General features: G+C 42.6%; 1 protein-coding gene and 1 pseudogene across 1 annotated transcript; both read right to left on the bottom strand.

Moving 5' to 3' along the window:
• Positions 1–18,768: 18,768 nt before the first annotated feature.
• LOC133075830 (beta-adrenergic receptor kinase 2-like) lies at positions 18,769–69,195 on the bottom strand. Its single transcript, XM_061170226.1, has 18 exons — positions 69,169–69,195; positions 67,414–67,488; positions 62,098–62,159; positions 57,237–57,288; positions 55,310–55,401; positions 53,067–53,166; positions 46,268–46,346; positions 44,425–44,555; positions 42,147–42,241; positions 37,594–37,701; positions 30,249–30,315; positions 29,711–29,811; positions 28,956–29,022; positions 28,105–28,200; positions 24,974–25,136; positions 21,346–21,482; positions 20,210–20,323; positions 18,769–19,191 (listed from the first exon to the last, which is right to left on the bottom strand). The coding sequence occupies exons 1-18, from the start codon at positions 69,193–69,195 to the stop codon at positions 19,030–19,032; spliced, it is 1,728 nt and encodes a 575-aa protein (XP_061026209.1). The 3' UTR covers positions 18,769–19,029.
• LOC133075698 (phosphatidylinositol N-acetylglucosaminyltransferase subunit P-like) lies at positions 23,817–24,231 on the bottom strand (annotated as a pseudogene).
• Positions 69,196–121,896: the final 52,701 nt, after the last annotated feature.

Here is a 121,896-nt window from a genome sequence, read left to right as displayed (position 1 = left end):
ATTGTTCAGAACACGGGCCACTGTCCCCTGGGAGTGTCCTCCTAGACTGCTCTCTGCAGCACAAGGGGACACTTCCCTCCACAAGAGGCTGACCACGGTGAGCGCAGCAGGCTTATGCCCTTCAGGGGGCAGACGTCAGTCCTGGAGCCCTCACATCTGAGCTTGGGCCCCATGCTACCTGTTGCCAAACCTCTCTGGGCCTCAACTCTCCCGTCTGTCAAATGGGAGCTCCAGTCTTTCTTGTCCACTTCCGGGGGGGTGGGGATGGGGGTGACACTAGCCCTCTGTACATCTGTGAGCCGTTACTGACTTTATTATGATGGCCTTTTGCAGCAGCCCTGTCGCCTATTGATTGAGGTTGAGTCCCAGTCTTTTAAGTTCCTGGACCCAATTCCAACATGTGTGCGCCAGGGTGTACGTGGGGCAGGTCAACTCAGTCTGACACTATCTCCCCAGACATAAGATTATATTCCATGAGTAAAGGGCTCAGTCCAACGAGACCGCCCTCCCCCCGCCCCCACTTCAGCCACCAATCCCAAGCTCCGATTGTTACCTGTGCTTCTGACCAACTGGCTATAAATCAGAGGTTCCCACGAGCCCCTCCTTGGGTTAGATCTGTTTGCAGAGTGGCTCACAGAACTCAAAGAAACATTTTACTTACTAGATCACTGGTTTATTATAAAAGGCTATAACTCAGGAACAGGCAGATGGAAGGGATGCACAGGGCGAGGTATGGGGGAAGGGGCTCGAAGCTTCAACGTTCTCTACTCGCACCTCTCACCCCGAATCCACGTGTTCACCAACCCAGAAGCACTCCAAACCCCATCTATATATTTGGGACTCATGGCTTTCAAAACCCTTGGAATTTCCTAAGTGTTGAGAGTGATAAAGTTGTCATATATACTCTACCGTGTATAAAATAGATAACTAATGAGAACCTACTATATAGCACAGAGAACTCTACTCAATGCTCTGTGGTGACCTAAATGGGAAGGAAATCCAAAAAAGAGGGGATATATGTATATGTATAGCTGATTCACTTTGCTGTACAGCAGAACTATGCTCGAATAAAAATTAATTTTTTTAAAAAGGTGCCTTTTGTTATGTTAATGAGGTGACTTTTGGAAAGCCAAATATATATGAGATGACCAAATATATACATATATATATTTTTTTTTTTTTTTCCTTTCTAGATTACCAGTTTATTATAAAAGGATCTAACTCAGGAACAGCCATATGGAAGAGATGCACAGGGCAAAGTATGGGGAAAGGGGTGCAAAGCTTCCATGCTGTCCCACCCAGCACCTCCCTGTGTACACCAATCCAGAAGCTCTCCAAACCCCATTCTTTTAATTTCACTGAAGCTTCGTTATGTAGACAGGATTAACTGATTCAACCTCAAGGCCCTCTGCCCTTCAAGGCGGTGGGGGGAGGGTGGAAGAGACTGAAAGTTCCAATCCTCTAATTCTGGTTGGTTCCCCTGGCAACCAGCCCCTTCCTTAGGGGCTTTCCAAAAGTCACCTCATTAACACAAACTCAGGTGTGGTTGAAAGGGTTTTGTTATGAATATCAAAAGACACTCCTATCTGGAAATTCCACGGGTTTTAGAAGTTTTGTGCCAGGAATGAGGGACAAAGACCAAATATATATTTTATTATACCTACTCCCTAATACTAAATCTTACTGCTAATAAGGTAAGTACAATTAAAACTATAGTGAAATACCATTTTCACCTATCAAATTGGCCACATGGAAAAGTTTGATATTACTCTGTGTTGGTGAGGATACTGGGGAACAGGCAATCTCATACACTGCTAGTGCAAGTATGAAGGGCAGCATCTACTGAAATTTTCAATGTATATTTCCTTTAATCCAGCAAGTCCACTTTTGTGGGCAATTCAGAACCCTCTCTAGAATAAGGGTCAGCAAATTTTTTTTTTTTTTTTTCTTCCCAAAAAGGGCGAAAATGTAAATATTTTAAGCTTTGGGCCATGTGGGAGATGACCAAATATATATTTTTGGTCTGAATGACCAAATATGTATTTTTCTTCATAAATCACAATACTGCACCCAGCTCAATAAAAATCTCCAAATGCTTTGCACATCAGCTGGCTTTGACAAGTCTTCACCTCTCCCCCCACCCCCTTCCTCTCTCCCTAAATCATGCTCTGAGTGTTTCTTGAAGAAATAGAAAAATCTTGGCTCCTCCAGCACATCGCCTCTCCACTCTCCATATCTGTGGTTGCCTCACTGACCCAGGTTGGCCACACGTCCCTTGCCAGCCACCTTACAGCCTGGTGAGATCCTGGACCTCCCAGATGGGCCTCCTGGCCTAGGGATGAGCAATAATATTTCTCTCAAATGCTAGCATCTACTGATGTGTAGTTGGGGACTGCCTGGAGTGTTGTACTGAGAAGGATCCTGAGCTATGGCTGAACTAGCAAGAAAGTGTGTGGTGATCGACTAGCAATGTCTGCCATGGGCGCAGGAATGGCTAGGAGTGGTGCCTGTGCCAAGTATTTGCCATTTCCAGCCTGGTGCTTCCCCTGCCACAGTGAGGCAAGAGGCTGGTCAGTCTTTTGCTGGGAGGCTCCCCTGATTGCTCCATCACAGGGCTGTCTTTCTACCCCTGCTCCCTTGCTACCTGGAGTTTTGCTGTCTAATACAGCAGCCACTAGCCACATGGGGCTATTTAAATTTAAATTAATTAAAATTAAATTAAAACTTCAGGGGCTTCCCTGGTGGCACAGTGGTTAAGAATCCGCTTGCCAATGCAGGGGACACGAGTTTAAGCCCTGGTCCGGGAAGATCCCACGTGCCTCGGAGCAACTAAGCCCGTGCACTACAACTACTGAGCCTGCGCTCTAGAGCCCGCGAGCCACAACTACTGAAGCCCGCACACCTAGAGCCGGTGCTCCCAACAAGAGAAGCCACCACAATAAGAAGCCCGCGCACCACAATGAAGAGTAGCCCCCGCTCGCCGCAACTAGAGAAAGCCCACGTGCAGCAACAAAGACCCAATGTGGCCAAATATTAAAAAATAAATAAATTTATTAAAAACCAAACCAAACAAAAAAACCTTCAGCTTTTCATTTGCACCAGGCACTTTCCAATGTTCCACACGTGGCTAGTGGCTACCATATTGGACAGCAGAGATACAGAATATTTCTATTATCGAAGAAAGTTCTGTTGGACATAACTAGGCTAGATCATGGTTTTCAATAGGTGGTGACTGTGCTCACCCATGGACATTGGGCAATGCCTGAAGGCATTTTTGGTTGTCACAGCTGGAGACGGGGTGCTACTGGTATCTGCAGGTAGAGGCCAGGGATGCTGCTAAACATCCTACAATGCTCAGGACAGTCCTCCCACCACAAAGAATTATTCAATCCCAAATGTCAATAGTGCTGAGGTCAAGAAACCCTGGTCTAGAAGAATCATGTCAAGTGGAGAGAAGCGTTAAGGGGAAAAAAGGGCAAAATAATCTTGCTTCAAACAATAAATAGATGTGATATAGAAAGAATTGAGAAAATGAGTCAACCCACTGTTGACAGAAGAATAAGAGGAGAAGTCATTCCTGGACCCATCGCCACTTAGTGGCTCTGTGACCCCAGGCAAGTCACTAACCCTCTCTGATTCTCAGTTTTCTCCTCGATAAAACTGGAACAGTATGATGCCCCCTCCTGGATTGTCAATGGATTAAATGAGATAATGAGTTTGAATAGGCTTTGTTATCTGTCCCTGTGGAACAGTGTTGCATAATTGGTTATTTTAGCTCACGTTGTTTATTAGACTAGACTAAATAAACAAGTCTCTGGCAGCAAGGCACCAAGTCCCACTTTCATTTCACTCTGCATGACCTTGGGTCACTTAAGCCTCTAAATCTCACTTCCTGATCTGTAAAATGGGGCTAATCACTCATGCCCAAGCTCACAGCAATATCCAGTGTGAAGGAGACATTTAATCCCAGTAAGCAACCATCTCTCTCTCTCAACTCGACAGCTAATCTGGTTCCCCTCCATGAAACTGAAACTCAAACCCCAGCTGGTACCCAAGAAACAGCTGAAAATGCACGCATGCAATCTTTTATGGGCGGAGATGAATTCCCTTGGGACCCCGGACCTTGAAATCCCTGACTCCCTGAGCGTGAGTACTGGCTGAGTATTTGGCAAATCCACCTCACCGATTCTCGAAGATCTTTCCTTTACTGCCAGAAACTGTACTTCTTCAAAGTAATTAAGTAGCAAGGAGAAGCACAGTGTAGAGCAGGAAAGGAAAATTACGGAGCTGGGTGAGTCATGCCGGGGCCGGGGGAGGTGATTCAGGTGAAGCTGATGTTGGCTCTGGGTCTTTCAGAATGAATGGTGTACACGTGTGTGTGTGTGTGTGAGTGTGAGAGAGGAGAGAAGAGAAGAGAGACTGACTTCTGCCTTGATGGTTATGAGATATCCCAGCAGCTCTCATCCCAGTGAGCTTGTTTGTGTAATAAAGTTCATTTTTGTTGAAACTAGAGCTGAGATTTAATCCTTTCGTTTGAGGCTTGGAGGATGATGGTGCAGAAGGTTTTGGGGGTGGGGTAATAGGAAAAATTGGGTTATTATTCCTAAAATGGGGAGCCCCAGGCTGTTCCCTGAATGCCAAACTTGAAGGCAGGGGCTGTTCTAAGCCCAATGCCATCACTGCAAAGCTGTGTGTCCTTGGGCAAGTCGCTAACCCTCTCTGTGCCTCGGCTGCCCGATCTGTGAACAGGCGAGGCTGGATTTGACAACACCCGGGGGGCCCTCCACTTGCCGACTTTCTCCATCTTTCAAATAATTCAATTTCACATAGCTTAAATATTAAGGATACCGTGAAAAGACATGGAGGAAACTTAAATGCATGTTACTAAATGAAAGGACCCATCTGTAAAGAGTATGTACTGTAGACTCCAACCATATAGCGTTCTGGAAAAGGCAATACTGTGGAGACAGTAAAACGATCAGTGATTGCCGGGGGTTGGGGGGAGAGGGGGATGAACAGGCAGAGCACAGAGGATTTTTAGAGCAGTGAAACTACTCTATAGGATACCATAATGATGGATACATATCATTATGCATTTTCCAAATCCATAGAATATACACCACCAAGAGTGAACCATCACAGACACTATGGATTTGGTGATAATTACGTGTCAGTAAAGGTTCATCAGTTGTAATAAACATCCCACGCTGGTGGGGAATGTTACCACGGGGGAGGCTGTGAACGTGGGGACGGGGGTGTATGGGAATCTCTGTACCTTCCGCTCAATTTTGCTGTGAATCTAAAACTGCTCTAAAAAATAAAAGTTATTAGTTAAAAACATTCAAGGATATGCCATATACCACAGTCGCCATACAGCGACTAACCACCTGCTTAAACCAGCCCATTCAGACAGTCGTTTGTATCTCCTAGGTAAACCAGGAGCCGCTGAAGGGCTGTGTCATCAAGGCCTAGAAGGAACCTAGCCAGAGTTCCCATTCTTTTGGCCGTGCCGGGAGGTTCTCTCCGGCGTTGGGGCCTTTTCATCTCATCTCACAAAGCCCCCAGAAGCGCTTGGTCTTGCCCCTGGCTGAACACGGGCCTTATGAAATTTTGCAATAATCAGACCCTAACAGAGGACAGTGCATGTTTTCCATGTCTGTGATAGCATGAGTTTTGACAAGGTGGGTGCTAAGCAGCAGCCCCCTGGGGTTTTGTCGGCTCCCACAGAGGAAAGGCGTTTCTCCAGCTTTGGTGGGCACCAGACGCGCCCATCAGGTTTGAAACCTGTGAATTTCCGGGCCCCTTCCCGCCAGGACCGCTCAGTAGTTCTGAGATGGTCCCGGGAATCTGCATGTTTAACACCCCCCCACCCCCACCCCCGCCCCGTGAGGCCGGTGGAGATAATCAACGACCCATCCTTGGAGAAACACTGCCCTGGATGTTGAATCCTGGTTGCCATCTCCAGGATGGTCTTGCCAAGGCCCTCAGGGTTTAGAAGGCGAAACTAAAGCTCAGATCCCGGAAGGGACTGCTCCGAGGTCGCAGAGTCAGCAGAGCCCAAACTTGGCTATTCAAGGTCACCGGGCCTACGTGCAGGTGCCACCAGACATCTGCACTGGTGACATGCAGCCCCTCCAAAGTCAGGAGACCCTCCTTCTCCTCCTCCTCCGTCTCTCTCTGTCATTATTTTCTAGAACTCATCCACAGCCTAAACTACACAGCCCCCCCTGGACGTATCACCCAGATACAGGAGAGCCTGAGTCAGTAGCAAAGACAACCCTGAGGGAACCATGGTCCTGTCAGACACAGGAAGCCCCAGTGGGCCCCTCGGCCCCCCTGAGCTGGTGCACTGAGCGGGCCAGGCATCTGCTCGGCCGGCCGCAGAGTGAAAGCGGCAGCCCAGTTCTCCTGGCCCGGCGGGTCGAGGCCAGACTGGAACCGACTGGACTTTCCCTTCCCGGCCACCTCTACGGAAAAGCCTCCCCAAGGCCATGGCCCTGAGGTCTAACTCCAGGGAGGGAGCTCCATGTGAAGACACAGCCCCTCCCCACTGTGCCCACTGCCCACACCACCCACCGAGGCCTGTGCCACTTCTCCATTCAAAGAAATGCCCACAACGGGCGAGCCAGAGAAAACCCCTCCTCTCGGACAGAGGATCAAGTCAGGGCCACGTGAAACTCAAACCTCCGTCCACCATCCCCCTTCCCGCCCCATGCTTATTTGGAAGAAATGGAATAAAAAACCATTACAATCAAGGCTCAGACTCAACAGTGTTGGAAACGTGAAAGGGGAAGCGTTTGGCTTCCTGACCATCAACTGACACCCAGTTAAGCAGAAACCACTGGTAGCTGAGGGAAAATACGAACCCCTGCCGTCTGGCGGCTGAGATTCCAAAGTGAAGGTTATCTCATGACTCTAAATATATTTAATAATTAGCAAACAGCTGGGGTCTGACCAGGGTGATCTTTAAAAGTATCCCCTCACCCCAGCGTTTGGTCATAAAATCCTTCCATGAAACACTCTTGTTTTCTAAGCAGGCAACCAGCCAAAGGGAAGAGGGCTCAGAGGCCGAAAGGCCTGAAATAGATGGCAAGACCAGAGGCCACCGCAGCCCCCAAAGCACATTCTGGAAAATTAGGCCTATCCGCTCACAAGGCGCGCACCGTCAAACCCAGCCCGACGGTACCTTCTCCAGCCGGTGCTGAGGTCACAGGATCCACTCCGGTCCGAGAGGTCTCCCCAAGTCCCAGCGCAGAGACCCACCAGGCCAGGAGAGCAGGGACAGAGAAGAAATGGCAGCAGCTCCCCGCCCGGCGCCGGCACTCATATCCCCTTCCCTGACTGCTCCTCCCCGTCCTCCCCCACGCCAATGTGATAGCAGCAGCTGAGTGGACAAGTCATTTCTAAAATTAGCCGCTGAGCTCCAGGTCTGGACAGGAGGCAGCAGCCCGGGGTGGCCGCTGACCAGGCAGTCGGAGCGCATGGACGTATTTGGTGGTGCGGAACAGGGGCGGGGACAACTCCCGACGCCAGCGCCTTCGCCCCCGCCCCCCACCCCCCACCCCCCACCCCCACCCCAACGCCCCACGCCCCCCGCTCCCCACCCCACCCCACCCCCACGCCCCGGCCCCGGCCAGCGGCACAGCCATACTCCCGCCCCTGCTCCACGCAGATAACCGGAGGCCACAGCAGCTGGGTGAGGAGGAGCGCCCGGCTCCATGTCCCGGCTGGTCCTGGGAAGGAAATAGCTCGACCGAATGCCGGTGTCTCTCGGTGTAAGGAAGATGCAGCCGCTCTCGCTCACCCGGACACCAGCCTGAGGTCTTTAATGAACTCACGTCCTATTCTCGACAACCCTAGGAGATAGGGTTTTCCCCATTCCCATGTCGCAGATGGGGAAACGGAGGCACAGAAAATGAACCGACTTACCCAAAGCAGTGGAGAGCCAGGAATTGAACCCACGTAGTTCTGACCCCAGAGGGCACAGTCTTAAACAGCAAACAGGATGCTCTAAAAGGGTGCTCTGTCCACTGCCTGCGTGACCGACTCGGCTCCTTGGGCTCTTTAATCAATAGGAACTGGTAAGAGGCCAGATGAGAGATTCAGGCGAGGCTTTATTGGGGCTCATGCTGCAGCACGAGGGAGCACGAACAAGGAACAGGTGCCCTTGCTCGCTCCCCAAGGAGGGCGGGCTGATTCCTTAAATGAGGTGAGGGTAGGGGCAGATCAGTGGGTCGGGCAGGAGACGTAGCCTAGGTGGTCTGCCCACCCGCTCGTGGTGCCGAGCCGTGTGCAGGGATCATGCGCAGTGCCGGCTTTTGCTCCCGGCACCTTAGAAATGGCAGTTGGTTTGCCGCCTTTCTGTATCTAATTGTTCCTAATTACCCCAGCTGCGCATGCTTGCAGTTAATGTTAGTCCCTTATAGTTCCTCTGTATTCTGTTGCTCCAGAAGACGTTTGTCCAGGTGCAAACACTCTGGTAAAGGGCCCCAGGTCTCGGCCTATCTCACCTGGAAGGAGAGAAGTAGGGGCTTCCATAGATTAAGTATATCGTGCAGGTCCACACAGCTAGCAAGGGGTAGAGTCAGGACTCAAATCCAGGTCCTCCTGACTCTGAAGCCCACGGTCATTGGAACATGACATGCTGCTTCTCTGAAGAATCATTTCAACCATCAGTACATGTTGTAACTCTGCTGTCCCCATGGCTGATTGAGCAATAGTTTTCCAAAGGAAACTATTATTTTCTTCTGCTGTTGACAATTAGCATTTGACAGAAGTTCATAGAAACACAAAGTAAAGCCAGCTTTGGAAATGGCTATCTATACAATCAACATGAGATTGAGGAGGGTCCCCAGGGGTCCCACGGAGGGTGGTGTGGGACATCTTAGGCTGCTCCACACGAAGAGGTTGAAGATGACAAGTCCCCTCGACCTATTTTCTCCATGTCGTGCTGGATTATCTAACATTGAAACATGAACCCACCTCGTGCCACATCCTGAAACTCATTTCATGGTGTGTTTCTGCCTCTTGTATCTTTTCATGGCTGTTGGTCTTAAATGGTGGGGTGGATCTCTGGGCCAGGGGCTGGGGGTCTTCATAAGCTGAGACCTATAGGGATGGTTAAGTTAACTTGGCTCTGTCTGCCCTGAGGGCCCCTGGCAAGTCTGCTTTATTCCCCTGGTACCCGTGGTGGTAGATTTTCACCACCCAGGACAGTCAAGTGTTGCTCTGACTGTGCTATGATTTAGGGAAGCCTCGTAAGCAACATTTTGTCACCTGGTTGAGCATTTATCTTTCTGTCTTGAGGCTCTGTTCCCTAGGTGCGGGAGGAAAGGACTAGAAAATGAACTGGCCCTTCTGGTGCTTCCGGTGCAATTAGCGTGGCATCACTGGTGCTATTCTTCAGGGTGTCCAGGTGGTCTAAGTGGCTGTAGGTCATCTTGGGCAAAGACTCAGGGAATCGTTACTGATCACACCTGCCCTGGGGTTGCTGGTCCTTCGTCCTGGACACCTGACCTCTTCTTCCTCAGGTAGTGAGCTCTGGGTCCACAAAATGGCCAAGGGATTGTGACGATTTATTGGGACAATTGACTTCAGTCGCTTGATTATCCTTAATTTTCTTTTCTGAGTGGGACCCTTGTTGGCAGCTCAATGTCTTTTGCCCCTTGGGGTGCTATTCATCATCTCCATCCGTCCTTTGAGCTAGGAGCCCCCCGCTGCTCCCCGGACCTCACCACACACTAGGATGATTGCTTCCACCCAGCGTCTGATGGTTAAGTGCTGTCATCGGCCTCTTTCATTTTGAGGCTCCTACCATCCTCACTGCCATCAGAGAGCTGTGTGCGTGTGTATGCGTGTGTGTGTGATGATAAACTGGAGAACAGTCTCGTGTGTGTCTGTCCGTTTGACAATCATGAGAATCCTCTCACATGACCACTGCGGGGCCCGGTGTTGTACGTCATGATCCCCTTAAGGATAAAGGGGAACTGTCTGTGTCTCTTTAAGTGTCTGGTACACAGTAAGTGCTCAAAAAATACATACAAAATGAATAATCAAATATATGGAAACTGAGCTGGAGCAGGTGTCCAAGGGTCTGGTCCCACATCATGCTTTCTCTAGATGTCTGTCCATCTCCCACCAGTCTGTGGTCTCCCATTCACCCAGCACAGGGCCAGGCACTGAGTAGGTACTCATGGGATCTCTGGAGAACAAAGTAACCGATGAATAAAAGACTAGCCTGGGGTGCAGAAGTGGGAGAGACTCCTGTAGAGGAAACCCCCCGACACCTGCCCTCTGACTGAGGTACAGAGATGACATGTCTGCACAGAGCCTGGCTCAATCCTGACCCCGGGAAGGTGGCCTCACCTCATTGGGCCTCCAGACTCCCCTCTGTAAAATGGGGATCCTGATCCCACTGACAATTCCAGAGTGTGTGGCCCATGCTAGATACTCAGTGGATGTTTGTTGAGTGACTAAATGAGATCTGTAAAAGTTTTTCATACCATCGGAGCTGCCAGCAGAGGAGAGCTGCCACTGAGCTTCTCAGTGGGCCTGATACGGGAGGAAAGGGATTATACCCGGTAGGTATCCAGAGTTTAGTGAACAGATGTTTTAAATTAAGGAGTGCCCTTGGCATCAACACCTATGGAAGGATAGAGCACTCTTCTTTCACTCAGTGTTACCTTTTGACATTGGTGCATGTAACTGTGGTTTATTTGGGTTTTTTATTTTGTTTTATTTTTTGTGTTTTTTTGTTTTTGTTTTTAATGTGACTGTATCAAATATATATTACATGTAACCCATACATATAATCACTGAGCCTAACTAAAGTGGCACTTGTTTTTTATTGAAGTATTGTTGATTTACAATAGTATCTTAGTTTCAAGTGTACAACATAGTAATTCCAAATTTTTATAGATTATACTCCATTTAAAGTTATATTGCAAAAGGTAAGCTTTTTCGATGGCAACTACAAAGGGCAAATGTATTTGTTAAGCTTATGTAGCTAAGCCTCCGACCGTATGGCCTTATTTTACATTGAGGGACCAAAATTTACACAAACAAATAGAATGTTCATAATTCTGTTCCTTTCTTTTTCCATTCCTCCTTGGTCATTTCAAGACAGAGAAGTGAAACCATCAAATCTGTCACACAGAAACAATGAGGCCAGAAGTTAGGTTTAAAACAGGATCAAGCTAGTAGCCCCTGATGCATCTTCTTCCATCTTTCACTAATATACACATAAAAGGCAGAAAATTTGGAAAATTCCAATGCAGAAAACTATGACTGACAGTCAGGTAGAGACATATTTTACTGGCTATCAAATCAGCACTGTTTCTACACCTGAAGACCTGGGCATTTTACCCACATACCAAAGTTAAAGAATAAGAATAAAAATGTAAAAAACATTCATTTGGGATATCCATAAGTTAGGCAAAATGTCTCCTTGCCATGATTATCTGCTCTGTCTCCCATTTTGCCTGTTAGGGATCCATTAATATGAGCCACTAAGTAAATTTCCCCTCATGGGCTTTTTTGATTACGTGTATGTCCACAGCTGCGTACGTGAGCACAGAGTGAAGCTTCAGTGTTTTATCTGGTTAATCCGATCCCGGGAGATAACCAGCCTGAACAATTTGGACTGAAAACCTTTTTTCAATCTCCAGTACCCAACATGGTTAGAAAGTGGCCAGGAAAAGAAAGCCTCCCCTTCAGTTCAACACCTGGTTTCCGCCCAGGTAAACCAGCAGGGGCTCCAGGGTTCAGCAAGGCACGGTTTAAGGGGGAGAGTGACACAGCAGTGATCCTTAAGGCAACGTGGGAGGAGCCCTGGGATGTGCGGGAGAGCATTTCCTTTTCGCTCTACAAGTACAGCCAAAGTCCCTCACATTTACCCTTCGTCGGAAACTTGGGTGTTTTTGGCTAGAATGGTCCTTCAAGATCATCTAATTCAACTCTCTTAATTTAGGGATGAGAAAACAGAAGACCAAAGAGGTTGCCCAGTGACCTTGCTCAGAGCAGGGTCCCCAGGCTGCTCTCTCTCCTCCTGGGCGCCAAGGGGTGACTGGATTTCTGCAGCTCTCAGGAGCGATCCTTGGTTACGTATGGCATCAGACCAAGGGCCCTATCACGCGGCTGACCTCTGCCTACGATGCTGACTACGTGCTCCATAGCTGGGGCTCCTGTCAACTATTTTGTTAAGAGGTTTTCAAGTCAGCAAACACAAATACATTCCAGGGAAACTGGATGGCTCCATGGACCAATCGTGATGTCCTTCTTTCTTGAACCAGCAAGGGAGAGGAGGTGTTTCCACCTCAAGGACAGAGGTACCTACCCTACCCTCGACCTGTGGACCTACAAGCAGACAGTTCTGCCCAGGCAGCTGTGGCTCTGGGGCCACCACTTCCTTGGATTTCTGTTTTAAAGTGACATGTACCACGGGGTCTCTCCTGAAGTCTTCATGAGAGTAGGGATGGAAAATGAGAGGCCTTAACTTCTGGGAGGGATGCCAAGGTCACCCCGGGAGTACATGGGGGAGCCTGGCATAGGTCCTAGAAAAACTGGAGACGAGATGGACCTTCTGGCTTTCCCAGACACTTTTCTGGCACCATGTCTTCCACAAGCAGGTAGTCTCCCAAACCCTGATGCTGAAGTTGGCTGTGCTCCAAGAATCCATAAAATCAGCAGAAATGCTTGTTGGCAGTTCCCTTCCCTTTTTTTTTTTTTTAAATAAAATCAGCCTCTGCATGAATTTCCTCCGAAGTTAGGATTCTTACAAATGAGTCACCTCCTGATGACCTAACAGCTTGATAAAGAAATGTAGTTTTTAGTTGGGGGGGGGGGATAGCACACTGAAGTAAGTCTCTTTGTACAGATCCTTTTTATTGAGGTTTACATAAGCAATTTATCAACACAGAAAACCAGCCCGACTGCCCCCAAATAACCGTGAAAGATGGTGAAACTAACCGACGGTGACACACCACACACAGGGCAGGTGACCGCGGACTTGAACCAGCATCTTACGTGGGATACGATTTCAAACGTGCACTAGTAAACGCATACTAAGAGGCGACCGTAAACCTCCACTGGCACAAGCGATGGGAAAAGAGATAAAAACAGATGGTAATTTAATAGGTACAATATCTAGACTTACAATATCAAATTCACTGGCTTCACTTGGTATAGCAATGCACGAGAGAAAACAGATTTATTTCTTCAAGGGCATTACACTTGGCCATGAACAGAGCAAATATGTGACCACGTGGATGGCTGTGCAGCTAGGGCAACAGGGAGAGAAAAACATCAGCATGTGAGGAGGGACCCCGTCTCACAGGGACCGATCTTCACTCTATTTCACGTGGACCCTTTTAACCATAGACGAGCCCATTTCCCAAACCATTTTGAGATGGCAAGGGGGGAAGAGTCACATTCGAATGTGCTGCTCCCAGAAGTGCTGTTTTAAAACCCAGCAGGGCCGTTTCTAAAGAATGTGGAAGAAGCAGCTTCCATTTAGTAGTTGATGAATCAGGTGCAACAGTCAAATCTAGAGGCAATGGTGAGACCGACTGGGGGGACTTGGCACAAGAAGAATCAGAAATGATGCTCTGCAGGTGAACTGCAGCTCCTGAAGGCTGACCATACAGAAGGGATGGTATCGACCTGCCCCGCTCGCTGGGGCCCCTACACGACATGGTGAAATCTACATCTCGAGGGAAGGACAGCTATACACTTTCCTGAAATTCTTTTACGATGGAGCCAGTGTAGAATCAAGCATTCGAGGAACCTGTCAACAAGCAGGGGGCCTTCGGAAGAGGTAGATGAAAGCAGTTATTTCACCACAAGTTCACTGTCAGATGTTACCCCAAGAAGTGCGCTTGCCTCTCAGCACAGATCAGAGGGTTAAGCTACTGTTGAAAACAGTCCATGGCCGTGAGAAGGGATGTCCACCCCACATTGCTATACGCTTTGCTTCAATTTTATTTTGTGGAAAAAAAAAAAACAGAAACAGAAAGCACTGCATTTCCTTAAATAACAAACTATACAAATAAAAAGGGGCAGAAGCGGTAAGCAATGTTTTTGATGAGAACTGAAGGATTCAATAAATAATATAAAATGCTTTTGTGCTAAAATAGAACTTGTTTTTATATATATATATATATATATATATGTAGTTTGGTAATCTTCATGCTACCCAGAAAAACGCCAAATCTATTATAATTTGTTAAAACATAGAAAAATACAATTTAACAATAGAACTAAAAAAAAAAAAAGGCCAGTGCTTAGCTTATAAACCACATAAATATGTACATCATGGAATATAATCAACTAAGAAACAAGAAGTTGAATTTCAAGTCCTTTGGAATATGAATACACGATTAGAAATATTTCTCCATTCCCTACCCCTTACATGAGAGACATCTTATATTAGGACAAAATTAAAATTGGAAGCATAGTTACCAGTTTTTCAGAGATGATTTTGAGATTTGTTAGATATGAGAGTTTACTATAAGAACCTGAGTCATTTAACTCTAAAATGCAGGTTTTTCCTATATGGTTTTGATGGAATGATACACGTTAATCCATTTTCTGTAGTGTGTGCGTGTTTTTTTAAATAAAGGCAATTTAAAATTTGGGGTGCTACATTTATAAGTGCTAACCCGGCCAGGCCAGTGAAGTGGCCGGTCACTCATGCCCCCAGGCCTTTGGACGCTGCCAGAGTTGGGCATCCCTGTTACTCGGCTGTCAAAGAACAGCTCTCTTAGTCTTTGAGGATGAAGGAAATCTAAAGGCCATTATGACTCGAGGAAGCCAAGAAGTATCATTTTAGACTTCAACTTTCATTCTTTCTACAGTAAATTTTTAAAAATGTGGCCTGGATACAAAAAATTCATATTAACATGAATTTAAGTGATTAATTAATTAAAGCTTCTCAAGTTAACCTGATGCGGGAGGGAAATCATGTTAGAGCTTTAGGAAGAAAAAATGGTTTGAAAAGTAAAGCTCACTCTGCTTGGCTCAAGCAGCAAGCCCAGTCTTGTCACTGTAGGGGAATTACGGTACCTTCAGTGGGTGTGCAGCAATGTCCCCACCTGACTGACAGGGTGACAGCAGCCCACACCCCACCTCTGGCCTTCTCCCCCTCCCCTGATTGGCTGCAAGGCGCACACACCAAGATGGGGCATCAGCTCTGGGTCCCGTGTGCCTTCCCCAAGGGTGCTGGATGACAAGCAGGGGCAACCGGCAACCTCAGTTCTACAGAAAGTCCTGGTGGAAAGCAAACAGCCTCTTATAAGTCCAGCAGCTCCATATTCAAAACTAAAGCGACCGAGCCTTAAAATAGTTACTATTCAACTCTTCTTGTTATAAGGGGAAAACCACCCCAAAGCACCAAGTTCAACTGTAATTTCCCTGGTGCTTTATGGTGTAAGGAGATTGGCTTTTCCCAGCAAATTAACTCTTTTTTTCCTTTGCCCCATCTCTACCAGGATCCTGCCTTCTGTGACCCCCACTCCATCCACGTCCCAGCGTGTGTCACAGATCCCAATGAAGCCCAACTCCTCTCTGGGTACAAAGAACACATCCATCCCCTGGGAGGGGAGGAGTTCCTTCCCCAAGCATCTCTGAATGACACAGATATGAGTCCCTGAATGAAACTGAGAAAAATTACATATAAATTAAATCATACAAGATAAGCCTTATCTTACACCAGCACATTGCAAATTTTTTAACATATTTACGTCAAGCAAAAAAAGTCCAACTTTGAGAATTTTCTTTTCTTCTTGATAGGTTAAAATTTTGAATCGTCAGAAAAATCAATTCCGCTGAAAAGTCAAACGTTGTATTCGACTGGCCCAACTATAAATTCTGAATGAAATAAAAAATCATCAGAAAAAAACACACTTTGATCTTCTTGAGAGTTAAACCACATTGTCAATTGGTCAATGATATTTTTTAATGGCCAGTGTGAGCCTTCAAACAATTGTTTTTAGTATCTGTACAGCATATTTCAAAGCGCAAATCAAAGCTAACTCTTGCTTTGAACAGATGGTTGTTTGTGGTCGTTGCTCTATTTGCTTTTCCAGCTTTGTTGCTGTCTTTCTTGAGCAGAACGCTTCCTTTCTTCAGCGAGCCTGGACATTTGCCCCTTCTCTTTACATATAGAATTTGAAATTGTCATGTCCGTGAATTGACCAGTCGGAGGCACAGGAAGTGAAACATTCACATTAGCAAGTGAAACAACAGCTGATTTCTAGCAGTTTTGCTGAAAAATTGTACTTAAACATGATAGAGAAGGAAAAACCATGAGCCCCAATGACATAAGGGAATAAACGCACCAAAGAGAATGTTTTAGGTTAAAAAAAAATAACCTTGGATTCCCAAAAGTTTTTAATTCATTCCATATATGGTGTAGAGTAGAGCAGCTTAATTTGTTATTTTTAGGCTTTGCTTTAATGATTCCTTTGAATTATGAAATCAAGACATACTAACATAATTTTACAAAAATATCAACTTCAATGATTTTTTCTGACAATGTGAAAATATCCCAACCAAATAAATCTAAAATAATGATAACACGTGTGCTCAATTTTGCCCTTTTTAACACTCCAAACGTAGGTAGGGTCAAACATTAAGACCTAAAACAGCCACGTATACCAAGACTCCTAAACCGACCGACTTCTTTGGCCACGGGGGCACCAGGTGCTGGCACAGAAGGGTCCTGGAAGCGCCTTCCATCTGGCAGCAGAAACACTTACCCCCTCAGAAGGGCTGCAGGCACGAGTTCAGGAGGAAGACTGGCCTCTCCAGGCTGCCAAACCCCAAACACAAACATGGACCTCCCCCTAAAAAGCCATTCAACCTAACCTCACAGAGCACTTTTAATAAATCACATCCACGTAATGCACTTCTCAGCCCTGTTGTTACCCATCAAACTTGAGGGAGTGTAAAAGTTCACTTGGAATAAATTTGAGGCGAGGCGAAAGGGCTCTCGGAATATTTCCAATTCATTTTTCTTTTGCAAAGGAAAGACAACCTTATGTTCTACTCCAGAGCTTAAATGATATTTTTCAGAGATGCGAATCGGCGTAGCTGGTGCCCTGGGTATGGAACGTGAGACACTAAGCCCAGACCCTCAAGGAGTTCATGCACCTTCTCCACGTGAGGCTACATCTCTACTCTGTCCAGCAGAGGCAGGAGGCTCAGCGATTTCTAAACTGTAATTACCCATCTCTGAACCATAGGTGCTGAGCACATGTGACCTTGTGATGGAGCCAGTAACTAACTACAGCGGTGACAGTGACAATCAACCATGCCTGGGGAGATGCTCACTTGTCATGAACAGCTTTTCTATCTCTGGTGGGTTTTTTTTTTTTTTTTACTTTTTTTTTTTTTTTTTACAAACACAATTTGAATACTATTCTTCCCTTTTAAATCAGGGGAATCCATGTAAATAGTAGCCCCCAACTTCTATACTGGAAACAGCAGATAGTAGAACATGTATGCTAAATTCCAACTAGTAGTTGAGATAAATAGTGAACCTCAAAGTTTCTTTTCCAAGGTAACTCCTCCTATGAAATAAAAGGCTCTTTCGATAATTATCTTCCAAACTCTCAAGATATCGTTTCATTAAAAAGGACTTACTTTCCCAGTGAGTGCGGCACACAAAGATTTGGAACCACTAAAAATATCGAGGACAGGATGCAGATAATTACGATGTCAAGTTATTTATATTGTTAGCAGTCGACTCAGAAACAGACAATAAAACTGCACTAAGAAAGGACAAATATGTGGACTCTGAAAATTATTGTTATTATTTTTAGTCTGATGACATGGAGGACCTGGCTGGGAAACACACTGGTTCTTATAAACCAGCACTTATTTGGGACATGAAACGAACCACGGGGAGAGGAGGCCACTGGGATCAGGCCGTTGCTGTCACAGAACAACCCACCAGGGCAGAGAATTATTCGCTAATGACAGTTGAACGACAATACAAGTCAATATACACAGTTAACCCATTTTGACACATTCGTCTTCAGCATTCTTTTTTCAATGAAATTCATTTATAAATTATACTAAAAGGTAAAACAGAGTTTCCTTCCTTGACACATCCGTTACCCAGATACTTCCTGAGGTCAGCCAGAGGGAACCAGAGTTGCTGTGTCTCACGACGGCTTCCATCCAAGCCCAAGACGGGCGCCTGCAGGCGGTCCTGTGTACCCAGGAGAAGTGCACCGACTTCATGGTTTGAAAGTGGCTGTCACCGTGAGATGCAAATGCCACTGCCTCTCCTGCAGAGCCACCGTGAGCCTCCAACCATCTACCATCTGACGCCTTCGATGTTGAGTGGCTCCCACGCCCTTGGTCCCAGCTCCCTAAGCTCCGGGTCAGAGGCAGGCTGGTACCCGTGGGTGCGGCACCCGCGGGGTGGGCCCAGGTGCAGCCCTTTCAGAAAACCTCTGCAGCTTTCAAGCCCCGAGACAACGAGAGGCTGGTTCTCAAGGGCACAGAGGACACCCAGCTGGTCTGCCATCCTGCCAGGACTATGGAGCAAAGACATCTAAACCCAGCCGGGGCTGATTATGGACAGAGCGTGGCAACGCTGGGGCAACCTGAACGGCAGACTGTTTGATCCCATCTTGGCAAGCCTGAGATACATTTGATATCGGATGCAAAAAGTGACACAATCAGTAGGAATCATTTCAAGTTCTAGGTTCATCTATAACCAAAAGAAGTGTGTGGCAAAGAAAGAGAACTTCGTTTCTTCAGTGGTTTCGAGGGCGGATGGACGCGATCGTGGCGGGAGGCCCTCAGAAGGGGAGGAGGCGCCCCCAAGCCTGAGGGTGGTCGCCACTCCTAGTAGGAGCATCTCAGAGTCCTGGGTCCCCCCAGCCACGGAGCACCCCGGAGGTGAGCAACTCCATCTCTCATCCTCACACTTCTCCCAAAGGCTCCACTTCGCGGGTCGAGCAGCCCATGCGGACTTCCCGGAGGAGGTGCCGTCTCGTGGGACCCTCCCCGTGCCAGGGGTCAGAGGCCATTGCTGTTCCTGTGGCAGAGGGGCGGCTTCGAGAGCTCCACGATGGCCGAGCGGGATTTTTTGAGGAACTTGGGGGCTCGACGTAACAGCCGCTGGGCCTCGGTGAACGTCTCCGTCAGCTCTTTCTTCCACTGCAGAAACTCCGGGTCACTCTGAAGGCAAACACAAGAGGCGGAGGAGTTGGGACAGTGTCACTGGCTTCGCCGACACACATGGATGCCTCTGGCCAGTCCTTGGAACCCCCTTTCCCCCAGGGAAAGCACACCCCATGTCCCAGCCTGCGGCCGGTGAGTAATGGGGGGGTCACGCAGGAACTTCCTCCAGGGGCCCCTTGCCCAGAAGAGGGACCAAGCCCTTCAGAAGAGCCTCCTACAACCCCACAGGAGAATTGCTGCCTTGACTTTGTTGAAAGATCACCTTTGATCTCTGATGTCTAAAATAACTCGACTCTAGAAAATAACGCATGAGGAGTTTTGACAAATTTCAGAAGCACCTTCACATGTGCAATGACGTCATGAAGTCATTAATCATACGTTTTTCCATCAACTACTAGTTTATCTCTCTAAATATGCTCTTTACAAGCACGTATACACATACACACACACACACCACCCCCCCAGTAGAAAAGTGTTGAAGTCGTGAAGCAAACACGTCTTTGTCTCTACTACTGCTTTATCTCTCTAAATACGCTCTTCTCTCACCGCCCCCCAAACATCCCCCCACACCCCAAGAGAAGTGTTCAGGAATTAAGTTTGGGCTACAACAGAACTTTGGGGAGAGAAAGATGGCATTTCCCCTGTTAAGAGTTACTTGGGGATCTTATGTTTATTTCAACACACAAACCTCAACTTCAAACATGCTGAAAGATCAGATCAGATCTGGAAAACTGTGAACAAATAAAATTCAAGGCTCCTATTAAATACTGGATGGTTTCCAGATAGGGTAATCACTTTATTTCCTGTCCTTCCTCCTGCCATTTTCTAAGAAACACTTCTTTTAGAATAACTGTTAATTTGCTGAGATCCTTGTATCTTCCAAGTTTCTTGCTAAGTTCGTGAGTGATAAAGCATGGAGTAAGAAAATGTTTGATAACCAGGCAGGCACCTTTATTGAATGTTTATATAATTGTTCTAACTTTCACCTCTGGAAAAAATACAAATAAACACTCACCTCACACTGCAAGACAAATTGCTTCCCTCCTTTTATCCTCAACAAAATGCACTTTTTGTCTTTAATCTGAGTTTCTTCCACAGACACAATCTGTTCCATTGTCAGTAAATTTTGCTGACCGTAAAAATAAAAGATGATAAGTTACTTCACATTATTGCATGACTTTTAAAATTAAGTTAATAAATAATACTGAAAACTACCAGCTTAGAAAAAGTAAAGAAAAAAAATCAGCATCTTTCTTTCTTTGATGATATTCTAGAAGTGGGGGGAAATGACTACAGAAGAAATGTACGAAAATTCAAAATATAACATCTCAAAGAAAGCTGCAAAGAAAGGAACGTCTCTATAAGGCAGAAAGCAAAGCTGTTCCCTCAGCACAGTACTGATGTGGGGATGAGTGTGAATCACTCTCCTGCATCACACACGAGACAGGTCAGGTGCCCTGGTCTCGGTGCCAAGCTTCTCGGCCTGCACTGCAGACCTCGTCTTACTCAACCCCTACTCAGGGAGGCCTCGTAACGGAGACACGGGGCACAGGCAGACCCTGGTCGGAATCACTCCTCATCCACACCTGTCACTGGTGCCAGACCTTCCCTCTCTGAGCCCTGGTTCTCTCTTTATAATATAAGGGCTGGACCTCAAAGGTTGCTAAACCAATTAAAAGTGTGTGTGTGCGTGTCTGTGTGTGTGTTTGTGTCTGTATGTCTACAGCACCAGGCCCAAGATAAATCTGCAACAATTGTAGTAGTCGTTACCATTTCTACTTCTCCCATTTTACAGATGAGGAAACTGAGGCTCAGTCGACATAATGTGCTCCAAGTCCCAGAGACACGGAGCAGTGGATTTAAACACCCCTGACTCCAAAGTCCCAGTTTTTTCCCCTTTTTTGATCCACCTAACCGCTCTCCAGCCCTCCTCAAACCTGTCTGCTTTGACCTCCCTGGAAGGCACCTTCTATTTTCAGGTAGCACCAAATCCTTCCTTGACTCAGAAGTTTAAAAGTTAATGTCTGAACATGAAAATCTCATGTATACATGTTAAAAGAGATATGGGAGCTAGAGGGAGATCTGAGAAAACATGCCGGCGATGTGAAATCACCACGGAAACGAGTGCTCGGGAAGATGCTACAGACTTACTCGTGACTCGCCCTCTCCTCTCCATTCAAGTCTGTTTGGAAAGAGGTAAAAATATCGACGCTGCCACTGAGTCAGGAATGGGTTTCCCAGCTTCAGCATGTACCCATGCATGATGCAGTCTCTTCCCAGAGCGTAATCTGAGGCACGGAACACAACGATGAAATTTAGCAGGGTCTGAAACAGAATGTCTATATGCTTCTCAGAAAAAAAGAATGACACACTTTTAAGAAAAAAGAGCAAGTTTCTATAAAGAGAACACATTATAGAAATCATTATTTTAGTTTTAAACACATTAAAGAACAGGTCTCTTCAGCTTACTAACATATTAAATGGCTGTTTCTCAATATTCTGATAAATTCATGATGTTCCTCTATTGCTCTGAGAGGGTCAGAGTTTGTTTGATAAATATTTTTTCATTATGTAGGGTGATAATTGGGGAATAGAGAGTGATTAAACTCAAGCTATGCCCAAAGTACCTTTGCCTTTATATGGAATTGGGCTTCTCCCTTTAATGTTATTTAAAAAAATAACAGAGAGGGGATTTTCTTGTCCAAAGAAGCCAAAGTAACACAAGGGTCAAAAACTGGTCTTTCCTCCACTTAAGGTTATAATTATCCTTCATATATATGGTTATGTAGGGAGGCCAAGCTAATTCACATGCATGTTGAGTTCTGATTACATTTTTACAGCAAAGTATTGTCTCAAAAAAAAAAAAAGGTCAATTTTAAGTGGCTTACTTTGCCTTCCTTAGAGGCTTTGGTGATTGTGCTAAAATCATTCATTCACTCACTCACTCATTCGTTCAACTATGAAGGGAAGGTGCTGGGCATGTGCTAGGCATTCTGGACACAGCAGTGGATAAAAGAGACAAAAGTCCTCGCCTTCAGGGAGCTTACATTCTAGTGGGAGATTCAGGTAATAAACAAATAAGCAAAACTCATGTTGCGTCACTTGGACACAAGCAGGAAGGAAAAGAATGAAGGAGGGAGGGGCCTCGGGAGGGTCCGTGGTGATGGGGTGTGTTTCACGGAGTTGCCATTTTAATGGAAAAGGTGTCTGCATTTGTCAAGTACATTTAAAGTATACGTCTTATATTTTTACTTCAGATATCTAATCCTAGACTATATTTTACTTTAAGGGTGACTTCTGAGATCTTCAGCCAAGATCTAGTTATTCCTAAATTACTTAATTACATGTGAGAATAATTCATTAATTTGTTAGACGTTCTAATTACAGCTCTAATTAAAAGGCTACATTTCAACAAGGTCATTAACATACATATTTTTTTCTGGGTCCAATTTGTCAAGATTCTAGTGACATCATGGCTCTCCCTTGAGCAAACTACTGAGGCTATAATTTCCTGTGTAAAATCCGTAACAGCAAACGTGGTCCAGAGTGATCTCAGTGGACCCGTTCTCTCAAGAATGGCTTAGAAATAAAGCCCCTTTCCCTGCAGAATGGAGGTGAACACAGTTAAAGGGCTGTCACGTTCCCTTGGTGCACTCAGGCGACTTTCAGGTAAGGAGTCATTCATCCAGGATGGTGGACACTTTTCTAAACAGATGATAAATGCTACTGGGGAATGGTCGACAAGACCCAGGAATCCTGCACCAAGATACCCCCACCAAAGCAAATTGTTCACAGACTGAAATTGTTTCCGGTCATTCTTATTATACGTTAACCTCAGAAAGGTGTTTGCTTAGAAGTAAAACAAAAAGCTATCTTCATCACTAACCATAATAAGTTTAAATATCCAAAATCCATAAAGTCTTAGAAAAATCAAGAGTGGCAATATTTGGTGAATCAAAGATGACTGATTTATTTAATACTGAATGTTATGTATTCTCCTTTGGAAATCCTAATAGGGCACTCAAATATGGTAAATAAAAATACGGCTTCGGGCTTCCCTGGTGGCGCAGTGGTTGAGAATCTGCCTGCCAATGCAGGGGACACGGGTTCGAGCCCTGGTCTGGGAAGATCCCACATGCCGCGGAGCAACTAGGCCCGTGAGCCACAACTACTGAGCCTGCGCGTCTGGAGCCTGTGCTCCGCAACAAGAGAGGCCGCGACAATGCAAGGCCCGCGCACCGCGATGAAGAGTGGCCCCCGCTTGCCGCAACTAGAGAAAGCCCTCGCACAGAAACGAAGACCCAACACAGCCAAAAATAAATTAATTAATTTTTTGAAAAATATATGGCTTGGTGACTCTTTTTTCTTTTTCTTTTTTTTGGGGGAGGGATACTTGCTATATGGTAATGCAGGATTTTACTTATTCTGTCCATTAGTAACTACTATTTGATAACATTTATAATATTAATGAACTTAATCTAAGAGAAGTTCAACTTACTTCTTTTTTTTTTTTTTTACATTTCAATACTGGATATTAATCAGAAAGATAGTGAAAATTACTATGGTCAAAATTTTTACATCAAAAATTTGTAATAAGTGTTTGGTATTAGTCTACATACAATTCAGTTTTTGGTGTAAAGTTCTCTGGCTGCAAGAAAGAACATTTGGTTTACTTCACTATTAGGAATATCTCTTAATGCTGGGATGGCTTCTTCTTGGTATTTCTTCTGCTGTTGGTTTTTGGCATAGTTATCTGTGATTGTATGAATGGAGTTGAGTGGAGAGGTACTCGTCATGTTTATTCCAAATAAGAGCACGTAACCAATCACTACAGTAATGAGGAACAGGCACTGCACAGGCAGTGCAACTAACTGCCCAGTATTTCTGAGGCCAATAGGTCAAGCCTAAGGAGTTTAGCCAAGATTCAGGAATAAAAGCCCACACAAGATACAGTATGAAGCCAAATTGGGAGCTTAAGAAAAGAATAAAGCCATAAGTCGCTCTTTCTGGCAATGGCAGTGGTGAATTTTCCACCATTTTCCCCGTAGCTTTAGATAATCTCGGGTCCTCCACGCGCCCACTCCGGCCCCTCCCCACAGTTCGGCCCTGGTGACTCTTTCATGCTGTTTATAATATAAATGTATGTATATACACTTATGTCTCTTGACAAGTAAACATGTAATACTAAGTTCCTCACCATACTTTGCAGGGCCCTGTGGAAAATGAAAATGCAGGCCGCTTGTTAAAAAATTATTAAGAATGTCAAGATGGTGCCAGCGGAGCATTAACCTGGGTCGGCGGCCTGATGAGACCACACAGGCCAGACACCCAGGAGGCTGGCCCTGTTGCTGACACCGTGATACTTAATCTTTACAGAAGAAAACTTCCAAATTGGCCCCAAAACTCCAAGATAAGAAGGTGCATTGACAAAATACTGCTGACGACCTCCAAACATATTATTTATATGTGGACTAAAGACTTTGAAATATCAAGTATATATTTATATATATATGTATAACTGAATCACTTTGCTGTACACTTGAAACTAACACAACATTGTAAATCAACTATATTTCAATAAAAACTTTTAAAAAATTAAAGACTTTGAAATATCATTTCACACTGATCTTTTCCAAGCCAGGTAAAACGAAAACAATTTATGGCATTTCCCCCACTCTATTGGAAAGTACTTTATGACCCAGATACTATTTTCAGCTTTACAAGAGATCTTGAAAATTCATTGCTTTAGAAATATCTTCAGATACACCAGCTATTTTACCTTCTTCGTGGCCAAGCTGCTTATTTTTAGCTCTCTTCCTGGCCTCGATTTTATCCGTGTCTGCATTTACTGCTTCATAAACAGTTTCCGCCACTTCCTGCTGCCAGCGCTCAGAGATCACCAAAGGGAAGTTCTTGTAGAGTTCTTGGTCGCAATCAAGAAGCTTATTATTTTAAGAAATCAAGATATGTATGATTTAACACACTTACAAAGGCAACAGATTCAAAAGTACCATAACTGCGTGTAGGAAGATAACTAGACAACAGCCTATAACCATTAAGAGACAATTTATTACTTGTCATAAACCTCTGCCAATGACAATCGAGCAACCAAGGAATATACTGTACAACACGGGGAAGATAGCCAGTATTTTATAATGACTGTAAATGGAGTATAACCTTTAAAAGTTGTTAATCACTATATTGTACACCTGTAAGTTATATAATATTGTACATCAACTATACTTCAATAAAATCTTTTAAAAAGAAAAAAAAAGAAAGACAATCCAACAACCGGGATCCACACAGGGTGATATATTATGGGCACTTCACTTCCATCCCTGGGTCAGTCAGATGCAGCCCAATCTTCTACAGCATCTTCATAGCATTTTTGCCAATGAAAACTAACACATATAGGGTTTTCTTTAAAGGATGACAAGAATCTGGCAACAAAATAATATCGATTATAGTGAGGATATTTTATTTGTGAAAACAGATCCGTATGGTTTTAGATACAGTTACAAGGGAGAAGCCAGGACGGCTTTCTAACCACCCTCCCATTATTCTGTAAAGTGAGAAAAACTAAAAGGTCCACTAGGCCAAATTTACCATTTAGCCCATGAGCCTTCCAATGAATCCAAGTTGAACAGTATGATCATAAGTCTCGAGATACGTGGAGACTTTAGGCAATGTGGCCTTTCAGAGGTGCTATAAGAAAAATTACACTTAACGATAGCATTTCTCTTCCAAACTATTACTCAAAATTCTTCATTCTTCTCCAAGTGAGCCTGTACTCTGAAAGCAAGCTAAGAAAACGGTTTTACAGATTTGAGTTTCAGTTTTGCGGCAGAAAGACAAGCGATCCTACTGAAAGGAAAAAATAGCCCTGTCTTTCAAAAGCAGGGATCTCCCTAGAAGCTTGACTTGTTCACTCCCTTGCCTGAGAGATAAGTACGGGAGAGAGGCAAGTTATTTAGAAGGAAAAGGGAGAAAGACCAAGGGTGAGGCTCTTGCCCACAGGCCTTTAGTGAATCACTGAACCACTGGAGGAACCTGCATCCTGGTCCCAATCAGGATGCTCTCCACCCACCCTTACTGACTTGTCACCCTAACGTGCTGATTCTGAGATCAAAATGTGTACAGTTTTTCCCCTTTCAGCTTTCTTCAGACGCCCAAACCAAGCCTGGCACTGAAACCTTTGTGTGTCCTGAGTGTGAACACGCTCATGCGTGTGTGTGTATGTGTGTGTGCGGTGCAGTGTTAGAGCATCAAGGCCAGGAGAGCACCCTGTGATGAGGGACACTGGGGCAGATTCTGCAGAGTTTGGCAAAAGTGAAAACACCCTCCTTTCCAAAGTAGTTGCTCTGAAATGGAAAACTCTGCTTTATATACAAACAGTTCCATCTCCTGTAAGGTCAGAGAGCCTTGGTCTTTATGACTCGGCCTATGTGAAAAATGAATAAAACAAAGCTCTACATGAAGTGAGCTTTTTTTTTTTCTCCTTAAAGAACAATGTATTATTTTGGCTGCATTTTAAGAGACACAGCCTTCTCAGCTCTGGTTTCGGAAGAAGCAAAACCACCACAACAGAAACTCCTAGTGTACATGCCAGGAGGCTGACACAGGTGACCCACCCACCTATGGGTGAGAAGGCCTGGCAATGAAACCACTCACTTCACAGGCAAGAAAACCAATGCTCCCGAGGTTCCCTAAATGGCCCTGATTCCCTTAGGTAATAAGTGCAAATCTGAGGCCAGTGCATCTGACTCCAAAGCCCAGAGTACAGTTGACAAAATTGAAAGCATGAGACTCTCTTTTGAACAACAAAATTTTCACAGCCTCCCACGTGATATTCGTTTTCCTTTTAGTGCCCTTTGCTGGAGAGAAGTATGTCTGATGACAAAATTCTACTGTGACAGCAGTGATCCTTTTAGATAACTCTGTAAAGGGACTGTTCCCGAAGCTATAGTAGGGTGGTCCTGTCTGTCCAGGCCACAGAAGATGCCGAGCGTCGGCACAGTGGTCACGCTGCTGTCCCCAGGGGAGCCACGGCTCAGACCAGGCCCTCTCCGCTGTGTTTCACCTGACCTTCCCCGCCACCCCCCATCCTGCCATCCTGGGAAACTGGCCACATGAGCACCCCAGTCACCTGTACAGCTGCCTGGCAGGAAAGCCCAGGGGGGCTGACACAAGGCCATAAATGCAGGCAGCTGAGAAGACACGGGCAGGGGGGGCCTCTCGGAGGGAGAGAGGAGACGCTGGGAGAAGCTGAGAAAGTGGGGGCAGTGAGAACTTGACGTGTAGTGACACGCTCTGACTCGGCATCCAAAAGAGGGTGACTTTCTCCCATGACTCACCACCTCTAATTATGCCCTGTCTACTTGGAAAATAATGATAGGAACCAAAGTTTGAAAAATGCGGAAGATGCTATATATATTAAAAAAAACAAAACCGTGATTATTTCACTTTTGATTGACAAATGCAAAATGATTCATGCTGTTTGCTCTTTTCATCCTGACACAGAGAAACCGGGATATTTGGGAGAACTAAGATGACTGGCTATCTGGCATGAGGCCAATTACGTTTGCCATCACCCGGCTGTTTTTCCCTGCTTCATAACACGTCTGAGTTTTCTATCAACCACCAATCTATCCAAATCAGTAAGAATGTGACCACTTTGCAGTTTATCAAACGTAAAATAGGTAGTCCAAAGAAAGCTGTCGTAGTCTCTAATTCAGGTCTTGACCTCTTCTACATTCGCCAAATATATGGATATTCATCTGTAAGTTACAGCCCATAAACAGGCCAGTACTAAGTCAATCATGAAGCCTGGTTTCCAATTAAAAAATCCCCCAACCTCCAAAAAAAAAAAAAAAAAAAAAAAAAACCTGAAAGCAAGCATTGCCAGTGTACCTTGATGCCTTTGGTATCCTCTTCATCAAATGAGCCGATGTCAAAGGCGTCGGCCACATTGACTTCCCCCCGGGGAGGGATCAAGGGTGGAGGGTACTGGAAGAGCCAGAGAAGAAAGGTTCAGTTACTAGGTGACTCAGGGCCCGGTCCCAACCTGCTATTCTATAAAGAGATCTCAGTGCAACACATCCAGGTGTCACAGTCCGTGCAGGGCTCATTCAAGCTCACACAAATCACAGCGCACAGTTCACAATGCCCCCAAAGGAGATGCAGCCCCACGACCCAGTTTGCTAGAAGCTTAACGCCTGCAATGGGGCAGGATGGGGTGCCCCACACCCACAAACGTCCCGAGGCCAATGCTGGCTGAACCAGAACCCAACTCTACTCCTAATTAGGCAGGACTAACAGAGCATCATTCCTCAACGGTCTGAGTCCACGCAAAGATGAGTCCAAAGATGATCATCAACAATGAGAAAAAAACAACAACAACTTTAATTTGGGGTGTTTTCCTGAATCAATGAGAATATTAAAAAGTAGCTTAAAATAAGCCAAGGGGATTATGCCACTATACAATCATGTTAATTCTTAAATTATGGGGTGCTGGGCTCAAAAGTATCTAAGTGTATGACAAACATTTCTCGTACATTTTTACATATAAACAAAGAGGGAGAAGTTGTTCCAAAGGGAATGAGCCACACGGCAGCATGTGGATAGGAGAACAAGAAGTAGGGCTGCGGATGGAGAGCTGGGGTGGACCCTGGAGACAGAGCCAGGACGTAGAGATGCATACAGAGATGCAGATGGAGAGCACAGTGGGGGTGGTACCCAGGGTGGGGTCCCAGCAGGAGTACCTTCTGCAGGTAGACTTGCTGCCTGTCGATGCCTCTGAAGAAGTCGTGCGTTTTTAGTTCCTGTGCACTGCGGGAGAGAGGGAGTCACAGCAGTGGTAAGTAAATATGCATTCGGAAATCTAAGAAACGGTTTGCAAAAATTATCTCCTATTACAGAACACACAGGGACAACTATTTCCAGCTCTTTAAGACAGCAAGTAAAATATGCTTCTTTCGAAGCAATCCAAGAAACACTGTGATGTTTAGAAATACTGCATGCTGAGCCTAGGAATATAATCCCATGTGCTACTTTACTGGGGATGCTTATCCCAGCCTGAGATAACCTAGGGGTTTTCACAGATTATATCTATATCTGATTCTGTAATCATGAGAACAAATTTAACTAAGAATTAAGTTAGAGATCTACACATTGAAGAGATTTACAGCAAATGTCTACAAGTCCTCATAGATCAGATGGCAGGGATATGAAGCACCAAATATTAATTTCGAAGCAAACTAGAAATCTAGTAGAATAGTGCATGCCAAACCCCTTCATAAACTGAAGAAACAGTTTTTCCCAAAGATCATCGCTGAAGTTCAGTTCACATGGAACAGAAGAAGTTGCAGACTCTGAGGAAAACACGTGGGCCAATATACAGAGTTCCCATGTGATTCCCTCCGACCCCCTCTAATTGAAATGGGAGATTCTCAATGTATTGAAAGGAACTGTTCTGCTTTCCAGGTGAAGACGCTGAAAGGCAGAAGCAACGGCCTACCCGCGTCCATGGCAGCCGAGTCGCTTACTAACGTCTCGCTGCAGCAAGCCTTCCAGAAGGGACTGCAGCTCAGGGGAGAAGATGTCTGGAAGTTCCACATTCTGGGGGTGGGGGACGGGGGGAGAATACGATCTCAAAAATGCATCCAGGGTAACAGTGCCCTCACCCCTGACCAGATTTAAAGGCCATTTCTTGCATAAGGATAGTGTTAAAAAAAAATTGCAGATTCACTGCCAATTAACATTGACTAAGAAACAGAGAACGGTTACTCATTTTCAGAGTCAATCGACAGGCTGGAGCCAGAAGAATCAGGTCTCCTCGCTCTTCTGCATCCCAGTCATTTTTCCTTTTATTTGACTTCTTTAGTTTTGTTCTTGATTTTCTACATCTTTCTCTTACTGATTGTTAGCAAACCCTGATATTTGCCTTGGCATCTATTTCCAGTGTTTTAAGAAAGCTTTTGTTTTTTTTATACTGGTTGTGATGGAATGAAACATGAAAATTATAATGCAAAAAAAAAAGTTTTTGACCTCCTTACCATGGTGAGTGTCATTCGGTCTATCTCATGCTTATCTTCGGTTTTATGTTGTCTGAAAGGGCTGTGACTGTAGAAATAAAGAAAATTCCATCACTAGATGGTTTCAGGTAACAGCAAACGTTGTTGACTAATATTTGGGCAAGGTATTACGTTCTGTCACTGCTCATTTGAAACTGCAGAAATACAAAAGCCATAAACACATAAGCATTTCCAGAGAAAAACTGATGATCAGATTGACGATCAGATATATTAGGTCCTGAAGGAGCAAGGCTTATGTTTACTTGAACTCCTGATCTTCACGTCAATGAAGTCATGGTATCAAAATATACTTTAGCAAATATATTCCAAGTGATAATTTAAACCATCACTTGGAAAAAAAATTAGCAAACAGGTATTTATGAAAATGAAAGTCATACACATGGCATTTGTCACATTAGTGTTTGAGATAATGGTAACTTTCAATTTTTTTTTTTTTTTTTTTTAGAAAAATGGGTATTAGTTCCTCAAACAATACAAAGAACTGCAGTCAAATCAAAACACGTCCAAGATGAACACACTTCCCCCCCTAGAATCCAGTAATTTTAAGCACTACATTCCTTTGAGGATAAGAGATATAAACTAACCCTGTGCTCCCAGACCCTCCAGAGTTCTGAGAACTGCTCCCTCATGTCCTACTTACAAACAGCCCCAGACTTAAGAGTCAGAAACCCTGGGTTCACGCTGTGACTTGGCTGTTTGCTGGCTGTGAGCCAGTCATGGAAACCTCCAGTCTCAGTCTCTTCATCTGTAAACGGCATAATGCAATATCCGTCACCAAAACGGTGACGGGAACGAATAAAATAACGTACATGCTAGTAGCCGAGACAGTGGCAGTATACAGTGGGTATCTGATACACATCTGTGAAATTAATAAGGATGAGTCTAACTTTACAAAATGAATGTCTGCTTGATCAACTGTGTAAAGAAATTATTCTTACTCTTGATTACATTTTTAAAATGCTGAATAAGCTGGCTTTTAAAGTTAACCTTAGATATCACTTATATATGGAATCTAAAATATGACACAAATGAACTTATCTACGAAACAAAAACAGACTTACAGACATAGAGAACAGATTAGTGGTTGTCAATGGCGGGGGGGGGGGCCGGGGGGAGGAATGGATTGGGAGTTTGGGATTCGCAGATGCAAACTATTATATACAGGATGGATAAACAACAAGTTCCTAGTGTACAGCACAGGGAACTATAGTCAATATCCTATGATAAACCATAATGGAATAGAATGTGAAGGAGAATGTGTATATATATATATATATATATATATATATATTTATATAACTGAATCACTTGGCTGTACACTAAAAACTAACACAACATTGTAAATCAACTATATTTCAATAAAATAAATTTAAAAAACCAAAGATACTCTTAGCATTAAAAGAGACTAGTAAACATGCCAACTAGAAAACCCTGGCCTTATTTATTCACTTGAAAATTAAAGAAGGGATATGACTGAGATTTCTGATGGTAAGACATGCCTGTAAAATGATCAACCCTGTAGATTTATTTATAAGGCATATATAACATAATCTGAGGCAAGACATTATATAAAATAGTTAACTCTATAAAATGGATACGGATGTTGAGCACATAAATCAATGTGATTTAGAAAAAAGAACTAAAACGTCCACCCACTCTTGCTACTGAATAAGTTAAACTATGATGATGAGTCCACTTCAGAATATTTATTATTTAAATATTTCAATTTTCACTTTGTACAAGAGAGGGCACTCTAAGGCTTGCTTTCTTTCGTATGCAGTGAAAAACACAGTAATTTCCATCTCTTGAAAGCATTAATTTGGAAAAAAAAAATCTAAACAAGGTAAATTAGTACCAAGCAAACATACGCCAATCTTTAAAACAGATTTTGATTGGAAATATTCTTTGCATCCTAATTGTTTCCAAGGAGAAAAATGTAAAATTACTGCATTTAAAAAGCAAATGGGATAGAATAACAAACGATATCTGTTGTTTATGAGATACTATAATTTTTAAAAACTTGACTTGTATCATTCTTGTATGCAAAATACACAGAGATATTAACATGTTCATGGTTCAAGAGAAAAGGAATATAGGTCTATTAAATCTTACTACAACTTCAGTCTCTCTTCATGACACAACTGCTCCTACCCCACAGAGTTCCTTAACGTATAAAACGGGATTGTGTGAAGGTCTCCTGTGTTTCGGCAAATCCATCTGCTTTGGCTCCTGTGTGCAAAGCCGGAGGACCCCTTCCTGCTCTCGACCCTCATGTGCCTGCCTGCATCTGACGCTGGAAGCAGAGGGCTGTGCCCGGACACTTGGAGAGAAGGACGACTGTGTTCTGACAGAGATGCTCCGTGCTAAATTTAAAAACTCTTTCGTGTGACCAGAGGGAGGGCTTTGCGAGGGGACGGGAGTTAAACATTAAAACATTCCCGGCACACAGGCCCGATCGCTACAAATCCCATTTGATAAACATAGCTCTGCCACGTCTGACTCAATAAGAAACAATCGGAAATGCTTTTCGGTTCTTCGGTTCTTCGCTGTTGCGCTGAGAAAGTCTGGTCTTTCAAGTTCAAGTCCTGAGGCGCATCTGTTTCCAATGTCTTCTTGATTATTCTTTGTGAACAAAACCCAAGATTCTGTTTCTATTTTGGAAAATGTTAAAGAAAACCTCCTATAGTAATGATCTCCATTCTGAGGGAGGCACGTGGTGCTCGCAGATCCTGTGTGATCACAGCTGCTCCCCGACGCAGCTGCTTTAAATAGGAGACAGTAACGGGCCTGTCAACAGCTTATGACGTGGGCCAAGCTCTTCCAACAGCACATGCAACACTCCGGCTGCGTCAGGGGACGTTATGGGAATAGAATTCACACGTACAGTGGTCAGATGTAGCTTTTGAATAACAGAGAGAGTGGGAGAGCCGCAAATTTCCCTCAAACGAGTTGGGAAAACGTTCAAGGCATGCTAAATGATGGGGAAACACACACACACACACACACACACGCACGATACATCATTCACAGTGAAAAGATGAGCTCAAAAACAATCCATTTATAAATACAAGTGACTACAAATCCTTAGGTCAAAAATTAATTTTAGAATACCAAAAAGATTGCATGTTACGTCAAATGTGAGTTTTGAACCTAAGCCAATAGCTACCAAAGTATTTATAAACATTCCTTTTTTTCCCTATGGGAACCAACTCGGCAACCTCAGGCAGAGCTCAGTTCTCCCCAGACCACCACCTGGGCTCTCTCCTCGTGTCTGACAATCAATGGTGACAAGTTTAAGATCAAGGCTACTGTCACGTCAATTCTTTCCCCTCACAGAGAGCTGAACTCTAGATTGAGGATCATGACGGTGATTCCGCACATTTGCAACGTGGACACCTCTTTATACACAGGCGCTCTTCAGTGTCTGACAGTCAGCTGAAGTGGAAGCAGTGACCCCCACCCAACATATGGCCCTGAGCGGATGGGTCCATCACTGAGCCCAGGGATGCAAACACGTTCTCGGGCCTCGACAGCTTCCTTACATCCAGGTTCCTGTCCCCTGCACCCTGTGGGATCCTTCTAGGGTGTCACAACAGAACTAGGGGTTCAGATAAGTGTTTCAGCAGAAGCAATGGGGCACACTGGTCAGTGCGAGAAGTATCTGATCAGAGAAAACAGAAGCGAAAAAACCCTTGGTGACCACTGGTCACCCTCACTGTGCAGATGTGGGGAGGAGGGGAAGAGACTTGCTCTGGAGCAGAGTTTCTCATCCTCAGCTGTGTGATCCTTTGTTGGAGCAGCGGGGGCCGCCCTGTGCACTGTACAATGCTTAGCAGCAACCCTGGCCTCAACCCGCTAGATGCCAAGTTGTGACAACCAAAAATGTCCCCGGGCATTGCCAAGCACTCCTGGGGTTGAGGACGAGCGCTGGGGAGTGGCTGGCATGGAGTCTGGTTCATCCCATGAGGACTGATGCCGCGGCCGCCCCGTAAGAGCACCAGGATACCGGGGGACAGACTGCCTGTGAAGCCCGCGCCCGGGAGGCCACGTTGGCCGCGCTCTCCTCCCACCCCCTCCTGAGTTACCTGTTTCAGTTCCTTAGGCCCCTTGTGTCTGAGAAAAGACAGCTACTCGGGCTCCCTCTGTACAGTGTGTAAGAACTGAATAGGATGCTTCTGTACGCCGGGATGGAACCTTCTTACCCCTTGTTTAAGCTGAGGGGACGAAGGCTCCATCGCCTCCAGATCTCACCATGATGCTTTGCTCCTGAAGGGCCCTCAATAAACACCAGCTTAATATGAACCACTGATACTTTATACCCATTGACATTGGTAGTGATATGACCATCCTCCCAATCACCTTGAATCTAAACTCCTATCTGTCCATAGCCAAGCATCCACTGAAAAAACAAAAACCGCTATGGACTATAAGAACGATACTGTTAAGTCATTTGTGGCCTTTCTGATCCCAGTACCACAGCGCTACTCAAGCCTTTGCCTGGGTTCTTAGACATGCCTCCCACCAGCATCCTCTTACTGAAGAGCAACCCAACCTTTGCTTAAAAGATGCTTCCTTTCTCTGTCCCTCCTTTGCTTAAAAGCCCTCAGTCTCTGGGGCCTTAAGAACAAAGCCCCACCTGCACAGCATGGAATTCTAGGTGGCCCCCGGCCCTGCCCCAATTTTCTCCATCTTCTCTCTCAGCACACCTTCCCCGCGACCAACAGCTGACCCCCCCCCCACTCACAGGTCGTTGATGGGGAAAGACCACCTGCACCTGCTCCGTATTGCGCCCTCCCCATCGTCTACTTCCGCTCCAGGTCTTCATCCTGCCATCCTGTCTGTGGGAGAACACTTCCCACACCAACTCCTACGTGACGCTGTCAGGTCAGCCCTGTGCTTCCAGGTTAGAGCTGGTGATCCCACTTCTGCTCTCCCAGCACAGCCCATCCAGCTCACAACTTCGTACGTGTGTGTACCTATCTACTCTCCTCCGAGTTCCTCCAGGACTGTGTGTGGCTCCCTCCCTCCCTCCTTCCCTCCCCCACAGCATCAAGCACAGGCTCTTGCATACTGCAGGTACTCAATAAATGCTCACCGAATTGTATTTAAATCACTTAAGTCAAAAAATGTTTCCCCGCTCTTTGATTTTAGTGCTCTCTCCATTCCTGGGATTGCCTTTTCAACAAGTATTAGAAAGAATGGCAGACGATCATACATCTTTGTAGGGAAGATTCATCTATTCTCTTTGTTAGGCATTGGAAGGATTCTTGCCATTTCAGGCTAAGTGGATGGTCACCAGGCAGTGACGGGGAGCTGGCTATCTGTGAGGCAGGACATGCCTTCACAGGGCAGCTCAAATGCTGAATGGACATTCTTGCGTCAAATTGAAGTCTTCTCTCTCCTGAAAATGCTCACTGTCTAGAGCTGTACAGATGAGTATGCCTCCTTCAATGAGATGGGCCTTCTGACAGCTGGAGCCAACAGGATGGCCGTCTGAAGCACTGTACCCAGCTCTCTGAACCTGTCCATATGAGCCACGATTTCTAGCTGTCACCATTCTCATCTCTTCTTATCCATCCATCCCATCCCATCCTCATGACCATCCTCTGGATGTCTTCCTGTTGGCCAAGATTCCTCTCAACAGGGGTCACATCAAACATAATGCTTCAATCAAGCCTGATCAAGGATGTCATAAAGGAATTACCACCTTCCAATGCAATCCTCCAAACTTGAACCATGACCAAGTAAGACGGAACTGGCTTTATCAGCTACAAATCACACTGCTGGCATAGAGATAACGATCAAACCAATTTTCAGATCTTTTAAAAATAGTGGTATATGCCAGATCATCCCTAGACTACACAGATGGAATTATAAACAGACAGAATAACAATATTAAACAAAAATCAATAAACAAACAAAGCCCTAAATGCAAGACTTTGCAAGTTTCCCTGCCACATTTTACAACTGACTTTTCAATCTTGAGTTAATGCATTCAGCTTTTGCTGTTGTGCAGAGTTTTTCTTAAATCATCTCGTGACTCTGTAAGTGTGGATTCTAATCTCCAACCCCTTCTTCAGCGGAGACCTCAGTGAAGATGGTGTGTCTGGATGCACTTACCATGCATGCAGGGACTCCCGCCGGCTGGAGAAACATCTCGGGTGGGAAGTGGTTTTCTCTGGTTTGCTTTGCAGAAACTCTAATTAGGTCAGCTAGTCTGATGACATGAATTAAGGCCATCCAGGCTCCACAAACATGATAATTCAATTAAGGACCAACAGGACCTGACTCTCTGAGCAATACAATTTTAGTTCCCAAGTGAATGCAGCGAGCAGAGAACAACTAGATTATCCAGGTCCTGGGGAAGCAGCCGGGGTGCTTGGAACCTAGTTTGGGGGGAAGACAGGGAATCCAGCCTCTTTTCAGATTGTGCTAAATGTAATAAGAGGATGCAGCGATGCTCAATAAGGCTTTCCGAGGGAAACATGGAAAGTTTAGCAAACTACCAGTCCTGTGTGTTCATAGAAGCAACGTTACAGGGAGAATCCTGACCAGGAAATTTTAATGTAAACTGCTTTTTGTATCTCTGTGAATGGAGAATAATCAAAAACATATCTTAAACAATTCAGCTCTCTGTTAAAATTGGCTAAAGACTCTTAAAATTAATGGAAATATTAACATAATTTGTAAACGTTCAATATGAGAACATATTTGGAGAGCGCTTTCATTCCATCCTCTTTCCGCTTGTATTTCATCATCTCTGGTAGATTAGAACTAAGGGTCAAGTATAACAAATGAAAAACACAGAATTACACAATTTCATTTTTGTGTTTTTAAAACCTACAAATTTCAGCATGTTCACAAACAGATGCACACTTTTAAAACAGATTCTCTTTGGGTGTTCATCCTTTTGTGTAAAAAATGCTTTAACCTCACAAGACGATCATGAGTAATTAATTCCTAGGGAAAAGAAATTCTCCTACCCTCTTCGATTATCTACATTTAAAAATAACACTTATTCCCAAAATAAGGCTTATCAATGGAAATATTCCAACAAAGTCTTGTTTTAGGTCTAAACGTGTTGGCATACCTTCCTGGCATGGAACAAAAATACCAAAAGCTTATGGGAAAGAAACTCTCACTTTTACGGGCAGAAAGAGCTGTGGGCATCGCCTGGATCAGTGTGTGTCTTAAAGATCACTGTGTGATCTAAAACGATATTAGCACCTAATAACATGTAAATATTTTTGATTTTGATCCAAGTGCATGCCATGGTGATGGTACTAAAAGGACGCATTTCACTCACCCTCTCAGAAGTTTGAAAAGCATACAACCCAGGGAGAACCAGTCGGCACTGCTGTCGTACGCAGTCCCTTTCTGCAGGACCTCGGGAGCCATGTACCCGTGGGTGCCCCTGGGGAGAAGAAAGGGTATGTGCGGTTATCAGTGCTTGCAGACCTTATACAATATTCCCAGCTCACCAAGAGGTCTGAGCATCATTCATCCATGTCGGCAACTATGAACAAGGCGGAGGGGACGACAGTGCTTCCACCAAATATGATTCAGCAAACACCCAGTGGGAAAACGACCTCTCCTGTCTTCATTAGGATAGGACTGAATATAAATAAATTACCATATGAAATAAATATGGACAATGCGCGCACTCCACGGTCTCGGAGGTGAAATGTGAGTCTCGGGAGTCCTTCCTCACTCCAGCCAGGAGGAGTCAAGGGCAGGCCCATTCGTTCGAGGGCTCTCCTGAGGAGATGTGTGGGGCTGGGGGAGGGAGCGGGGGGAGGGGGTGATGAACAGTGACCTGGAAGGGATGGGCATGGGCGTCCCTGGGTGGCGCCACCCTCCGGTGCTGAGGACCGGGCTCGCACATATGCCCGTCGTATCTCCCACCCTTCCACGGTCACGATGGTCTCCAAGGCAGGGCGGGCGTGGGGGGACAAGCCGACAGGTACGGAGACAGAGAAATCACGTATCCGGTTTAAAGAGCCGCTGACAGCTCAAAGGACTCAGCCAAACAAATGTGCAGGCGACTTGCAGGAAGCTGAGAAAAATCACTTGGGAGGACAACCATTTATATATAACATGTGTTATCTGCAACTCAAAATCCTTTCCCATTCTGCGACTCCCCACCCCTCCTTAAAGATCTGAGCACGCACTGTTCCAAGCGCGCAAGAGAGGGCTCGTGGGGAACTTTCAAAGACGTGGCCTGAAAGGGCCCCGAAAAAGCCTTTAACTGTAGCTCTGGTCCCATCCTTCATTGATTTTCTTCACTGATAGAATGGGTGATAGAATGACACCTTCATCCCACAGGGGTGCCGTGAGGATCACACGTGTGTAATGGGCTTAGGATAGTGCTGGCTCTTAAAAAGAACTCAACCTATGTTAGGGATTTTATTCTCTATCCTTACGTTATTATAATCCTTTTTAACTTATGCTCAGGAACAGTGAGAATCTGCTCCGACAAGTGATCCTGGATCAGCACTGGGCCCGATACCCTCTCTGCCTCAGAGTTCTACCTTGAAAGACTTTCTCAAACAGTGAAAACGGGCACTGGTCCATCCCTCAGAAAAGCTCCGCCATCCAGAATCCAAAGTCTGACAGCGTGAGGTCAGCAAGGCACACTGTGAGAGAGTCAGAGATTTCCTCAAGGGGTATCCAAGCCATTTTCTGGGGAGGTTTAACTTTGGTGTTGCTGGGAAAACCTTTGTGGTGACCTTTTTAACCTGCGATTCTCGGGGTCAAAACCCAGTTCTGGGACGGGAAGATCTCAACAAGGATAAATGCATGGGGTTAACGCAGATCACGTCTCTGAGTGGGCACTGGACACAGCAGAGCACTGGACCTGCCCACCTCCATGGTTTTCAGCTTCTGCCTACACGGCAGCACCTAGTGCTTCCTGCCGCTTCCCACTGACGATCTGTGCTGTTCATGCTGAAAGAACACTTGAGCATTTGAAGACATGATGACAGGGGATTGAGCTTTGTGTTCCTGGATAAAATAAGCTGGGACTCAATGAGTCACTGATGATCTGTTTGATTCCAAAAACAAAGTTTTTCTGTGTCATTTGGTGGTTGCTTCATGGTTCACTTTCAGTTTGTCAGAATTTGATTCCATCGTTAGATGGACTGAGTCTAAACCTAGATGGAGAACCAACCACAACGCTGCTGTGCAGACGGGCCAGCGTCTGACGAAGTCCTGGCATCATACCTACGGCTTTGAAAAGACCAGAGAAGCCCAGTCTGGGGTGAAATTCTGGCCACAAATCTTTAATCTCGTACCAAGTCGATCCTCTCAAAGCCTCAGGGAGTTCAGACAGAGTGTAAGGAACACAAGCTTTGGAGTCGGACAGAACTGGATCTTAATTCTAGCCCCACGATGTGCCAGGCATGTGACTTTGTTCAAGTTCCTTAGTGTCTCTGAACCTCAGTTTCCATCCCATAAAAGATGATTATACCCATGCCCTGTGGGTCTTCTGTGAAGATAACAACATATTCAGAGCAGCCGGCCACACATGCCTGGGACAGCCGATGTTCAGCTCATGGCATGAGTGCTGTCCCCCACACCGGTCACTTCCCGGACAGCCCCCGGGGCTGCTGGTTCCAGGAGGTCAGGGAGCTCTTCTGCCTCGGTCCCCGCTGCATCACCAGCACCTGGCACACAGCCAATGTGAAGTAAATACTTATTACATGAAGGAGTTGACTTCACCCTCACAACTGTCACGTGAAGTAAGCAGCATTGTTACTACCTCTTTATAGAGGAGAAAAATGAGGCTGGTGCCACGTGGAAGGAGGATTCAAACCCACATCTGCTGACTCGAAAGCCTTTGTTCTCAGCCATGACATGCCTCCTCTACTTAAAAATACAGAATTTTGTTGTGCGTTTATCCTTTTTAAGTAGTGGCCTCACTATCATCGTTTAAACATGGAAATCAACCTTCCCGATCCCATCCCTTTACAGATGCTGTTCAGCTATGGACAAAAGCCCGTCTTTCAGATCTGACATGTGAATTACACTAAGAAGAGGGGGAGGCCCTATAAGGGAATAAGTAACTCTGCATCTGAAAGTTAATTCCTTTGGGAGATTAACTCTTCTGAGCTCTCCGATTCATATTCAGTTGTGACTATACTAAATTGAAGAAATGAGCATACCAAATAGCCGTGGCATTAAAAATTCAAATGACTCTCTTAAAAATGTCTGATGGGGCTTCCCTGGTGGCGCAGTGGTTGAGAATCTGCCTGCCAATGCAGGGGACACGGGTTCGAGCCCTGGTCTGGGAAGATCCCACATGCCGCGGAGCAACTAGGCCCGTGAGCCACAATTGCTGAGCCTGCGCGTCTGGAGCCTGTGCTCCGCAACAAGAGAGGCCGCGATAGTGAGAGGCCCGCGCACCGCGATGAAGAGTGGTCCCCGCTTGCCACAACTGGAGAAAGCCCTCGCACAGAAACGAAGACCCAACACAGCCAAAAATAAATAAATAAATAATTAAATAATTAAAAAAAAAAAAAAAAAAAGTCTGATGAACTCCCTGGGAGAGGCTTATACAACCCCAGGTTCTGGCCTCATAATTGTCAAGTGTTGGCAAAATGCTAAGGCTTTTATCACCATATCCCAGATTCTGTAGGAAGAGAGAAACATGTTTACAGAAACGGTGCTAATCGCTATTAACATCTGATCAGAGCTTTAAATGGCAATTCTGATTTAACGCAGTCCCTCATAAAGTACTGCAGTTTTAGAACCACTTTATTTTTAGTCCCGCAAAAAAAAAAAAAAAAAAAGGATTTATAGTTTATTTTCTGCACGGATGCATGAAATGAGACTCCTGGGAGTTACTTCAAGACCATTCAACACAGCAATGATGCACAATAAAATGGAATTTTAAGAGCTTCACTGCTAAGACTGATATATTAAAAAAGAAAAATCAAGCAAAAGTCACCTGTTTTTCCACAAACTGCACATATGTCCACATCTTCCACCCAGATAAACTGATACTAAAGAAATAGGAATAAAAACCAGTACGTATTCCGTTCTGCTTCTGCTGAGCCCCAGGGCAGCTACTTCATACTCCTGTTGTCATTTTAACAATCTCAGGTTCAGGGAAGTCCTTGGGCAAGTGTCAACACTTGCAGAACAAGCATGGCCACTGCTGGAAGCAGCTTAGGGTCCCCTGAGAGGGGACAGGTGCTGGCCGACGGCCAGGGCATCAGGGAGCTTCCACCACATGGTTGTTTAGAGGACGGACGTAATATTCAGATCTAACAATATGACCTGCATTAAAAGCTTGAATTGCAAGGAGATGATTTTTTAAATTAAAAAAAGAACCCTAATTTCTTTTTAGCAAAAAAAAAAAAACAAACTGTTTTGAAAAAGAAGGAAAAAGTAGACGGAGAGAGAAACCTGACCTCTGGGCCTTCCTTGGAAAGTTCTATGCAATTGCCTGTGCACCTTCTTTGGCATATAAGCTTTCAGGGGTCTATTACTACCTCTACCCTATAGATAAAGAGACTGAGGGTCAAGCAGGTGAGCTGACTGCCTCAGGGTCACACAGCCAGCATGGATTTGGGTCTGCTGCTGAGGCCCCTATCTTTCCCTTAGATCACCCTGCCCCCGGGCAGCTACACTGTGGGTCCCTGCGTGTTCCCCCAAACGGTGAGAGCGAGCACACCACCACCCTTATCTCCCCTCCCACAGCCTGGGATACGGGACCTTCCCCTGACCCGGCACTGCCACATGCTGAAAATCCCTATTGGCAAGAAAAAATGGGGGAACAAATGACCACGTCAGGGTCTGAGTGAATAGGCGAGTTGAGTTAGGAAACGACAGTGACAGAGGTGCTATACTACTCACACACTCGCGTGCGGCTTCTTTTTGGAAAAATCGCAGGCAAGACCAAGGTCTGATATCCTAACGTGTCCGTGTTCATCCAAGAGGATATTTGCGGGCTAAAATGAAAGAGAAGGTGATCTTCAAGAGTCCCCAAGATGTCCCAGGGGCTAACTTCTAAAACTATTGGCACTTGATATCTCATTATTTTATCACAGTTCATTCCTACACATGAATCCTAGCATTAATTATATCATCACATCCAAGTGGGGCATGATACCAACAATGACATGTTTCATGTTACTTTCAGCAGGAAAGTGGTAATGACAGATGGGAAGGATTCTACTCATTTGATGATGGAATACAGGGCGGGTAACACGGGAGGGTTACAACCACAGTCCATCGGAGTTAAAGTATTTCTTTTTCACAGCAAGAAGTGCAATCCAGCCAGAATGGTGAGTCTCTCCACAAAGGGAGTGAGTCCACAGGCTCCTTGGCCTCTGTAACTACTAGGACTTCAGAGAATGAAGCCACGAAGCACAGCACAGAAAGGAATCTTGTAAAAATATACAAATAGTGACCAAAGAAATCAAAATATTCCACGGTGCCACATTAATCCCGATAAATGTCATTTCTGTTTATTAGTACAGGATCAACAGAGGACCCTACCAAATGACCAAATATGATTTTGACCACAACTCTGATGAAATGTATCCATTAAGATTAGATTTAGTCAGCATAATCATGGAAAACAAAGCTCCTCTCCCTAATATACATTGAATTACAGTCATCTTGATATTTTTCTGCTGGAGATCAGCTATTATTTTGCTTGAAATAAAAATAATGGATGCCATTATAAACTTGAAGCATGAATAATCATGAATGACTAGAATTAAGTCTGAATAAAAATTAGGTAATACCATTGCCTACTAAATAGCTTAGAAGACAAAAATACTGCATCAAGATCATTAGAAACCAGTTATAGATTTAAATTAAAATGTATTACAATGGCGCTTCATGGGCCTTCGGTGTGTATTTTATTCTTCTGAAAAACTCACCATGAGAAAATAAAATGTCATGTGCCAACCAGTGTTTACTTATTTCTAATGTGATGAAAATACATTTTTTCTTCTTTATGTTCATGTGAAGGCTAAGGGAGTAATTCTTTAACCTTGCAGGAGGCTTTAAAAGTTACAAAGTCCCTTGTGAAAAACATAATATGCTCAACACTAAAATACACCATTTTAGATTCTTAGGCGGTAACCTTTAAAAGCTAATCACAACACATGAGCAAAGGAACATCATCTGTACATTTTAGCTGGTTAACCTGGGTTCAGGTTAAGAAGGAAGCAGAGAGGAGGCAAACCCACTCTCCTCCCAACCTCCTTGGGAAGTTGCCACGGCTATCATTTTTCTTCTCACCATTATTTACACCTTTATATATCTGCGTGATCATTTCTATAGTTTGTCAAGGTCCCGTTTATCTCCTCCCCCATTCTTCATGTGGCTGGCTAGATGAATATCACCGCGGATGTACCAAGCAAACTCCCAACTCCCTCCTTAATGCAGAACCTGGGAACAAGCATCATGGTCTGGAATGGAAAAACTCAGAACGCACTTATTTCCTTTTTTTCAAGTCCAGTAAGATTTTAAAGAGAACCACAGTGAAGAAGCCCAAGCATGGAAGACTGGGGCTATGTAGTTCAGGGATCTGAAAATCTGTTAGTGATTTTTTAAGGCAAATTCAAAACAATCTGAGGCTCAGAGAGTGCCCTTCGGGGGAAATTCTCCAGGCTGTCAGCCACTTTGCCCTGATCGGATCAGGCTTGCCTCAAATGAGTTATGACTCAGCCCTTCTACGTGTTAGTTCACAAGTAGATACTTCCCGTAAGACATATATGTTCTCTGCTAGTTCACCTTTGTACACCTCCTGGTCTCACACCAAGCCAGGGCCAAATCAGTTGCTTAGTGAACATTAATGGAATTACAATCAATTGTAAAATGGGCGACAACAAAACACCCCTACCCTGCTTTTCACTAATTAACCAATTAAAGTTTTTGAGTTGGCATATGTGCTGCACCAGACACGGAGGTAATAGGGACAAGTAGGATGGAGTCCTTAGAACAGAGTTCAGAGTCTGGAGGAGATCGACATCACAAAGGTAATGCCTTTATCGGGGCTGAGACGAGGAAAATGACAGGATACCATGAAAGAGGTGGAAACGCCTGGAAGACCACAACTGCAATACAACACCTATTGCACAGGTCCGACAAACGGAAGGAGTCTGTCCAATGGCCTTACCTTCAAATCTCTGTAAACGACAAACCGATTGTGCATGTGTTCCAGCCCCAGGATGACTTCTGTGGCGTAAAACCGCATCTCCTTCTCAGAAAACACCCCGTGCTGTGAAAGATGATAGTGCAAATCGCCCCCTGGAATCAGAGACGCGGAATTTAAATTCAGTGCATCAATTTAAAGGGAACAAAAATCACTGTCATCCTGCATAGTTACGATACAGTCGAAAAAGGTAAACTATGCTTCTGCTTTGTCTATATATATATATATGTATGTGTCATTGATTTCTGTAATTTGACCAAATGCTTTAAAAATTCTAGAGAAAACTAAAACATTGAGAAGACTTAGATGTGACAATAGCCAGGACGATATGAAACAAAGCCACCATTCTCTGACAGGTATCACAGTTCCCAGATGTACCATCAAGGGGGAGGGAGGGTTAGCTAATCTGCTTTGATTACTTGAGTTCTGTCTAATAACTGAATCAACCCATGTAGTGATCCAGTAGGTGGCTTAGCAACTCATTCTGTGGACAATAAATAGTAAGGAAACAAAACAAACACATTGATCATATTGATAGATACATGAGAAAGCAAATACAGTAAAATTTTAACTGGTAAAACCCAGGTGGTGTGTATTCGGGTGTCCCCAGTAAAATTCTTTCAATTTTGCCATATGTTTGAAGTTTTCACAATAAAATGTTGGAAAAGGTAAATCGTCACATGGCCTCAAGTTACAGAGACACAGAAGGCCACAAACAGGGTAAGGGAATGTTCTTATAAACTATAAAAGAAGAGCCTCAATTGATCTACAGAAGTTCATGTGTGTCCAACTTTATTGCCCTTGATTTTATAAGTATCTTCCTGTTCACACACACATATTCCTGTATAACCACTACCAGATCAAGGTGTAGAAGATTTCCAACATTGCTGAAGGCGTCCCATGCCCATCCCAGGCAGTATATCAGCTCACAGTCCCTAATTAAAGCCAATCAGACTCTATTGTAACCTCTCCCCCCATAGATTAGTTTTGCCAGTTCTGATAGTCACATAAATAGACTCACACAGGGTACATGCCCCTGTGTCTGGCTGTGTCTCCTCATTATAATGTGTGTGAAATTCCTTCATGCTGTTGGGTAGGTCTGATTTTAAATCAAACACTCAAAATGTAATAAAACTTCAAGTGAATTTCAAAAAAGGTATTTCATTTGTTGAACTGTACGCCTTTTAATTTCAGCTCTCGTTACTAAAAATGCTTTGAGTATATACCATGTCACTTTCTAGTATTAAAAAACTACTTTTCTAGCTAAAACTCTTTCATCATTCTCTGGGTCATCAGTCACAGTTTAAAAGATCAATGTACAGTGGAACTGGGCTAAAGGCATAGAAGACTGGGCTAAAATCTGTCCTGGCCCAAAGTCACTCCTTCAAAGTTGGTTTTTAAATACATTTCTATCTTCAGCCTATGTATCTTTAGGAGGCATTTCATTCCTAAAAGTTGACGGCCAGGAACAAGCAAACTAAACATCCAGGCCAGTTGCATTCCAGAAAATCAAGTTTTACTGTATTTTAACTATTTTATGAAAATCTTTTCTAGAAAATGCAACTTCCTGGGGAGAGACTGGGAGAGCCAGAGGGAAATGGCAGTCAACATTTTTAAATGAAGTTTAACTGAAAATTGAAGAATAAAAGGTTTCCTTAAACTTCAGGAGGAATTTAGTTACCTGAAAGACCCAAATGGCCAGTCTGTCTGGAGCAATGCAAGCTAAGATAAAACATCATGAAAACACAAACAAACAACATCATGGCAAAGTCTTGCAGTGTATTCAGACTTCCCAAGTCTTGCTTACCGTTCATCAGATCCAAGATGAAGCAGAGTTTATCTGGCATATGGAAGGCATAGGTCATACAGACAATGAAAGGACAATCCTAGAGTGAAAAATATATATATAAGAAAAGCAAAAGTTGCCCTGGAAAGCGCATCTACTGCCAAACACCATCTACACATTTTTTTTTAATCCATGCCACTGCCCCGTCCACGAAACACAGACACCGACCTGGTAACTTTAACAGACCCAGGAAAGTGGGTCTGGTTCTGTGGAAAAATGCACAGAGACACAACACTGCTAATTAGAGATGAACTCAAAGGTGCTCTGTCACTCTGATTCAATCATGACTCCTCTATCTACATCTTCAAAAGACTCAGATTCTACAGAAAAATATTACTGCCTTGCTAGTCTTTCTGTTGGTCTACATTTCGGTTCTGGCTAGTCAAGTATCCATTTCAATCTCTGATTCTGAGGTTGGAAGAACCATACCATGGGGGGAAATGTTATCTGTATTACTGTTTTGAAACACTGAGAATAAAAATGGAATTAAATTAGCTTTTGAAAGTGGAAAAATGTACCAGAGCTGAGGACAGAAAAACTCAATTGTAAAGATGTCAATTTTCCCCCAGATTAATCTCTAGATTCCATGCACTCTTAATTAAAATGAAAATTGACAAACTGATCCCAAAATTTATATGGAAATGGAAATGGCCAAGAAAAGTTTAGATACACTTGAAGAAAAATAAAGCTGGAAAACTCATAGTGCTAGATATCAAGACTTATGGTAAAGCAACAGTAATTCGGTATGGAACTAGCCCAAGGACAGACAAATCGACCAGTAGAACAGAACAGAATCCTGAAGTAGACCCACATGTAAATGCTCATTTGATTTGTAATAAAGTGACCCAGCAGGGTGGGGGTAAAGCATGGCCTTTTCAATCAGTGGTGCCGGAGCAACAGGCTATCTGTACAATCAGCTGTGGACGTTCACCCCTACCTCACAGCACACACTAACGTCAACCCCAGGTGGATATAGACCTCAAGGTAAAATAATAAAGCTTCTAGAAGAAAACCAAAGAGAACAACTTCAGGATCTTAGGGTGAAGTAAAGATTTCTTAAACAGGCCACAAAAAGCACTAACAATAAAAATATTGATAAGCTGGACTAAAATAAAAGTAAGAACTTCTGTTCTTCAGAAGACACCATTAAGAGAGTAAAAAGGTGAGTCACAGAATGGCAGAAGATATTTGCAATCCATATATATCTTGAATATATAAAGAACTCTCAACAATCAATAAAGAAAAAGCAAACAACCCAGTAGAAAAATGGCAAAAGAGCAACAACAACAACAACAATAATAATAATATAGGCACTTCACACAAGGGAGTATCAAACGGCCCGCAAGCCTATAAACAGATGCTAGGCCTCAGTTTTCCCTAAAGAAATGCAAATTGAAAATCACAATGTATCATCACTAAAACCGATGAGAATGGCTAACATTAAAAAGACTGACAATGCCAAGTGTTGTAAAGGTATGGAGTTTAATGGAACTTCCAATATGGCGCTGGGAGGGCGGAATGGTACTACCACTTTCACAAGATGTTCAGTGGGATCTGCTAAAGCTGATCACCACTTGCAAAGCCTATGAGCCAGCATTTCTACCCCGGGGTATTTACCTAACAGCAATCTGTACTCATGTGCACGAGAATCTGTACTCATGTGCACCAAGGACATGAGAATGGTCCTCACGGCACTATTCAAAATAGCCCAAACCAGGAAATAACCCCAATGTCTACCAACAGGAGGATGGATACACGAATTGTGGCACATTTATATGATGGAATACTATAGAACAGGGGCCACCAAACTTTTTCTGCAAAGGGCTAGACAGTAAATATTTTAAGCTTTGCAGGCCTCATCCAGTCTCTATCACACATTCTTCTTTGTTTCTTTTCTTTACAATGCTTTAAAAAGGAAAAAACCATTCTTAGTTCATGGGCTGTGAACACAAGCCAGATTTGGTCCCTGGGCCACACACATAGCCTGGTGACCCCTGCTATTTAGCTACAGAAGGTGCTGTTGCTAAGAGCAACGACTCAGATGCATCTCGCAAGCAACACTGAGTGAGAGAAGCCAGACACAAAAAGAGTACATTTATATAAAGTTTCAACACGGGCAAAGCTAAATTACGGTTTTAGACATCTGGGTAGTAGTTAGCTTGGGCGTGGGGTGAGTGGATGGAAGGGACACAGGGAGACTTCTGGAACACCGGTAACTTTTTATCTCTTGACATGGGTGCTGGATACACACATGTGTTCCCTGGTGAAAATCCATCAGTGCCCCACTAGATCTAGAACTAGGTCCATTGAGATAAATATACAGTGTACACTTGCCACTCAACTGATTCAAATAACAAATGGCATGAAATATCTATATCCACTTTCTTAACAGAAGCAAAGAATTATTAAATTCCACAGAAAATATTCAAATTTCAACAGAATAATCTGAAACAGAATTCACATTGTTCACACCTGTCAATTAAGGGCATACAGATAAATTTGTGTTAACACATTCCTATGTGCTCAAGATTCATGAACTTGAACTCAATTTCCACAAAGCTTCTGGAGGAAGTTACTCCAGAATGAATTACAAAATTCATTTTGTGGTTACCTAGTTTTCCTTAGAGGTCTGTTGAGAGGTGTTAGTGTTTACTAATGTTAAGATTTATTTTGCGTTAAATAGGTAAAATAAGGGTGTTACCCTTTAATCTGTTAAAAGCCACGTGGTTCTCGGTGGGCGGGTCCCCTCCTACTTGCAATCCCACCAGTGTTTCACCAGACCTTTCCACAGTCTGCTGGCGATGGCTCATTCTGCTCCAAATATCATGCTTCTTCCTTAACGGGGTTCCCCACATACTCTTGGTTCCTGATCTGATGAACAATTCATCACTAGAGCAGAGAAGCGGGTGGACCAGGAACTTAGTAAAGCCTGGGTCTTTCCCAGCTTGAGAGAGCAACTCCACTTACTTCACCCAGAGGACAAATAGAGCCTGGAAAGGGGGGTATTTCGGAACATGATGGTGTATGATCATTCTAATGACGGCCCTGAGAAAACTGAACAATCTAGGTCTCAACTATGGATCAAGGAATGAATGAGCAATGCTTCTCACGAACAACTGACTTAATTAATGAAGGTGCTGACGGCTCCTCCCAGTCATGGACATACATGTCCTTGATTCCCTTTTTACTATCCAAAAGTTACAGAATAAAACTGCGAACAGTACTTCCTACTATCTCTTTGGGGGATGAGAAGTAGGAATCCTCAATTTGAGATTGAAAGAGAAAAACAACCTTCTAGTAAATAGAAAACTCTGAAAAGGTCAAAGTATAGTTAAGATACTACATTATTAAGATGGGACATGAATTGGAGATTTAGAATCACAGGCCACCGGAGTAGAAAGGGCTCTTAAGAAAGAAAAAAAAAAAATCACGTGGTCCGATTTCTTTATTTTAAAGACAAGGAAACTGAACTCCCCACCCCCTAAAAGGGAGATGTCTTGCCTGAGGTCACAAAGAAATTTGGTAGCCAGCCAAGATTCAATCCCCAGCTCTCTGACCCTGGACTCTTGGCAGAGCTGTCCTATGTTACCCTACTTACGAAGGCAAAATTTCCATAGCAACATGAAATAAAAGCTCCACTAAAGGGATTTGACTTCATTACCTCTACAGAATTTGCTGACCACGATCCCTCATCTCTCAGACCCTGAGCAGATGCCATCTTGAGTCTCAGGTGGGGTCTGAGACACAAAGAACTGAATACTGACCCAAGTGGACTAACAGGCAGCGGTTTAATGATGGTGTTGGTACGGTTTCAAAGATAACTAAGGTTAAGATGTTCTGCCTTGATTACAAATTCAAGGTAAATAAGAACTAGGGGGTTTTTACAGGTGAATACTTAAATAAAAGCTCTTCAGCAAGGAACTGTCTTCTTTGATTTCCTACCTAGTGAGCAAAATAGCCTGCATTTTGCAGGAACTTAAAACTGTGATAAAATAGACCGTAAAGTAATCCTTCAGAACATTTCTCTACACTGCAGTCAGAGGAACCTTTTCAGACTCGCAAGGCTTATCATGTTATCTTCCTATTTCAAACACTTTGTTTCCAACGGCTCTTAAGATTTTTAAAAATCCTCAGTACTGGCCCAGAAAGCTCTTTCTGGTCTGGTCTGGCCTCTGTTTGCCTCTCTCCCCTACAACTTCATCTTGTGGTCCTTACCCTATCACTTCTGACCCCACCTCTGCCGACTTTCTGTGAGTCCCCAGAACTTCCGTGCTCGGGACCCACACGTGCCCCGGGACCTCCTCTGACTTCAGAGGAGCGTTTGTGGACAATACCTCCGCCCTGCTAAATGCCTTCCGAGCACCGTGGACCTGTCTTTCCTACCTCTTGCCACGTGTTCCAATGATCAATGCATTTGTGAGACTGTCTGAATAAACACCAGCTGCTCTCACTCTATGCAGCTCTATAAGAACAAGGACCAAACTAGGGTTTCAGGACCCTCGTCTCGTAGTGGAGGGCCCGGCACAATCTAGGTCTCAAATATGGATCAAGGAATGAATGAGCAATGCTTCTCACGAACAACAACTGACTTAATTAATGAAGGTGCTGACGGCTCCTCCCAGTCATGGACATACATGTCCTTGATTCCCTTTTTACTATCCAAAAGTTACAGAATAAAACTGCGAACAGTACTTCCTACTATCTCTTTGGGGGATGAGAAGTAGGAATCCTCAATTTGAGACTGAAAGAGAAAAACAACCTTCTAGTAAATAGAAAACTCTGATGGGTGACTCTGGCTCATTCTCATGCCAACACCTTAGGAAATCATACTGACACAGGCCGATCTAAAGCATCACCTAAGGAGGCAATTTTAAACTAAAGATTACTTAAATCCTATAAACCGTGGCCTTTCATTAGCAAAAACAATTCCAAATAACTTTATTACAATTCTTTCAATTCTTTACTATAATTCTTTAAATTATGTACTTACACATGTTTAAAATGCTAAACAGTTTTGATATTTGAATAAAAAATATAAACAAGTCTTTTAAATTAGCTCAAAGCAGTAGCCCAATATAACCCCAATTTTTTATTTATTCCCTTATGGATAGACCAGTGAGGAACTCTACAACTACTTAACCACTCTCCCTCACCTGAATAAAACAAAAATCCTACATGAAAATTAAAATTGTACGTATAGTTTTCCAACACCAAAAATTTTTTTCCATAGGCTTTCCTATGAATAAATATCCAAGGCTTTGAGATAACTCATTAAAAATTAATATTTTAATAAAGCACTTAAAGTCTGCAGTAAACACACATCCATGTCTGAAATGAAGACACAGACATTTCAATAGATACTAGAAGCCAATGCTATTCACATTGATTCCAATACAGTGTGCAGGCTACTCAGATTCCATTCCAATCAGTTAAAATCTTGGTCATGCACACAGGGTAACTCTTATTTGAAATGCTTGATGTCCATATGTTGGCAGGTAGAGGCACATAATTAGACATTACTATTTATAGCAATGGCATTTTCATCTGTTATAGTTGAGCTAAATTATGATATTCATTGGCTTCGATAGCAAATAGACTTTCCAGAACCACTTAAAACTAATGCTAGAATAATATAAACCCCAACACAATGAATACAGGTGACAAACAATAAAACATGGAGCCTACAAAGGGATGAGAAAAGAACACTGGGCCTGTCCAGGGAGTCCGGGGACTTTGGGCAAAGAAATGATGTCTCTGGGTCTCAGGTTCCTTGCTTACTAGCTGAAAGGAAGTCTTTGAGTCACCATTAAGATCTGAGTTTTTCAAAACCTTTGTGTGAAGATGACCTTATTTAGAACACAGCTATGATAGTTGGAAGCACCATCCCGCCTCCCCCAGGGCCCCATGTCTCACTTGCCAGGACACATGGGCACTGCCCAGGTTCCTGGCATGGTGGGTTTTTCTGGGTGTCTTTATATACATCTGTACAGGTAAATAAAAGCCGAGGTTTTGATCCTGGGTGATACTATTAAAGGAAAAGAAATCAGAACGGGACACTGCTTTGCAAGTCAAGATGACACAGTGTAAAAGCTTGCTTTTACACGTGCCGAGCTAAAAATGACAGCCTGACATACAAATAAAACATCCAACAGGCAGAAACATAGTGCTGGAAATGGAAAAGGCCAGTGTCCACAGCAGGTAAAAGTAGCAAGTGCTAAAAAGATAAGGTTCCCTCCAAATGAAACACGGACTGGGGAGCACCCCGAAGGGACAACTGGGGTTTGACTAAGCCAAGTCACTTCCTCTCTATCAGTTTGTGAGGGACAGGAGCTACGTTTCTCTTACTTTTTCTTCTCTGGGTTAGTCCTTCTCAGTCACACAGCCAATTCTTAACTATATTCAAGTGATTTTTTTTGGTCATTGATATGATTATTTTCTGCCATCTCTGCAACTATATTCCACAAAGAAGGAAGTCATAAATACTCACTCAAGGGACAAGTTGTCAGTGTGCACAGCGATGGTGGCTAGTACGTTCCTAATTCCCAAATTAGACAGAGGTGATATCTGAATTATTATTTATACGAACTTAGTGCTGCTGCTCCCTGCTATAAATTCTAATCCCCCCAAGAACTGGCTAGCCGCATAATTCACCAGAAAAAAAAAAAAGCCTGTATTTTAAATAAATTGTCCTGATACAAAAACCAAAAAAAAACAAAAAAAACAAAAAAAACCCCAACAGTGTTCAAAATTGAATACTTACTCCTGTGCTCACCAGGGACAACATGATCCTTTCATTTAAGGCTAAGGTTTCTCCTTGTTTCATCTTGATCCTCTTCTTATCCAAGCATTTCATCGCATACCTAGAAACATAAATATTATTGAAAAATCTGCACTGAGAATACATCTAAACGGATTAAACGATACGCATCATACTGGGGGAAGTTTCTAAAGATGTGGGAAGTGTTTTAAAGAAGCAAATACTTCTAAGAAACTAAGGAAATCTGAATCAAGTGGAGACTTCAGTCAATAATAACATATTTGTTCGTTCATTGTGACGAGTGTCCCACACTAAGTAAGATGAGGGTACTGGGTATGGGGTACATGGGAACTCCCTGTACTATTTCTGCACTTTTTCTGTAAACCTAAAATAACTGTAAAATAAAAAGGCTATTTTAAAAAATCAAGCAATAATCAAGATATTTCTATTATTATATGTATTGATGTTTCAGTTAAGTAAGAGCATAAAGTAGATGGATATAAAATTCAGGGAAATAAATTTTGTATGTATTGCCACTGTCTAGTACCACTGTGTGTGTGTGTGTGTGTGTGTGTGTGTGTGTGTTTTGTGGAGGTTGTACATGTCATATTTAGCATTTAGGAATTGTGAATGTAGCACTGGTCAAGATTTAATAAGCACGTAGAGTGCAAGACTCTAAAATGTTGATGACTGACCAAATGGGAAGGGAAAGCACGTGTCCAAAACCCCGTGTTCTAAAATGGCACTTTATTGATTTGTTTTAAATCTATACTTAAGTTATCATATTTCAAATAATAAAAAGAATCAGTAAGATTTTTATATTCAAGTTATATTAAAGTTAGTTGAGAAGAAACTTTTTACAGCTTAAGATTTTTGAAGATTTGGAACAAACTCACATTAAGGAAATACAGACATGTTACTCAGCACACTCTGTAATCACAGGTTAAAGAAAGCAGATGCTTTTTCAGCAGGACAAGGGAAAGCTGAAAGGAAATTTTTACAAGGGTTTTGGGGGCTTGAGAGTTCTGCATGCATGACTGTAAATTCGCACTGATATACTACTTCACGATACCCAGGTATACCAGTTGTCTGGCTGTGGTAGGACACACAAAATCCACTTATTCCTAACTTACTTATAACTTATAATGTTATGAGTTACAGCAAAGCAGAGACAGATGTTCAAATTTGATATTTTTATCCACTCTTCCAGGAGTTCTATATGACAAATCCATTTGCGAGACACTGATTGGCTTAATTATGGGATCAAATATTGAGAACACATGAAGTGACGCATTCTTGAAATATTTATTTTTTATGATAAAGAATTTTCAAAATGCCTCATACTACTTCTATCACCACCCTGCTGTGACGATGTTTAATAAGACCTTTGGATTGCAGACCACAGAGAAGGTGGCACCCACAGGTCTTGAGCCCCTCAGAGTAAGCAAGCTGAGGGCACCCCCCCCAAGGGCAGGTGGCAGGTCACTGTCACTGGCAGCCTGGAGGCTGCAAACGACGTGCTCGAGGATTCATCGGAGCTGAGCTTGGCCACTTCCTAGCTGTGTGACTCCTGAGAAGCGTCTACCCTTAACCTATAAAATAGAAGACTATTTACCACGCCCTGGCGGTTTCCAAGTCGGGTGAAATCATAAATGTGTATGAAGAGACAAATTGATATTATTTACTTCTAACAACAACACGTGACAGACTGGGCATCCTCAACACCTCGACAAGCAGTTATGATGAAGTAAAACTAAAATTTAGTGAAAGGTAACGAACGACAAGTAAAGTGCATATTAGGATCAAAAAGCCCACCGTGCAGCACAGAACTGGAAGGTATGTTTTCTATCACCCCAAACTGCACATGCTAAATCACAGGGGGATCAGAAGAGAATGTCTCTCCCATGCAAAGCAGAGAATTCTCTGCAGTCTGATCGGACTGGGAGGCCGTACATAACACCCCTTCTTGGCCACCTCTGGATTCCTGGCTCTTCACCCACGGCCTGAACCACTGCAGGCTCCCGATACACAGTTTCTGGTTACCTTCCCATTTAGCCCTAAGAGGTAGAAGTTCCAGATCATCTCGTTTGCTATGCTTTACAAAATACACCCTATTTCCTTCTGAGGTAAATTACTGCAGGAGTGAGATCACGGGCTTCCATAAATCTACATAGGGGTTTTCTTTTGATGCGAGCATAAAATTCTCTTAAAATTCCCAGCAAAATATACGAGCCTAGAAAGCTTACATTTTTCCAGTGTCTGCTTTCCTGCAACCATATACTTCACCGAATCCTCCTCGTCCGATAATCCTATGTACGCTGAAATCATTCATTGTCAACTGTGAATTCAAAATGTGACATGGAAACGTAAAACTGCATAAAAATTATGCTGTTGTTTTCATGTAAAACATATACAGTTATTAAAATAGCGATTCAGATACACCTGCTCTTTCCGTGACTGGTCCCTCAAACTGAGAGGTGAGAAGCACAAGATGGCAGGACATTCTAGAACCACCTTCTATGCAAACTGCACAGAAGGCACACCACGGAGGCAAATGGGAAGATGACACAGTTGTAGCCGAGTTAGATTGGTTTTCTGATCTCATAAATCTTATATTGGAAGATGTACGCTTTGAAGACAAGTGAATGTGAAATTTCCACTCAAAACACAAAGCAACATCAGCTACTCTGAAGCCTAAAGTTTGGGAACAGTTCAGCAAGGCCAGGAACGTCATGGTAGAAAAATAGGTCCACATCAAGGGCATCTATGTTTTCCTAACTGTGGGCCATATGATCAGAAAGCCCAACAGATGCTGGCCGTGTGGATGTTTTATCAATAACGTCAGTGAGTAGAGAGGACTCATGCTGGGCATGTGAGCGTGAAACCAGACCAAGTGTGAGTAACTCTATGAAGAGGCTTTATTCATAAGCACCTTGTCAATATCACCCCAGCAATGCCCTGCTTCCTAAGCAGTTTTCATGGCATTAGACGGTACAAAGGCAGATAGATAGTCCTATGTTCGTGGTAAGAGGCCATCAGATAACAGCAAATGCCTACTAGTTTATGTATCCCGGCAAATGAAGGGTCAGATGCTTGAAGGGTTTCCCCAGACAACCCTTCAAATATCATGTCTGCAGCCAGGGAGGGGCATCTGGCCCACTAGCTTCATGTTTGGTGCTCAGAAGACATGAGGACGTGAAGACATGAGAATACCACGTCTGCTAAAGCAACACAAGCACAAGGAAGCTCCACAGCAGATATGAGGGATTTTTTTTTTTTGGCCGTGCTGCGGCATGCCACAGCAACAGAGCAGGGATCGGACCCGTGCTCCCTGCAGTGGAAGCATGGAGTCCTAACCACTGGACCACCAGGGAAGTCCCAATAAGGGGTTATTTTTAAAAATGTGTCACTGCCTCTTGCTTCTCAATCCTGCCAGGAAATGGGGTGGAGAGAGGAGGTTAAAAAGAAGAAGAAGAAGAAGAAGAAGAAAAACCCCACTTCTTCCAATAGCACTGCTCAAGTAAAAAACTGAAAAAACAAAAATCCAGTTATTTCTTTTTCTCAATTGCAAACCTATGTGAAGGGAGAGCATGAAGGAAAGGGGAAGAGAAACGTACACTCTAAAAGCGAAGTAAAGAACATGCCCTAGAATTACTGACAGTGAAGAGCTAAAAGAAGATACAATGCTAAGGGGTTAATGTCAGAAAGTAGCCTGTCTTTGAGGACTGCTTTTATCATTCTCAAAATAATAAAAAAGATGAAACCGTGGTCTAGTAAAAGATGTCATCATGTTTATTACATCATTGCACCTAAGAATAAGAAAAAAAGGAACTTTACCAAGATGGCATAAGGCACGGACATACGGGAATTACATTATGTAGAAGACTTGTATTTTTACAACTACTTCTGTTAAAAGGTCAATTACCACTTAAAATAACCATTCTTAAATAAATAAACACATTCTTACATGAATATGAGAAAAGAGAATTAAAATTCAAAGTGTTTACAATTGGGTAAAGGAGGATGGAGTTTTCATGCATAAAGCCACAAGCACGACATCTGTTTGGGCAGTGTGTCACCCTTGGGAGTATGCTGCCGAATAAAATATTTTCTCACAAAGTTGAGCCAGAGGAAGGTTTTATTTAAAAAAAGAAAGGCAAAGATGATACTCACATGGATATTTAATTCCACGTTTTTCCACTGACAAAATCTAGTGAACTTGTCACTGAAAAAGAACGTAAGGAATTACTGAAAAGTTAAATACCAAGTTAACTGAGAAACTAGAATTTTACTGCTGGTGTTGCTTCTCAAATGGAGTAAGTTTTCATAAACATTTTTTCACAAAGGATTCACCTGGTATTTAAGGCTTTATTTTATGATTCAAATTGAAGACTTTGTGTTTCTCCTTTAATTGTCATTATGCTGTGGTAACATCTTTATCTGAGTCAGCACCGTCCAAGAGACGGGTAACAGAAGATGCGTATGTAATTTAATTTTAATAATATATTTTATTTAAACCAATATATCAAAAAACTATCATTTCAACATAAAATTAAATCAAATCAATATACAATTTTAATGAGATAGTCTATATTCTTGCTTTTGTATTAAGTCTTTGAAATCTGGTGGGTATTTGCCCATCTTAATTCAGACTAATCATATTTCAGGAGTTCCACAGCTACACGTGGTTAGTGGCTACCATACTGGACAGTGCAGCTCTCAATGACAAAAAAACTGCTGTTTACAAATAATTAGAGGGGTAGCAAATATAATACCTAAATAGTGCTTATCATGTTCCAGGCCCTGTTCATCTACTCCTTCAACAACTCCATGATCAGGTACCGTGATGATGCCCAACCTACAGCCAAGAAGACCTGAGCTTGCCCAAGGTCACACGGAGAGAGAATGGGTGGAGCTGGATTTGAACCCAAACCAACGTCTGCCTCACAAAGATGCAAACAGTGCAGGAGAGGAACCCTCAGATGAGAGTCGGAAGATGGAGTAAGTCATACTGCACTGATAAGCTCCCAGTTTACTCAACTGCTGGAGAAGTGTTTTTTTCATCCATGAAGTAAGAAACATATCTACCCCATTAATAAAGGCATTATTGGGATTATTTTTTATTAATGAGCAACGTATCTATAAAATGTCTGCTTTTAAATTTTTTTTCAGAAGAAATGTATTCTGGATTGAATACTCCTTAAAAGCAAAGAACATTTTTGGTGATTGTTGGACTTCATCTGGCCCCTGGCTGATTCCTTACATAGGAACGGTATTCAGGGTTCTATGAAGGAATGAATGAATTAAAAAAGGAAGAAAGGGAGGGAGAGAGAAAGGCAGGAAGAGAGGGAGTTCTATGAAGTGCAAGTTACAGGTATTATCAGCACTATAATACGATGCCTTAAGGCATCCAAATATCCCAGGTCCCTGGGGGTTTCATCTAATATGCCTTCTAAGGATCTTTTAAAAATATTTCTGAGGCTAATAATCAAATTAAGAATTAAAAGCAGAAGCACTCTTGTAATTACATAGCATCTTTTTTCAGTGACTCTGAAATGACTTTTAAAGAGTGTTTCACTGATCCTCCTAACATCTCTATGAGGTTGGTAAAATAAATTTTGAGTTTCTGAGAGTTATTTCAAAGAGTTTTTTTTTAAAGCATGGTGAGTGCAAAAGGTGAAACCACACTGGGGTGAATAAATCCATGACTTTGAAATCACTTGGTGTGTGAGGCTAGCTCACACCCTGCCTTCTCACGGATTCTGGAGTTCAGAGATGGCAACGGAGGTGGGGGTGTGGGGGGGGTGTGATCTGGCACATTTTATGAACTTGCAAACTAGCTGGGGAGGGTAAACAACCAGGGAGAGAGAAGTGCCCTGCTGGCCAAGAGAAGAGTCGAGGAGAATCAACTCCCAACCCATACCCTGTGCCAAAAGAACACACACTCCATCAAAAAATAAGAACAGACATTTTGCCCATTAAGTACGATAACAAGTTCTTCTTTAGCAAGTACAGACGGCTCCTGGGTGTCCTGGCTGTCGTGTGCCCACGGGGTTCCTTGAGCTGCATTCCTAGGCAATATCTAGTCACTAGAATGGGCACTTCTGGATGGGGAGGAGGAACCGGGGTTGAGAATAGGGCAGAGCCTGGGCAGCACAGGGCTTCAGAGCGAGAGCCCTTGCAGGTGACTTAACCGTTGCCTCGGAGGGAAGAGCAGGGGTGAAAGATACAAAGACGACTGGGGCGCAGCGAGGGTGAGCAGAACGAGTGTTTTTAACTCTAACCCCTGACGTGGGCTTTAGATCACTGAGCAATCTGACGTTCCCTGCTGAAGCGAGGCTCACCAGCCTCATCCAGAAGACGGAAAGCCTCCCTCCGGGATTCAGCCCCACAGGGAACTTAACCCCGTGTCCCTGCTGGGCCTCAGGAGAAGGTGGAGAGGCAGGCTCAGCACTGCTGAAGAGGTCCTCTTTTTTTTTTTTTAATTTAATTGAAGTATAATTGATTTACAATGTGCTAATTTCTGAACAGCAAAGTGATTCAGTTATACACATATATATTCTTTTTCATTATGGTTTATCACAGGATATATGTGATATACATTCATTATATATTCATTATGGTTTATCTAGTTCCCTGCTATACAGTAGGACCTTGTTGTTTATCCATTCTCTATATAATAGTTTGCATCTGCTAACCCCAAACTCCCAGTCCAACCCCTGCCCCACCCCGCCTCCCCCTTGGCAACCATAAGTTTGTTCTCTACATGAAGACTTCCTCCTTACTTCTCTACTATCAAACTGCAGCGTGGCCACCGAGAAAAGTCGCCTGAACCGTGAGGCCCTCAGAGAGCACGGCCAGTCCTGACGATGCTGAAGTCTACAAGGTTCTATTTATGGAGCGCCTGTGCTTTTCAAAACCCAAACTCTGGACTTCCCTGGTGGCGCAGTGGTTAAGAATCCGCCTGCCAATGCAGGGGACACGGGTTCGAGCCCTGGTCCGGGACAATCCCACATGCCGCGGAGCAACTAAGCCCGTGCGCCACAACTACTGAGCCTGCGCTCTAGCCCGCGAGCCACAACTACTGAAGCCCGCACGCCTAGAGCCCGAGCTCCGCAACAAAGGGAAGCCACTGCAATGAGAAGCCCGTGCACCGCAATGAAGAGTAGCCCCTGCTCACCGCAACTAGAGAAAGCCCACGCGCAGCAACGAAAACCCAACGCAGGCAAAAATAAATAATAAATTAATTAATTAACAACAAAAAAACCCAAACTCTGAACTCTTGGCTTGACAATGGATTTTTTTACTGTTAATTTGATAATGTATTAACATAAAAAGAACCAAAAATATATATATATAAATGAACTGACTTTAAAAATAATTCATTTATATAAAATGTAACAGTTTCAGAAAATCCAATGTGCATGCCTGCCTAAAATGCAAACAGCTTCACTTGTATTTCCTGTGGTGATAAGAGTGAATGGTTAGGGGGAGGAGGTTGGGAGAGGTATGGATTAGGAGTTTGGGTTTAACAGATGTAAACTATTACATAGAGAATTGATAAATAACAAGGTCCTACTATACAGCACAGGGAACTATATTCAACATCCTGGGATAAACCATAATGGAAAAGAATGTGAAAAAGAATTGTGTGTGTGTGTGTGTGTGTGTGTGTGTGTATATATATAATTGAATCACTTTGCTGTACAGCAGAAATTAACATTGTAAATCAACTATACTTCAATAAAACTAAAAAAAAAAAACCACAGTGAATGGTTAACTCAGTGGGAGAAAATGACTGTGCAGGTTTACCTGGTGGATACACGATGGAGTTAACAAGACCTCTTCCCCAATTTTAATTACCATCCCCATTTCTCCCCTCTCCACCAAGGATCATATAACAGCGAGGTTGACCCAGGAGTTCGGGAAAAGTCAGATTTAGAATCAACAGCAGTGGAGACAGCCCAGGACTTGGTTGAGTCTCACCCCTGAGCCGGCATCCTATCCCCTCAGTTTGATTCCACGGCTTTTTGGCAAAGCCTCTGCTCCTGCTCAGAAAAACGTAATCATTTGTATGCAGATTCATTTCCTGAAGTATTGACTCTACGCCAAGATAAAATTATCTCTTGAACTCTGGTAGAATCATGACGCACTTTTTAAATTTTATTTTAATTATTTTAGTTCTATGAACATGAGGAAAAAAAAAACTGCACTGAAGTATTTGCTCTTAAAGGGCAACTACTGAACAGCTGCGGGCTACTCCATCGATGCAGCACGGTCATCACGACAACTGTCTAGAAATTAGCCGAGTTTATGGAGAAGAGTACAGTCAGTGTGAATGCAGATTCAGTGTTAGAAAGTCCAATTCCAAAGGTGCATTATCATAGAGGAACACTCAAAATACTGAAGGATTGACTCTTGGGTGCCTGAGAAGCATGTGAACACTTTTATAGGCATTACCGAAAATTTTCAGAATTTTATACGACAGACATACCCTATAGCTTGAGTAACCCAGGGGGACATATTTATCGGGTACATTAATGATGTATATGACTACAGACATTTGCCGATACTTAAATTCTACTACGTAAAGAATCAAGAGAAGGCTTGTCTCACTTTGAAGGATATGATTTCAACATATAAACAAATGAATTAGATATAGACTCGTGCTTGCATTAGCAAAGGTGTCCCAATAAGATACTTTTAATTGTGAGGTTCCTTAGCCTATTTAAATTTTGGACCATTTGGAGGCTAAAGAACTAAAGGTCAATGGGATGTTAAGATATACAAATCCTAAATTATAAAGTACAGAGGAAACAATCTAATGCAAAGCCTGGCACATAGCACATGGTCAATAAATGCTTGTAGAATGAATAAATTAACACATTTTAAGGACAGCACTTATTGGGTAAAATGAGGTACACCTACACAGTACAAGATCTTATCAGTATAAAGACACTGATATATAACTAAGATAATGTTACATGTCAAATATCTCTATTAAAAAAAAGATTTTATACATAAAGTTTCATACCTTTCCATGAATTTTTGAAAAATGCTGCCTCGAAGACTTTCACAAATTTCTTCTATGTATGGCTGGAAAGGATGGAAAAGAAATTCCACAGTGCATCAATAAGAACATAATAAAGTGAAAAGCAGAAAAGGATGAGACTCAGACGAGGTGAGGCTCCAAATTACGTGCTCCCACAGCACCTTGTACTCGCCCTTCTCAGCCTTGTCCAATTTTCACCAATGGACTCATGGTCACGATTATTTACTTGTAGTAATCTACACCACTCAACGGCATGTTCCATGAAGGCAAGGACAGGTCTGTCCTGTGTGCCACTGCATCCCTCCTGCCTAGCACGGCTCCTGGCAAGTCACAGACACATCTTAAATGGCTGGAATTAGCTTCATGGGCATGTGACCCATGCAGTCCCACAGAAGAGCCCAGGGCTCGGTTTGGTGCCCTGCTGTTGTCATCTTGAAATTCTTAATAATTTCTGAACAAGGGCCCCCAGGTTTTCATTGCGTACTGAGCCTCGTAAGTTATGTACTGCATCCTATAAATTACTATTAATTATATAATTGCTATTAATTATGATTATCATAAATGATCAGCATTAATATTGACTTTTAAAGACTAAAAGCCAAGGGACCCATGGAGTAAATTTTTTTTAAATCAGCTATTCCCAAGGTCTTTGAGCAAGTTCATGGCTAAGCGGGGATTAAGGCAAGGGCTCCTTGCTCACATGTGCAGTGCCCTTTCCCTGTGGAGAACAATCTACTTCAATATCATGCCACTTTACACATTACCAAATAAACTGCATAAACTTATTTTCCATGGGATGGACTTCAAATCAAGAACTATAAAAATATCAAATGCCAACATTTCACAGCTCAGTCTGGAGCCACTTAGATAGTTTTGGAAAATATCTTCATACCCTACACTCACTGAATGATGCAAATTTAATGTTTTCTGTGTCTTTGTAGATCATCCTGAAAATGTGCAAAAAAGAAGGACCAGATCAGGAACCGTCCAAGGCAAATGATCAAACTAGGAAGTCTGCAGAAGCCACAGTCACCACAACAGGCAGTGAGACCACCGCAGCTCGCCTGGGAGCCTCACTTCCTGCCACGGGGCTAAGCCACCTCCACCCCTTGGCAGGGCTACTGCTGTCCTGGGCGGGGCACTGGAACTGGTCACTAAAAACCAAATGGACTTTGTACCCTCCTTAGTAACAGGGGAAGCTGAACTCTCTCTCTGAAGCCCTTTCCAGCTCTGAAGTCCTGTGTTTCTGTGATGACATATAATAGCAATCTTTGCTACTAACTCTTCTAGATGCTAAAGACCAAGGGCCACAAGTCTCAAGAGGTTCAAAAGACATCAAAAGACAAAAGAGATCAAGTGTTGAAAGATATATGAAAAGCCTAAATTTGTATATCACAGATTTTCTATTTACAAAAACTGTTATGTTAATATTTTTTCATATTTTATAAAACAGCCTGTACTTCTGCTAATAAAATAAAAGTTCACCAGAAATTCTTAAGACTGGATATGATATACTACACTGCCACTTTCAACACAAAGAACTACAAAATGTGTCGGGTAAGCAGTGCAAAAGCGAGAGTTCAATAGTGGGGTCATGAGCAAACAACCTCACCTGATTCTCAGTTCCCTTAATCTGTAAAATGGGAGAGTCACATCTAATTTTCAAGGCCATTGTGAGAATTTAATAAGATTAAGAATGTTGAGAGCCAAGCACAGGGCCTGGCATGTTCTAGGAACCTAAATGTAAGCCAGGACCCCTCCCGACTCTTGCCACCAAATGTACCTGTGCAATTATTTATTTCTAAAGTCAATTTTGCAAACAAAAAGAATAAAAAGCATTTTGTATTTACTTTCAGAGCATTTTTTTTTACTACCTTCTTCTCCTTGATAAGAAATTTCAACTCAGGCATCACACTTCCTGATGTCTAAATATATGATAAACCTACAGTAATCAAAATAGTATCGTACTGACATAAAAACAGACATTATGGACCAATGGAACAGAATAGAGAGTCCAGAAATAAATCCACACACTTATAGTCAACTAACCTTTGACAAGGGCGTCAAGCACACAATGCGGAAAGGATAGTCTCTCCAATAAATGGAGAATGAGACTGGACCCTTATCTCACACATATACAAAAATCAACTCAAGATGAATTAAGGACTTAAATATAAGACCTGAAAGTGTACAACCACTAGAAGAATACACAGGGGAAAAAACGTCTTGACATTTGCCTGGGTGATGATTTTTTGGATGTGACATCAAAAATTCAGGCAACAAAAGCAAAAACAGACAAGTGGGATTGCATCAAACTAAAAAGCTTCTGCAGAGCAAAGGAAACAATTACCAGAGTGAAAAGGCAACCTGTAGAATGAAAGAAGATATTTGCAAACCATATATCTGATAAGGGGTTAATATTCAAAATATACGAGGAACTCAACTCAATAGCCAAAAACCAAATAACCCGATTCAAAAGGGGACTGAGGACCTGAATAGACATTTTTCGAAAGACATACAAATGACCAACAGGCATATGAAAAGGTGCTCAACAACACTAATCATCAAGGAAATGCAAATCAAAGCCACAATGAGATATCACCTCACATCTGTTAGGATGGCTATTATCAGGAAGTCAAGAGGTAAGTTGTTGGTAAGGATGTAAAAGGAACCCTTGTGCACTGTTGGTGGGAATGTAAATTGGTGCAGCCATTATGGAAAACAGTATAAGGATTCCTCAAAAAATTAAAAACAGAACTACCATATTATCCAGCGATCCCCCTTCTAGTATATATCCAAAGGAAATGAAATCAGTATCTTGAAGAGATATCTGCATGCCCATGTTCACTGCAGCATTATTCACAACAGTAAAGATACGGAAACAAACTGTCTATCAATGGATGAATGGATAAAGAAAATGTGGTATGGATACACGTATATATATATATATATATATATATATATATATAAAAACACACAATGGTATAATATTCAGTCTTTAAAAAGAAGGAAATCCTGCCATTTGTGACACCATGGGTGAATCTGGAGAACATTATGGTAAGTGAAATAAGCCAGACACAGAAAGACAAATATGGTATGATCTCGTCCATACGTGGAATCTAAAAAAAGTCTAACTCATAAAAGCAGAGTAGAATGGTGGTTGCCAAGGGCTGGGAAGTGGGGGAAATGGGGAGACGGTGGTCAAAGGGTACAAAGTTTCAGTTATGCAGGATAAATAAGTTCTGGAGAGCTAATGTACAGCATGGGGACTACGGTTAATAATACTGTATTGTACACTTGAAATTTGCTAACAGAGTTGATCGTAAGTGTTCTCACCCCCACACATACACACACACACGCACATGCACACACACAAATGTAACTACGTGAGGTGATGGATATGTTAATTAGTTTGATTATGACAATCACTTCACAACGAATACATATATCAAAACATCACATTACACACCTACAATTATATACAACTTTTATTTGTCAATTATAACTCAGAAAGTCAGGGGAAAGAAAGAAATTCCAACTCAAAGAATATCAACTAACTTTATGGTTAATGTCTCTCTATAAGCAGGACATCCAAACATGTAACTTCTATTTATACTTTGATCACTATGTTCTGATGGTACATGTCACACTGAATTGCACTAATACACCTTCTTATTTAAATCAACTTAATAGGGACTATTTCCTTCACCTTTGAAATAAGAACACCAGCCATTCTATATCTATTTTACCAGAACATTATTTAATTATTTTCTTGTGAACAAATCAGTAAAGTGGTTTTGAAAGATATTGGAGAAGCTCCTAAATGACTGTTCCTCGAAGGCACAGAAAGAATTTTGGTGGTCTTTGTATCTCATCTGGAACTATCTTTTTAAATGTTATTTATGCTGCAGGAAAAGCTAGCATCAGAGTTGTAAAATCCACGTACTGTGAGGTATAATTTAGCAACGTTAGATGTAATTGACTACAAGACTGTCTCTGAACAGCATCAAAGTCAGACAACTGAAGTTCTGACATGAAAATATCAAGAAGACAACAAATAGCAGACATTCACGTTGCACTTTTTGAATGTACAATGTTTGATAAGAGCTGACATTTGTGGAGTATGGCAACAGACAGGCCTAGTGCAAAGCAACTCACGTGCACTGAATCCTCAAGACCCCCATTTGCCGGAGAGCCCGCTGTCATTTCCACTTCACAGATGAGAAAACTGAAGGGAGGAGAGGTATGGTAGCTTGCCCAGGGTCTCGAAATGCAGGGCACTTAATTTCAGAGCCCAGGCTTATAACCAACTAGACTATAAAAGGTGCTACATTTTAAGAAAAGTCCATCTAATTATTTTGGCAGAAAGGCAGCACGCAGTTTGTTACTGTACCCAAATGTTCTCGGAGCCAAATCAATATTTTCTCTATAAAATAATCAGATTCATTTTGTATGTAAATAAAACCTATCATAAGACACCTAGGTAAAAATCAACTTACTTCTCTGTAAATTACTGAATAATCCAGGAAATGGATAAATTAATTTTTTTCATTTATGAAAATCACTACATTAATGAATGGCATTCTTTCCTATTTCTTGTGACTCATAGAAACATGAAAAGTACATTATCCACTTGAAAGTTTGACCATGTCCTTGCAAGCTGCCACCTCTACAGAAAACCTACAGGATGAGAGAAAAGGCTTTGAGGAGGAGAAACCATTACATCTGAAGATCAGCAAATACATCGGCCCATCAGTTGTGGATCAAGTTTTCTGAGGCCTGTCATTTAAATCTGCATGACTGTGTTGTGTTCAAGATACGAGGAGCCAAGGCAAAGTCCAGTTCCTCAGTCACGACTCCAAGGCCGTTCAAACATTCCCTCTTGACTCTTGAAAATGGATCTATTTCATCTGGGGGATAATCACCGTGGGGGTCAACCCCTGTACCACTAGAAAGTAAATCTTGTCAAGTCCCTGCTCATCACAGGTGCCTGGGATGTCAAACAGGAAAAGGTTTTTTCCTCCAATGTCTTGTCTTGATTGATTTATAGAAAACAACATTACAAGAATGCTCCAGTGGCCTTTTTCAGGAAAGCCTTCACGAAGGATGTCGGCAGAACAGCACATTTCAATGAGAAGACAAACAATATTAAACTTCAGTTCTTCCAGATAAACCTCCACGTAAGAAATACAGCCTCATATGTCAATTCCCCCAGCACTTCCACACATGCAAAGAATGTCCCCAAATCCAACTGTTAAGCAAATTAGAAACATTTATTGGGAAAGCATTTTATCTTACCTGAAAAAGAGCTGACGTCACTTGTTTCTTGGATAGATGACTTTGCACGTGTTCTACAGCTTGCTTTGAGAATGGCTTTTAAAAATCAAAAAACAATGTTTTTTCCACAAATATAAAACAGAGCAAACTTCTGTATGTTTTACAATGTCAAACATATAATTTAACACAAAAATTACTAAGCAGTAACTTATAGGGATTCCATCAACATGCATTCTTTAAAAAAATCTGTTGGATTCTGCGGGCAAGCCAAACAGATGACTGCTCCTCTGAGCTTCCAGAGTTCTTAGACACCATGTCGAGAAGGATGCTGAGCACGGCGGCATCCAACTGACATATCTAATCCCACAGGAGATCAAGATGACTTCGATTAAAAAAAGGTGTAAGGAATCGTATTATCACCTTACTAAATGCATCATCCCTCAACTGGCTGATACTGGGGTCCTAAAAATGTAAAATTTCTATTATATGAGAGAAAGTGAATGCATGAAAATATACCTAAGAATTAAACGTCAGGACTGCAAAGCTACATCACAGTGTTGAAAAGACTCTAGGGTAAGGAAAGTCTTGCTGTAACCACAGGGGAGAAGAATTGGTTCTAAAAGAATGAAACTCACACTGACAAAAATTACCACTCTGTCCTCCCCCAAAACTTCAAATTACGTCTGCAGCAATGCACAAGAAGAAGAGCTTAAAAAGCATATCACACTGCTAAAAACCCTCTAAATTGTTGACCTATACGAAAACTATGTTTACAGAGGCTTTCACAGTGAACACCTGGCATTTACCAAGGTTCAACCATTCCCCAGCACGGTAGCAAGGCACAGAGCATTACGATTAACTCTAGCTCAGAAGTTCAGTAAGCACTGTAGACAACACAGTAAACACAGAAGCACGAACATATATCATTGTCATGAGCAGTGCTGTCCAGTCAGGCTCTCTGCAATGCTGGAAGTGTGGTGAACCTGGGCTGACGCAGGAGTTACCAGCCACACGTGGGTATTGAGCCCTTGAAATGTGGCTCATGAGGAATTAAACTTTTAATTCCATTTCGTTTTAATTAATTTAAACAATTTAAATACCCACATGTGGCTAGTGGCTACTGCACTGGACACAGCAGCCCAGGGCTCTTAGGATACTCCTTTGGAAAACAGTCTTCATGTAGAGAGATTACATGGTAAATTTTCATTATTAATTATTCCACTCACTCCTGGTGGAATAATTTCCTAGGAACCTAGTTTATCCTAATGACTGAATTAGATTGTTTCTCTGATTTATCAATACAAGGAAAAAAAATGGTTTCAACCATCCTTCAACTATTAATGAACTACATTAACACAATAATTACAATCCTCCTTATTAATTCAAAGAAAGCATTTAAGATTTTTATTGATCAATATATGATTAGCCTAACTGTTAAAGGAGAGCTAAATGAAAAACAATAAAGCTTAATTTCCTTTAGAAAGTCTAGAATTGAGGTTGGCTTTTTCTTCCATTGATCTGCATTAGCCATTTTATCAATGTTTGCAGTGAAAGTATCCACTTTTGGAAACATACCAAGAGTATATGGAGCAACAGATACCGGATCAGTATTATCAGGAAACAAATGACAAAAACCGAAGAAATGGGTTCCATCCTGGATGAATATCATTTAATTTTTAAACCTCTTCCTCCTACTTAAACTTTCATTCTGGAGACGTTTGAAGGCTGTCTCGTATTTACCCATACTAAAGTAATAAAACAAAAAGAGATACTTACATGTGAACAAGACAGCAGCTCCTTCATGATGTATCATAAATTTGTCGACTTCTACAAAGGTGATCTTCCTCATTCTCAAGCTTTTCATATTCTTTTATCTGGATGGTTAAAAGTTACCATTGTTAGGTATTGTCTTCCTAGAAACTTACTTTATTGAAGGATATTACTAGTCTTGGCAGAAACCACTTCCACATGAGATCAAGCAAATCACTTGAATCGGTCATTCCACAGGAAACAACTACTTCTAATGTTGTAATAATGAAGTTGGAATAATTTAAATTCAACTTGGAACATACAAATGGATTTTTTCCTATGATGAACCTTGTCGCTTAAATTTAGAAACACAGTATTAGGAAACAAATACTGCCATGGTTACAATTATCTTACGATGCACCAGCCATGGACCATTCAGCCTTGCCAATTCTCCTTTCCAAAGCACAAATAATTTAAATTTGTCTGTAATCCAGTTCTAAGAGTTATGATGGGGCTCATTCTCACTCAACTACAGTGTTACAAAATTCTGGAGGAAAAAATAATAATAAATTGCTAGGATTCCTGCAAAGAGATTTTTAGAAATCAACTAAATATTTTGGAAATGCATTAACCATAGATAAAAGCATTGGTTTTTCACACTGGAACCTTCTCTGCACTCTAAAAGTATTAACAGAAAGATTCCTTCAAATTGTATGTTTTGCCAATAACTTAAGGGAGGTAACCTGACCGGTGTTAAGATAGACCAAATAATAAAATGAGCTTTGGAGATAGTTGCTTTATGAGGACATGGCCCCTATTACTCCAACCTCATAACAGAAGTTCTCAGATCAGAGAAGTATTTTTATTTCTTTACAGAAATACGTTTAATCTAAAAGACAAGAAGAGAATGAAAACACAAATGAAATACGGAGCTGGTAGGAAGACTGTAGCAAAGATTTTCAATATAATGACTAATAACTACATATAACTTATTTTGGAAAAACAAATGCTCCCACCAAGGAGACAGTTGTAATACTGACTTTCATAATATCTGAGTGCTCTTTATTCTACTATGATAAAAGGTGGGGCTGATTACTCCTATGGGAGAGAGTATAAACTGAATAGAAATAAAAGTTACCTTTTTTACTGTACAGTCTGAGTTTAACAGTTTTGAAATCAAAACCAGTAAATCCTATGAGAATTTCTGATAATGAAAGGGCACGGTCGGCAGGGAGAGGAATATGTACAATGCTGACGTCCTATACGAAGGCTAACTGGTTCACACACTGAGAAAAATTCTGGGATCATCTTAATTGCCCTTAAATATCATCAGTGAGATGGCTGAAATTCACAAGTCTGTAACTGCCTGGGCTTAGAATGGAGTCTCCTTGGAACAGACACTAAAATTTAACAAAAAGGCAAGGGGACTAGGGTAGGTTGATACCCCATCCAAGAGGAAAACACTTTTTAAAAATTTTTTTATTTCTTTAAAATTTTTATTGAAATATAGTTGATTTACAATGTTATGTTAGCTTCAGGTATACAGCAAAGTGATTCAGTTTTATATATATATATACACACACATACACACACACACACATATATTCTTTTTTTACATTCTCTTCCATTACAGGTTATTATAAGGTATTGAGTATAGTTCCCTGTGCTATACAGTAGGTCCTTGTTGGTTATCTGTTTTATATAGAGTAGTGTGTATATTTTAACCCCAAACTGCTAATTGACCCCTATCCCCCCATCTTATGGTAACCATAAGTTTGTTTTCTATGTCTATGAGTCTATTTCTGTTTTGTAAATAAGCTCATTTGTATCATTTTTTTAGATTCCACATATAAGCAATATCATATATTTGTCTTTCTCTGTCTAGCTTACTTCACTTACTATGATAATCCCTAGGTCCACCAATGTTGCTGCAAATGGCATTATTTCATTCTTTTGTATGGCCGAGTAATATTCCATTGTGTGTGTGTGTGTGTGTGCATACACACACACACACACCACATCTTCTTAATCCATTCATCTGTCGATGGACGTTTAGGTTGCTTCCATGTCATGGCTATTGTAAATAGTGCTGCTATGAATACTGGGGTGCATGTATCTTTTCAAATTATATTTTTCTCCAGAAGGAAAACACTTTTTTAATGAAGGAGCAATTCAGCAATGTTGGCATAACCCAAGGACCTGGGCTCAATCATCCAAGGTTAATTCAGGAGAACATGTCTAAAGGTTCAAATACCATGCCAGATGCAAGTATGGCAGCTGCAAGGAAACAGAAGCCAGACATAGAAATCTGAGGCAGAGTCAGAAAATAAACAAAGGACTCTAGTTTGGTAGATTTCTTTTGATGTTTTGTTTTAGTAAGCTCCAGAAATTAATGCCAGAACGCTAGGATAGAACAGGTGGACTGTTAGTGAACCAAAGGCAAACGTTTCTGCCTAAACATACAAACTCTAGGAAAACTAAACCTTCATGGAATCATTATCCTTGAAAACAAGTGTAATGAAACCTAAGTCTATGTTCTGGGGACCTATAAAGCAAGCTGACACCTGGTTAAGCAAATGCTGGTTCTATGGGAGTTTTCTATGAACTGTAATAATCTGGCAATACAGAAAATTCTAGTTTCTTGCACAAATGATGCTCTGAACCACAACTCTGGCTTTAGTAAGTGCCTCGTATCTCATAAACTCCAACTTGAACAACAGAAAAGGTTAATTCTTAGTAGGCAAAGAAATAGCCTAAAGCATCCCTGGCTGTAATTCACTTTCTATTATCAGTAAGACCACTAATTAAAGTCATGCAGTCAAGTATCAATTGGCTCTAGACAGGATGTCCTGATGTGCAGAGCAAATGCCACCCCTAATTCTGGCAGTCAGGTTGTCCAGGGAACCTGAGCAGGCAGAGGCCCAAGTTCAAGGTGAAAAGTTTCTACTACAGCAGAACAGAAGCTTCGCCATCAATGATGAACATTCACTAACCGTGTAGTCCTCCCTTTCTGCTTTGGTGGTTACAAGGCTCACAACTGAACATGTAGCCAAAAAAATGGAATAATCATCATTGATTCTGCTCTTTTGCTCACACCCCTGTCCCCAGCACCCCCTACATCCAATTCATCAGCCAGTCATGTTGGCTTTATATGAAAAATATATCACAAACCAGGGCCCTCCTTCAGGTAATAGTGAACTAAACTCTAACAACAATTCTGGACATATATAAAACCCAACTACACTGGACCACCGGAGAGTGACCAAAAGTACACAGATAATGGAAAAGGGGCATCAAACAGAAGCTGGAAAGTAAGAGAGGATATTCCTGAAAATGAAGAGCCAGAGCAGAGCTCCAAAATTTTACATACAAACTCTCAAAATCTCTGCTGGACCCCATAATGACATGTGAGCATGACAGACCCAAAGCAGTCCAGCTAAGGTTAAAAGAACTGAACAAGATTCAGTTGCTACCCACTGTATGAGAAGACAGAGCATAAAGTCTGAGTAAGCCAAATTAACTGAGACAAAAAAAATCAATACCCTTTGAAGAAGCAGAGTTTAGAGTATCTACAATATCAATGGACAAGATACAATCTAAAATTACTCTCTCTACGAAGAAACAGAGAAATGTGGCTCATATGCAAGAGAACAGACCATCAGTGAAGACCAATCCAAGATGATTCTGATGGAATTATCAGACAAGGATTTTAAAGGAGCCGTTGTAACTATACTAAAAGATGTACAGAAAATATGCATGTAATGAATAAGAAGATAGGAAATAGCAGCAGAAAAATAACTATGAAAAGAACCACATGGAAATCTTATCTGAAAAAAATTCAATGGATGGACATAATAACAGACTAGAGTTGGCAAAAGAATCAATGCATTTGAAGACAGCTCCATAAAAATTATCTAATCTGAAGAGAAGAAAGAAAAAAAATTGGGGGGGAAAAATGGAACAGGGAATCAGTGATATCTAGGATAATATCGAAAGATCAAACATACTTATGATTGGAATTCTAGAGAGAGGAAAAAAAAGAAACTGGGGTAGAAATAATGTTTTATAATGGCCCAAATTTTACCAGATTTGGTGAAACATATAAATTGACAGATTCAAGAAACTAAGTGAAAGCCACAAAGGATAAACACAGTATCTGAAATTACTCCACTAAAATGCACCTCCTCAGAAGTCAGTCTTTGACCCAGCAATTTAAGGTGGCCACCAAATCACAATACATCACATTGAGTTGTGAGTCTGTTTTGAATCACTGCATAGCAGTTATCATTTCCTGATATATTTCCTATTCATTTATTACTGGTTTATTATCTGTTTCAACAAAAATAGGAGCTCAAAGAGAGCAAAGACTTTGTCCATCTTGTTCATCCAAACAATGCTTCCCAGCATTAGTGTTTGATAAATACTGGTTGCATGAGTGAGGAAAAGTCTGCGTAGTAACTTTACCTCTGATCTTATATTTTCTGTTTTCCGTGATTTATTATTAAATCTAGGTGTAATATAAATATTTTTATAAGCTGCCTGTAAATCTAACTGGGACAAGGAAGTGTATAAACCAACACACCGAGCAGTAGCTACGTGTCAGGTGCTGTTCTGGTGTGTTGCATACACACATGACAACCCTAAGGACAGACACTGCTATCACCGTAATTTTTAGCTGAGGAAACCCAGACAGAGCGAAGCAAGACTCCTTGCCCAACTTCAGGCAGCTAGTCACTAGCAGTGTCCAAATCCAAATCCAGATGTTCTCAGTTTAGAGCTGGAACTCTTTACCACCATGTTACAGCATATACCTAATCAGCATATTATAGATATTACAGTTTAGAAAGCAACTGTCCATCTGGCATCCCATTTGAGACTCTCAATTAGCCTGTGAAATAGCAGGAGATGATTACTAACCTCATTTCATAGATAAAGTAACAGATGCTCAAATATTAAGTCCCCATTCTATGAGCTCAAGTACAGGACAGTGTCTTGGTTCACATTTGTAAGCTCTGGGTCTGACACAAGGTAGATGCTTCAGGGTTTGCTCAATGACCAGCACCATATCCCACAGCAAGTGAGAGGGGCACAGCTGCACCTAGATCCTAGCTGGGCCTGCTGTCTAGGAGTCAAACAATGGGCAAGTGAAAATACTGATGACACACACAAACCCCAGCAGCAAGCATATATTAAGTATTCCATGGGCATTACAGGCGACAGACAGTGTAAGAATCAGAGAAGCAAAGCAATCACGGAAGACTGGGATGACTGTACAGACAGGCTTCACTGGAGAATATAGAAACTGACCTTGGCCTTAAACGAAGCAAGGCTTTCCACAAGCAGAGAAGGGGAAACAGCATCCTAGGCTGGGGGAAGGACATAAGGAAAGTAATAAAAAGAAGAATTGGGCTCGGTGGGTTCAGGTAATATTGGTTACTGGAAGGTCTACGTGAGAAGGTAGTGAAAGATAAAGAGGGAAAGGTAAGCAATAACTAACACAGAGATATGTGAGTGTTGGAAGAAGCAATTAGGACTTCAGACCACAGGAAAATGGGTAACCACTAAGAGTCTGCGGACACAGAAAAATGGAAATACAATGGACAACATACACATTGCAAGATATCTGACAACAGAGTTTTCTAGGGATCAGGATCATAAAACTAGAAATTAAAGAATCCACTAGGCTGGTGAAACCAAGGAGTCAGAATTACTGATAACTTCAATCTTGGAGGCTGTACTGACTTACACAACTGTATTTGAAACTCCAAGGTGGATGGTATTGTCAATTAAAGAACACAAAGCAAGTTGCTGAGGAGCCCTGAAGCATTTTCCTTCAAGGGGATAACCTGATAGGCCAGATCCATCACACCAGGCCAGGAGAGAGGAGAGAGGAGAGAAGAGCTGCAGAACAAGCCAATGAAGAGAAACTCCGATGCCTAAAGTTCAAATGGAAACACATCAGCAGTAGTCACCACCATACTGGCCAGAAGTGCTTAAGAAATAACTATGTAGGTTGCCCATCTGTTTCATCTACTAAAGGAGATTGCTTTCTATTTGACAAAGCAGCTGAGTACATGCTGAAATTGGAGAGGTGAAGCTTTTAAGAACACAGGAAAGAAAAAAAATTTCTGACACATCAAGCTGTGAGTCTCGTCCAGATAAAATGCCTGATTCAGACTGAAATAATAAAGTCACTTCATACTCAGTGGAATCCTTTTGGATTTAGCTTACTTTTTTTTCACATGATGCTAAATGTGCATCATCATTTGATCATTCTTCCTATCCAGTCTGACAAACTTGGTCTTTTACTGGGAGTATTTAGTCCATTTATATTAAATGTAATCATCAATATTTATATAGATGAATTTATAGTTACCACCTTACTCTTTATTTTCAATTTGACCTCCTACTTTATGTCCACCTTTTATTCTTTTTTTTTGGATTAATACAATGTCGTTTTATTCCATATCTCCTCTTTTAACATACACATTTTATTCTTTTAAAAGTTACCTTAGAGATTACAATATGCATCCTTTACAAGTCAATGCAAATTATTATTTTTACTATCCCCAATAATCCTAAAATCTTAAAATATTTTAACTTTATTAACCCCTCTCCTGCCTTTTGTGCTACTCTCAAACATTTCAGTTTTACACACACTTTAAACTCTAAAAACATATTATAGTTTTGTATGGCCAACATTCGTATATTTCACATACATATTTACCCTTTATGATGTCTTTCATTCCTTCCTGCATTTCCATCTGGGGTAATTTCCCTTCTGCTTACAGTAGCTCCCTTTAGTATTTATGGTAATGCAGTTCCACTACTGACAAATTCTCTCAGTTTTCGTCTGAAAATATCTTTATTTCACCTTCATTTTTGAAGGAAGTTTTGGCTGAGGAAAGAATTCTAGGTTGGCAGCTTTTCTCTCTCATTACTTTAAAGATGGCCATTTCATTGTCTGTCTTTCTTTTTTCTTAATCATTTATTTTAATATGTCACAGTCGTTTTGTTCATATTACTGCCCCTTTAAAAATGAGGTGTCTTTTTCTAACCTCTGGTTGCTTTTAAAATTTTCTCTGTCGCAGGTTTCCACAGTCTTATATTGATGTGCAAAGATACGTTTCCTCTGTACTCATCCTGCTTGGGGTGTTCTAAGTTTTTTTAATCTGTAAGCTGCTGACTTTCATCACTTTGTAATATTCTTAGTATTACATCCTCAAATACTGCTTCTGTCCCATTCTCTCTTCCTTTCTGGGAGTCCAACTTTACATGTGTTAGACCTTTTAGGTATGCCTCACATGTCTCTAATGCCCTTATTTCTTTTTTATATTCTTTTTTTTCTGTATTTCAGTTTGAGATGACCTACTGACCTGCTTCCCTATTCATTAATCCTGTCTCGCATTGTGACAATCTGCTATTGGTTCTAACCACTCGGTTCTAATTTCAAATACTTTACGTTCTAGAATATCTGTTTGGTTTTCCACAATACATTCAAATTATGCTGAAACTCTCTATTCCTCCATCTAATTATTTTGTCCATCTTTTCCTCTATTGTCTGGAACATATTATTTACAGTTATTTTTAGGTACTTGTCAGCTAACTCCAATATCTGATTCATCTGCGGGTCTGCTTCTATTGCCTTGTTTGTAAGTCATGTGATCTTGCTTCTTAGGTGGAAAATCATTTTTTACTGTATGGTGAAGATTGGAGAGTCTCTATATACTGTTATTTTCTACCTGCAAAAGAGACAGAGGGCTCCCCTTATTCTCTGCTGCACAGGTAGGGAGGGAGTTCATCACCCAACAGGGGGTTGAGCTGGGCTGGTCTGGTCTGCCATTTGTGTAGGACTCAGTCTGCCTCTGGTTGGTCCCTGTTCCTAAGGCCTGGCTCTCCATGGAGTTCAATGAGATCTCTGTCTCCTCAGCACTGGATTCAGTTCTGCCCTTAAGAAGTCTTCCGGATAGCTCTTTGGCCCCCGGCCCACTCAAGTTTCAAAACTTGGCGTGTGTCTTGAGCAGGGGACTCTTCATGTTTTGGGGGTTCCTCCAGCTTCATCTTTTTTTTTTTTTAATATGTTTGATGTTATAATCTTTTAATTATTTTTTGGGGGGCGGGAGGGTGAGGGTTTGTCTGCACTGCACGGCTATGGGATCCTAGTTCCCTGACCAGGGACTGAACCCAGGCCCTTGGCAATGAGAGCATGGAGTCCTAACCACTGGACCGCCAGGGAATTCCCAGCTTCATCTGTTTTTTACTCCAGATCCAGAAACCTCTTCTGGTTTTTCTGTCTCCCAGAAGCAGCCTCCTGCCAGGGGCCAAAGCTGGATTCTCATCTGCCCACCACACCTGGACCAGCCGCCGCCCCAGGTGATAAGTGGTTATGGCTCTTCAGTGGGGTTTTCATCTCTTGCTTGTTCTGTTTTTGGATTCTTGCCACAACAGGTGTACATTTCAATACCGTTTAATACCGCAAGGCTGTGGGAGGTTTCAATGTGTCTTCCAGAAGCTCTTGGCCTGCCTCTTCAGATCCCCTCCCAATGTCTTGCTGGGAAAACCAGCTGTGGGTTTGAGGCCACCCTTTCCCACCAAGTCTCCAATTTGTCACTCTAGTAATGTGTGACCATAAAACTTTGCTAGTTTCTCTTTCACCCAGTAGCAGCCCCCTGCCTCGGCTTCTGTGTCCAGAATCAGCAAGCTTCTGCAGAAAATAAAATGGCTGGTAAGGCTCAGTGCACCTCTGAATGATTCCTCCTCCTCTGGAATTTTAGTCCAACTATTCCTCACTGATTCCAGAACACTATAGAGCTTTAAAAATATGATTTTTATAGTTGTTGTCAGCATCTTTAATAAACTATATCTTGTAGTATTAATTACTTTTGACGAATTCCTAAGATATCTAGTAGTCTTAATATTTCCCAAAGTACAGTTTAAATATGCTTTTGAAATAAAAGCATTGATAAAACAGTCACTTCTTACCTCTTCATAAAACTTCACCTGAGGTACAGCTTCATTAATTTCATTCAAACAAGAATCTTTAAATAGCAAGAAACCTAAAGAAAAAGAATAAAAAATTTCAGGGTGGGCAATGAATGTAAATTTTATCCCACAGGGTGTTTTCAAATTCATTTGTTTCAACCTCTTCCTCCCCTACCCTTAAAATAAAAAAGGGGGTTTCAAGAGGCTACTTAATGCCTAAAAGGAAATAATCCAGGTAAAGTAAAGAATCACACACCTGGTTCCTTGCTTTGAGGTTCCTTCTCTCTTGGCAACCCCCCTCCCACTTTTAAAAAATGCACAATTAACAGTGCTAGTGGTTACCACCACTTAGTGCTACTGGTCACCAGAACAAGTGGAAGATTAACCAAAGAAATCAGAGATACAGGTAATACAGAAGTTGGTAAGAGTCACCATGGAGCTAATAAATGCTACGCCCACAGAAACAGAACTAAAACTCCCTTAAGAAAAAAAAAAAGTACCTTCCTAACCTTTCTAGCCTTTTCTCTCACCACTTATTAGCTCAAGTCCCTCCAAGTCCCTACCAAATCCCTCGTGCCAGAGCAGATCACCCATTCCCAGATGGTGCTTTTCTCCTTCACAACTCCACGCCTCATCTTCCAGCAATCAGTACCTTCTGCCCGGGATACCACCCCCATTGCACAGTGCCTGTTACACAGTGGGAGGCCAATAAATATGTGTTGAAAGAATGTTTGTTTGCATGGCCCTTCCAACATGCCTCTGCCAAAGTGCTCACCCTGGTTAATTATCTGATTTACATGTCTCCCACCCCAGTACCAAACCCAGTGGCCAGCTCAATGCCTCGCTCCTAGTCAAGCCTCAGTGAATGAATGAAGCTGGAGAGGACAAGCTGACACCAGACTGAGGGCAGAGATACTGGAAGACTACGAAAAGTCAAAAGCAATGAGAAGGTCCAAACAATTAAAGGATTGTTAGGAGAGACAGAAGTCACAGAAAAAAAAAAGTGAAGAAAGACTCACAAAAAGTCTAAAATGTTGGGCAAAGGTAGATCAGAACTCCCCAGGAAGGACAGGAAGGAAGCAGCTTTGACAAGATTTTCATTCAAGTTAACATAAGAGTTATATAACTTGAGCTTGTCTGTTGTTGCCCCATAAATTCCCCTCCATGCTTCCAGGAACATGACCTTTGAAAACGGTAAATGTTTGTTCAGTGGAACTAGAAGAAAGGTATTTGGACTACTTGGTTAAATAGGCAAGACCAGACTAACAGGGGCTGGGTGCACAGCTCCAGCAGGAGCACGGCCGTGCTCATATTGTCAAGGAACTGCAGCGAGGCCAACATATGGAGGGAGTAGGGAATTCAAGAAGCAGATGAGTAGGAAGAACTGAAGATGTGAATCTCTACCGATTTGCATGTTAATATTTTTATTTTAAATAAGAGAAAGGTTGACTTTTTGTTCTCATTCATTTCAAAGTAATTTCCGATTTCCCTTGTCATTTCTTCTTTGGCTCATGAGTCATTCAGGAATGTGTAGTTTAATTTCCAGATATTTGGGAGGTTTTTTTTCAGGTATTTTTTGGATATTGATTTCTGTTTAATTCTGTTGTGGTCAGAGAACACATTCAGTAGGACTTCCAATGCTTTTAAATTTATTGAAACTTGGTTTTGGTCCCAAACTTGGTCCCTCTAGGTGAATGTTCCAAGGGTACTTGAAAAAAAAAGAAAAACAGTATATAGGGTGGAGTGTTTCATTAAATAAAATAAAAAGGCAATTAGGCCAAGTTGGTTGATAGGGTTGTCCTGGTCCTCTAAATCTTACTGAATGTCTATTTATTCTCTCCATTATCAGTGGAGGACTGTTGAAATCTCCACCTGTAAATTGGAAGGGAGGGGAAAGAAAGAAGGAGGAGGATGAAGAAAGGGAGTTGAATGAATAAACATCCAACTTAATATGTTGTTACCTACTTCTTTAATGCAATTTCCATCATCAATGTGTAAGATAAGCCAAAGAATTATTTGGAACATCATATAGGGGGAGAAAAACAGTATTTTCCTCGTGTCTGTACATAAACTGAAGCATTACTTTCTATCACAACAGCTGTTAAAATGGAGCAGCCAGAAGAAAGATATTTTGCCTTTTGGATACATCCTAGATCATTGTGTTCCAGGATGAATGCAATTTACCTTCATTAGACTTAAATTACATTAAAAAAAAAAAGAAGCATTACTCAGATTAGAACAAAAGCTAAAGTGCAAAAATAAGGAAATAATTTGCCTAACTGGTTCACTTCATCGGTGCGATTTCTCCAGATTTCAAAGAATAAAAAGTAGTGACCCAACACCTGCTTACTAGGTAACTGTGGAATGTGTTTACCCTTGTTTCTATATTTGAACCACTGCAAACTGCCTGAATACTGATTAACTTCCGAGTGTATGTAACATCCAGGAAAGGCAAACTATCCCAATTTGCCACTAAAATATTTTGCAAGAATTAGTAGAAAGAATTGTATTATCTTTTTTTTTTTAAATTTATTTATTATTTATTTATTATTTATTTCTGGCTGTGTTGGGTCTACGTTTCTGCGCGAGGGCTTTCTCCAGTTGCGGCAAGAGGGGGCCACTCTTCATCGCGGTGCGCGGGCCTCTCACTATCGCGGCCTCTCTTGTTGCGGAGCACAGGCTCCAGACGCGCAGGCTCAGCAGTTGTGGTTCAAGGGCTCAGTTGCTCCGCGGCATGTGGGATCCTCCCAGACCAGGGCTCAAACCCATGTCCCATGAATTGGCAGGCAGATTCCCAACCACCGCGCCACCAGGGAAGCCCTGTATTATCTTTTATAAAAGACCAATTAAGAACTTTTGAAAGCATTAAATATACGTGGTTTCTATGGGACATTGAAATATAACCACCTAAAAAATTAAAAAGAGGGAAAAAAAATATGAAAAAAATCTTGTAAGAAATAATACCTGTCCTAGGTTTTACCAAGGAGATTCAAACACTGGGAAGGAGGATAGACTGCATAACTGCAAAAAGTTCCTACCAAAATTTACTCATTTGACAAAGCATTTACTGAGTGTCTACTAAGAGTCACCGTGCTATATGTTGGTGAAGACAGAGTTTTTCCCATAAGAGACTTATGGGTTTGTGTAAGGGGCAGACAACAAAGTAGTAAACAAATGAAATAACTAATTTATGGTAAATGATATAAAGGAATTAAATATGATGCTGAGATCAATGATAAAACAGAATGTCAATAAGACCTCTCTGAGCTGTGGGATAAACAAAGTACAAAGCATTTCAGATTAGAAAAGGCCAGAATGCCTAATCTCATACCTTCTATTCAATATTGTGAGGTCTTAGCCAGTGCAATAAGAAAAGGAAATAAAACTTACTAAAATTGAAAAGGAAGAGTTAAAACTAATTTTATTCCTAGACGTGATTAACTATATAACAAATCCTATCTACAAAATAACTACTAGAATATATAAGTGAATTTAGGAAGATCCATAAATGACCATAAAATACAAGGTCATTTAGCTAAAAGAATCAATGACATTAGATACACTCACATCACACAGTTTTAAGATGGAATTTTGAAACAAGTCCATTTGGAATAACATCAAAAAAGAACCAATACTTAAGAATAAATAAATAAGAGATCTACAAGGCCACTAAGTGGAAAACTATATAATATGACTGAAAGATACTAAAGAAGATCTAAATAAATGGAAAGATATAGTCAGTTCATGGATTGGAAGACTCAGTATTGCAGATGTTAATTCTCCCCAAATTGATCTATGGAGTCAATGCAATCCTAATAATAATCCCCATCGGCTTTTTAAAGAAACTGACAAGCTGATTCTAAAACGTATATGGAAATGCGAAAAAACTGGAATACCCAAAACATCTTGAGAAAGAAGCAAAAAGTTCAAGGACTTACACTGCTTAATTTCAAGACTCATTATACAGCCATGGTAATCAACACAGTGTGGTACTGGCATAAGACTAAATCCATGAAACAGAATAGAGGATCCAGAAATACACTTATATGTGCTCAACTTACTTTCTACAAAGATAGCAAAGCAATTTATTAGGAAAAGGAAGTCTTTTCAACAAATGCTAGAAAAAACTTATATCCAAATGGGAAAAGAAAAAAAGAAACAAATTTGAAAAAGGTCTATATCCTGTTTATGTATACATTAAAAAAAAAAAAAAAAACCTCTTACAAATCAATTTTTAAAAGGAAACAACCCAATAAAAGAATGGGCAAAAAATGTGAACACTTCACAAAGGAAGAAATATGACTAGCCAATAAGCACATTAAAAGGGCTCAATACCGTTGGTCATCATGCAAATATAAATTAAATCACTTTGAGATACCACTTCATAACCACTAGAAGGGCAGAGTTAAGAAGACTGACAATATCAAATTTTGGCAACCAGAAGCTTCGTTCGCTGAGAAGCATATATAATGTTTTGGACTCCTCGTGCCTCTGAATCAACAGGCAAAGAGGGGAATTACTGTGCTGGCTGGGATGATTGATGGGCTGTGACTCCACAATGGAGGGAAGGGGAAAGAAGGAAGAAGGGAGGAGAAGAATAAAGGAAAGAAGAGGAAGCTCTTCCTTAGCATCAAATACCAACCAAAAACTATAGAAGGAATGATGGAGTTAGAAAATCAATAGGTGCCAAAACCAGGGGGCAAAAGTTTGATAAGGAACAAATATTTACACAGTCTCAAAAGTAATTTCCCATAAATTACTTATTACTTACAAAGGGAAAGTAAAGACAGGCCACAGATTTGGAGAAAATATTTGCAATATACGTATCTGGTAGAGAACCTGTATCCAAAGTATACAAAGAATTCTCAAACTCAATGATGAGAATATAAACAATCCAGTATTTTTAAAAATTGAGCAGAAGATTTGAATACTTTCACCAAAGATGATATATAAATGTAAAATAAGCACATGAAAAGATGTCCAACATTGTTAGTCATTAGGAAAATGCAAACTAAAAACACAGTGAGATATCACTATATACTTCTTAGAATAGCCAAAAAAAAAAAGAGAGAGAGAGAGACAATGCCATTGCTGACGAGGAGAGGATGTGGAGTAACTGGAACTCTCATAGACTTCGAGTAGGAATGCAGCCTCATTCAAAAACATTTCTTTAAAGTTAAAATATCCATTTACCATTCAACCCAAATAATCACACTCCTAGGTATTTTACCCAATAGGAATGAAAATTTATGTTCACACAAAAGTCTGAACACAGATATTTGTAGTAGCTTCATATATAATATCAAAAAACTGGGTATAACCCAAATGTTCTTCAACTGATGGCTGGATAAACTGTGATGTATCCATACAATGGAACACTACTCAACAAGACAAAGGCATGAACTACTGATACATCCACTATAAGTGAATCTCCAATGCACTGTGCTAAGTGAAAGAAACCAGACTCAAAGTCTACATGCTGAATGAGTCCACTTATGTGTCATTCTGGAAAAGGAGGAACCATAGGAACAACTAGATCAGTGGTTGCCAGGGGTTGGGGTGGGGTGTGGCGGTCAACCATAAAGGGCACTAGAACATTTGCGGAGGTGATGAATTACTCTGTGTCTTGACTTTGGTAGTCGTTATACAACTTTATGCATTTGTCAAAACTCACAGAATTGTACATTGTAGATGGTGAGTTTTACTTACATTATACCTCAATAAACCTGACTCTTCCTGCCACCCCACCAAAAACAAAAACAAAAACTGGTGCTAAAGAAGAAAGAAAAATAAGATTGGGTACATACAGCTAAGCCAGGGATAAGCCTCAAAAGATGTTCCTGAATAGTGGCTTTAAGTCGATCACAAATTGGGATCTAAAATTTCCAGAAGCTAATGCATGATCACTTACATGGTTGTCAATCTCTACAGGATGTTTTTCATAAAGCACAAGTTTGTATGGAAGATAAACTCATTCACACACAGAGGCATGGGACTAAAATAAGTAATTACAAAGGTTCTGGGTAATGCAGAGGCTGGAAACAACTACTCTGACACATTCAGGATACACAATAGTCTTTACAAGTGAAAAGAAAGGAAATCTTAAATGATAACTAGAAAAGCAAACTCAAAAATACAGAAAAAAAGCATACAGATGTAAAAACAGAAAACTCCCACAGGGCACCATGCCCCTCCTAGATGAATAATACTAACTTAAATTCCCAATGAATAATTCTCCCTTTCATTTCTTCCAAGTCCCAAGAGGAATAAATATAAATCAAAATGAACATTTAGTTAATTATTTTTATCTACTTCATGCAAACCTTAAATATATTTTTTTATTTGACTCTGCTTATCAAACTAGAACTTTCACTTCCTGACTTAAAACTTTACAGAAGAAAATTAGTAACCAAATTGTAAATAGGTCTTCTAAATATCCAAATTATCTACCCCACCTCCAATTTAAATTCAGCACATACGTGCTCAACAAAATAGTCTTAGATTAATTAATGAGATCACTCATTTAGATAATGGAGAGATTTGGGACCCTGAATATTAACAGTCTAGTAGACAAAAGCACAAATGGTAATGAACGTGGCCAAAGAAAAATTCATAGAATGTTCCCAGCAATTGGCTCTTACTTCAAAAGGGAACAAAGGAAATCGGGACTGGGAGGAAAATGTGAAAATTCAGTGGCAAGAAAAGTATACCTAAACCCTTGCAATAGTTGGGATTACTTTCAGCCTTTACCAACATTATGAAATGATGGAAAAGAAAAAAATTTCTGGCTATGCACCATGCCAATACTCTTTCCAGACTGGGGTCAATTTTTTTCACTTATAACCGTTTAATGCACATCTAATAGTAAACAAACAAACTGACAAAATAAAGTGAGATTTAAAATAACTTAAAATAGAAATATTATTCCAACAATCCACCTGATTTATATTTCCCAAAGACGTCTCAAAGAACAATGATTAAAGCTGGCAGTATGGAAATTAGGGTATGTGTGTACATCACAGATTAAACATGGCCAGGACAAAGTGGGGAGGGTGTGTAAAACACACTGGGTCTCAGCAATCCCACTACTGGGCATATACCCTGAGAAAACCAGAATTCAAAAAGAGTCATGTACCAAAATGTTCATTGCAGCTCTATTTACAATAGCCAGGACATGGAAGCAACCTAAGTGCCCATCAACAGATGAATGGATAAAGAAGATGTGGCACATATATACAACGGAATATTACTCAGCCATAAAAAGAAACGAAATTGAGTTATTTGTAGTGAGGTAGATGGACCTAGAGTCTGTCATACAGAGTAAGTCAGAAAGAGAAAAACAAATACTGTATGCTAACACATATATATGGAATCTAAGAAAAAAAAAAAAAAAAGGTCATGAAGAACCTAGGGGCAAGACGGGAATAAAGACACAGACCTACTAGAGAATGGACTTGAGGACACGGGGAGGGGGAAGGGTAAGCTGGGGCAAAGTGAGAGAATGGCATGGACATATATACACTACCAAACGTAAAACAGCTAGCTAGTGGGAAGCAGCCGCATAGCACAGGGAGATCAGCTTGGTGCTTTGTGACCACCTAGAGGGGTGGGATAGGGAGGGTGGGAGGGAGGGAGACGCAAGAGGGAAGAGATATGGGAACATATGTATATGTATAACTGATTCACTTTGTTATAAAGCAGAAGCTAACACACCATTGTAAAGCAATTGTACTCCAATAAAGACGTTAAAAAAAAAAAAAAACACACTGGGTCTAACCATAATTTTAACAAGGAAGAAACAGAATAATAATCAACCAATTAATGCATGTGTGTTCACTTGGTGATAATTCATAAGGCTATGCACTTGGACTTGAGCACTTTTCTATACATATATTCCATTAAAGGTTTATTTAAAACAAAAGAGAATCAACCAATAAGTTTTTTGTTTGTTTGGTTTTGGGTTTTTTTGGCTGCATTGGGTCTTCGTTGCTGCACGCGGGCTTTCTCTAGTTGCGGCGAGCGGGGGCTACTCCTCGTTGCGGTGCACGGGCTTCTCATTGCGGTGGCTTTTGTTGTGGAGCACGGGCTCGAGGCACACGGGCTTCAGTAGTTGTGGCTCGAGGGCTCTAGAGTGCAGGCTCAGTACTTGTGGTGCACGGGCTTAGTTGCTTCTTGGCATGTGGGGTCTTCCCGGACCAGGGATCGAACCCGTGTCCCCTGCATCGGCAGACGGATTCTTAACCACTGCGCCATCAGGGAAGCCCAACCAATAAGCATTTATGTCATGGTGCTATAAGTGTAAATAAAGGGGTTCTCAGAGCAATTGCAATCTGATTGAAGGTACTGATAGACATACATAAAAGATAATACCTAACTGCGTTGCATTAGTTAAGTGCCATACTCGCTTTGCAGGGAGAGATGCATTGCTTCCTAGATCACGGCACGGCCACCTCAACATAAGTCCAGTCTCCTTTCCCATTCGTCCTGCGTGCTGCTGCCTAGATCTGACCATGCCGTTCCCTTGCTTTTGAACTCATCATTGCACAGAACGCTGGATAAGACCCAGCCTCTAACATCTGCACTGCAATGCACGCCCCACTCTGCCCCACACCTCCCCAGAGCTACAGCGCCCACCCGCACAGCATGGCCGGATGCAAGCGCGGGTCACTCAACACGCCTCTGTGCCTTCACAGACGCTCCTCACTCCACCTGAAATAGACTCCCCTTCTCAGCGCCCGCTCCCTTCCTGCCAACCATCTCTCCACCTGCTTCCCCACCCCCACCCTTCTCATTCCCTCCAGACTTGACCTGGTTAACAGCCACTTTACCTTCAGGACCTCAACTGAGCATCACGTAATGCAGTAACCTTCGAAGGACTCCCCAGCCCAGCCAGGTGGAGGAGCTATCCCTCTTCTGTGCTCCCACGGCCCTGGGTCCTTAGTGCTTTCAAGGCCACTAACTTGCAACTATCTCTTTTTATCTTATGAATGGACAAAATGGCTCAAAGTTGTAAAAATAAATTAAAAAGGTATAAAATGAAAAGTTTCCTTCTGGTCCATGTCCTTCATCTTCCCAGTAGCGCACCCACCACCATCACCTCCAAGGTAATGGCTATTACTGGTTCCTTGTATCTTTTCAGGGAAGTGATGTGTGTTACTTCTTGGCCAGGTGCTAAGAAATCCATGTGACTCCTTCACCCAGCTCAATGCAGGAAACTCCGCAGTCCTAGGGACACCAGCGCCACAACATGGCAAGAGCTTGGCACGTGGAGCAGGGCCTCCTGCTAACCCTGCACCGCTACAGATGAGAGAGACACTCCCATGTGTGGGTCTCTGATATAGGCGCTGTGTTACCTCCTAACACAGCACAAAGGCAGGCGCAAAGACGAACTCTTATTTCCTACCATACTGTCTCCGTCAGCCTTTTTTTCATAACTCGAGACCTTGGAGATCTTTCTATACTAGTCACAAAGAGCTACCTGGCCGCTCCTTACAGCTGCATTATTCCAGCGGATGGAATGTCAGAAGTTACATAATTTGTTTCCTAATGGTGAACATTTGGGTTGCAGGAAATATTTTGCTTTTACAAACTTGCTGCAATAAATAACCCTCTCCGTACATCATTTCTCATGTGTTCGAGCCTATTTGTAGGATACGTTCCTCCGAGCGAAACTCCTGAGCCAAAGGTTATATAGACATTCTGTTATTTTAATAGACCCAGCCAAATTAGCCCCATCCGAGCAGTACCTGTTCGTACACCCACCGGCAATGCATCAGCTCCTGTTTTTAAACCCACGGCCATACCAAAAGTGTGTTATTAAACTTCCGGATCTTGTGACAATTTGAAAGATTAAGAAAAATAATAATAGTTCAGAGTAATTTGCGCTTTGCCAATTTTTAATCAAGTCGAAAATCTTTTCATATGTTTAGCTTCCATTTTTACCCTGGGTTACAGGTCTTTGCTCACGAGCACGTCCAGGGCCCTCTGTATTGAGGTTTGCTACTCAGCACCGCTGCTCAAGGAATCCTTCGGGCCCTCCACCTCTTGGGTACTGGTCCTGTCGGCGTGATCAATGTGTCCATTTCTTGTTCCTTGTCTGTTCCTGGCGTTCAATGGCAATACTTCTAGTATCTCCCCATTAAACGTGACGCCGGCCTTGGGAATACACAGCGGCATAGTGTTAAGAAAGGATGCACCTCTAACGATGTCACCAAGGAGTTGTTTAGTCAGGGGCTCTGGGAGGGAAATGGCCTGCTCTTGTGTGTTTTTCTCTCTAATCCTCAGCACAATGGCCAGGACTTAATCGTCTCAATAAACATTTGATAAATTTACTAAGGGAAGATCAGTATGGCTCGCGCTATAGTCACAGATGGTTCCGGGAAGAAGTGAAGTACAGGCCAGGTGTGGAGAGATTAATGGGCTACAGAGTCAAGAGAAAGAACAAGTGGTCAGAGACAGGAAATCTCCATGGAGATAAGGAAGGAGTGAGAAGAAAGAAATTGAAGAATCTGGACAGAGCACGTTCCTATGGGGAAAAGGTGGAAGGAATGCTTTATCCCACCACCGAGGCTTGAATGGGCGGGGGGAGATGGGCTTCATCTGGCAAGCTGAGGGATCCGTCTAGAAGAATCCCAGTGCTAGGTATTTCTCAGTTACACAATGCTTCGCGTGTGCTGACAGCTTCGGAATGCCAAAGAGCCTGCTGGGGAATAGTTTTTAATATAAGTGGGCAATTGTTTCATGAAAAATTAAACTCAGCTCTCAAATCCGGGGCGGAAGTTTTTAGAGCCTAGCCTCTTCTCAACACGGCAAAGCTGAATCCTTCCTTCCTCTTCCTTAGGATGCTCATCTGCCACCGCGTCTGTGCCCAGATAACCCTTTCATCCTCATCCCATCCCTGAAGCCGACCCATAACAGGTACAAAGTGTTGACCCCTATGTGTTAACAGTGCCTGCCTACCACCTGGCTCTGAATATTTCTACCAGAATGTGAAGATGTCAGCAAAAGCCTTCAAGGCTCAAAAAAGTAGAACCTTGATAGCGGAACACCAGGTGGTGACAGTGCCACGGCCAACCCTCTGGGGCAAGAAGGCCCACAGGCCGCTGTTGCGGCACCTCCAGTGACTGGTGGCTGGAGTTGCTTGCCATATCTTGACGTGAAATCTCATGACTATGAAATGATTTCTTACTAGAGCAATGAGATGGTTTCTGATTATTTAGTCCAAATCCATTTTAACTTGTAGCCAGCTGACTCTAGTAATTTGTTAATTAAATGACATAGGTATGTTTAAAAGTTAGATGGTGCATTTACGTGTTGTAATTTTGTACGCTCGGGGCCTTATACCTTCTTCCAGGAGTGGGGATGTGGCGGTGGGAAGTCCCTTCCCCCCTTTGTGCGTGGCGGGTACCAGTACCCCGCTGCTCTCCCGCGAACCGTCTACTCAACACAGCTGCCCACCTGAGCCCTCTATTTCTGTGGGTGCTCATGCTAACACTCGTCCCAGCAGCGCACAGATGCCCACGAGGGCCACGACGAAGGTGATGGACGGGACACTGGGTGTATCACTGGTGGGCCATGACTTCACCCCTGGAATGCTCTCCTCACGCTGAGAAAATAATCACAGAGCATATAGCTATACTCCTACTGTTTACACAAAATGCTACAAATAAGAGTTTTACAGTAACGGCAGTTGAAAGGATTTCACGCTAAAGCAAAAAGACAAAAAAAAAAGTCAATTCCTCTGCTGTATAAAATACTGAACTAGATGCTTTCTAGTCACAAAGAGGAAAACAGCATCAGAGGTTATCTTTACTCTCAAGGAATCTGGATTCCAGTTAGAGAAACAGCACGGAAGAGGCACCTGGAAATCCTACATTTGCCACAGGAAGTGCCAAGTAAATGGCACAGAAGGAACATCAGAAAATGGACTGTTCATGGTTCAGCTAATCCCTGAATGGCTGGATCTTTTGTTGTTGTTGTTTTTTGGGGGTTTTTTGGCCGTGACGCATGGCATGTGGGATCTTAGTTCCCCGACCAGGTATCAAACTTGCACCTCTCCGCGGCAGTGGAAGCACAGTGTCTTAACCACTAGACCACCAGGGAATTCCCAAATGGCTGGATCTTTGAGAAAAGCACAGGCCAGAAGGCGGTGTCCCACAGAGGGAGACAGAGCGTAAGACTCATCGATGGAGCAGACGCTAGAAGAAAAAGACAAAGAAAAAGAAGACTGAGGCCAGTTTGGGTGACTTGAATGACAGTAACAAGAGGGACTCTGTCCTGCAGTGGGGGTTTAGGACAGGTTTAGAGCATGAAGGTGACGTGATGACATGATGGTTTCAATTACCCCAGTCACTTCATCTTTCTGTGCATTAACTAGTTCCTTTCCTTTCATAGTTTTGAATAATTTAAGGAAATATACTATATAGAATGTATTCATTCCCCTAAGTCAGGGGTCCCAACCCCCAGGCCACGGACCAGTACCGGACCATGGCCGGTTAGGAACTGGGCCACACAGCAGGAGGTGAGCAGTGGCGGGCGAGCGAGCGAAGCTTCATCTGTGTTTACAGTCGCTCCCCATCACCTGCATTACCACCTGAGCTCCGCCTCCTGTCAGATCAGTGGTGGCATCAGATTCTCATAGGAGCGTGAACCCTACTGTGAACTGCGCATGTGAGGGATCTAGGTTGCGTGCTCCTTATGAGAATCTAATGCCTGATGACCTGAGGTGGAGCTGAGGCGGTGATGCGAGCAGTGGGGAGTGGCTGCAAATACAGATTATCATTAGCAGACAGGTTTGACTGCATGGAGACCATAATAAATCAACTGCTTTCAGACTCATATCAAAACCCTATCAGTGAGCGACAAGCGAAAACAAGCTCAGGGCTCCCACTGATTCTGCATTATAGTGAGTTGTATAATTATTTCATTATATATTACAATGTAATAATAATAGAAATAAAGTGCACAATAAATGTAATGCGCTTCAATCATCCCAAAACCATCTCCCTCCCACACCGCACCAGTCCATGGAAAAACTGTCCTCCATGAAACCGGTCCCTGGTACCAAAAAGGTTGGGGACCGCTGTCCTACATTATAGAAACTAAGTATACTATCCCCTAAATGGCCTTTCAGTTCTCCTTGAGTCTTCTTTTCCCTCACTCCCCACATTCATTAGCTGACCTGTTAGGTTTTATCTTCAGAATAAATCCCAATCCAACCCACCCTTCTTGCATCTCCACTGTCCTCGTCTGATGTAAGCCAGCACCGCCAACTTCCTGGACGGCGGCAGCCTCCAAATTCATCTCCCTGCTTCCACTCTCCCACTTTTGACTTGGATAATTCATTCGCCATAAAGAGGCTGGAATGATCTTAAAACAATTGTCCGCTGGGCTTGGCAGCATGGAGGTCACTGTGACCTTGACAAATGTCTGCTTAGCCTGGTGGTTTTCAGGGAGAACGGAAGAGGGCGGTGGAGGTAGTGAGGGCAGTAGAAAGGCACCAAAGGGAGCAGGGAAACGGGCCTGGCTGGAGGAGGACCTTGGAAGCCCAGGATGCTAAGCGGGTGACAAGTGGGCTAGCATCCACCTTCCCAGTGGCTTGGCAGGAGCAGGGGCACAAACTCCGGTGTGGCGGCCCTCCCCCTCCCCGATCCCCCAGCCTGGGGCTAAGGAGCACCCCCAGTGCACTGTTGGCCTTTCCTACCCCGAGGCCCCCAGGAACAGCAATGAGTCCCCATCCTGACACAAATCAAAAGGCTCACAGACCTACTAGAGAATGGACCTGAGGATATGGGGAGGGGGAAGGGTAAGATGTGACAAAGTGAGAGAGTGGCATGGACATATATACGCTACCAAACGTAAAATACATAGCTAGTGGGAAGCAGCCGCAGAGCACAGGGAGATCAGCTTGGTGCTTTGTGACCACCTAGAGGGGTGGGATAGGGAGGGTGGGAGGGAGGGAGATGCAAGAGGGAAGAGATATGGGAACATATGTATATGTATAACTGATTCACTTTGTTATACAGCAGAAACTAACACACCATTGTAAAGCAATTATACTCCAATAAAGATGTTAAAAAAATAACTAACTAAAAAAGGCTCAGCAGGACCCCAAAGCTGGCAAAGTAGGACAAGCCGCCACAATGGCTGGACACAGCCTAAGGGAACGCAGCGGGCAGGGGGTCCTGAGGTCCGAGCCTCGGAGCCACCTCCCGCTTTGGAAACATAAAGTTCAAGGGCCAGGCTATCCCAATCGTCAGCCTTCTCAGGCCTGCAGGGGAACAGGGAGGATTCTGCAGACCCAGGCCCCGCAGTCACACACAGGTACCCCTGCATGCTTGCACACGGGCACACTCAAGGGCACACGCACCCAACAGCTGCAGAGGCCTCTGCACACAGGTGTGCCCATCTACACCCCACGCAGTCACAGCACACTCACCCCAAAAGAGGCCTGCACCCCCAGGCACGCACCCAGCTCCCAGCCACCCGGCAGGCCCAGACCCCCAGTGAGAGAGGCCCCCAGCCCTGCCTGGACCCCTCCTAGCCCATCTTCAAGGAGGTCTCAGTCCCAGCCTCACCGCAGGTCTCTGCTCCCACCTGGTGGCCATCTGAGGAACCAGAGGGGACTCAGCCAAAGACAGAAGGCAGCTGTGGGTGTGGGAGGCAGTGTGACTTGAGGGGGACCCACGCCCACCGCAGGGTTACAGGGGCTTAGGGGGATCACGGGACTCAAGTTCCTCCTACCAGGTTGGGTCCCAATTCCCGCACTTTTAGGCTCTTTGACCCAGGCCGTGTAGCAGACGCCGCAATCGAGGACAGTCACGGTCGAGAGAACTGGGCTTGCGGAGAGACCTGTGACAAACACCCCTCCCAGGGGCCCCTAAGGAACCAGAGCAGGCTCTCGGGGCCTTGGGCTGCAGCAACAGAAGCACAGCCTGCCTGGCAAGGGAGGGGAGAGTGCAGCGTCGCCCTTCCAGGCTAATGAGAACCTACTGTATAGCACAGGGAACTCTACTCAATGCTCTGTGGTGACCTAAATGGGAAGGAAATCCAAAGAAGAGGGGATATATGTATATGTATAGCTGATTCACTTTGCTGTACAGCAGAACTATGCTCGAATAAAAATTAATCTTTTTAAAAAAGGTGCCTCTTGTTATGTTAATGAGGTGACTTTTGGAAAGCCAAATATATATGAGATGACCAAATATATATATATATATATATATATATATATATATTTTTTTTTTTTTTTTTTTTTTCTCCTTTCTAGATTACCAGTTTATTATAAAAGGATCTAACTCAGGAACAGCCATATGGAAGAGACGCACAGGGCAAGGTATGGGGAAAGGGGTGCAAAGCTTCCATGCTGTCCCACCCGGCACCTCCCTGTGTACACCAATCCAGAAGCTCTCCAAACCCCATTCTTTTAATTTCACTGAAGCTTCCTTATGTAGACAGGATTAACTGATTCAACCTCAAGGCCCTCTGCCCTTCAAGGGGGTGGGGGGAGGGTGGAAGAGACTGAAAGTTCCAATCCTCTAATTCTGGTTGGTTCCCCTGGCAACCAGCCCCTTCCTTAGGGGCTTTCCAAAAGTCACCTCATTGACACAAACTCAGGTGTGGTTGAAAGGGTTTTGTTATGAATATCAAAAGACACTCCTATCTGGAAATTCCACGGGTTTTAGAAGTTTTGTGCCAGGAACGAGGGACAAAGACCAAATATATATTTTATTATACCTACTCCCTAATACTAAATCTTACTGCTAATAAGGTAAGTACAATTAAAACTATAGTGAAATACCATTTTCACCTATCAAATTGGCCACATGGAAAAGTTTGATATTACTCTGTGTTGGTGAGGATACTGGGGAACAGGCAATCTCATACACTGCTAGTGCAAGTACGAAGGGCAGCATCTACTGAAATTTTCAATGTATATTTCCTTTAATCCAGCAAGTCCACTTTTGTGGGCAATTCAGTACCCTCTCTAGAATAAGGGTCAGCAAATTTTTTTTTTTTTTTCCCTTCCCAAAAAGGGCGAAAATGTAAATATTTTAAGCTTTGGGCCATGTGGGAGATGACCAAATATATATTTTTGGTCTGAATGACCAAATATGTATTTTTCTTCATAAATCACAATACTGCACCCAGCTCAATAAAAATCTCCAAATGCTTTGCACATCAGCTGGCTTTGACAAGTCTTCACCTCTCCCCCCACCCCCTTCCTCTCTCCCTAAATCATGCTCTGAGTGTTTCTTGAAGAAATAGAAAAATCTTGGCTCCTCCAGCACATCGCCTCTCCACTCTCCATATCTGTGGTTGCCTCACTGACCCAGGTTGGCCACACGTCCCTTGCCAGCCACCTTACAGCCTGGTGAGATCCTGGACCTCCCAGATGGGCCTCCTGGCCTAGGGATGAGCAGTAATATTTCTCTCAAATGCTAGCATCTACTGATGTGTAGTTGGGGACTGCCTGGAGTGTTGTACTGAGAAGGATCCTGAGCTATGGCTGAACTAGCAAGAAAGTGTGTGGTGATCGACTAGCAATGTCTGCCATGGGCGCAGGAATGGCTAGGAGTGGTGCCTGTGCCAAGTATTTGCCATTTCCAGCCTGGTGCTTCCCCTGCCACAGTGAGGCAAGAGGCTGGTCAGTCTTTTGCTGGGAGGCTCCCCTGACTGCTCCATCACAGGGCTGTCTTTCTACCCCTGCTCCCTTGCTACCTGGAGTTTTGCTGTCTAATACAGCAGCCACTAGCCACATGGGGCTATTTAAATTTAAATTAATTAAAATTAAATTAAAACTTCAGGGGCTTCCCTGGTGGCACAGTGGTTAAGAATCCGCCTGTCAATGCAGGGGACACGGGTTTAAGCCCTGGTCCGGGAAGATCCCACATGCCTCGGAGCAACTAAGCCCGTGCACTACAACTACTGAGCCTGCGCTCTAGAGCCGGTGAGCCACAACCACTGAAGCCCACGCACCACAACTACTGAAGCCCGCGTGCCTACAGCCCGCGCTCTGCAACAAGAGAAGCTACCACAGTGAGAAGCCCTCACACCACAACGAAGAGCAGCCCCCGCTCGCCGCAACTAGAGAAAACCCGTGCACAGCAACGAAGACTCAACGCAGCCAAAAATAAATAAATAAATAATTTTAAAAACACACACGTAAGATGATTTTTTTAAAAAAAGATCTGTACGTAGAACACTGAGCACCTAAGGGCTTGATTATGGGCTGTTATCATTCAAACGGTACTGATACAGAACTTTTCAAAGCTTCTGCTTCTGAGGTTTACACGTGCTGCTATGCGTAAGCCGGAAACTGATCATCACCATCTTTACATCACTTTGTGAAGTTATAACAATGGTGTTATGCATCTAGGGTTTTACAGGTAGTCCCAATTTCACATATTTAACACATTCTCCTGCCAAGAACCAAATACTTTATTTCAAAAATAAAATTACACTTCAGAACATAATATGGTAACCAGAGCCGGACCTAAGCTCCCACAGTAACAACCAGAAAACTGGACAAAATATATGAAGTAACTGTTTTCAGACACAGAAGGGGCTATAGTCCCTGAAAGAAGGGAAGCAAACTAGGAGGACCCCAGGCTGGGTCAGCTCTTGGCCTGGAGGCACTTTCTGAAATGTGGTGCTGGGAGGGGGACCCAAGCAGACCATGGTGGTCCTGCCGAGGCAAAGGCACCAGGAGTTCACGGAAGACGAGGTGCCTGGAAACACCAGAAAAATAAATGAAATGAAGAGCTATATAGCTATTATAAGCCAGTGGTGATGACAACTTACTAGGATATACTCAATCCAAAAGAAGACTGGAAAAGAAAAAAGCAACAAGGAAACAAATAATACATGCGAGATTTAAATCCAACTAAATTGGTAATTATTTAAGTGTAAATGGTCTAAATAGTCTAATTACAAGGCAGAGATCAGAGAATAGACATACCATGCAAACACTAATATCAAGAAAGCTCGAGTGATTATAACAATATTAGACAAAGTAGACGTCAGAACAAATATATTATTACCAGGACAGACTTCTCATCATGATAAAAGTGGTAGATTCATCAAGATGACATAACAATCATAATGTGTGTGTACTGGGAATTCCCTGGCGGTAAGTGGTTAGGGGTCCACGCTTCCACTGCAGGGGGCACAGGTTCGATCTCTGGTCAGGGGACTAAGATCCCGCAAGCTGCATGGTACGACCAAAAAACAAAAAAAAAACTGTGTGTACCTATCACAGGAGATGCAACAATGCCTCTCCTAGGCGCTTACCAAAGAGAAATGACAGCATTTGTTCACAACAAGACTTGATGAAAAATATCCATAGCAGCTTTACTCATAATTTCCCTGAACTGGAAACAACCCGATGTCCATGAAAAGTGAAGGGTGTTAATAAGTCCATACATTGGAATACTATTCAGCAATAAAAGAAACAAAAATCCCGACACAAGCAACATGATAATGAACCTCAAGGAAGAACATGGTGCTGAGGCAAAGGGGCCAGACCCAAAAGAGTGCATAGGATTTGATTCTATTGATAGGATGTTCTAGAAAAGGCAAATATAATCTATTGTGACTGGAAGCAGAAGCAGATCAGTGGTTGCCTGGGGCTGGGATGAGCTATTTAGAAACGGGCAAGAGTGTACTTTTTAAAGTGATGGAAATGGTCCATATATGGATTGTGGTAACAGGTACGCGGGTGCACACTTTTGTCAAAACTCAAACTCTATACTTAAATTGGATGTATTTTATTGTGAGTGTTTTATACCTCAATAAAATTGCTTTTTAAAAGAACAAAAGCATACAGCCTATTTATCAGTAAACAAAGAAAAATTAAGTAACAACTGGATCCTTAGATATGTGGTATCTCACGAGAAGGAAATCAGGCATATTCCGAAAGAGATAAGCTAAAAAGTAACAATAGACGAAAAGGGCCCAAATCAATGTTCCCAATAAGCTATCCTATTTCAAGTTCTTTTCCATCACCAATTCTGAACCCACTTCTTGGTTTAAAAGTAGAAGCCACAAAACAAACCTAATTTCAATCTTCTGAAATAGTCATAGATTATACGGTAAGCAAATGAATTCTGAAAGAGCAAACTTTGAAGACAACGAATTAAAAAAAAAAAAAAATCAAAGCAGTGAAATATTTCCAGTAAGAAAAAAAAAAAGATTTCTTTGGAGAGTAAGGGCATCTTACAAGGGAAGAAAGAATATGTGCTTCTTGAAGAAGCTGTCCTAGTTGCTCTCACTGTGTTCTACTGTTATAAACAGTCTCTTTGAGGGACTAAAGCAATTCTCTCTGCCCCCACCTCCATCCACACGTTGCTGGGATTTCTCTTGGAAACCACCAAATCCCAAGAATCTTCTCTGTTCATCAGCAAGCAGAGTTGGGACAAAGCTCTGAACTCTAAGGCTGACCTAAAAGCATCATGCAGAACACAGAGCGGGCGTGACAATACTCCTCAGCAGACGGCCCACTGTGCAAAGCAAGCAAGTCACCTTAATTCCGAGATGCATGAACACAGTCATCGCCCTACACACTCAGGCTCTTGCCTGAGCCTTTCTTTCACCTTCTGGCCCCAAATGAACCCAAGCACATGGTACCCTGCAAGCCCCTGTGCCTCCCACCCGCTTTTGTACCACAGCACAATTCACTGCAAATCTATCCTCCCATCTTCAGATGACTTCTCACCACCTCCACTGCTGGCCGCTGGTCCCAAAGCCGGGATCATCTCTTGCTGAGCGCTGCAGCATCTCCTGCTTCTTGCTTCCACAGCACCTAGACGATGCTGCGTGAGCACTTGAGTCAGGGTGTGCCGCCCAAGTGCTCAAACTTTCCTGTGTCCCATCCCAGGACCAGTAAAAGTGGAGATCCTCGTGATTGCCTAAAAAGCCTCGCCAACCACCCCCCACCTGTCTCGCGGTCCCTCGCACTCAGCCCCTTGGCAGCAGCCTCCTTGCTGTTCCTCCACCACGTGGTTCCAGTCTTAGGGTCTCTGCCCTGCTGAGCCCTCTGCCTGGACCCACTTCCCCCCAGTACACAGGGGCTCAGCCCTCACACCTCCCCAGGACGCTGTTCAGCCGTCCCTTTATAAGTGGTGCCTTCTGCAAACACCCTATTTGAAACTGCCGCACACACCGGCAAGCCCTGCCCCCCTCTGGCCTCTACAATTCTCCACAACATTTACTACTGTGTGGACAGTGTGTATTCGTTGGTCTGTCTCCCGCACCCCCCCCCACCCCACCCCCCGGTAGAATGTTAGCTCCAGGGACTTCCCTGGTGGTCCAGTGGCTAAGTGCAGGGGGGCCCGGGTTCGATCCCTGGTCAGGGAACTAGATCCCACATGCCACAACTAAGAGTTCGCATGCTGCAACTAAAAGATCCCGCGTGCCACAACTAAGACCCAGCGCAGCCAAATAAATAATTAAATAAATATATTAAACAAAGAATGTTAGCTCCATAGGGGCACCCATAGCAGTACTATTCACGGATGCATGGTACACAGTGAAATTTACTGAATGAATGACTGAATTTTTAGTAGATTTCAAACAAAGCCCGAAAACCACCTCATAGCATATCTCTACATTTCCTGGTCTTGACTTTGACTACAAGTAGGAATACTAAAATAAATCAAAGATAATGTATAAAACCCTCAGAAAAGGTATTTCCAAAAGAGCTAAAACCAGGGGATATTATGACAGTGCACTGCCACCTGGAATTTCAGGCGTTTGGGGCTCCTAAAGTCCTAAAACCGCCCAATCATCCCTCTACCGTCAGTTCAAAAAGCTGACAGTCAACTTTTCCAGTGCAGGTGATGTTTCCTAGGTCCTTAGAACTCTCCAGGAATATATATTAAGACCCCAGCTTTGCTAATATTGCTACAGCATGTAGTATTTTCCCTTAATTATGTGGACCCAGGCAACGAGACAGCTACAAAGTTGAGTCAGTTGCAGATGTTGGCTGATTGGCTAGACTTTCCTTTTGGCTAAGAGTGGTTTCCCCACACTTGGCGTGGGATCTAAACTCATGGCTCTGAAACATCACCAGTAGCCCCTTCCAAGAATTTCGGAGACTTCTGGGCAGTAGTAAACACTCCTTACAGCTGTCTGATACTGGCATGCCAGAGGTCTGTGGGTTTCACATCCATCCTTTTGCAGAGTGAGCTGGTGGCAGGTGGAAAGTCCTCTGTGGCCTGACGCTGTTCTAGTCTCCCCTATGTGCCTTTTTGTTTAATAAGACATTTCCAATGGAGCACTTAAAATATATTAGATTCTCAATGTCTCATTCAACAAAGCACATAAAGCAGAGACCTGTGCACTGCCCCCAAATTCTGGATGTTAGTATCATGATATATTAACTAGGAATTGTATAGCTTATATGTTTTTTTAAAAACAAACTCCAGCACTATTTACAATAGCCAAGACATGGAAGCAGCCTAAATGTCCATCTACAGATGAATGGATAAAGATGATGTGGTATATATCAATATATACACAATGGTATATTATGCAGCCATAAAAAAGAATGAAATAATGCCATTTGCAGCAACATGGACGGACCTAGAGATTATCATACTAAGTGAAGTGAGTCAGACAGAGAAAGACAAATATTACATGATATCACTTATACATGGAATCTAAAAAAATGATACAAATGAACTGATTTACAAAACAGAAATAGACTCACAGACATAGAAAACAAACTTATGGCTACCGAAGGAGAAAGGTGGGGAGGGATAAATTAGGAGTTTGGGATTAACAGATACACACCATTATATATAAAATAGATAAACACAAGGACCTACTGTATGGCACAGGGAACTACATTCAATATCTTGTAATAACCTATAATGGAAAAGAATCTGAAAAAGAATATATATATGTATAACTGAATCACTTTGCTGTACACCTGAAACTAACACAACATTCTATCAACTATACTTCCATTAAAAAAAAACCCAGGGCTTCCCTGGTGGCGCAGTGGTTGAGAATCTGCCTGCCAATGCAGGGGACACGGGTTCGAGCCCTGGTCTGGGAAGATCCCACATGCCGCGGAGCAACTAGGCCCGTGAGCCACAACCACTGAGCCTGCGCGTCTGGAGCCTGTGCTCCGCAACAAGAGAGGCCGCGATAGTGAGAGGCCCGCGCACCGCGATGAGGAGTGGCCCCCGCTTGCCGCAACTAGAGAAAAGCCCTCGCATAGAAACAAAGACCCAACACAGCCAAAAATAAATATAAATAAATAAATTTTTTTTAAAAATTAAAAAAAAAAAAAAAACCCGATGCATGCTCATTTCCCCACTAACTTTTCCTGGTGACAGACAGAAAATAACAGTTGTGAAGTGCCTACCTCCTATTCAGGCTCTGCTTTTTGGGGGATGGGCAAACTTGGTCACATTATTTTAACTAGCATAGGAAACACTAGTGCTGTGTTTAGTACACAGGTGGCCATCACTGTCTTAAACCAATAGTAATTCCCATCAACCACGGGCTCAGAAGAGCTCAGGGAAAATTAAATAGCAACCACCTAAAAGATCAGAGAGAGAGTTGCCAGCCTGCAGATCAGGGGTCTGGTGGTCACATGCCAGGGTTCCTATAGTTCTAGTGATTAGCAGATGTTAAAGGATTGTGCCATTCCAGTAAAAGTGTAGCTCTTCTGAATTCTTCTGGGAAGAGATAATCATGGCTGATCTTACAACCTGAATGATGTCTTGCAAAAGGAAAACCAGCCCAAATAAACTGGTTTAAAATAAACAAACAAACAAAAAAGACAACTAAATTTCTCATAGGACTGGTTTAAGCCTTTTTACTCTCTTTGAAAGCTGCCACAATTTTCTCAGATGTCCCCAGTTTTCAGAGCCGCAGAGGCTGCGTGGCAGGGCAGGTGGCGTCTCCAACCCGGGGCGCCAATACCCAGGCTTGTGGGAGCCAACACAGATAAGGAGTCAGCCCAAACGACTGCCTACCAGTGGGGTTTGGACTAACAGCCTTTCCCTCTTCTTCAGTGTCTTTCCTCTCTAGGCGGCATTTCTGTTTAGAGATGCAAGTTGAAAGTGCAGAATCTGTGTCCCTCATTTCTGTGGGTTCCTCACCACCCGTTGCCTGTGGCTGCCTGGCCTCTCCAATTGAAAATCCAATTAGCTGTGCTTAGTCAAGTGTTTACCTCTGCTGTTTGAAAGTTTAAATGGATCTTTAACTCTTTCCCTCACTAGAAGTCTCCACAAAGGCATGGATAATTGATGCGGGGTTGAATGGGGCCTCAGGTTTTCTTCTCTTTTGGGGCTGGTGGCTCTCAGCTGGAGGAAGTTTTACACATCAGACAGGGTGGGACGGCGGCTGTCTGTGACTGTCAATCAGGGAGGCTGTTTGTCTGGGGAAGGCCCTGCACAGGGGCACAAACAAACTCTTCCAAACAAAGGTGGAAACAAAAGAGAAAACAAAGCCTGAAGGGGGGTTCCCAGGTTAAGATTTCCCTCTCTACGACCACATGCAAAAGGGCTCGATGTTCTATCATTTAACTCTGGTCTTCAAGTCAGAAGTTGCACAGAGGTTAAGTATTTGCAGATGTTAGCCATCTACCATGTTTTGAAGCACAAAGCACTTCGAGCAATAATTTTATATCATAAAATAGGCTGGTAACTTTGTTCCTTGAAACTGACAAAAAAAATAATCCTAAAATGTTTTCCTCTGTGGCGCTTATTTTTTTTTCAGTACTTCTGTGGTCCTGTATTTTGCATATAATTACCAAATTAAAAAAAGAGGTCTCTATGTCATGTCTGTGTCCATCTTTCTTTCTACAGGCCTGCTCAGAAAATCCTTTTAAAAAGAACTTTGGGGCTTCCCTGGTGGCGCAGTGGTTGAGAATCTGCCTGCTAATGCAGGGGACACGGGTTCGAGCCCTGGTCTGGGAAGATCCCACATGCCGCAGAGCAACTAGGCCTGTGAGCCACAACTACTGAGCGTGCGCGTCTGGAGCCTGTGCTCCGCAACGAAAGGCCACGATAGTGAGGCGCGCGCACCGCGATGAAGAGTGGCCCCCACTTGCCGCAGCTAGAGGAAGCCTCGCACAGAAACGGAGACCCAGCACAGCCAAAAATAAATAAATAAATAAATAAATAATTTAAAAAAAGAAAAAAAAGAACTTTGTAAGGTAGCAATTTCTGTCTTTCCAATGTATCCTTTTTATAATGAAACGTACTTTTTCTTTCAAAGTCCACGGCAAGTATATTTCTTATGCCTTAGCCCCAAATGCCAAATATAATTTATGCATTCTTTCAACCCAAATGTTCTTTGAAATCATGCTAAATATGTTTGAGACCAACGTTAATAAATATTTAAGAAATCAAAGTGAAAAGTAAAAATCGAAAAGAAAAGGCACCAGACTGGAAAGAAAGGAGTAAATTTGTTTTTATTCAGAGACAGGATTTTCCTTGTAGAGAATCCTAAAGAACTCACACACATACACACATACACAAATCTACTAGAACTAATAAATTAGTTCAGCAAGATTGTAGGATACAAGATCACCATACAAAAACCAATTCTATTTCCACGTACTAGCAATGAACAACCAAAAATGAAATTAAAGAAACAATTTCATCCATAATAGCATCAAAAACATTAAAATAATTGTGAATAAATTTCAGAAGACACATAAGACTGAAAACTACAAAGCACTGCTGAGAGAAATTAGGGACGACGTAAACAACTGTAGAGACATTTCATTCATGGATTGGAAGACTTAATGTTGTTAAAATGACAGTTGTCTCCAAATCTATACATTCAACAAAATCCCTACCAAAATCTGAGTAGGTTTTTTTTTTTTTTGGCAGAAATTGAAAAACTGATGCTAAAATTCATATGGAAATGCAAAGGATCCAGAAGAGCCAAAAACAATTTTGAAAAAAAAAAAAAAAGAATAAAGTGAGAAGATTTTTATTTCCTGATTTCAAAACTTACTATAAAGCTACAGTAATCAAGACAGTGTGCAACCAGCATAAGGACAGACATATACATCAACAGAACAAAACTAAGAGTCCAGAAATAAGTCCTTAAATTTATGGTCAATTAATTTTCAACAAAGGTGCCAAGACAATCCAATGGGGGAAGAAAACGTTTTTTTCTTCAAACAAAAAAACAAACTTTTTTCAGACAACTAGATAGCCACATGCAAAAAAAGATGAATTTAGATCCTTACCTCACATTATACATGACAACTCAAAAATCAAACAAAGACCTAAGAGCTAAAATGCTAAAACACTTCTAGAAAAAAAAGAGAAAAAAATCTTTGGGGAATTCAGTTAGGCAAAAAGTTCTTCGATAAGACACCAAAATTCATTCTAAAAATTTGTAAACTGGACTTCAAAATTAAAACCTTCTGTACTTCAAAAGTCACTATAAAGAAAATGAAAAAGAAGCCACTGACTGGGAGGAAGTATTTGTGAATTATACATATGATAAATAACATAAATAAAGACAATCAATTTTTTAAATGGGCATAAGATTTAAACAGACATTTCACCAAAGAAGATATAAGAATGGCTAATCACCACAAACATGTCCAATATCACTAACTGTTAGGGAAATGCAAATCAAGACCCCAATGAAGCACCACTTCACACCCACTAGGAAGGCTAGAATCAAAGACAACAGCAAGTGTTGATGAGGCTATGGCAAACCTGGAACTCTCATAAAATGATGGTGAGAATGTAAATATAGTATAATTTAGAAAGCAATTAGTGATTCCTTAGAAAGTTAAACATGAATTCACCATACAGCCCAGCAATTCCACTCCTAGTTACACACCCAGGAGAAATGAAAACATACATCCACACTTGTACGTGAATGTGAACACAGCAGCATCGTTTGTAATAGACCAAAAGTGGGAATAATTCAAATGTCCATCAACTGGCGAAGGGATAAACAAAATGTTGTCTATCCATGTAATGGAATATTATTCAGCAACAAAAGGGAACGAGAGACCGGAACACACAACGTGGATCAACCTCCAAAACCTGGTGTTAAATGAAAGAAGTCATATGCAAAAGACTAACAGTCTACAGCCTGTAAGATTCCACTCATATGAAATGTTCAGAAAAGGAAAATTACTATAGAGACAGAAAGCAGATTATTGGTTGCCTGGGGATGGGAGCAGGAAGTGACTACAAGTGGGCACAGGGTGTCTCTTTGAGACATGGAAATGTTTTAAAATTAGACTGTGGTGCTGGCTGCACAACTCAGAGTTTACTAAAACTCATCAAATTATACACTCATAATGAGTGAATTTTATAACATGTAATATCATGCCTCGATAAAGCTGTTTTTAAAAGAGTAAAAGTTGCAAAATTTTGTTTTGACCAAAACCATGTTTCAAAGACACCAATTCTCACACGAATTCAAAAAGATTAATATTCAGACTCTGGATTAAGCTCTGAAGTCAGTGTGAGAAAATGAAATGTCTTCCGTGGCAATAATGATGTGACGTCATAGTACTTTAACCATGATGTTCTTTATATATGAGAGGAACATCTGCATACTTTATGAATTAAGCATCTATTTTGGAGTCTCCTTATAATCGGAAACATCCTTCTCTAACAGGAGAGGGTATGCAGTCAGAGAAGTGAGTAGATTGTCAACAGACAGATGGAATTTATCAAATGTTATGTGCCCCACTTGCATATGATGAAATTATTTCAGTGTATCACAGAAGAAAATGGTAGCAAAACATCTTAACCATACAAATTGATTTTAACCGGCAAATTGATTTTACTGTCTATTTGATAACCAGTATCCCTTTAAAACCATTCTTTCGATGAGCCAAACCCAGGACATTTGTCAATATTTAAATGAGCAAGTTTTACTGACAGCAAATTAGGAATCAACTTCATTGATGTCCGTTAAGACATATGATTTCTATGTAAGGATGAGGAAGATAAAGGCAGCTGTCATTTACTTAACCTTTTTTATTCTGGAAACCGGCAATTCAAAACAAAGAAGTTAAGCATTGATCCTGCTCTATTAGTCTTCTATTGCTGTGTAACAAATATCCACAAACTCAGTGACTTAAAAACACCACTAATAAATACCTCCTAGTTCTGGAGGTCAGAAGTCCTGGCTGGCTCTGCTGGGTTTTCTGCTTAGGGGCTCACAAAGCCAGAATCAAGGTGCTGGCAACCTGGGTTCTTATCTAGAGGCTCCAGGGAGGAATCTGCTCCCAAACTCATTCATGCTGTTGGTAGAATGCACTTCCGAGGGCTGTAGGACTGAGGTCCCTGTTCCCTTGCTGCCTGCCAAGGAGGAGGGGTCACCCTCAGCTCCTCGACACACTCACAATCCTTCTCATGGGGCCCCTTCCACCTGCAAAGTCGGCAAGGGTGCGTCCCACCTTTCTCCTGCTTCAATCTCTCTGACTTCTGCTGCCGGCCTGAGGACATTCTCTGCTTTTAAAGGGCTGGTGTGAGCAAATTCAACCCACCCAGAACACAACCTTAATTATATCTGCAAAATCTCTTCCAGCGGGTTACCCCTGGGAGTTAACACCTGGAGGCTTTTAAAAGTCACGGGAGAAATCTGCCAACCGCACCTGACTGTCTTTACAGGCAACTATACAGCTCAAGTGGATAAGTAAAAGCAGTCAACGTGGAAGGAATAGCATGATTAGCAAACTCACCGCTTCCTAACTTCCTAATAAAATAATCGATTTATGCAGAGATCGTCAGTGAAAATGGAACGGATGGCAGATGACAGCTGAATGAGGAGCCGGAGAGCTGACGGCACCTGAGCCCACTTTAGAGAAGTGACGGCAGAGCGGCACCTACGTGTCACGTGCCTCTTGTTACAAAGTCCGAACCTAACACGCTAATCCAGCTGTTGGAGCTGGCTTTCAGTTCACAGGAAATTTAGGAAGCAGAAGTGCAATTTAAATGACACCACGAAAAAGCAAACAGAGAAATCCAGAATGTGGAACACTCTACAGCCGGCCCAGTTTCTTCAATACGTCATTTACCTGGGGGTGGGGGTGGGGTGGGGGACTGTTCTGGATTAATGGGATGTTATTACCAATTACAATACAAGAACAATATTTGGATCCTGATTCAAAAAACACAAGAGTAAAAGGACATTTTAAAGTTAATCAGAAAAACCTGAATATGGACTCAGTATTAAAGTAAGAATCATCATTTTCATTGGTTGGCATAAAGGTCTTAAGGTTGTATGAGAAAACATTCAGATTTTTTAGAGATGCACATAGGGCTGAAATGCTACGAGGGGTTTGCTAATTGCTTTAAAATATTCCGGCAACCACAAAAAGAGGGGATGGACAAAGCAGGTACACAAAATGTTGAAACATATCGAATCTGGGTGATGTATATGCATGGGGGCTCATTGTTCTGGTCCATTTTTACCCAGGACTAAAAATTTTTATAATAAATGATTTCATTTAAGAGATTTCATTCATTGAGCATCTGCTGAGAATCAATCACTGTGTTCAGGGCTTCGCATCCATTTCCTGCTGGATCCTCACTACGGCCTCATGAAGCAGGTACCATTTGTATCCCCACTTTTATAGCTAAGAATATGAAACAACGACCAGTGTGGGGTGTAGCCGACAGGCCTGCCAATTGCCCGCCACCCCAGCGAAGCCTCAGAGGCCAAGTAAATGAAAGATTTCTACATTTTTTGTTTCACAAAGCAGTTTGACAAGTCGGCTGCAGCCCGCGTTGGAGGGCGATCCCCCAAACCATGCGCCAACCGCAGCACAGGGGATGCTGGAAGGTTCGGAAGGAGACAAAAGGCGGAGACAGGTAAAGGGTGAAAGAGAAACAGAGGGACCACAGAAAAGCAACAAGGTGGAAACACAGGGAGACAGTCACGGAAAGGGGCGGAGGGAAGAGATGCGGAGACAGTGGGGAAGAGGGATGTGCTTGAAGGGGGATGTCACAGACCTAGAGAGTCAGACAAAGCTACTGCAACCTTGGTCCACCTTCCACTCTGCCCCACCCCTCACACCAACCAGAAAACGGGAACGCCTCGGAGCAAAGGAGGGACCAGACACGTTCAGTATAGAGCTCTGTCCACGTGTAGTTACAGATCCGTGTCAGGCACGATTACCTTGTCCTCTCTCCCCATCCCCCAGCCCCCATCCCGTGACCTTCTCCCCAGCCAGCTCACCAGCTCCAAGCTCAGAGTCAGGAGGAAGGGAAGGAGGAGTTATTTATTTATCTAAACCATGTTTCAGTTTTTTAACGGCCTAACTGAGATAAAAGTCACAGACCCTCAGTGCCCAGCAAAGCTGTTCTCAGTGGGGGAAAATCTGTGAGGCTGAAGTTAATAGCACGAGGGCCACGTTAATGCCACTAGGGGGTTCAGATCAGAGGCTCCTGGAGGCGGCTTCAGGTGATGGCTTAATCACAAGGGAAAAAACAGGTCTGGGGCTTGCAACGTGTGACTGCGGGGGTGGGGGGTGGGGGGAGTGGGGATGGCAGAAAGGGGTTACAGGAGGGAGAGTGGGGAGCAGAAAACACAAAGGAAGACAGAATCCTCAAACAGAATCCTCAATGCATTTCAGAGACTGGAACTAGAGCTGCAGGGGAGGGCAGGCCTGTCACACACACACCCCCAGGGCATGTTAATAACACGGAACCACTTGCTCAAATTACACGTTAAAAAACACCTTCTTCTCCTAGTGGCGTTATTCATGAGAGCCAAAAACTGGAAACAGTCGGCGGATGAATGGATAAACGAAATGTGGCATAGCCATACATGGGAATATTATCAGATACAGAAAGGCAGGCAGTACTGATACACACGCTACAACGTAGATGAACCCTGAAAACATTATGGTGAGAGAAGCCAGACGCAAAAGGCCACGTGTTATATGATGCCATTGTTTTTCTTTTAATGTCTTTATTGGAGTATGATTGCTTTACAATGGTGTGTTAGTTTCTGCTTTATAACAAAGTGAATCAGTTATACATATACATATGTCCCCATATCTCTTCCCTCTTGCGTCTCCCTCCCTCCCACCCTCCCTATCCCACCCCTCTAGGTGGTCACAAAGCACCGAGCTGATCTCCCTGCGCTATGCGGCTGCTTCCCACTAGCTATCTGTTTTACGTTTGGTAGTGTATGTATGTCCATGCCACTCTCTCACTTTGTCCCAGCTTACCCTTCCCCCTCCCCGTATCCTCAAGTCCATTCTCTAGTAGGTCTGCATCTTTATTCCTGTCTTGCCCCTAGGTTCTTCTGACCATTTTTTTTTCTTTTTCTTTTTTTAGATTCCATATATATGTGTTAGCATACGGTATTTGTTTTTCTCTTTCTGACTTACTTCACTCTGTATGACAGTCTCTAGGTCCATCCACCTCACTACAAATAACTCAATTTCATTTCTTTTTATGGCTGAGTAATATTCCATTGTATATATGTGCCACAGCTTTATCCATTCATCTGTCGATCCTGCCAACACTTTTACTTTACTCAATTGAGACCAATGTCAGACTTGTAAGGTAACAAATTTACGTTGTTTTGAGTCACTAAATTTGTGGTAATTCGTATGAAAGCAATAAAAAACAAATACAGAGGTCCTACAAGAGCCAGGCTATATACTTATATTTAAGTATTTCTAAAATGAATTTAACCTTGTGATTGACGACAGCAGCAGCAGCTTCCAAGGGATCCCACCACACACCTGAGGCAAAAGCAGCCTAATAAAGAAGCAGTGACAGCAGCAGGTCACTGCCCCACACTTGGGGTAGAGGGGGATTTGATCTACTGTAGCAGCACCATAGCCTGAATGGGAATGCATCCTCCTGTGGCACTAGTCCCATCAACATTAGTCTAATCTGCTAGCATCTGCTGTGCCAACAGGCCCAACATATACAAACCCTCCAACTCAGTAGCATTAAGTGAGCCAGGCTCAGTGTTTCCTGAAACTCATATCCAATGGCACTGGAAAGCCCAGATATCACCTACTGTTATGAAAACATAAAAAAACAATAACAGAAAACTGGGAACTTCAGAAAGAAAAGGGGAACAATGGAATGGGTGAAAACAAATGGGGTAAATATAAGAGACTATCATTAGCCTCATGAGTTTCTTAAATTCTGTATGATGGTCAAAGCAAAAATTATGACACCATCTGATGTGGTTCTCAATGTATATAAAGGAAATACTACAGAAAATCATACTTTAAAACTGGGGAATATTAAGAGACCTAAATGGAAGTAAAATTTCGAAACTTCACTTGAAGTAATAAAACACGGATTCCAGTAGGCTATGATAAGTTACGTATGTATAGGGTAACGCCAAAAGCAACCACTAAGAAAACTATACAAACAGTATACACAAATGATTATAAATAAATTAGATTAAAATGGACTTATTAAAAAATGTTTAAGTAACCCACAAGAAGGCAAAATAAGAGAAACACAGGATTGAGAAACTAAGGTAAAAGACAAAACAAAAAATAAAATGGTAGACCTAATCTTTAACATAGCAATAATCACATTAACTGTAAATGATGTAAATAACCAAGTCAAAGACAGACACTGAAGGAGTAGATGAAAAAATCACAAGCATGATCCAACTATATACTGTCTATAAGAAGCTTACTTTAAACATCATGATACAGGTAGTTCAAAGTAAAAGGATGAAAAAGATATATCATATGAACATTAATCAGAAAAAGCAGGAATGGCTATATTAATATCAGATAAAGTAGATTTCAGAGCAAAGGAAATTATTAGGGGCAAAGAGGGTCATTACATAAAGATAACAGGAATAATCCACCTAGATGACCTAGTGATACTAAATGTGTGTGCACCAAACAACAGAACTTCAAAACACATGAAGCAAACACTGAAAAAGGTAAAAGGAGAAAATTTTAAATCCACAATTATTATTTGAGACTTCAACACAGCAATTTATAGAACTACCAGAGAGAAAAATCAGCAAGGATATGGAAGAACTGAAAACATCATCAATCAACAGGATATAACTGACATTTAAAGAACATACTCAATAAAAGTAGAATACATATTCAAGTGTCCATGGAACATTCACTCATATACCATCCACTGGGTTTGATAAAAAAACATCAGCAGATTTAAAAGAATTAAAATCATAGAGAGTATGTTCTCTAGCCATAATGGAATCAGACTAGAAATCAGTAACAGAAAGACAACAGGAAAATCTTCAATCACATGAAAACTAAACATCACAATTCCAAATAACTCATGGGTAAAAAGTCAAGGAAAAATTTTTATATGCACAGAATAAAAGAAAATGGAGATATAACAGATCAAAGTTTGTGGAATGAAGTGAAAGCAATGCTGAAAGGGAAGTTTATAGCACTAAGTTGGGAAAGAAAATATTTCAAAGCAATAATCTAATTTTCTATATTAAAATAGTAAAAACGGAAGAGGAAAAAACACTAAATGAGCAGAAGGAAGGAAATAATAAAGATGAAACAAAAATCCATGAAACTGAAAACAGGAAAATAGGGGGGAAAAAAAAATCAATGAAACAAAAGGCTGGTTCTTTGAAATAAACAATCTAATCAATAAAGATGCAGCAAGACTGATAAAGATAAAAAGAGAGATGGCACAAATCACAGATATCAGAAATGCAACCAGGGATACCATGACATATCCTGCAGGTTAATAAGGGACAACTTATTATGAACAAGTCTACACTATAAATTCAAAAATGTAGATGAAATGGACCAATGCTTCTACACCCAAAACTACCAAAACTCAGCCAAGATGAAATAGATAATCTCAATTTTCCTATAACCATGAGAAACACTGATTTTTCATTTAAAAACTCCCAAAAGAAATATTCAGGCTTAGATGTTTCACTTTTACCCAAGACTTAAAGAATTAACACCAATTTTACATGACTTGATAAGAAATAGAAGTAGAGGGAACAGTTCCTAATTAATTTTATGAAGCCAGTATTACCTTGATACCAAAACCAGACAGGGATAGTATAGAAAGAAGAAAACTACAGACCAATATTTTTTATGAAATTGGCTGTAAAAATCCTCAGCCAAATATTAGCAAGTTAAATCCAGAAATATATAAAAAGAATAATATACCATGACCAAGTGGTATTTATTCCAGTTATGCAAAGTTGGTTAAATATTTGAAAATCAAACAATGTAATCCACCATATCCAATAGATTAAGGGGGGAAAGTCATGTGATCCTATCCATTCATGCAGAGAAAGCATTTGACAAAATCCAATCCCATTCATGATTTTAAAAAAAGAAGAAAAAAAACTCCAAGCAAACTAGGAATAGAAAAGGAACATACTGAAACTCATAAAGATGATCCACAAACAACCTATACCGACATTATATTTAACTGTGAAAGACCGAATGCTTTCTCTGTAAGATCAGAAACAAGGCACCGATATCTGCTCTCACCACTTTTATTAAATATATTACTGGAGGTTCTAGTAAGAAAATAAAGCAAAAATAAATAAATACATAAATTTAAAAGTTAAATTTTTAAAAAGTTTATTTAAAAGATAAAAGGACTATTCCTACTATGTTGAATAGGAAGGAATATATCCTACTGAATGTTGACTAGTAATATATCCTATTATATTGAATAAGGAAAAGTAAAACTGTCTATATCTGAAGATGAGATGATAATCTAAATGGAGAAAATACCAAGGAATCCACAAAAAGCTTGAGAAATAATATTCGTTTGTAAATGTTTTAGAGTACAAGATCAACACAATTTTATCAAATTATATATTAATAACAAATGTGTAGAAGCTTAAATTAAAAATATGTGATGCCATTTACACCTGACCTAAATAAGTACTTAAATATAAGCCCAATAAGACATTTATAGGACCTCTATACTGAAAATTACAAAATGCTGATGAAGAAAATTTTAAAAGTCCCAAACAAATAGGGAGACATACCTTGTTCATGGATTAGAAAACACAACATAATAAAGATGTCAATTCTCCCCAAGTTAAGAGGCTTAACACAATTACTCTTAAAATGCCCTCAAGGTTTTTGTGGATATAGACAAGCTTATTCTAAGATTTATATGGTAAGAAGAGGCTGAAGAATAGCTAAAACAATTTGTAAAGGAAGATTAAAATGGGAGGAATTAATCTACCCAATTTCAAGATTTTGCAGTAATGACGGAGGGTAGATACATAGATCAATGGAATGGAACAGAGAACCCAGAAATAGACTGACATAAATACATTTAACTTGTTTTTGACAGCAGTGCAAAAGCTATCAAGGAAGAACAGACTTTTCAAAAAATGGTACTGAAACAGTTGGACATCCCTCGACAAAAACAAACAAACAACAAATGAACCTTAACCTAAACCTTACACACCTTACACAAAAATTCAATCAAAGTGGATCATAATCTTAAACGTAAAAGCAGGACATTTTTAGAAAAAAAAAATAGGAGAAAATCTTTGGCATCTAGAACTAGGTGAATAATTCTTAGACTTGACACCGAAAGTATGATCAATAAAAGCAAAAACTGATAAATTGCATCTCATCAATATGAGTTAAAAATGCTTCACAGAAGATCCTTTTAAGTGGATGAAAACTCAAATTACACAGTGGGAAAACATATTTGAAAATCCCATATGAGACAAATGACTTGTATCTATAATATACAAAGAACTCTCCAAACAACTTAAAAAAATCCAACTAGAAAATACGCAGAAGACAGGAACAGACATTTCATGGAAGAGAATATACACATGGCAAAGAAGCACATGAAAAGATGTTCAACATCGTTAGCCATTAGGGAAATGCAAATTAAGACCATAATGAGATATCAGAGAATAACTAAAATTAAAGTATAGTGACAACATCAAATGCTGGCGAGTATGTAGAAAAATTATATCACATCGCTGGTGGGAAAATAAAATGGTTTAGCCACTCTGAGAAACAGCTTGACAGTCTCTTTTAATCCTAAAAGTAGATTCACCCTACAATGCAGTAATTGTACTCTTGAGCATTTATCCAAAAGAAACAAAAACTTAATGAAGTTCCCACAGAAACTTACACATAAATGTTCATAGCAGTTTTATTTCTAATAGCCAAAAACTGGCAACTACCCAAATGTCTTTCAATGGGTGAATGTTGAAACAAATTGTGATAAAATCTTATGATAGAATACTACCGAGCAACAACAAGGAACAAATTATTAATATATGCAAAAATTGAAATGAACTTCAAGGGAATGATGCCGAGGGAAAAATTTTAAAAAGCCAATCTCCGAAGATTAAGTAATTCATGATTATGTTTACATATTATTCTTAAAATAACAAAACTGTGGAGATGGAGAACAGATTAGAAGCTGCCAAGGGTTAGAGATGGGGGTAGAAGGTACAGCGGGGGAACTTTGTGAGGTTTTTGTGGTCCCAGTACAAATAATACAGCAATCCTGGTTTTAATCCCTAAAGATTTTTAAAAGCAATTCCTAATAAGAGGTGTCCAGATATTTAGCAATGGCAGCAGATTAGAGGTATAGCTCCCCAACATGACAACTTCGAAAGAGATCTATACTATCAATACTAATTTAATGCATATGTTAATTTTAAAAAGGCCAGTCACAATACTTAAATGGTACATATCTTAACGATATTATTCTGGGTATCCAGCTATACCAGATGGACTAGCAGGATTTTCTGTACATTCAATCTTATTTAAGACAGTAAATCTTATAATAAGACAGTTAAAAAAAGAAAAAGAAAAAAAAACAAACCTCAACTACAGTTGGATATTCTCATAGGACGATGAGGTGAAAATATGCAGCAGCGGTTCAAAAGCTTAAGCAGTGGCACCTAAATTTGGCTGCACATTAGAATCATCTGAAGCACTTTTTAAAAACCCTCACACCGACGGTTGGTCATCCTAGACCAATAAAATCATTTTAAATCTCCTCAGACGATGCCAATGTCTAGCCAGAACTGAGAACCAGCGGACTAAGCAGAAGGGGATGTTTCTACAAAGATCTCTTAACAATAAGTCCTTTCACCCAATCAAGATTTACCTCCCCGCAAAGGGGTAAAGAAGGCTAGATGTTGTCCATACTTGCTTAGCTTTAATTTTTTTTAGCACTTGTGACTTGCCCAAAACCTAGATCATGTTTCCCCTAAATTTCATGTTATTCCCTAAGTTTTTCAAACCCAAGGCTAAGGGGTTTGCCAGGATGAGATTTTAAGTGCTCACACAGGGGCAGTCCCTGGCAAACCAGGACAGCGGTCACTCTACATTGAAATGTAAAGCATCCTAAATAACCCTGCCACTGCTCCCAGATACTAGTCTGTGCCAACCAGTGGAGAAAAGGCATTCTCCATTACTACCACGGCAAATGCTACTGCACTTACCTTGGCTAGTCCCTATCTTTTCCAGGCGCCACTCCCCTTCACCTACTGGTGGACGCTTTGGCCAGCTGACAATGCAGATATTTTCAAACTTTAAGGTGAATAAAAATCATCTGGAGGGCCTGTTATAACGAGATCACTGAGCCCCACCAGAGTTGCTGATTCCACAGGGCTGGGACCGGGCCCTAAAACTTGAATATCTAACACATTATCAGGGGACGCTGGTAAAGCTGGTCAGGTAAAGCCTGGTAAAGCTGGTCAGGAAAAAGAAACCCGACGCGTCAGATCATAAAGTACGGAAGGGCAAGCCCGCCGGCAGGCCAGGCCCGGGGGGACCGGGGTCCCCAGCCCTACAGAGCCAACGGCAGCCCGGCTCGGGCGCCCCTCGGAAGTGCGGGGTCCCCGCGGCCGAGTCTGCGTCCCCGGCCGGCCCCGGCTCCCCTCTGCCCACCCTGCGCGCGGGGGCTGGAAACGGCCGCGGAGAACCACGGCGGGGCGGGAAGCGGGGCTCCAAAGAGGGTCTGGCGACTCGAGTAGCTCCGTTTCTCGGCGGGCTCAGCGCGCGCCGTGGGGGAAGAGGGGCGGGGGTCCGGGAAGAGGGGACGGGCAGCACTCACGTAGACCGGCAGCGGCCACGGGTAGACGGCGGGCTCGGCTCCCACGGGCGACTCCAGCCTCAGCTCCAACTTCTCCCCCATGTCTTCGCGCGCGGCGCCCGCACCAGGCTAGTCTGGCGGTTGGGGGAGGGGCGGGACGCCGCCGGCGGGGGCGGGGCGGGCGGGCGGGCGGGCGGGAGGCTGAGGGGAGGGGGCCTGGCCTGGGCCTCAGCCGCCGCCGCCGCCGCCGCCGCCGCCGCGCTCCTGTCCGGCCCCCGGCTCCCTCTTGGTGGTCACAGGCCCGGGGCCTCCAGCGCTGCCGCCAACTCGGGCCGGCGTGAGGCGTGCACAAGGAGCCGGGGCCGGGCTGAACCACTCACTCGCGGCGCGAGCGCCCCCCGCCCCGTGGACTCCCCCGCACGCACGCACGCACGCACGTCTTCGGCTGCCCCCGCCCACCCCCACCGGCCCGAAGTGGGGACCCGGGGAGACCCCTCGGGGCCTGGGGTGGCGGGTTCGACTCCCGCCCTTGACGTACCGTGACACCGCCCCCCCCAATAATAAGACTATAATTCCTCATTAAATATGACAGCCGGAATCCCGGCTTCTGTTCACAAAACTGCCGTGTATTTAGCCTATGCTAGGCACCAGACCCTGGACGCTCAGTACTGGCAAAAAAGGAAATGCCCTGCCCTCATGGCGCTGCCATTTTAATTGGAATAGTAGTGACAATGGTCAAGGGAGAAAATAAAGTGTCATCATCGCCACGGGGATGGTTAATCTCATGTGCGCACTGCGTGGGGCCCCGGCAACCACAAACATTATTCCAGATGTGGTATTCCAGGAAGGTATTTTTCAGAAGAGACGAACACTGAAATTGGTCCACTTTGCGTAAAGGAGATTGTCAATGCCGCGGCGTGGGTGGGCCTCGTCCATCAGTTGAAGGACTGGAGAGAAAAATGAGGTTCCGTAGGAAGAGGGAACTGTTCCTCCAATGGCCTTGGGACGTCAGCTCTTCCCTGTGTCTCCAGCCCAGAGTCCTGCCCTGACTTGCCTGCCTCACGGTCACATGAGTCAACTCCTTAAAACAAAACTATATATGTAAAAATACTGAATATATACAAGCCTATTAATTTGTATATGTGTGTATACATATTATATATATGTATACACATATGTTTATATGTGCGTGCGTTTGTAGTATATGTGTAAGTACTATATACAGTATACATACAAGCCTATATATTTGTGTGTATATATATAGTATACATATTATAAATGTGAACATGCTGTATATATACACACACCCAAATATTGATATATGGGTGTGTGTATATATACAGTATATGTACACTGTATGTATGTATACAGTGTATATTTATATATAGGTGTGTATATATGTTGTATACCTGTATGTGTATATGTTTCTAAGTATTATATGTATATATGTATATACTATTGTATACACACTTGCGTATGTATTTATATGTGTATGTACATGCGCATATTTACATATAGGTGTGTATGTGTGTGTATACATTGTATATATGTATGTGTATATATCTTATATATCTGATATATGTATGTATATATACGATGAATTTATATATACAGTACATATATATTTTTATGCTATATGCTTTTATATGTAGGTGTATATGTGTGTCTATATGTATGTACGTGTATGTATTGCATATATTATATGTGTATGTATGTATACTGTCTATATACACACCTAAATATCTTTGTATGTGTGTATATACGTATGATATATATGTACCTAGGTGTGTATATTGCATATGTTATACGTATGTGTACATACTGTATATATACAAACTATACATTTTATATGTGTGTATGTATAGTGTATATGCATGTGTGTATTGTATATATTATGTGTATATGTGTGTATACATACTGCATATATACAAAGTATGCATTTTATATGTGTGTATATATGTATGTGCGTATTGTATATACTATATGTGTATATGTGTGTATGCATACTGCATATGTACACAGCTGTCTATTTTTGTATGCGTGTACATATGTACGTGTGTGTGTATATACACACACACCCTATGGATTCTGTTTGTCTGGAGAACCCTCACTGATAACGGACACTTATGACAATTGAGTACCTGCTCTTTGCCAGCCAGGGAGCCAAAGGCTTGTCCTTTCGGTGTCCCCCTTAAGTGTCACAAGTCCCAGGAGGGAAGGTGATGCGGCTCCTACCAGTTGAGGTGCCTCAGGGTCAGAGAGGTGCACAGGGCGGGGGGCTGGAGCCTGGTGGAGCCCAGGTGGAGTTCTAGCAGCAGTACAGCCTAGCAGTCCCACTTCCCCGGCTGCTTCTCACAAAGACGCCGAGGGAGAGACGGGATCTGAAGGAGGGGATGAGGAAGCTTCCGTGGGTCCGCAAGCCCAGACCAAGGCTGACTCATCAAGGGTGTTAGAGGTCAGGACTGTGGTTACCCTGGGGGTGGGCTTACACAGAGCCATTCACATTCTGAAAAAGTATCCATTCTGCTCTTGTTTGTATGGTTACCCCCCTCCCCCAAATCTTTTAAAAACAGATTCTCTTGGTTGCTGGGAACACACACGGGGAAGCTGTGTGTGAGGGGGTATGATCCAGGGGACAGGGAGGATAAGCCCCCCACTCGTAGGGCCAGGAGTGGCTCAGCTTTGTGAGCTGAGGATGGCCCACGAGGTCCCAGAGAGAAGGGCCCCTGCTCCGTCCCTGCTCTGTGCACCCCATTCCCAGCCTGAGAAGCCCAGAGCCACCCCCACACACCCCCCACCCCCCCACCCCCGCAACACACACACACACCAGGGAGGAGAGCCAGTCACCCTGACTCCCAGGCTCCGGCTCCAAGGCTCCTGGCACTAGGAGCTATTTTCAGCTTTCATGCCCTAGGACACGGCCAGAGCTATTGTCTCCGGAAACTCTCTGTCTGTCTCTCGCCCGCCTGCCCTCCCTCCCTCCCTCCCTCCCTCCTCCGCTTCTTCCCCTCCCGCTCCATCTGTCCTCCCCTCCACCCTGCATTTCTACACAGGATGGCTCACAGACAGCTGCTCCCCGTGCCCACCTGCCACCATTCGATGGATGTCAAAGCAAGCCCTGGGGACTTCCCTGGAGGTCCAGTGATTAAGACTCCGAGCTTCCACTGCAGGGGGCGCGGGTTCGATCCCTAGTCAGGGAAATAAGATCCCACATGCCGCACGGCGCGGCCAGAAAAAATAAATGAATAAAAAATAAAGTTATAGTGATGAAAGAGCCCTAGTGGTGCAAGGATGGGACGTATAGCTCTATGGTATAGAATAAAGGTCCAGAAACAGATATATGAGAACTTGATAGGACAGAAAGTGGGGAAATTAAGGAGTTTTCAATAAATGGCATTAGGACAATTGCATATCCATGTGGGAAAAAGTAAATTAGAAAAAAAAAAAAAGCAAGCCCTTGTCAGGTGTGACCTTGGGCCCAGGGCCATTGGCACACGTTGTCATGTGGGACGTTCTTCCTTAGACTCCTCCCTCCCTCCTGTGTCACTGTCACTTCCTCCAGAACCTTCCTGGACTCCCCTCCACAAGCCCGGGGTGTGCCCTCACCTGCCCTGGATCACCAGAATTCCAATCCCGGCCCACCCTTCCCCGCCAGGTAAAGAACTGTGCATGGTCAATAAGACCGTAGAGGTCATTGGCCATTTGCTATTGCAGCTGGAATTGTTACTGTGTTTAGATAGGGTGACCAACACCCGCCCCCAGTTTGCCCAGGACCGCTCAGGTTTGAGCGCTGGAACTCTGGGGAAACCCTCAGTCCCGGGGAACCCCAGAAGGCTGGTCAGCCTATTTAGGACGGATCTTTCCCTTGATCTCCCAACCCCCGAGAGCCAGAAAGGGAATCTCCCCCCTCCTTCCATTGTAACCTTCATTCATTCATCCACTCATCCCTTTATTCAACTCCTTTATTCTGCAAGTATTTATGAAGCATCTACTACACAGCAGACACTCTTCTAGGTGCTGGGGACATAACAGCATCCCTGTCCTCAAAGAGCTCACGTTCTAGCGAGGGCAGCAAACAGTAAACCGAGCAGGTGTGATTTATTACATGGGGATGATGTCTCGGAGACCACTGCAGGGCAGGGGAGGTGGGAGAGGAAAGGGGCAGTTCTAAATGCAGGCGCTGACGGGATTGGGGCAGACCTTGCCCTGGGCCAGGCTGGTTGCTTCAACACAGCTGTCCTCGCCCAGAGCCATCCTGCCCCCGCCTCACCCAGTTCTTCCATGATGTGTGGGGAAAATCTGTGGTTGTCACAACTGGGGGGGAGGGGCCCCTGGAATCAAATGGGTGTGGCTAGGGATGCTGCTAAACCCCACACAGTGCCCAGGAGGGGCCCTCAGCAGAGGATGACCCGCCCCGAATAACCCCAGTGCCACGGGGGAGACCCTGCACTAATATTATTCAGACCCGCTGGTGCCCCCAGATTCCTGCACAGGCAGGGACTCTAACCGGGTCACCTCTGTATCCCGAGGTGACCTAGAGTGGGGCAGCCAGGAGGGCTGAGATGAGTATCGGGGGTGAAATGACAAATCTCTGTGCCCACTCTCCCCGCCGCACCCCAGGGGCGATGGCCTCTATCTCCTCCCTGTGCAGGTAGCTTTTCCCTGAGCCATTTCTTCTTGTCAAGGTCCCTGTCGCAGGTTGGGTTCCCCGAAGATGACGTTGAGAGCAAGGATTGGAGTGCAGGTGGTTGATGTGAGACGTGCAGGAACAGATACAGCTGCCATAGGGTCCCGCAATTCCACTCCTGGGCATAGATCCGGAGAAAACTCTAATTCAAAACTATACATACACCCCTGAGATTTCCCTGGTGGTCCAGTGGTTAAGACTCCGCGCTTCCAGTGCAGGGGGCATGGGTTCCATCTCTGGTCAGGGAACTAAGATCTCACATGCCGTGTGACAATAAAAGAAGAAAGAAAGAAAAAAGAAAGAAAGAGAGAAAGAGAGAAAGAGAGAGAGAGAAAGAAAGGAAGAAAGAAAGAAAGAAGAAAGAAAGAAAAGATACATGCACCCCAATGTTCACTGCAGCACTATTTACAATAGCCAAGACATGGAAGCTACCTAAATGTCCACTGATGGATGAATGGATAAAGAAGATGTGGTACATATATACAGTGGAATATTATTCAGCCATAAAAAGAATGAAATAATGCTATTTGCAGCAACGTGGATGGACCTAGAGATTATCATACTAAGTGAAGTAAGTCAGAAGAGAAAGACAAATATCATATGATCTCACTTATATGTGAAATCTAAAATACGACACAAATGAACTCGTCTACGAAACAAAAACAGACTCACAGACATAGAGAACAGACTTGTGGTTGCCAAGGGGGAGAAACAGTGAGGGAGGGTTGGATTGGGAGTTTGGGGTTAGCAGATGCAAACTATTAAATATAGGATGGATAAACTACAACGTCCTACTGTCTAGCACAGGGAACTATATTCAGTATCCTGTGATAAGCCATAATGGAAAAGAAAAAAGTTTTATTTATAGGTTCCATCCCTAACTGAGCTGGCCCATCCCCTCCCATGGTTCTAAGTGCAGCCCGAGGCTGCAGACTTCCCACCGTGGTCTTCAGCTCCAGAGCAAGCCACCTGCAAACCACCCACATCTTCCCAGGGGCTGGCAACTCTCCTTTGCTACTGATTCCAAGACACATCCAGATAGCAAAAATGTGACCATGAAAAGAAACTCAGGCATGTTCAAATTAGGGAAGTAACATTCTTATCTCTGTTCAGTACTCGCTTAATTTTAGAATAGCTTAGAGTTACAAAAAAGTTGCAAAGATCTGTACAGAGTGTACAGAGTGCCGTGGACCCTGACCCAGTACCCCTATTTCCAACACGTTAGTACCTTAGTACGACATGTTTATCCAACTAAGGAACCAAGATGGATACATTGTTATTAACCAAAGTCCACACTTAGAATTTCCCTAGTTTTCCCCTAACATCCTTTTTCTGTCCCAGTCTCCTCTGGGCTGTGACATTTCTCAGACGTCCCTGGGTTTTGATACCTTGAAAGTTTTGAGGAGGACTGGTCAGGTATTTTGTCCCTCAATTTGTTTGTCTGTTTGTTTTCTGATGTTTTCTTATGGTTGGTCTGGAGTTATGGGGTTTGGGGCGGAAGATCCAGACAGAGATAAAAATGCCATTCTCCTCAGGTCACATCAAGGATACACACCATCAACGGGACTTATGACAAACGATTTTACCCTTGATCACCTGGCCAGTATCGTCTTTTTTTTTTTTTTTTTTTGCTGCGTTGGGTCTTCGTTGCGTGCGGGCTTCTGTAGTTGTGGCACGGGGGCTCAGCAGTTCTGGCTCCCAGGATCTAGAGCGCAGGCTCAGTAGTTGTGGCCCACGGGCTTAGTTGATCTGCGGCACCTGGGATCTTCCCGGACCAGGGCTTGAACCTGTGTCCCCTGCATTGGCAGGCGGATTCTTTTCTTTTTTTCTTTTGCAACCAAAACTTTAATCCCAAGGAATCTCACAAAACATATTACAAATGACAGCATGAAAAAAACAATTGCACAGTAACTCAAAGTTCAGCTCTACAATATACTCTTAATCCGGCAGGACATTGGTATCTTGATAATCTCAAATTTCCAAAAAATATTACAAAGAGCTATGTATTCATGTACAGCAATCACAGAGGGGCCTTATGACCTAACTCAAAGGTAAACTAACTTCCTTAAAACTTCTTAGACTCTAAACTCC

This window comes from Eubalaena glacialis, chromosome 15, assembly GCF_028564815.1.
Source record: "Eubalaena glacialis isolate mEubGla1 chromosome 15, mEubGla1.1.hap2.+ XY, whole genome shotgun sequence".
Lineage (NCBI taxonomy): Eukaryota > Metazoa > Chordata > Mammalia > Artiodactyla > Balaenidae > Eubalaena > Eubalaena glacialis.
The sequence above is the reverse complement of the archived record's forward strand: the minus strand, read 5'-3'. Positions and strand labels throughout refer to the sequence as shown.

Coding starts and splice junctions, on each gene's coding strand:
- LOC133075830 (XM_061170226.1), bottom strand. CDS start 69,195: ATGAAGGAGCTGCTGTCTTGTTCACAT. Junction 44,556..46,267: donor CATCTTGGATCTGATGAACG/GTAAGCAAGACT, acceptor CTCTGATTCCAG/GGGGCGATTTGCACTATCAT. Junction 20,324..21,345: donor GAGGAGAGGGCGAGTCACGA/GTAAGTCTGTAG, acceptor TTTTACGGTCAG/CAAAATTTACTGACAATGGA.